Below are 134,199 nucleotides of genomic sequence, written 5' to 3'. Positions count from 1 at the left end.
AGGAGCGAAAGCGCCTTCTGGAATGGTAGTCAGCGTCAGTGTCCTTGAAGGTAGGAGCCTTACTTCTACATCAAAGCCCTCTTCCAAGGAGAATGACCTCTGCGTCTGTGAGGCGTTTCAGAATCTAAGCCTAGTTTTGCCACTGACTTGTGTGATCCTTGTTATGTTGCCTGAAAAAGAGCATGCCATTTTAGTCTCAAATTTAGCAATTTGCCACGGAGGGACGGAAGGCTTGGAATAGAATTAAGAGAAGCAGTGATGAGTCTGTAACTGAAAAAGTTCTTTTAAAAGCTGTTTTTACACAAATAAATAACTTATTCCAGTGTTTTTGGACAAAAATATGCAGTATTACTGAGTGGAACTAGCTTTAGTAAGTGAAGTGAAACTGACTTCCTAGTTTTGTTTTCTTCGTTGTTAGAACAGGAATTCAAAAAGTTAATAAACACAGTGAGAAATAAACTGTATCTTTAAAGTTCTCCTGGTTTGAATAAGTGTTTAATAATAGTATGGCTGAAGAAATGTGTAGGCAGTATTTTTCATACTCCCTTTATGAACTCTTAAGCTCATCTTTAAGCATATGGAGAGACCCATGAAATAACTGCACGATTGAGCTGAATGAATCTATTCATGATTAAGCCTATATGCTGATGTGGATAGCATTTTTTATCAGTTTTAAATTTAGCAGTTCTATCAGTTACATTGTTCAGAGTCAAAACTGACTTTGGTGTAAAGGATTTGTGCATAGTATAGCTGTAAGTAGTTGTGCTGTGCTGTCTAAATTGGTTACATTTTGAAATTCAGATATAACAATACTGTCATTGTTTCACAGGCATTGTGTTATTGAAATTGCAGTTAATTTTGAATAAAACTGGAGTTATAAATTTGATTCAAATTACGAATATGTTTCATATTTTTAAATGAGACTTAACTGAACATTATACCTTTAGGTTAAGGATGGTCACTCTCCTGACCATATAAACTGCAATCCAAAACGTTACTGAGGCTAAAGATGCAGTGTGCAGCTCTGACAGGTGGAAATTAGGGAATCCAGGCAGAGTTGGCTACTCAGGGCTGGGTCACATAGCCAAGCCACTCGGGGGACTCCCCAGCTTTAGTCTCAGTAGTTCTTGCTGCTCACTGTATTCACAGTTGGGATTTCAGATTACTTTGCCAGCCTCCACACCAACATAGCCTACTGCCAGTCAAATAATACTGACCTGTCATGGTAACCATATATGACCTGCTTATGAGTCATGTGAGGCTGGAGATGCATAGGTTGTCCCACACTGCTTTTGAAGAAAGAAAAAAAAAAAAATCCACCCAACCGAAGCTCAGAAAAGTAGTAGTTGTTTTCATGTACAGGAATGAAGAAGTCCAGTTACAGTTTTTTTATTTAAAGAAAAACAATACACATAATTTTTCATGAAAAATAGACTGTGGCCAGTATCAGCATTTCAGTGGCAAAATAAATACTGAAAATTTTGAATTTGGAAAATATAAAAACTTACTGTTTTTAAATTTTTTTTTTAATAGCCTTAGAATGTGAAGGTGAAAGTACTGATTAAAGGAAATATTTGAGTCATCAATGTGTAAGGCAAAAAGGGAATGAAGGTAAAAAGTAATAGTAAAAGAATTGCCAAAAGACCTTTATATTTTAGCAACACTGCTGGGTGTTACTATAATAAGGTGCAAGTTTTGTTGTGCATATATGCTCTTCAAGCCTGACAGCTTAAAAACTAACAACTCAGTACCTTTTCAAGGAGACAATTATCAAAAAAAGCTTTCTTTGTATCAATGAGAGACTGGCAGGTACCAGTAATACTACAGAATGCCTTAGTCGCACCATCAAAATTTCCCTGACCCAAACTAAAATAAGCTGTTTTATTATAAATTATAAGGTATTTTTAAAAGAAAACTAAATACAATCGTAGGCTTATAATACCCAGTTTAAGAAACAAGAACATTTGAAGGAGGAAAAAAGAAAGAAGAAATGCTTTTCTGCTTCTGCTAGTAGTCTTTTGTTCATAGTTCCTGAATCTTTCATTCTTTATTACTGAATTCACTTTATATGATATTGATGCAATCCATATTCCTTGAGAGTTTATCTCTTCCTCCTGTGCACTGTCTTTTGGAGGCATAATCTTTGATCTATGATGACAATAATTTTCACAGCATATGCAGACAGTGACTGCAGATGGGAATAAGTAGCATGAACTGACGAACATGTAAGAAATAACAATCCTCTAATCATGCAAATAGGGGGTATGGTGGGTCATACCACACTTGCATAAGAAATTATGAATCCTGTGAGTGCTGCCATTTACTTCAACGGGGACTGCAGGTGCCTCTGAGAATCAAAGACTACGCATCCAAATTCAGGCATTCAGAATCAGTGGCCAACACTGAATCGGAGCTGTTATTTTGATTGTTCCTTTGACTAGTGGTTATACTCAGTTTTCATTGATTCTCAAGCCAATTCTTTATGTCAGGCTGCTCTCAAAACTCTTAGTTCTTTGAGCAAAAGCCTCCCCTCTCTCTCTCTCTCTCCCTCTTTCTCTCTCTGTGTATATCTATATATAAAAAATAAGGAAACCTGTATATATAGGTTTTCCTCAAAACTATGTTTTCATACTATTCCAAAAGCAAGTTTTGTATTTCTGTTTTCACCATTCAGGGAGCATGGCAGAGCTGTCAGTCATGGGGAGCAGGCTAGGATCAGCTCTCCTGAGGGAAACACTCCATTCATATTAGTTGCATGTTGTCTCTAGGCAAACTCATAGGTAGTCTTAAAATCATCTAAGAGAAAAGTTTGGTTTAATGACTTACAAAGTATCTCGTTGGAAACTGTTGGCAGAAACAAAAATGGAATCCTCACCTTCAATATTAGCTCTGAGACCATCCATTCTCTTCTTTTCTGTGTGCAAGCCATAACTGTGACGATATTCTCTACATTATTTAACAAGAGGGAAAGACAGTCATCTTTTCATTAGAGATGAACAGTTCTCCTTCAGTGCTTCTAGATCACATTCTCCTGTGCTGTGGCTGGGTAGGAATTCCATGGAAAGAATGAGCCTGTAATTAAAAATGTGGCTTTACACATAGGCATAGGGACCTAAAATATTGTTGAGGCAAGCTCATCTCTGACATTCCCCAAAGTTCGAGCACTAGACTTAGTTTATTGATAATCTTGTAACAAACTCTGTGGCTTTGTATCCATATATAATCTTTTAATAATTAAAAAAATAATAATAATTCTATTTTAGGACATTATATTGACACCAGTGTAGGTCATCATCAAGGCTTTATCTTAAGATTAACCATACAGACTTCTGCCTTTTGATGTGATGGAATAACTGATAGCAGTTGTAGGTTGCTGTTTCTGAGGCCAAGCAGTGTAAGTGGATGTAACAGCGAATGTGCTCATAGGAAAGAAATGGTGAGACGGAACAATCTTGGGTTTCATTTCAAGCTGCATTAGTGGGCACAGATTTTCTGCTTATTATCCCTGGTTGGGATTCATTCAACTTCTCTGTCTCATCTCTTCTCTCTTATCTTGTTCAAATCCCATTTCTTTCACTTAGCCTTCTCAGTAACCCTTCCTGAACTCCGATCTTACTTGCGTGCTTCTTTCGAGGTTGAAAAATTTCAGCCCGTAAATAAAGTTGTGAAGAACTGAAAATAGGGTCTTAGACTTGAAAGTTTCAGGTAGCCTTAATGATACCAACTAGGCTATGATACCAGTCTTGTCCATAATAAAGAAAATCCCCAGCAGTGTGTAACTTCATTGCCCTTCAGTGATGTCTGCCTTAAGGGCTGTTTGATTTGTTCATTCCCAAGATATCTTTTATTCTTTTCTTATGTTAATATATCCTGGGGATATTTCTTTTAACTGTAAATTCTTATTGAAGACTATAGCTGACATTTTATGTATGCTGTGCAGTGCTCGTATTTCACTAAATTTTTCTAACTTTGAAATTAACACCACTGGAGACTTTGGGCTTCCTGTTCTATATGGCTTCTACTAACATCAGGGAATATGGTATCTTTGGGATAACACTGCAGGATTACGCTCACAAGCTGAACATCAGAGCTTCACGTAGAAAATTCACGAGGAATCCTCACAGGGGATAGTGGTGTCCATCCCCACCACAACTTTCTAAACCATGCTAAAATCTATTAGTTATTCTGTCTAAACAGTGACATACAGTGGTAGAGTAATGCAATGGAGGTAACATATAACAAGTTACAACATATACCAAGTTTCCATGAATAGATTAAGTTTGTTTTTTTTTTACTAAATTTTAAGCTTTATTATTATAAATTTTTTAAGATAAATTTCAACCCCCTTATAGAGTTCTTGGGCATTTGAGCACCTACTTAGTAGCCCTTGGTGGGGATTTTGCTGGCCGTCGCCAGGCTCACAGAGATGGGCATGTGGAATCTTGGGCTAGGTGCAAAAAGAGCTGCATAGGAGAAGGGTACTAGGTCATTTACAAGGTAGTAGCCATATTTTTCTATTTTCCAGTGAATAACCTCTAAATAGTCTTGTCTTGTTAGTATTCTACTGATAACGAATTACCTACGCTATTCCTGATTTGGATGATGTTGCTCTCTTAAATCTCTTGCTTTATACACACATGCATGTGCGCACACACACATCTACTAAAACTTTTTTGCTGAGATCCCTGCCAGGCTAGAAGCATTAGAGCCACCTCTGGGTGAACATTAAAGAAAACCTATTCCCTGTCACTTGTTAGTCCACTGAATATATGAATGCCTGATAATACATGCACTGAACAACCAGTGCACTGGTTGCTACATCCTGAAATACTTCAGGGTAGCTTTTATTCCCTAGCTAAGAAGAATTAGAGAAAATTCTGAACATCAGACTACTGAGTACATTTTTATTTATAAAAAGGCATTGAATTTTTAAAGAAGAATGCATAACCTGCTGTACAAGAAATTGAAAAGACTAAGATGTTTCCTGTCACAGACTTTCCACATCCATCTTTTCATTTATCATTCAGGATTTCACCTGACATTTCAGTCAGAAAAAAAGCACAAAAATGTATATTTTGTCTACTGTACACAGTCTTTAAGTTTACACATACTACACGTAGCTTAAACGAATTGAAATAGCTTAAATGAATTGAAACAATGAGAAAAGGAGTTGTATGTTGTCGTTTTGTTTTTTTTTTTTCCCCCTTCTAAACCATAGTCTTCCTTCTCTTGTAATTAATGTTACTAACCAGTGTCTGTAGCATCACTGAAGTTTCCACTTCTGGAAGCTGTCCCAAGCTTGAGAAGCAGCTTCCTAGAAGCTTGAGTCTGAGGCTGAAATTCAGAAGTTTGGCATGTTCCCCACAAAGCGGGCTTTGAACAAAGCCTTTGCAGCAGAGGCTGATCTCCCGTAGCTTCAGAGAATACTGAAACTCCTGGCAGCTCCTGTTCATTTAGGGCTAGCTTCGATAGGGGGTAACCCTGACACCTTAGTAGTTTTAGCTCTTTGTCCAAATATACTGTGCACTTTCATGGGGGTATGATGCTTATTGTTGCCTATCAGATGAAATATGAATGAAAAGGCCACTCTTCCAAAAAAGTATTCAATATTTTTAGTGGATTTTTGCTGTGTATTTTAGAAGCTGAGACCTGACAGCTTCAACCTACTTGCTGAATCTTAGCTGAGAACGAGCAGTGTGTTCAGGACGGAATGCTACAAAGTCTTCTACTGAAGTCGAGGGCAAAAAAAGGTGGCTCACCACTTGTACTAAGAGAAGGTGGGCAATTCCTGAGCTCATCAGAAGAGAGTTTTGGTATAAGAAATGATCCCATGCTCAGGAGGAGAATACCCAAAACATAGGAGTGAGGTCCTATCCCAAATTTTTTGGTGTCAGTGTGAGGTTTTGGTGTTGATTTCTCTGGGGAAAGAATTTCGCTTTGTGTATACAAGAGTGCCAGAATACAGGTAGGCAAGTTTTTGATGTTAAACTCAGAATCCAGAAGCAAAGTGTAACTGAAAGCTTTGTGTTATCCCCCTTGCTCTGATATGTTCACTGGGTCTTGTTTCAATGTTTTTTAATCCTGCTTGTGGTAGGAAAATTCTTTTGAGACAGTGTTCAATTAGAGTAAGTTGCTGTATGTTTGCAGCTTTGTTTGTCTCAGTGTCTGGACTTATTATACATACTGCTTTGCTTGACAGAAAGACTAAACAGACTTGACAGACTCACAGTTGTAATCTTATCTTTGCAGTCGGAATCCTGTAAGTCAGGATAAAAGATATGTTATTAAGATCTGAGGAGGAAAATATTGAAGGAAAAATGCAAAAAAATTTTGAAAATTTCATGTTTGATTCGACGGCTATCTTTGTTTGGATGTGGTATAATACTGCATCTTGGTGTTATAAAAATGCTACTGATATTATAGGTCTTTTTAATGAGTTTCTTAATTTTTGTTCCATGTGGGGTGGCTTCCTTGATTGTTTACTATTACCTGGTGACATCCCATGGGTAAACATTTAATGATCTACTGCAGTTAAAATAGAAAGAAAAACTGCGTTTATAAACCTGAAAAAACCTGCACTGCTTCTCAAGCTTGGGACAGCTTCCAAAAGTGAATGCTTCAGTGATGCTACAGACACCAGTTAGTGACATTTACCAGTAGAGAAGGGAGACTACGGTCTAAAAGAAAAAAAAACGCACTGATGACCCTGAAAGCTAGTAATTTTTAAGCGATTAATTGTACTTTCACACACTGCATTTGTTTCTGATTCCCCCTAACAACCTGTTAGCTTTTTTCATCCCTTATTTTCCTATCACTTAAAAAAAGGCTTCTCTTCTCTAAATGAAAGACTCACGTAAAGAAACTGGTAATTTACTGAAGAGACAGTGAAGATACCCATATATAGGATGGTACTAACTGTGCAGAGGAAATAAACTGTAAATTGGGGAAAAAACTTTTCCTTAATTTCTTTTTTCTTATTTTCTTTCCTTAATTTTTTTTTATCTTTGCTCTTATTTGTAACAACACTAGGTAAAAATTTTCAGATAGAAATGTCATTTTAAGTATCAGATGCCTCTGAGAGGTTAAAATAGCTTCTTGTCCCAGCCTTAGAACTAGTAGGGTCCAGTTATTGTAAATGGGTCCCTTTTACAATGCCATCATTTTCAGGACTTAAAATATTCAACATATTCTCCTTTTGGTTTCTTTTTTTCTCTTTCTTCTTTATATTCCTTTCCAGCAGGCAGGAAGTGTGAATGAATCGGCTCTAGAGCCAAATGATCCTTATCTGCCTTTGGAATCGCTTACTTAAAACATTTTCTTCTGAGGATTTTAAAGTCAGATGATGAGAAAAATCTACAATAATGTTTATGAAGCCACATGAGTGTCTACAGAAGCCTGACTAAATTTATGAAAAAAGGAAGAGGGGAATCAGTAAAATTCATACACCAAAGACTGAATGGAAAAGTAATAATACTTTATTCCTGAATTATGCTTTTCAGTGAAGCTTGCAAAGAGCTCTGCTGCAGTGCCATTACTGACTCTGAATGGTACGTTCCTCCTTGAGGAGTCCCATTTATTTTTGCTGTCTGAGTACCAACAGGTGGGTGCAGAATGTGGAAGGTTTGGATGCTGCCAACTGTAGTCTGGGGGAGTGGAACCCAATTTCATCGTAATCCTTCTGGTACCTGGAGAAGTACTGGGAAGGAAAATACATCTCAATATGAGTTAGAGTGGCAAGACCTGATTAGGTGGAGGGTGACAGAACTGCCTCCTGGTTAATCAAGCAGCTAACACTTCTTTGAAGCTTTGATTCATGAAAACCTTGAACACGTAATTCATTTTAGCTGGACTTCTGTTGTGCGTATATTTGAGCTTGTGCTTTATGGCTATCCTGAATGCTTTCCTCAGTCTGGGCCTAATAGGGTAGTTTATCTATTTTACATTAACACACAGCGAGTGATTTACAGGCATTTGTTCTTAACATACAACTAAAAGTGAGGAAAAGGATTAGTTTCTGTGTTTGGAAGGAGGCAGAAAACATCAATTGCTTCATTGCATTGATGGAGTTTCCAAGGCTTATGCTGGACTGTGTCCCTGTTATTGAAAACGTGTCTGGTAGGTAGCATACAAGGGTTTTTTTCTGCTGAATAGGCTAATTAACCAAGAGAGAAAATGGAAGAGTTTTGCATACTGGCTCTGAATTCTTTCCAGGGATTGGTGTCTAAGCTACTTCTAAAAAAGATAGAGTTGGTTTAGAAATACTTATTCCAACTGTTGCTTAAAGAATTAACCGACCATGGCCAACAGCTAAGGCAAAGACTGCATATATATAAAGCACTGTAAACAAATAGTTTTTTCTTGCCAACCATGTTGGTAAACCAAGTGTGTTACGCAGTGTTTCTGGAGGGGTAGGCTGTGTCCCCACATACTTGGAAAGGGTATAAATGTTATTTAAGAAAAACAAGTGATTTATTTAAAATGTTAAGTTTCAAATTATGGCAGTGTGAGGAAATGAGCCTCACCTGACAACCTTATTTAATTATGATCATTGCATTAATGAATAATTTGTATGTTCTTCTCTGCTATATGGCCTTGCTGTTTTCTGCTGCTCACTTACAGTATCTTTGTCCCCTTAGTTTCTTCTCAAACTCTGTGCTGTTATGTTTGCATACTGCTTATTAAATATTTATTAAACATATCAAGGGAATATTTTTGGAGGTGTATAAAATGATAAGCTGTTAGGTGCACAGGCTTTTCTCTGAGATCATCTGAAGGGCTTGAGTCCCTGTAAACTTAACAGTTTTTTCCCCCCTGCTGCATGAATTGGTCTAATAAAAACCATCATCTTTCCCTCTCTGCCTTGTTTAAACTCTTAGACCATCATGTCACTACAGCTGTAGTAATACCTTAGGCTATAGGAACACTAATGACTACTTCAACAGATAAGTAATGTAAAATTTCTATAAGTTTTCAAATTTTGTGATGTGCTGGCAGGGAAGAATAATGAATATGGTCTTGTTAGATGTGGTCTTGTTAGATGTTAGCGTAGGTTGAAGTAAGTGAATCTACAGCTGATGCATTTGTATCTTTAGATATGTGTAAAAACTGTCATGTTCAAAAGTTCAAGAAGAGCTGGATGCCACTGTTAAGTACCTCTGAAGAGCTTTCTAGTAGTGTTTGATAGAGATGAATGGGCTAATATGTATCATTGCGGTAATATGTTACCAGTGCTGTATTTCTTGTGTGGAAAGTAGGATTTATTGTTTTCCAGATGTTAGAAATTTTGATTTTTTTCGTAGACTGATGATTTTTGCATGTTCTCGGGGTGCAGTTAAAGATAGGAGGGTAATAAACCAAGTCCAATGACAGTAAGTAATGTTACATGACGGTGGCAAGATTTCTTTTGAGGATGACTTTCATTAAAATATGAAAAAAGTCTGCTAGCAGAATCCTATTAATAATGATATATTGTAATTTCAGTCATGCTACTGCTTCATTTTTTTCCTCCAGTCTCTTACCTGAGAACTTCTTTGTACCAGGCATGAATATAGACAAATACCTTTGGATAAGGTGATGATGTCTTCAGGGTGGAAGTCTTTTATAATGGGGCAGCGGTACCGGAATCATTATTACCAAATACACATGCAAGCAGATCACCCAGCAATAAAAATGTGATCCCAGATCAAGCAGGGATGCACAGTCCCATTTCTGTCAAGTTAATCAAAGTATGTAGAGGCAGCAAAAAAGCATAAATCCATGTTTATATCAGCTGTAGGAGGACAGAAGATACCTGATGTCACACAAATCTTGCTGGTATAAAGTTAACCTGCCAAAATTGTTTGAACAAATCTTAATTCGTAGAGTTCATTTATGCTGACTCATTTCTATCTTTTGTGTGACCTCATTTTTTTTGATCCAGTACTGGTAACTTCAAGGTCAAATTTACTTATAATTGAACCATGAAATGAGATGCTTCTCATCCAGATTTTAGCTAGTCTTTTGGAGGTCTGTGTGCCATGCCAGTTGAGAGAGTTATACCCATGTAAGATGGGCATAATGAATAAGGAAGAAAATGAACAGGAAGCCTTTGAGCTGTCTTTTAAACTTTAAACCTAATTTAATTTTTTTCAACCTTTACAATTTAAGATGGAAAGATCTGCTTTTCCCCCCCTTTCTCTTCTGTTTTTTTTCCGTCATCTAGTTCCATATACTCTATAGTCTTTGCTGGCCAATTTATTATTTCACAGTTTTGCACATTCAAGAATCCTTTGTGCTCTTCCACAAACCTGTCAAATAGCTTTGCTCACAAAAAACAGCAACATAAAATGTTAGTTTCTGGTGAGTATCAGTTTTGATACTTCAATACATTTTGGTGGCAAGATGAGCCAAGAACATTTTAACATTGTTTTCACAATTCTGTCATCAAGAAAATACTTGAAACTCTTGAAATATAAAGGCTTTACTCATTTTTTGTTCAATTTTAACCCAAAACATCCTATAGAAATCTACCCTTGCATGGGATATGATTTGAAAAACAAGATCCTGTGGGGGGGGTGTGCAGATGTGAATAGAGGTGAAATTTGAGGTGGATTAAAAATAAAATTACAGAAGGAGGTTGCGTTCAAGGTTAGATCTGAAGTAGCTGTTGTTGCTGCCTGATTATATTGATTTTATCAACCATGTGAGCTGTTTTGGGCCCTTATAAAGCCCCTTGGCACAAGCAGATCAATGACTGTGTTCTCATCTGAAACATTTGCTGGAGTGTTTTGGCAGCTTTGTTGCACTCACGCATTGAACTCTCGTAGTAAAACACTACCAGGCTTTGCAGTACTAAATCTCCTGCCTTGCACAGTAAGTTATGATAAATTAGAAATTTTCTGGGAGGAAGAAAATTTAATCTTAATACTCTCGACTTAATGGGAAAATAATTATTTCAGGCAAACAAACAACTGGATCTGTAGTACACTGATTAAGAAACAGGCCAGTGAAGTTGGAGAAACAGTGGAACAATAGATGCTGTTATCGTCTTTTTTGCTTGGTTTTGAACTGAGATTTATAACTAAAGTGGGGGTTATATGTTCACCATGTAAAATGCCTTTTGGAATTCTGCTTCTTTGCTTTAAAGTACTATTTTGTTTTGGTTTAGCGAGGATGTGTGAGGGGTGATGGTAAGCAGGACGAACTATAACCACATCTTGACAAGAAATGGAAACACTGTCCTGTGTTACATAAATGGAAGCAAAATAGTAATTTATTTTAAAAGCCCTAATTTATTCCAACCAGAGGAATCCCCAGTGAATAATTATGCAGTTAAAAAACCCTGTTATCATAATACACCAACCTTTTGTCCAGTAACTTGTCAAATTAATTTAATTAAAAAATACAGTCTTAAAAATATACTTGTCTGCAATTGAAAGTGTTTAATCCCTTGAGATGGAAGCACTAGTTAAACATGAGTTTGGCCCAACATAATTCTGCCACATTAGTGTGTATTACAGGATATTAATTTAGAAAGCAATGACTGATCATTAATGTTTATTATGATTACGTTGTGGTAATCTTTGTTTAGTCAATAAACATTTACACTGAATCAAAAAATGGTGTTGTAGTGTGTCATATTGCAGCCATTTATCCATGTTCAGATAATTGTGTCCTAACGATATAGCAAGCTTACATGGCTTTCTGTTAATTGGTTATACATTAGGCGCTTTTTTCCATGTACTTGCACTGTGCCAGATGAACGAGTGGATGTGATAAGAAAATAGCTGCACTGTTTCAGACAACAAAAGAGAATTTCTAAAACCTCTTTGCTCATAATGGGTAGAAATAATCCTTTTACTTCAGTGCTTTCAGAACTGGGAATAGCTGATACATGCAGATATTTATACGCAGTAGGAAAACAATTTTTATTTCACTGACATGCTTAATTCTTCTCATAAATAGAGTTTTGACTCCTTCCAGCAGGGGAGGTGGTGGGGGGAGGACATGCATGCATGCTTATGTGTTTCATGGTCTCCTGCCCTTCCCCTCCCTTCCCCTTCGAAATGTGTTACTGGCTTCCCAGCAGAGGAAAATTAGTGATGGGCAGTCTGTAGGTTCAAAGTATAACTTTGTTTACCTGCCTACTCCAGTTGTGGAACAGAGGTGATCACAGCCATTATAGAGACAGGCACTTTGCAGTGTACTTTGAGATTTGATATAGTATGTAACTGTAAGAAAATGTATTATTAGGTTGACGAAGTCCATATGGCAGCCTGCAGTTCAGATACAGCCCCCAGGATAATTCCCTCTTTCAGCTTAACTAAAAGATTTGGTCATAGTTGCCGTTTCCTCTGGTGGGGAAAAACTGATGTGGTAGAAACTAAGCCAAGATAAAGGAACTGGGGAGAAAGTGGAAAACGAAGGCCTTGTGGTGAAAGGGGGAACAAAGGGACAGACAGGGGAAGGCTGGATAGGAAGAAAGAGAAGGGAGGAACTCGGTGGATAGGAGGACAGAACACAAGGTGCAAGAAGTTAAATCAAAGGAGGAATAGAGATGAGTCACTTGAACAGGCACAGAAGAGTGTGACTTAAAACTCCATCACAGCTGAACAGCAAGTAGCAGGTCACTGCTCCCCCTCCTCTTCCTACCCGGTGCTAGCGAGCACCAGGATTCACCAAGAGTTGACATTTGGCTGAACAGAAGATGGGATTACCTCATCCCATCTGCAAGTGGGAATATCGGATATTGGGGCTGAGCTGCCAGCAAAAATGGACCTTGAAACCAGAGTCTCCAGGTCTGTAAACATACATCAGTAGTGCCTGGAAGGAAGGAATGAGGATTTGGGGGGGCAGGCAGTGTGGCCAAACTATGTAGCATATTATGGAAGGGCTTTTGGATATTTAAAAAATAATGCTTTATAATTTATCCAGGAGTAAATACTGACAAAATGGCTGCACCATTATACCAAGTAAGCAGTATTCTACTATTTTCCAAGCACTGAATGGATGAGACTAGTATAAAATTGCTTTCAGAGAAATCAGTGCTGTTTGATCAGTGTGTAACATAGTATGATAGAGCACAGATACTCATCTGTTTCCCTTTCTTCCTTATTTTCAAGGCTGTGTCTCAGTCCATCACAGGAATTAACCTTTGTGTATGCTCTGCTTCTGTCTGGCTCTGATTATTACATAAAAAGAAGCTCAAAATCTCCCAAACTGATTTGATACATAATGGATAAAGTGTCTGTGTGGGTTTTTTTTTGTTTTTTTGGTTTTTTTTAGACTATATGCATTTAATTTTGTTTTTACTCTTCCCCTTTAAGAGAACATTTTCATCATAGCCTTAAAAATAGATAAGTTCATACCTTGTTTCTGGGACACAAAATTGATGCTGCAGCACGGTGTTAGCTTGGACAAGGTGGGATTGGTATTAGTATGTAAGAACCTTTTAAAATGTATGCACAAATTTAATGCTGACAGTTGCAGAAATATTTACAATATTTTGCCTTAAATTGTTGCATGACGTTTTTTGTGTGTTATGTGGTATGAAAGTCAATTAATATAAACACAGTTAAGGGCAGTGATTATACCTTTAAAGTTGTTTGAAATATCAATACATAGTTGAATAATCTCTTTTAAACTTGCATTGCTGTTTTCAAAATAATATTTTTTTTCTCATTTTAGAAATGAATTCTCCAACCTGTGCATGACCTATCATCCTTCAAATTCTTAAATAATGTTTTCTTAAAAATTTGATGAATACTTTTTTTCTTTTAAAATTAAATTTTCATGGAACATTTGGTTAAAAATGTTTTGATGTTTCAGAGAAATGTGGCTAGTTTTCAGGATTTATGCCTATCTTTACTACACCAAAATCAATATAACTTATTAGAGCAGTAAAATTAAGTGCATCAGAATTTTCAGGATTGGAGTACAAATGGAAAATTTAATAAAATTAAAGCTGTTTAAATTTTCCTTAATTTCAAGGTTCAGTAACACTTTTCATCAATATCGATCTGTAGAAGTAACACTAGAATATTTGCCTTTACAGGCTTCATGGTATTTTCCTTTTGAAAAGTACTGTATTCAGTATTTCAGAACTGTGCAAAACCTCAGATGCAGCCGTGTAGCTTCATTTGCTGCATGCAAAATGCAGCAAATCATTACGCATCTATCATCCTTGCAAAGTACAGGTGTCCAGACAGTAAGCTGTGTCTGTACTGCTCTCAATGTGAAAGAAGTCGTCACTGTGACAAACTGAGACCGGCTTTATTTTAAGAACAGTTTCATCCATCTGTTTCTTTTTGTGCTTGCATGCTTCCCATTTCTGTTCTTGTCAGCATAGTACGATGGGGTATCCGCATCACAAATGTATGCAACCGTATCGCAGAGTGCAGGCCTTGCATGCAAGCTGCTCTCAGATTGAAGAGGGCGCGTGGCTGCAGGTCACTGGCTCCCTCTCCCTTCGTGGCTCGGTGCTGGCTGAAGCTAGAGCAGCAGGAGGATTGTGCCCGTGGGGCTGTGTTGCACCTCCTCTGCTCCCCGCGCTCCTGGCTTGCAGCACTCCCCACTGCCTCTCCTGGCCTGTAGCAGTGGCAGTGCACTTGCACAGTGTCACCATGCTAGGAAGGCAAAAGTGGCATCAGCCCCCCAGCAAAGTGCTTTTTTGCCTAGGAGAAATTCTAGAGCAAATGCCTCTGGCCATCCAGTGGTTTTATATCATGGGGGAAGCTAGGTCCTACATGTAAACTTTTGCTATTTGTTAGGTTAAGATACAGTATTTTAAAACAGTCTGACACAAAGAAACAAGAGACACCAGAGAATAGAGGGAGCGAGCAGGAAAGAGGAGAGCTGCAAAGTGTTAGTATGACAGCTATAGACTAAAAAAAGAAAAGAAGAAGATGAGGTAGCTGCTGAAAGGTGAAACTTAACAGGTTCTATGATATGATATATTTGTAGAAACTCCAAAGAAGGAAGGATTTTCCATAGTACTGGTATTTTAAAATGAGTCTATAATACTCCATACCCTTGGGTAACCTGCACCCACAGGCTTTCTCACAAAATCAGGAGCAGAAGCTTGGAGAATAGGAGTTGGACGGGGACTGATGCTGAGGGATCTGGGCCAAGGAGCTTAATGGAGGAAAAGACTAATTCATGAGAAAACAGAGCAATAGGAGGAGGAAAGAAATGCTGGGATAAGCTCTGTTACTCCTATTACTTGCATGGGTGTACAGCTACTCAGCTGCTGAACCAGAGTTTGCTTTTTAAAAGATAAACCGTGAGTGACGTGTGTGAAAATATGATAATCCTCCTGATTTTTTTTTTTCTTATTCTATCATATGAAAATTGACCTAGAACGTGGCAGAAGCTCTGAGTAGGCAAATAAGCTTTTGGAATTAGCTGAAGTGGACCCAAGTCAGTCCTTAGAATAAAGGAGACCCAGAGAAGTTCAGCTTTGTACACCCTCTCTGACAATTGGTCCTCTTGGTGTTTACTTCCTGTCTGTGCACGGTCTAGCTAATTTTCACCAATGTATTGCCAACAAAAAGTAGTATGTTATTAAAGCAAATGAAATCAGAAATTTCAAACGCTTGCAACAAACTGCTCGCAAGGAATATGGGCTTAGTTCTTGGTATACCTTGTGTAAGGAATACATTGAGGAAAAGTATTAGATAATGCAGACAACCCATGGAAAGAAAAGCTGAATGTTTTGAATACACTTCTCACAAATATATCATCTGCTCAGTTCATATGTTTGTGTTTATAAATTCCACAGCAAAGTTGCTGCACTATTACAGATAATAAAATAATTGTCTGAAACTACTCTTCCTGGTTTTGTGGACTGTACCCCTTGGCAAATGGTGGATGTATGCAGAATTGCCATCTTATCAAAATGTACGTTTCATACCGATGTTAGGTGGTATGCTGTGTCACACCTTTTAAAAGTCACAAGGACTTATCAGTTGAAGGCGAGAACATCAGGGGAAAAAAATGTCGAGAAACCACACTGTTTAAATTTGAAAAAGAACATATCTGACAATGAAAAAAAAGAATAGGCATCAAAGAAGTGAGTACATTGACAAATGTTGTGAGGAATCCCTTGCCTTTGTTGGGAGCATCCAGAGATGCTAGCTCATTATCAAGCCCTTCTGTGTGCGACTGCCTTCCTGTTCCATAAGGCAGAGTTCTTTTAGGGATGTCAGTAAGTAATAACCTTGCCCGTGGAGGGATATAGAATGTGGTATTTTGTAAAATACTTCCAAATTTCATTTTTTAATAAAAGGTTTAGAGTTTAGGGGTTTTGGGGGTTTTTTTGGTGTGGTTAGGTGGGGGAGGGCACTAAATCTGTCAGTTTACTAGAAATGGTGATACGTGGTGTGGAACGCTATTAAGAAGCTTATGTTATCTCTTAGGAACAGAGAATACTGCAATCAATGGGAAATCAATATCTGAGAGTGCTACAGTAAATTTGTCTTGTAACTGGAAACTTTCTAATTGCTGCCCCAAGGGAGCAGTAAGCTGAAAACTAGGCAAATGGTTTCTTCCCCATCTTCCTTCTTCCTTGATTCTATCTAAATTATTTCTAGCATCCTGGCAACTTTGTGTATTAAATGTTTTGCAAATGTTTAATGCTACCGTAGTTGTTCTCACTTGTGCAGTAAGTTTGCTCTTTAAAAGCCGGATGTTTTCCAACGGATTTGGGGGGGATATTTAAATCTGTCCTCTTTAGATTTAGTCACTACTCCTAACTATAATGTAAGGAATTAGTGTTAGGGAGGAATCTGTTTTTATTCCATGTTATGCAGCAGAAAGATTGTATTGCCTTTTTTCCAGTTAGAGGCTTAAGAAGGCAGCTTTTTTTTCCTGTTCCGTCACTTCATTGAGCCTTTTATTATTCACCTCATCTGAAAAAATTAGCGTCAAAGATACATTCTAGTTTTTATGACTTATGATATCATTTATGATTACAGGGTAAAACTCAGTAGGAGGGAAAAGCCTGGCATAAATAGGTCCTGTAGAAGGGAGGTGGTGCCCCATTTCTTTATAAGGGCTTTGGGATGTACTAGGTTGGGATGAGAAGTCTACGAAGATCAGGTATGTTGCACATTGGTTTTCGTTCTGAAAGTTTGGCTGAGCGCTGGTGGTAGTTTGTGAAACCTAAATGGAATGACATAACAAAGAAATAATCTCTATGTTGCTACAAAGAACTTATTGTGGTCAAGTTACAGCTTCAGCAAAGAGCTGGAAGGCCTGCTTTAAATACTTGGTGTAGTTGGAGGCTAAGATAAGTCGAATACAAGTGTGAGCTGCAGAGTTGATTTGGAGCTTCTTGAAGAAATCTCAGTATCAAAACTAAACATTCTTACAAAATTTAGTCATCTTATTTAGGGAAAAAGCTGGGCACAAAGTGTTCTGGTAGGAACATTCCATTTTCTTGACCTTATTTTGCCACTGTATTTTGCTTCAAAAGCTTTTTTTTTGTTGTTTTTTTTTTTAAATGTTGTCTCTTTGAATTAGATACTTATGTAGCATTTTCTCCTCACCATCTCAGGTACACATGTTCAGATAATATACCAATTACTAATGAGCAAACTGTGTCTATTACTAAGTCATCTAGAATACCTGTAACAAATTAGTTGCTAAATAAAACACACATTATCACACTAGTCACTAATTGTTAATTTTAGAAATGTTTAAATACCACTGAGAATAATCATGAAGAAATTAACTACCAGCTGAAATATCAATCACCAAGTATTTTATTTGCATGATAATTAAAAAATAACAATGGAATTATCATTTCAAATGCCATGTGGTAAGAATAACATGAAATGAAATATATCTGGCGCAGAATCCTTTCATTTTTTGAATAAAATTGTTGTTCAGTGAGAAGTTGCAAAATTTTCTCTTTTGTTCTTATTGTGACTTTTCCCTCTGTGTGCTTCTAAACTGAGAATTCCCCATGAATGGTGATAATTATTTTCAATAAGAAACAAATAAGATTATTATAAAGTAGTTGTTAAATTTTGAAAATCTTCGAAGTGGTAGAACCAAGTTCATATTTTATCTGTACAACAACGTGTTGTAGAAATGCATGGTTGCCTTTGGTGGTAATTACTATTACATTAGTATCAGATCTGTGAAACGATGGTGAAAATTTATAGAAAATCTTCAATAGCCATCAGGAACACTTAGCAAGTACTTGTTTTACTGTGGTATTTGGGAGTTGTAGTCATATACTAAGATGCAACTGTATTTGGCCTGCATAAACCTGAAGCCAAAAGATGGACCTTGCGTTAGCCAGTTTACAGCCTGTCTGTAGTTCTCAAATGTAAAAATTATGATCATTCTGTTGACTAGTCCCTATTCAGCGAAACAGGTAAACATATGCTTACAGGTTAGCAGATGTTTACTTGCTTTGTTGATGTGAGCACCTATTTTATGTCTAGATACCACCACCTCCACTACCACCTGAGTCCAGTTTTTTAATTTAAGGGAAGTATTCTTATTCAGTGCTCAGAGCAGTGGCTGGGCAAGACAGATCTTCTAAATTGTATTCTTGGTTCCTGATACTCTCGGTAGGTATGTTACTTAGTGTTATGTTTATAAAGCACTCCTAAGAGCATTTGACAAAAAGCAATGATTACATGCAGGAAGTGCTGGGCTTTTATTTTTATATAAGTTAATGCTAACAAAATTTTCATGATGCTGCTTCATGCAAAATGTGAGGTTGAGAACATTTCCTGTAATAAAACTTACAGCTACAATAGAACAAGTGACCTTGGCATGAGAATATAGATTTTCTTCTTTGTCTGAGAAATAAAATATCTGCAGGTAGATTAAGAATAATTAGGTTGTTTCCAGAAGTGAGATACTCCTCAATTCTGATGTCTGTCATCAAAACATGTGTTATATAAGTATTCTGAAGGCAGAAAAAACCAAATAAATACAGATCACCTTTGTTGAAAGTCCTGTTATTAAATATAGTCTTTTTCTGGACTGCTGTATCAAAAGTATTTCATAATACTTGTTGTGAGGAAATGATGCCCAAATGCAAATAAGCTGGTTCCTCAACAGTAATTGGGTAGTAGATTTTGTGGGGCTTTTGTTTTTTTTGTATCTGTATAGTGTGTAAAACGTGCCACGCTATGATGACAGCTACTTTCTTTTATTTTTATAGGGTTGACCCAAGGACCGTTTCATCCTGCAAGAATCAGTTAGCAAGATCTGCACAGACTTCCTCCTAACAGGAAACATGTCTGAAATTGACTATGAGAAGTTAGCTGAAATAGGTAAATATTTCTTATTATACTTCAAATGGCATCTGTGTGGAGTTGCAGGTGATTTAATAGAGCATCTTCAGTAAGTGAGAAGCTTCACCAGCATTTTGTAATACTTCTTGCAGCAATCCAGCATGAGTTACAGCCACTGTACTGATGTGTACCCTATGAAGGCCATTAGAGTTGAAGGTTAGTTTAATACATGCAGCATTTATGAATTATTGGTATATGTTCCCAGTGCAATGCTAGGCTATTGGAATATCACCATCATCACATATTGTGGCACAAATGGGAGTCATTACTCCAAAGAGACAAGTATTGAATGAGCATAGAGATTGCTGTATTGTATGTTATCTCCAAAGATGTTAGTCGAGCTGAGCAATATGACCATGGAATTAGGAGGCTCATCATTTTGAAAAATCAGCGTTAAATTTTTTTCCTGTCTTTTTGAGGATGCCAGCCTGAACCTCAGAGCATGAGTCTTTCAGATCATCTTATTTATTTATTTGCCTCCCCCATCTCCCCCATCTCCCTTTTCCTGTCCCTCACCTTGGCTCTGATTTCTCCAAATGTCGTGACTTTCATCAGCAGCAGACAGGCCTCTTTACTTTTAGGGCCCAATTCAAAAACCACTGAAAGCAATTTTCCCATCAAACTCTGAAAGCTCTGGATCAGGCCCTTCTTATTCTCTCCCAGCCAGGATTTAACACCAGTAACATTGCAAGTAGTAACAGATGATTCTCTGCTACGGCTCATGAAGCAGGGCAATAAACTCCTACCATTTGCAGGAGAAAAATGGAGCTCAGGTCTCTCTCCATCAGTTTGGAACAACGAATCTTTTTTTTTATTTGTATTTATTATGAAACATCTTTGGAGCACCGGTCCTCTTGTTCACAAAACAAAAAAAATTATCTTATGTCAGGGGTAGCTAGCTTTTCAGTAGTTTGTGATTGCTGTTGGGACTGTAGTCCCTGTGAATAACTGCAGTACACATGAGCATGCATGTGTACTTTGTTTCTGCAGTTCTTTATCTCATGTCTCAAAGCCAGATGGCTGTCTATACTTGATCACAAATCCTTACCCCTTCGTTTTGGAAACCTGTCTATTATTTTGCGTAGTACAAAATAAATTTGTACAGAAGGGGTTGGCCTCTGCCTCTTTGTACCAAATGTTGTAGTTTTAATATTTCTTCCCTTTTTTTTATGTATTTAAATCATGTACTGCATTATGTTGTATTATTCATCCCAGCTCTTTGATCAGAATCATTCTAAAGTGAAAGAATACTGTTCCAGTTAAGGTTATTGTAGTTTTTTTTATATATGATACATTTTTAAAAGATAGAAAAATACACACTTGGGAGCTAATACTTTTATCTTTTTTGTGTATGAGGAAGACGCTAATGGTTTATTTCTAAAGGCAGATATTTGTTCTAAGACTTCTGTGACTTACCAGGACTGCTGATTTATTTTCTGTGGAGACTTTCACAGAATCACAGAATCACAGAATCGCTGAGGTTGGAAGGGACCTCTGGAGATCATCTAGTCCAACCCCCCTGCTCAAGCAGGGTCACCTAGAGCACATTGCACAGGATTGCATCCAGGCGTGTTTTGAATATCTCCAGAGAAGGAGACTCCACCACCTCTCGGGGCAACCTGTTCCAGTGCTCTGTCACCCTCACAGTGAAAAAGTTTTTCCTCATGTTAAGATGGAAGTGTCTGTGTTTCAGTTTGTGCCCGTTGCCTCGCGTCCTGTCGCTCGGCACCGCTGAAAAGAGTCTGGTCCCATCCTCTCGACACCCTCCCTTCAGATACTTGTACACGTTGATAAGATCTCCTCTCAGCCTTCTCTTCTCCAAGCTAAACAGGCCCAGCTCTCTCAGCCTTTCCTCATAAGAGAGATGCTCCAGTCCCCTAATCATCTTTGTAGCCCTTCGCTGGACTTGCTCCAGTAGTGCCACATCCCTCTTGTACTGGGGAGCCCAGAACTGGACGCAGTACTCCAGATGTGGCCTCACCAGGGCTGAGTAGAGGGGGAGAATCACCTCCCTCGACCTGCTGGCAACACTCTTCCTGATGCACCCCAGCATACCATTGGCCTTCTTGGCCACAAGGGCACATTGCTGCCTCATGCTTAACTTGGTGTCCACCAGCACTCCCAGGTCCTTCTCCGCAGAGCTGCTTTCCAGCAGGTCAACCCCCAACCTGTACTGGTGCATGGGGTTATTCCTCCCCAGGTGCAGGACCCTGCACTTGCCTTTGTTGAACTTCAGGAGGTTCCTCTCTGCCCACCTCTCCAGCCTCTCCGGGTCCCTCTGAATGGCAGCACAGCCCTCTGGGGTATCAGCCACTCCTCCCAGTTTTGTATCGTCAGCAAACTTGCTGAGGGTGCACTCTGTCCCTTCATCCAGGTCACTGATGAAGAAGTTGAACAAGACTGGACACCACTAGCTACAGGCCTCCACATAGACTCTGTGCCACTGATCACAACTCTCTGAGCTCTGCCATTCAGCCAGTTCTCAATCCACCTCACTGTCCACTCATCTAACCCACACTTCCTGAGCTTGTCTATGAGGATGCTATGGGAGACAGTGTCAAAAGCCTTCCTGAAGTCAAGGTAGACAGCATCCACTGCTCTCCCCTCATCTACCTAGCCAGTCATTCATCATAGAAGGCTATCAGATTGGTTMGGCATGATTTCCCCTTGGTGAAGCCATGCTGACTACTCCTGATCACCTTCTTGTCCTCCACATGCTTGGAGATGGCCTCCAGGATGAGCTGCTCCATCACCTTTTGAGGGATGCAGGTGAGGCTGACTGGCCTGTAGTTCCCTGGGTCCTCCTTCTTGCCCTTTTTGAAGACTGGAGTGACATTGGCTTTCTTCCAGTCTTCAGGCACCTCTCCTGTCCTCTATGACCTTTCAAAGATGATGGAGAGTGGCTTAGCAATGACATCCGCCAGCTCCCTCAGCACTCGTGGGTGCATCCCATCAGGGCCCATGGATTTGTGGGTGTCAAGTTTGCTTAAATGATCTCTAACCTGATCCTCCTCGACCAAGGGAAAGTCTTTAATGTGAATTCAGGGCAGACATAAAGGAACTTTAAAAAAAATAGAGGTTTTCCTAACTTCTCTTTGTGTTTTAGAAGCTTAGCCATTAGTGGCATTTTTCATCCTTGTGAAATGCATTTTTAGTACAAATCATCTTAAAAATAAAAATGAGACAATAAAACTTTCATATAGCTGTTTATAGGATAGAAAGATACTGGGAAATTGTGAGTGGAAAACATTCATAAATATTTAGTAACAGTTTTTCTCTAACAATTATTAGCTACTGTATATAAAGCTGACTGAAATCAATACCTAGTATAGTCTTTCTGCCCTAGTGTATCTTGGGTAGTGATCAATGCATATGAAATATGCAGAGGATCAGAAAGCAAAATGTTCTCAAAGTACATTTCTAAGTGGCACTAATGGTGTTATAGATAAAACTGCTATTTCCATCTTATTATATAAAATTATGTATCTTACTATAACTTGCACGATAAAAGAAGTAGATGATGTATAAGGGGTGGTATATCTTAGCAGAACATTAATTTGTCTCTTTAAATACAGCTTTTCCTGTTTTAAGCCAACAAGACAGTTGTGTGTTAGTGTGTCAATACAATGTTACTCCAGTGAGTTTCTGGAGAACATTCATTTAAATACTGTAGAAACATTAGCACCAGTAGTTCTTGCATCGTGCTCCCAGAATCTATGTTCTTTTGGATATGTACTTAAGATCACCTCTTTTAGAACCATGCAGCCGTTCGGAAAAAGATTGAAAACAAAACAAAATAAAACCAAAAAAACTCTGAAGACAGGACTGACTGACTTTTTGTTGCTTATTTAGTGCAGAGTAGATTTTGCCTTGAGGTTCTAGTCCAGGATCTGCTGAAGTTAGGGAGAAGAAGCCCATTGATTTCCTTGGGTTTTTGAGCAGATGTTTGCACCTTCACTCGGGACGTAGTTGAAATGTATGCTGAGTGGATGTGTGACTGCCGTGTCTGTTGCAAGTTCTGAAGGATAACGGATTTCAAGGAAGCGGTGGATTTGGAGGGAGCTAAGATGGGATTTTGTTTGTAGTATTTTATAGTACTGAGATACAGTGCTAATGATAGGTCCAGATCTTGCTATGCTAAAATCTTTAGAAAATTCAGAATGTCTGGTCCAAGTGAAGATTTACCTGCTTGGAGAAGTTAGCTCACAGTTAAGTTGTGCAGCAGTTTACAACACGTTCCCTGCGTGCCGCTGTTGGTGAGCATTAATGATATCTTTATGCAACACAATGAGTCTGCTGTCAGGGAGCGTTCACATGGGGTGTTAATGTGGAGTAGCTGTCAATGCGCATGCTAGCGTACTGAACACTGACTTCCCCATGCGGACAAGCTCAAAGTAAAAGACAAGAAGCTGTAGATGAGTGCAAAAAGCAGACTGTGGGAGTGTAGGGAACAAGGAGACAACGCCAGCAGTCATGAATAGCAAGGTCACAGCATGCTAGCTGTCTAATTGTTGTTGAGATTTTTGTGAGCATTGCAGCGGGTACTAATTTTAAGGAGGACATGAAGGTGGCTGTGAGGTATTATGGGGTTGATTTTCCCACATATGAGGATGGGAAAAAGCAAGAAACTGGTCTGCAAATGTAACAGTGGTGGATGAAGACCTGTGTTTTTGCCAGAGCTGAGCTAAAATTCAGCCTTTTAATAACGTATCAGAGGGAGAAGTTTTTCTTTGTTCATTATCGCTTTTAAGCATTCCTGCTTGCTCCTTTTAGAATTGCAGAAAGATGAAGCAGAAGATGCACAGTCTAACCAGGAAAAAACATTTATTCCACCACCACTGGAGGATCCTGAGCTAAATATTAATCACCCCTACTATGATGTTGCAAGACATGGCATCATCCAATTAGCAGGTATGTTTGGAAAAAAGAGTGCAGCTTCAGCTTACTAGACCCCTTATCACGTTTTTCTTACTGTACTCCTCAGTGATGCATCAGAATCATGTTAATACTTTCAGCCTTCATCCTGAAAAGCAGGTGAATAGTAGTAACCTGTGATCCAGTGCCTTTCTGCGGATGAATTATGAGCCAAATATTTGAGCTTAATCTTGCTTTAGAATATAAACATTACAATATATCATAATCTAAAGCTTAAATACTGACTGTAACAGATGTGTGGTTCATTTGAGTGATAAGCTGTTTTGTTTTCTGAGTAACCTGAAGTGTTATGAAGCCATGCATATAATCATTTTTATAGTCTGCCCAGGAAAGGAAGTGCAACTGAAGAGATATGGGTTACTGTATAAAAACTAATAAAAGGCAGAAAGGAAACTGTTGATGCAGTGATGGAGAGAAGCTGTGGGTACATACCATATTAGAATATTGGATCATTTGATGTTTACAGTTATTTATTTTAAAATCTTTCTGGTAACATTAATAGGATGAGTAGGCACATCTATGAAATAAAAGCACCTCTTTAAAGCATGCATTGCATGTTTTTTTACTTTTGGTTCTTTTTTGGTATTAATGTGCTTGTTAAAATAACATTATAATCACACTCCTGAACTTAAGAATTTTATGCAATAAGAAGTAAATAACAGTATTCAACACTGCTCATCTGCAGATTGTGTTACCTTGCACACGCTTTTTGCACCTCATGCTTTAATGCACCTAGATTGTGAGCTTCCTGGAAAGCCATGAACTGAAGTGTGTATGTGTATGTACCTTCCTGAATTAGAGCCATAAACAGAGTGTCATCATTTCATTGGTTTATTAATCCAGGTGAATGTGAACTTTAGGGAAACCATTCCTCTAATATGGTTGAATAGGGTGGTGAAATCAGTGTTGACTTGACTTCTGACTTTAGTGGGAGGAGAATTTCACCCATACTAACTTCTCCTCTTGAAGCTACTTATACACAGGATAAATATTACCTTTTACCTTCATCAAAAACTCTCCTCCCAACATAAGATTCAATTCTGTAGACAAGGGACAAACTCTTGTGATTCAAAAACTGCTACCTACTGACCCTCTAGGATGTTCCTCACTCAAGCACCAGCTTTGGGATGGGGGAAATACCAAGACACAGAAGTTATTAATGAAATCATGGAAATAAATCTGACAGTGTGAAATAGATCTGTTAACAGACATGCTGGAAATGCCAGGGTTACTATAACTGTCCATCTAAGAACCTCTCCCATATGCTATATTAAGCACTACTATATGGTAATGTTTTAAGAGATCTCCGTCAAGAATTTTTTTATCCTGCTGGTATACTCCACATCCAGGTGTGACAGGCCATGTATTTTACTGCTTCAGCTTTACTATGATCATGCACAGCTATTTAGTAGTAGCTGTTTGTTGTTGCTCCTCAAAGCTTCCCTGGAAGTTGAAAGTTTCTTATTAACACTTGGTATTTGTCTGTTTTAAAACAGACAAATTTTTAGCTGGTGTTAGTTCTAAAGGATCCTTGTTATGTTTGTCTCCTTTGGAGGAATTATTGTGATTTTTGTGGCTATAGGCAGAGTGCCTGATGCTGAGCTGGAACTTCTGAGTCTGCGGTTGAAAAAACTCTTATTCTCCATCCCTCTTTACTGGAGGGGAGGGGACAAGCTGGCAGTCTTACTGTGTTCTGCTCAAGTGGCCAGTAAGACGTTCCTTGCTGATTTAAAAAGGTAAATAAATAACAGTTTACTTACTACCAAGGCAAACAAAAACCTTAACTTTCATATTCTCAGACTGATACTGTCCTTTGACTCGGAGGAGACCAAATGGTAGGGAAACTCAGAAAAGGGGGAAAATTTTGGAATGAGAAAATGGAATATACTGGAACAGCTCCTTTTAAAAATTCTTGCTTTACTGCTGATGAGACAGAGAACATACAGTGGGGACAGAATGTTAACTAACCTTTCCTTCACTTTATTTCTGTATCAAAGAATGGGAATGTGCCTCAGTGTAGTCCAAAGTGAGACCCACAGTGCTTTTATTTATTTATTTTTAAGAGAACTACTGGTAGCTTCCATCGTTTCATCTTAGAACTTGCCCTATATTGGTATTGGCTTGGAATAAATCCAAACATTAGATATACTCCTGGTGTAACTTCACTGAAGCCAACAGAAGTATTCACAAAATGAATCTTGGCTGAAACGTGTGGTTATCTGTAATGATTTTTCCTTAATGCTGTAGTCTTTGATAATGTGGGAGGTGGGGGGGAAGTCCCCTAACCCTTATGTAAACCCAGAAGAGAGTGAGTTTAGCTGCCATGTCCGTCAGAATTATTTGATGGGGTTTTGCAAATACACTGGACAATTTACATGCAAAGCACAAGCCAGCAGCCACGCTTCAGAATGCAGTATACAAAAATAAAGAAAGAATTCTGATAATATAATCTAAGAAGAGAACGCAGAGGTGTGCATGTGAATGCAGAACATGCAAAAGGTAAAAATATCATCAGAAGACACATTTCACTTCCACAAAATGAAACTTCTCTATTCCCAGTGTTAACTGGTGTTGAGTCAGATTTAAATGTTTTCTGGATTTAGAATCAAGTGCAGCAAGGGCAAGCTCTTCATACCTCTTTCCCATCTTGGAAAAGTCCAGTCCCTTTTGAGAATGAAACATTTTAAAATGATTTGTACCTAGCTTGTTACAGTTAATCTCCTTGAATAAGAAAAGTATAATTTCAGTGTTTTGAATGGCTGTTTTAAAGCAATTCTGCAAGCTGTTCCTTCTGTTTTAATTCTGTGATTGAAAGACAATGAAACATGTTGTTTGCCATGATTGAAGAATGAGAACACTGAAGTTAGGTGAAAATATTTGCAGTAATTTATCTATCTTTTACAGTGATTTAGTTTCCAACAGTTATTTTAAAAAAACCTAAAATTCCACCTCGCTTCTTGTAAATTAAAGTGACTCGTACTTGCTTTCCATAACAATAGCTTTGACTGTCTGCAAAGGAGATTTTTGAGTTTTTTTTCACACTGTATAAATACAAATTAATTAATAGGGGACATTTTTGAAAGGTACAAGTTCTAATAGTTGTTTATTACATAGTGATTTATCCCACTAATACCAATGTGTTGACTACTTTAAGCATACATAAATGGCAGCAGTGCTGCAATGCTGTTTTTTTTTTTTTTTTTAATTTCCATTTTGAATTTTCAGACTGTTGCTTAAAAAGAAATTCAAGATTTTGTTTTTCTTTGGAGCAAAAATGAAGGGCATATTATGCATATATGGTGCATCAAGCTTCCTTATTTTCTATAGTTTGCTTTCATAATATGATTGCTGATAATTTCTTGTGGTACCTTGTTTTGGATATGCACTGATTAAGTAGAAGGCTATTTCTGATGCTTGTGATTTCATGAATGCCAAGCTGCATCCTTTTATGCATTAGACTAAACTTGCTAGTGGAAGCAAAATCCATCTTTGTTTTAAATCAATATTTTCACTAGCCTTTTACTGCTTTTCTAGTTATGTTTAAAGATTCCAGGTATTCGGCCTGTCCTCAGAGAGAGTGTTTGTATTTTTCTTCAAGCTTCAGTTCATCTCATGGCCATTTCTGGTTTCAGACCCGTGTATTAGAAACTGATTAGAATATTAGAAACTGATTAGAATAGTATTACATAGATCAGGCTGTGAAAGTTAAAGTAGTAATTTAGTTTTGGTCACATATAAGGAGAAACAGTAGTGAATTACCAAATAGTGAAACAGTAGTGAGTTGCCAAATAGGCCTAAGACACAAGTCTTTATAATTATCAGTCTACATTGGTGGCAACTTTGCCACTTCCTCCAATACCTTCAGGAGCAAATCCATGGTGTATAAATTACATGGTGTATAAATTGCACTGTCACGGGGAAAAAAAAAAATCAGTTTAAAGCTTTTTTTCTTAAAGGAAGATTTACTTTATCCAATTTTTATTTCCAAAACATTCCTGAAATCAGGTTCTCTGATGTTATTTCATGAATACCAGTTGGGGGGAGGAGTTAAAAAATAAAAATAAAAAAATATACACATGCACACACATGTGCATGCGCGCACAGACGCGCGCGCGCACAGACAGAGACACAGACGCGCGCGCGCACAGAGACACAGACGCGCGCGCACACAGGCACAGACACAGGCACAGACACAGACACAGACAGACACACACACAGACACAGACACACAGTCACAGACACACACAGACACACAGACAGACGTGCGCGCACACAGACACAGACACAGACACACACAGTCACAGACACACACACAGACGCGCGCGCACACAGACGCAGACAGACACAGACACGCACAGTCACAGACACAGACAGCTACACAGACACACAGACACGGACACACACACAGATGCGTGTGCTCACAGACACGCAGACACACACAGACACAGACACACACAGACACAGAGACACACAGAGACACACAGACACAGACAGACACACAGACCTACACAGACACAGACGCGCGTGCAGACGCGCAGACAGACAGACGCGCAGACACGCACAGATGCACACACATATATATACACGCACACAGACACGCAGACACATGCAGGCACGCACGTGCACACACATGCACACCCACACACATGCATACACGCACGCGCACACATATGCATGCATGCACACATGCAGACACACACGCACGCACATGCATACAAACACACGCATACGCACACACATGTGCACATGCACGCACGCGCACACGCACACACATGCCATACACACATGCAGACACGCACACATGTTTGCGCACATGCACACACACGCACACACACGCGCACGCACGCGCACGCACACACGCATATACACACATGCACGCATATACGCACACACACACGCGCACGCGCACACGCGCACACGCGCACACACGCATGCATATACATACGCACGCATATACGCACGCATGCATGCATATACGCACGCATGCACGCGTGTGCACACACGTGTGCACACACACGCACGCAAACACGTGCGCACACGCGCACACACACGCACACACATATACGCACACGCACGCACATATGCATGCACGCACATATGCATGCACGCACATATGCATGCACGCACATATGCACGCACATATGCACGCACACACGCACGCACACGCACGCGCACACACACATACACACACGCACGCATATACGCACGTGCACACACACATGCATATACACACACGCACGCATATACGCACGCACGCACACACATGCACGCGCCCACATGCACGCGCACACACGCACACGCACACACACGCATATATGCACGCGCACACACGCGCACGCACGCACACACATGCGCGCACACACGCACACACACACATGCACGCATGCACGCACGCATACACGCACGCACATATGCACGCACATATGCACGCACATACGCACGCACATATGCACGCACACACACGCACATGCACACGCATGCACGCATACACACACGCGCACACGCACGCATATACACACGTGCGCGCACACACGCGCGCACACGCGTGCACACACACGCACGTGCACACACATGTGCATGTGCACACGCACATACACGTGCACATACATGCACATGCACACACACGTGCACACACACAGACACGCATGCACATGCATGCACAGAGACACACACGCAGACATGCACACAGACATGCACAGACGCACGCATACAGACGCAGACACACTCAGACATGCACGCACACAGACGCACACACACACCTACACACAGACACCTACACACAGAGACACGTATACACACACACCTGCACACCTATACACACACATATACACACACATGTACACACACCTGCATACACAGATATACACACACGTACACACACCTGCATACACACATATACACACACATACACACACACGTATATATACATATATATATTTATATATATATAGTCAACTGGAGAGCCCTTGAATACTTTTCAAGAAACTAAGGGCTCCAGTTCATAACCTATTTGCAGCACAAGAGCAGATTTTAATGTGGGCTTCACCCATTACAAAGCATGTCTTAACCAGTTGGATGTTGTCATTTTTTCCCCTCAATTGTTATGAGGGGAACTCCAGAATAAAGATTGAAAGCAATGAAGAATGCTCCCTGCTCTAGAAAGAGGGAACTTACCTGAGTCATAGAAACATAGGTTCAAATCCTTTGGGCACAGGAATGAATTGAACTTGAATTTTCCACTTTCTGGGCCAGTTTTCTGCTGCTTCTTTCTCCAACTCTTTATTTCTGAGAATGTCAAAGGAAATGAATCCTTCTTTATCACATTTCTTGCTTTTGAACATCAGACTGTAGGTAGTAGCATAATTTTTTAAGATAAAACTGAGTTAATTACATCAAAATATACGGACAAGTTTTCTTGCTGACTCTGAGAAAATAAAAGGGTCTGCTTTAAATATTATTTGATTTCAACCACTTAAGAGTAATAGGCTTATTAAAATAAATGATGTCTTGAAGTGCCAATTTCAAATGAGCGTGAATTTGATTTTAGGGTTGCGTATCTTGAAAATATACCACGAATCATTCTACACCAGAATATACCTTATTAAAAGAATAGCCTGGCAATATTTCCCCTTCACAAAATAAGTAGATTATATTCCCTTTTTGGTTGACTATTCTGCTGTTTCTTTGCTTTCCTTATATTTTCTTTTACACTTTGTGTGAGTTAGCAAAATATTTAGTCTTGATGTTTAGTTTTGCATCACTGAAAGCAGTACTGACTTTCAGTGCCTTTTTTAAGACCAGAACATCATTTTCCTCCAGAGAGTCAACCAGACTTAGCTGCATGAACATCTTTAACTTGCTCTTACTGCAGCTCATTTTGCATACTTTAAGAATGGCAAAGAAATATAAAGAATTAGTTACTTCAAAAAGCCAGCTGTCGCTTCTGCTTTCAGCTGGCCTGAAGAAAATGTGCTATGGCAAAATATTTCTCGTAGCCAAAATGGAAAAAAACAAAAACTGTACCTGAAGGAATCTTTGAGGAATCTTTGTTTTCTGAAAGGAATGAACAAGGGTCTTAATGCAGGAAATCTCTTAAACAGTCACTTACAATCATTCTTATTTAGGAAAACACTTGAGCATATGCTTGATTTTAATTGCATTTTTAGTACTTTCCAGAATCAGCCAGGTGCAGTCCTCTCGAAGAAAGTTTTTTTCCTAAATGAACAGGGGGACGTGAGTGGAATTCAGAACAGTGCCCATGAAGAGGGATCTTGGTGAAATCAGAATGGGCTGGCTTACCGAATTCGGAGTTGCTGCAATTTTCTGTGTTTACTCAGAGGATCATGATCACAAATTTCATGCAGCTTAAAGATGAAGTATTAAACTATACATTGTAACGTAAAGATTAATAACAGCACAACTTCTTATAAAATGATGATTCTAGTGTAAGTAAACCTTACAGATGTTGGCTACGTGTTTTTCATGTTGCTGTCTTTGTAAGACCCGCGAGGAGGAAACGGTGTGTGTTTGTTTCCGTGAGGTTTGAGTGAGAATGTGGGAGAGGACAAGCCTTGTATTACCCTTCTGCATAGGGAGGGGGATGTAAGCTTTGCAGTTGATTAATGAGTATTTCAGAGCTGCTTTTAAATTGAATTTGGGTATCTGTGGGGGATTCAGGTTGAGACTGACACTCAAATTTAAGTGTTAGCATGTAGTTGTCTACACGTGCACTAGTTTCTAAGTTCCCCTTATAGTTTATGGAGATTTAGAGCTCAGTTCTGTTGCCCATGCTAGGCAACTGAATTTTAGTGCCATTTGGGACCCCTTGGCATACCTGAGGTGCCTGCACTGGGCTGACAGTAAGACACACGACGGACATTTAAATCAGCTGTCTTCACATCTCAAACTGAATTCTACCCAAACTGCAATTTTGTGTAAGGTGCTCATTCTGTTTTGGGGGAATGATGCTTTGGCTTAAGGTTCATAGTACTGATGCCTCATTTTGATTTGAAAATTATTTTAGAACTTTTATGGGTATTTATATTTATAAAATACACAGCATTAGCTGTTGTGAAAACTTGAATTTTCCTGTTTTTCTACAGGAGTCGTTATATTATATGAGCTTCTTTAGTCTCTTCTGCCAGTGGGTGTCACTTCTGAGCTAATGAAATGAGCTTCAGAAATTAGTGTTAGGATGCTCTCATTTTTCTGAGGCAGATGATAGCAACATCAGAAATGCACCTCCCGCTACACTAAAGACCAGGTTCCAAGAACAAGTCACTTAGGCCTGATTTTACTGGAATACAAGTTCATAAGGGGGTACTCATTCTATCCAACTAAGCATCAAACTGATTTTAATGCGGAGATGTGGGTTCTAGATAGTGCTCTGGAGGTTCATGTTTTCTCTGTTGAATACATTTGGAGCCTTAGAAGGACTAGCTGGCTAACTTAATCAGCTAAATTAGATGCCTAAAATTGGGGAGTGTGAATACAGTTTAAGGGTTACTGAATAGTATCGTTGTGCTTTATTTCTGTAAACCTTCTATGCATGAAGAATGCATTGCAATAATAAATACACTGTAGATTTTAAGGCTTGCATATTATTGAAGCCATGTAAAGGCTAGGAGAGAAAGGGATTGGGATAGGATGAGGGAGAAGATACACTCCAAATAGGTTATCAGGCTATGAGCAGATGATAATTTTCATTATAAACTAGTGATGATGTTTTCCAGAAACCAGTCTGTCTTTTAAAATTTTTTCCATCGACTTTAACATCGGCAGTGTTTAGTCCCTTACTTTACTGCTCTTGCTAGAGTCATCCGTGCCAACTTCATATCTAATTCTAAGCAGCTGTCTCTTTAAATCTGAATTTTCTCAAACTTCCCATTTGTTTGCTAGATTCCCCAGAGCAGGAGTCCTGTATTCATTCTTCTGCCAGTTTCTCTGTATATCAGTGCAAAGATTCAAGTACCTGAACCCATGATTCTGACTAAATATATTTATGCTGTATTTGTTTTACCAAATAAGTTGTCTTAATTTGTCCTTTATTCATTTGATCCTTTTAATTGCATTTTAAAGTTGAAGAGTTGAGTTTTAAAACAAAAACTTGGCCCAAAGCAGTGTAAAAGGCACTCTGTTAAACCAAAAGGTAAAAGCCATTTTAATATAAAAAGTGAGGAGACCTTTATTTTTTTTGCTAAAATTTCCATGGTTATTTTAAAACTGCTTATTTTCATATGATGAGCCAAGCTGTTCAATGCCAGGAGAAAGAGAACTCAGAGTCTCTGCATCTAAAGGTGTAAGCATCTATCACTAATGTTAAGACATTATCTCTGTGTTATCTCGGCTGTGTGTTTTTTACTGACTAAGAAATTTGCCGTTATGTACGGGCAGAGACTCATACTGCATTAATTGTTGGTCGTATTTACTCTAAGTTACTCAGCTCAGGCAAAGCACAGAAGTTTAATAATGGCTTTTTTGTGACCCCATGGTTCCCTGGATTGTAGAGAGAAAGAGGAGGCTTGGAAGTACTGTTTGTCTTGCTCTTTAACATAATGTTTTTGAGGATTAGGCTCATTTTCACTAGCCTAAGTTCTATGAACAAAACAGAAATGTGAGCAAGTCTTTTCACTGTAGTAGCAAGTCTCCTGGATTTTGGCTCTGCTTCTGTTCCAGTTGAAACTGGTGGCAGAATTTCCTTTGACGTTAGGATCTGGCTTGCTTTGCTGTGGTGTGATAATGACAAGTTTCAGTGAAGTAAAATGATATATCACTTTTCACTTGTAAAATGATAATATTTAGTATCATCAGAACCAAAGTTCTTAAACAGTTGTGCTAAAATTACAACATTCAAAAACTCTCATTTGCAAATTGAAATGAGCTGTGTCATTAGAAAAAACTTTTCATTTGCAAGAAGCACTTAGTAAGTGCTGTGCCATCCAAATTCTTAATTAAAAAGTAGAATGATCCATTTCCCCACCTGCCCTTCCCTATGTCATTACTGTAACTTTTTTTTTAAACTGCGGAGTTTGCTATCAAAGGCAGTGTATGATTCATGCCTGTTTCAGTGAGACAGACAAATACAATCCCAGAGGTTATCTTGTATTTTAATGCACATAGGTCTTACTATGGACAATACACTCTGTATGCCCCTCCTTACTCATGGAGGAAGAGGCTGGTCTCGCAGTAGGAAGCTAACCGAATTGACTCAGCTGTGAGCACAGCTGATAATGCTGTGGCTGCAGCAGTCAGTAGTCTGCTGGGATTTTTGTATTTACATGCTTTATTTGTGAGTGTCTCTGTGTGACGGTAGGTGGCTGATCTAAAGGCAGTAGTCCCTTGCCCATGGTCAAGAGAAATCTAACATCAGACCTTTTTGGTGCATGAGGGCAGAATTTGACCCAGTGACTTTTTTGCCAAAATGAAAAATATAGGGGTATAAAGATATAAATAGGTGCCTAGGGGAGTCTGAGTGTCCAAGCAGCTAAGACACTCAGTCTTTGGGAATGCTCCCTGCCTGAGGATGTGGAGCTCAAAAACAGTGCAGAAGGGTGAGAGGAGGAAAGCCTTTATACAGGCAGGGTATATACAAGTTATCAGTTTTCGTCTGAAAGTGTTTGATAACATTAGTCCATGGAATGAAGTAGGTTAAAACAAAACTATACTGTTGACCTGCAAGTGACTTTAAAATATGCATTGAAACATCAAGGAGCAAAGTAGAAATTGTGCTTCTTTTTGAATTGTCCCCTGTAGAAAATGAGGCATCCTTCAGTTCTAATTTATTTAGTTCCAGGGAAATTTATTTAATTCCAGTAGGGAAATACAGGTTTTGTGGGATAAATATATTCTCTGTGCAGGATTTAAAGCATACTTCAAACTACGCACTCCTTTGAACTTACAGATTCCTGCCATTCCCCACTTTACCCTCCAGACTGCACTTTCAAGTGTTTGGGGAGGAATTACATCCTCAAGGTCATGGGAGTCAAACTGTCTCAGGCTGGGTAGCAAATGTGCTGGAGTGATGGGAATTTCCCAGAGTGCTCAGTCTTAGCCTGTCTGGTGGAGGGGAGGATAAGGGAGGCCTGATTTTATTTGGATCAACACTTCTTGTGTCATTTTAAAATTTGATGTTTTCAAAATGTTATTGATGCCTACGAAAAACGCTTGTTGATGCACATGAAAAAAGAACAGCCTCTTTCCTTTCTCTAAATCTCATCACTGGTGGGAAGATGGCACTGCTTTATTTATGTTTTTAAGTTCTTACAGAGGGAGGACGGAGACGGAGTTGGCTTGCCCGTGCTGTAACTCAGGGCAGGGTTGGGGATAGAGCTGAGGTCACGTGTTCCGATGCGTCGTCATTGCCTGTATGGCGCTACAGGTGCTCTTCACTACTCTGCTGGTAGTTCTGTGAAAGTTACTTTGCCTCAGCTTTCCCATCATTAAAACTGGGAAATGATGTTTGTTTATGTTCTAAGCGTATCTATTTGCAGTCTTTTATAAAGCTCATTATTTTTTTTCTGCCTTTTAATGCAGGCAGTCCAATGTAACCAATGGTAACAATTAGTGACTCATTTAATAGTTTAACTGGGAACCTTTCTTAGATTTAGAACAGAATATTCTACAGTGTATTGTAATGCAGCAGTTTTTCCACAAACAAGCTGTGAGTTAGAGAACAGTTTGTTATTAATGTTTTAATTTAATTTTAGTACATCATTCATTTTAATGCTTGTCACGTTATAATGCCTTTATAAATGCTCTGAGAACATCAAATAAGATACTTAAAAATAACTTCAGGAAATTAAATTATGACCTGCTTAAGAACAGTATGCAGACATACCTGAGTATCTGTAGTTGTATTGTTGTGCATGTTCTTTCTCTAGTGGTGCTCAAGCACCCTATTTAACACGTGAGTCAGAATATATTTTTAATGAGGGAAGGGACAGCAGACCTTGTGGGATGAAAAAACACCTTCAAGAAAGATGATGGAAATAAACAGTCAGCCTATAAGGGACAGGAGAAAAGGATCAGTCAGCAGAGAAAGCTGTGTCTTGGAAGTCAAAAATATGGGGTTATAGTGATAATTGCCAAAAGTCAAGTTGAGTTAGACCTTAAAAGGATATTGAAACAAATAGCAAAAGGCTCTTTGGTTATATAAATAAAAAGAAAACAAGGAGAGAAAGTGGTCTTCTGTGAAATAAGGATGGGATGGAGTTAGAGGTAATCCAGAGAAAGTTGCCACATTAAACCTTGGTTTTCAGTATAGACAATGATGTTGATATTTTTGGAAAATCTATCAAGTCCCCTGTGTGATGTCCATCTGCAATTCATTACCTAATGCTGGTCTGCATGTTTAGGAAAGATCCATTCAGATTGGAGCAGTGTAGAAAATGGCTAAATCAGGGGAATGGTGATGCTTAAAAAAGACAGAAGAACTAAATTGTTTACAAGGAGTAAAATAAAGGCTGAGAGGGGATACGATTACTGTCTAGAAATTCCTTCAGGAAGATAAACTGTACTGAAGGAGAAGAGTTGTTTCAGCTGAGTGATGTTATTGTCACAAGAACAAATTGGTATAAACTCACTGTGGCTTCTAGACTGAAATTGAGAAAAGGGGGTTGCTGGTTGTCAAAGCAGGGAGCTCAGGAACAGCCTTGTAGCAGGAGGAGCAAGAAGCAGCAAAACCTAACTGCTTTTTAAGATGGAGCTTGACAAGTTAATTGAAGGGATTATATGATACAGTTCTGGTGATAACACAGGCTTGGAATTGATAATGCAGAAGATCTCTCTCCTCAGTCTGTGTTCGTATGTGGAAAGTCATTAAGCGTTAATCTTGCCTCTTCCCTCCATCTTCCCCCTCCACACCTAAACTGGAATGGGTTTAAAAAGAAAAAATAAAGATACTGTCTCATCATGACTTCTGCAAGTACCGTTGAGCACAGGTAGGAACTGGACAAAATGAATACAGGGATTTTTTTTTCTTAATGTAAAGTTTGTCTGATCAAGACAACTACCTCTCCTGAACTGAATGAAGGAAAGCATATCACTGTCTGTGGTGGTTTTCATGTAAAACATGGATGTTTGTAAAGCTGTGACATACTCTGTTAGTTCAGATCATCTAATTTGAACCAGCATTGGTTTTACAAGTTCGAACAGCCTAAGAAATGGTGTGAAGCTATTCTGCACAATTTTCATAAAGCTATTCTGCACAGTTTTCATAGAAATGCCATAATGATTTTATTTATTCATTAAGTCACTCTCTTTCAGAGTTAGCTTCCCCCATTTTACCTATTTTCTTTGCTTATTCTAGACATTGCCTAATTAGGGAAGGAAAGGAAACAACAGAATTAGAAAGAATATCTTTAAAAAATATATATCATGTCTTAACTTTCTATCCTACTGATATCAAAGCCAAACTTTGATACTTTGGAGTATAGAAGCCAGGATTAAGTATAATTTAATTTGAACATTGAAATTAGACAAGAATATCTCACACATGAATTAAGTCTTAAAGTTTTCTGGGATGCTTCTGTATTATTTTAACAGGAATGATATCTTTCATGTAGACAAATGTTAGTATCTTAACACCTCACAGTCTTCAGGACAGAGTTACCCTCAGTACAAGCATTGCTTAAACTCTGAGTCTGACTTGCCAGATAGTGGAAGTCAGGCATGGGGTGGCCCCGGCACGAACACCAGCCTTTTCTCTGCAGGCAGCCTGCGTGAAGCTGTCTTGAGTCAGGGGTGTAATGGACTTGGGTGTAACAATATATGCTTTGCCAGAGAGACTAAGGGGATGGACATTTAGGGATCTTCAGGTTATAAAAAGCCCAGGTGTGTGCCCTGCTTGTTGTGTTTTAAATGGGATCTGAATGTAGCAGTGCTTTTGGAAAAGAGTATCTAAGAATGCTTAAGTTGCCTAAAAAAATCTGACCAAAGTGTGACAAAGCAGATGCCTGAAGTGCTTCTGGGCAGAGCAGTATTCTTATATATTACAAAAATAAGGCCTGAAGAGTTTAAAAACAGGCCACTTTTAGACTACTAGGGAAAGCAGGCCTATTTTCTTCCATGACTGAATTCTGCAGGAGGACTTTAGTGTCCCCTAGCAGGAGCTGAACACTTCCAATCTCCTTTGAATATGACTTTCTCAGCTTAGTTCCCTCCATTGCCAGACAGCTGCATCTTTTCATGCCAGTGGTGGGCAGATTGATTTCTGTATACAGCAAGTGATTTGACAGTGAAGTTTCACAGTGCGTTTTAGGTAGCGGTGGGAGCTGCAAAGGTAGCCTCAAGTATCAGAAGATATGAGCCATTCCTTCAGATAATTGAGATCCCACTGCATAAATAAATGAGCATTGTCTTTACTAACTGTTTTGTTCACCAGGTGATGACAATTCTGGAAGGAAGGTGATTACTTTCAATTGCTGCCGTATGCCTCCCTCCCATCAGCTCAATCACACCAGGTTGCTGGAGTAAGTTTCTCTCAATCCCCTGCTTGGACTACTTTGCATTTTATATGTGAACTTCTATTAGTTTGTTTCTAGGTGAATGAGCTTTTTGGGAAGAGAAGCAGGGGGCAGAGAGTGAAATGCTAATATTAAGTGAATGAGATGTGGATGAAGCTATCAGAGTTCCTTCACCAGGAATCTTGACTAGAAAGAGCAATTCACTGTTTACAGAAATTAACTTCGTGTATTGTAGTCTTGATATTGTTAATGAATTCCGATGGCATTTGAAAATGGAATTTATGATGAGAACCAATGAGATAGAAATTTGAGTATTTTAGTGCTCTGTATGTATGTTCTCATGAATTGTAGGATTTGCCTTAATTTGTTATACTTCATCTTCTAAGTCACTTAGTTACAATGTTTCATTATTTTTATGTCATTTTTTCTTCTTTTATAAAATAATCAACCTTACTTACCATATCATTATGCTTAAACTTTTTTTATCTCACTTTGTAATGTTTGTTTTTTGTGTTAAAGGGGTTGTGAACATGAAAAATCACATTCTTCCTCCATGTAAACTTGCTGCAATAAAGTATCAGAACATGTTTCTACCTGGATTCCCTAGCTTGTCACTACAATGGGGTCTGTTTTGTCAGGAGAGCTCTGTCCTTATTAAGCATTTAAAACCTATTTTGAGTTCTTGTACAGCCTCCATTACCAAAATATTTGAGCACCTTTCAGTATGCCTACCCTTACAAAAGAAGGAAGTGCTGTTATCTCAACTTTTCAGAAACAGAGGGATTAAAAAACAGGTTATTTAAGAGATGTGTTTGAAACAATGCTGCTTAATTTGTATGCTCCTCACACTGTTAGCATAGTTCAATAGCCTAAAGCCAAGGCTTCCTATATAATATAGAAGGAGTGCTAGCCCCTTGGAGCAAGATCCACAGCAGTCAACTCCTCACCTAGAGGAGCTACCTGCACTGATTGATAGGTAATGCGAAAGAAAGGAGTAACAACATTGCAGTCCAGATCTAAGAACCCTTCCTCAGTTCTGCAGGGAGGCACCTGAATAAAACTAGGATTTCCAGCCCTCAGACTCTTCTGGATTTGAACAATTAAATGCTTTTCTATATCTGAGACTACATCAAATTCTCTTGGAAAGTCCGTGCTAAGATAGAGAACTGAAGGCAGTTATCTGAATTTGAAGCTAGCACTGTATCTGTCAGGTGATCTGTGCTTTAAGTAGTTAGACCAAGCAGTCAAATTTTGAGGAAAAGACTGTGCAGACTAGGCCCAGATTGGTAGGTTGTTTGTGATTAAATCACTTAAAAGATTGATCTGGTAAAGCTTTTATAATGTCCCTGCAATTCTGTTACAGCCTGGGAACAGTTAATTGACTGTACAGAAATATTGGTTATTTTATGCCCACAAAACCCCTCTCCATTATTTTTAGAAGTACAGGCATTGGAATGCAATGTGCCAAGGAATTACATGGCATAAAATAAAGCATGAGACTCCCTGTATGTAAGAATATCTTTTTAGGTATATTTTCATTTCAGACTAATTAGAAGTCTTGAATAATTGTTACTACTATTTCTATTAAACTAACATCTAATACTCAAGTCAGGGATCAAAACTGCATTATACTAATTGCAGTGGAAGTCCTTGTCCCAGACCATTCACAGTCTAAGATTTACAGTATGCTAAGGGGAATAAGCAGCTAAATGAGGTGGTGGGAGTTCAGGGTAACAGTGAAGCTGCATGCTTTTGCATAGGTGGATAGTCAGAGTGGCCTTGATACTTTCAGATATCCACAGCCTAATAAATGCCACATGGAACTATCTATTTTATTAAATGAAAATGGCCTACATACGATTAAGCACAATAGCTAGGGCTATGCCACAGAATAATAAGAAAGCATTGAGAGTGACATGAGAAAGTTAAAATCTGACACAGCAAGAGATGAGGCCAGATTGTACTCCTCCATCATTGCTTTATTTGAATCATTGAGCTGTGTAATAGACCATACAGTGTTCTCAATTGTAGGAGAAAGGAAAGAGAAAAGCATCTTAAAGTATACCATAAAAGAATCAACACAAAGCAATCTGCTTATAAAACGTGCAGTATTATTTCAAGATGGGATAACTAGTGTAGTTCCTTAAATTAGTTTCAAAGGAGATGATCTTTGAACACAGTCCCTGCAATACAAAAAAGAGAAAGGCAAACATATTCAGGGAAAACAGTTTGCAGTAACCAGTCCTAATTGCCAGTAATTAGCTGATGGTTTTTTTTCAAGAATTTAAAATATTTTAAATTGGGAGAAAAAAATAAGATCTATTTGTCATTATTTTGAAAAGTCAAAGCGATGGTGTTTACTTGGCTAATAAAAAGGAATTTACAAAGACCAGAAGAAAGCAAAATACAAGTCAGTTCTAATTGTCAGTTAAAATGCATCTTTTTTAATTTCTTGGATAACATGGTCCCTTATTGTCTTCATCTTTTAGTGATCCATGAGTACTGTACATTTTGTAACTAAACATATTCTTTCAAATTTGGAGGTTTGTAGTGATGTGGAGTTATTGGTAACACTGCTACTAAAGCAAAATGAACTTGTTTGATAAATAATTGGAAGCAAACATGAATTTAGAATCACTTGCACTCAGTGCAAAAGTAGTACATTCAGTTTCTCAGCTACTGGTTTAAAAATCTCATCCAATATACTATCTTAAAACTAAAATGTTGTCTGTCTTCTCAGGTATTTAAAGTATACTCTGGACCAGTATGTAGAGAATGATTATACGGTTGTCTACTTTCACTATGGCCTGAAGAGTCTGAATAAACCATCTCTGAAATGGTTGCAAACTGCCTACAAAGAATTTGACAGAAAGTATGTCTCCAAAATATTTGGTTTGCTCTTTCTGTTGTGTAATGTCTCTACTAACTTCCATGAAAGAAGCATAAAGATATCTCGATCAGCTGGCAGGCTGCTGAGTTTGTTTTGCCATTGCAAATTCCTGTAATGTTCCCAGTGCTGTTGATGCTATTAGAAATGTCTTCTGTGCAGTACTAATCAACATCCTAGGTGCTGGAATGGTTATCCAAAGATATAAAAAGCATTGGCACAAGAACCACGAGCCACTGCTTTTCTGTGCACTGATTAACAAGATGTGTGTGACACCTTGTTAGCCATCGTTCTTAATGGTCTCACAGTTGTGTTTGAACCTTTAATCGTTCCAAGGCTAGGTTGTATGTGTAAAAGGAGAGATTTGTTTCTAACAAGCTATATCTCATAACCCTTGTGGCATTTGCTGGTTTTTATATATAAAGCCCATAAGGGACCACTGTGTTCATAGACTCCTGACCTTTAGAATAACTCTGGCTGCTGCTGAAGATCTCATGTTTTAGTTGGATGGGACGTAGCCTAGGCCAAAGCTACTAGATAAATTTCATTTTAATAGTGGGAACTAAAGATGCTTATTCTCTGAAAATGAGAGCTTACTGATGGAGCTGAAAGTTTTTATTGACAGCAATTAATCTTTTACTATGTTTGTAAGATGTCCTTAAAACGGCAACATGACCGAAAGCAAATATATTCGAAAAAATAGCTCTTTCCTGGTAGTGAAAGAGGGGGTGAGGGGGGGGAGTGGGTGTTGGGAGGGATCGTACATCTCTGATTTTTCCAATTTGGGAGATGGAACAGGAAGCAAATCTCAAAAAAAGATGCTGTGAAAAAGATGAAGGGGTGTTTCTATACTAAATTGAGGTATTAATACCTGAGTGTTTCACAGGAGTATACACTCTGTTTTGCAAATTGAAGCTGAGATGTGCCTAGTGCCAGAGCTCACAATCTTCTGAATTTCACCCAATAATATCCTGAAACCCTAACCCCTAAAACCCAAGAAAATGAGGTTGTGCATAGCAGCCATCAGAGCTGCAGCATGAAGCTGTCATCAGAAGCCTCTAACTGCTTTCATGTGATTTTTTTTTTGCTTTGGGCCAGCAGCAGAACAAGAAAGCTTACTTTTTGCTAGTAGGTTTCTCAATATGGTCAATACAACATACCTGTTATTTCTGAGACAGGGTAAGGGAGGAGAAAAGGAAAGGGTGTCTTGTCTTCTGTGAAAGATTTGGAATGTCACAGTTTTTTGCTGTGCTGGGACAATTTCTGAAAATAAATGGTTGTATGGTACTGGAAACCTGCCCTATCATACTATTTTCCTTCTGGGAGAATCCCAAGCCAAATTTACAGTTGCTGTCTGGGGAGAGGCAGTATGAGGGCAATATCTTCTTCAGTTTCATTCCCTTTTGACATGTGTAACATATCAAGTGCAGAATGTGACCCTCACTTATGCCAGAAATCCATTTTTTCCGTCTCCCACCCTGTCCCAGAAAGCAGGAGAATCAAAGGGAAACAGATAAACCTGGGTAACTGGGTAAAAGCGGGCAAACTTTACACCCATTATTTTACTTATGACTTTATGTATTGTCATTAAGAAGTTCACAGCAATATTCACAGCCAAACACATATTTTTAACTATACTAGCCAGAGAAAAAAACAAAAAAGAATACCTTTCAGCTTCTTCCATATGTGTGTGTTTTGGAGGTCAAAGGAAAGAGAAGAGGAGAGTACAAAAGCAGATAGTAATTAGCTAGCATCAAGAAAGCAAATGTTTAAAAGGAGTAGTTTCAAAAGGTTAAATCTTGCTTTTGAGTTTTACAGCAGAGGCTCAGGAAAGTCGGACGTATAACTGTAGTCTAGGAAACTATCAAGCATGTAAACTTCCACAAAAGTAATGGCTTATACCTGTTGCTTAAAGATACAAAACAAACTTAGAATGTAGACTTCAGTGAGGCAGCTCAGGTTTTTTGCTTGTTATTTTTTGTTGTTGTATTTGGGTTCTTTTTCCTATTCATAGTGATGCACAGTGTCTGAAAGTTGTCTGCTTGTGTATGACGCTGCCTTTGTAAAAACAATATCTTTCTCATTCAAAGATATATAAGCCCAATTAAAATTGAAAAGGAAAAACTGCTGTAATTGCTAAGTTGCTCCTCTCTTCCTTCTTATCTTAACTTGTTATGAGAAGATTTTTCCTAGGAGTTCGCGATCATTTTTTGCTAACAGTAACCCTCGAATGGTGAACATTTGAGAGGGGTTTTCCTTACTGGGAAAGAGACTTAGAGAAGTAATAAGCAACAGTTATATATAGAAGCAAGATATTTGATTTCTGCAAAATGAAATTCAGAAAATGTGTAATGTTGAATAAGCTCAGAGTATTTTCATGCAGCCTGGTTTTCATTTTTGTTTCAGCCCAAATCTATTATTTATCGTATTGTGATGTGACACTACAGAATAAAGCAACACTATAATGGAGAAAGGTTTTCCATTTTAAACAAAGGGGACCATCTGATGTAAATCAGTGTGCAGTTGGCTTCATCTTTGGTAATTACTATCAAAACAAGGCAAATGTAGTAAGAAAAATAAAAGATTGGGTGTAAATTTTACATCTGAAAATTTAGAACTTTTCTCCATCATGAAAATCCTTTAAGTGGAAAATAATGGGAAATGAAGGAAAGTTATTTTTTTTTATGTGATAAAATTTTTAAAGACTCTTCCTCCTCTTCTCAATTCTTTGTCAGGTTGCCTCTTCTCCAATATTTTTCTTTCCCTCCCCCAATTATTAAACTCACAAGACAACAGACGTTGGTTAGTAATATAGTAAGTAGTGTAATCTTAGCCTACTATTTTATTGTCAAAACCGACCATTTGTTTTGTTTTTATTTTTTTATTTCACATTTAATTTCCTCTGAATTGAGTCATTTTAAGGTACTTGAAAAGAATGCTGTATAATGTTCCAATAATATAACCTTTCATTCAATTGTAGCTATTCAATTCTACAGTATATTAAAGTCTTCTAACAATTTCATTTTCTTTTTCTAGGTATAAGAAAAACCTTAAAGCACTGTATGTTGTACATCCAACCAACTTCATAAAAATTCTGTGGAATATTTTTAAACCTCTTATAAGGTACTTGGCAGTTTATTCAAAAAATTTTCCTGTTTAGTTTAAGGATGGTGTGTTCTGTAATAAGTTGCTTTTAAAAAGGCTTGAGGTAAAATATGTCAGGTAACCACACAATACACATTTAAAATATGGCTTGAACTAATGTATAAGGTGAGCTTAAGCTTGGGTATGAATAATAGGGTAGGGTTTTTTTCTTTCTAAGAAAAGGGAGTTTCAATTCATAGTATGTTCGATGGTAAGGATATACGTTCAAGTAAGTATCACTTTAAAGCATAGTTACATGATAAAAACTGCAGACCTTGAATGACTTTTTTGTCCTATTTTACAGCACTTAGCACAATAGAACTGGGCCCATGACTGGAATTACTAGGTGCTGTGGCAAAGCAGATGATAAACAGTTAACCTTTGGTCTGAGCTCATGTGCTGAGATGAATAGGAATGAGGTTACTTGTGTGTTCAAAGTTAATGCATATGCCCTGAAGGATTTGAGACGGAGGGTATAAACGGTGAAGGTGGATTTATTTTACTGGTGGATGCTTTTCCTTTGCATGATAAAAAAAAATTGATGCTATTTGCATCCATCTACATATCTACACAAATATTAGTGATAAGATGGCTTCCTTGGCTTTTGCTCCTGAACCCCTGCTACTTTCAAATACTTCTGCCCTTTTTTGGATTGTATTATGAATATCCTCAGGGTTGAAGGAAGTAAACAGCTTATTTTGAGAAGCTATAATGAACCAACTAAAAATGTCTATTACAGTAACTTGCAATTAATTGAATTTTTGACTGGTAGAAAGTTAATGAATTAGAAGGGATGGTTTAACTTCTAGACAGATCAAAACATGCAAGAAGCTTGTGAAAATATGAATGGTAACCATGGCTAAAAATCATTCTGGAATATACTGTTCTTGAAACAAGAAGAATGACTATGAGTTTTTATTTTAACTGGCAGCAAAATAGATGCCAGAGATGGAGGATGTAAACTAATGGTGAGAAAAGTGTGACTGAAGCAGGAGTCTGGTAGCTCATTGTACCTCAAGAATGAGATGGATGGTTTTTGTTCCTCATTCCCTGTCAGATGGGTATGGAGAGCTTTCTAGAAGGAGGCTTAGGAAGAAAAGCAAGCAAGCAAGCAAACAGGAAAAACCCTTGGTGCATTTGTCAGCACTTGGGCAAAACCAACCATTTCTTCAGAGGCTGCAGACTATTGGGGGGAATAGCCCCAGCGGAAGTCTGCTGAGAGGGGCAAGGGAGTGTGTACCTTGCACATGGGGCCTTCAGGGTGGATTGAGCTCAGCTCTGCAGAGCACAAGGGCTTTGATGTGCTGTACTGTATGGACCAAGTCCACCTATTAGGCTGAAAAACCTCCACAACAGATCTGTTGAAAACTCCGCTGAGAGCTACTAAATAGAAAGATAACGCCTCTGGTTCAGTCCCTGAGGCTGTAAATTGTTGGAAGTTGGGAATATGTTCTGGGGAAGGATTACCTTGCGCTTTTGCTTGTATGCACTTCTGTCCATGTCTGTTGTTAGTCACTGTCAGAGGAAAGAGACTGGTTTAGATGTTTAGGGGGCCTGGAATGGCCATGCATACATTCTTATAGGGTAGTTATTTGTGGGGAATTGAGAAATCAGCTTCAGGCCTCAGGAGTTAAGCCAGACATTGCATGGTTAAGAGAAAGCAGCAGAGTGGGCAAGGATTCCTTTTTATAGCTATTTCTGGAGTGTTGTCAGTGTTCAAACCACAGCGTGGAACCAGGACTGGCTCTAGGATTTGCCTTTCCCTGCATACATCTGTACCCCTCCTTGCACTTCCAACTTCTGGCAGGAGTAATGCACCTTGGGTGTTTATGCAGCTAGCAGAGCCACAGCTGGGTAGCATCCATGCTGTTTGACTCAGAATAGTAATTAGCTGTTAATTCTTACCGAAAACAAATTACAGGTACCTCTTCCAAGTACTCACTTCCCTTGGATCTTATAGGATATCTACATAAATAAGATGAATGCTTCCACCCCCTCCCCCCTTTCTCCTTTGGAACAGTATGATGCACTGACTTTTAAATCCTTGTTTACTTTGGATGTGAAAATGGGTAATACTGATACATTTAAGCATTCATATCTGGCATAGAAAATTGGAACCAGGGCTTGTCATCTTAGATGCATCATCATCTTGACCTTTTGAATGCCCAGCAATCTTGTTTGCATTTGACTTTTACTACTGTGTACCCACATGCTTGTTTTGATTCTAATTTAGTACTACTCTACTCCCTATTGTTAGAATATGTGATGTACAACAACAAATTTATTCATATAATGGGACTGACAAAATAATTAAAAACATCAGTAAAGTCTGAATTGATCCATAAGCCAGAAGGCCAAAATTGGCTGAAGCTAGGAAAAAACCCTCTTTACTGCTGAAAATAGTTTAATTATCAAACACTTCTGCATTCATGGTTCGGGTAGACTGTCTTGTTTGTAAAGCAAGGGGAAAAATAAGGATATGATTTTACAACTGAAGTGTGAAAACATGATTTGCCTAAACTGTATTCTCATTTAAGACTAAAACTTACTGACATCATTAATTTACTAGAATTGTACAATTTAGAGTTTGTTCACTGTACCTTCTCCATCTAGGTTGGAATAATCTTCCCTTAGCAAGTCATGCTTTTATTTAAATGTTGATATCAAACCAACGTTCACAAAAAAAGGTGGAAAATCCTCTGGACTTTGTTTCCTAACTTTGCTGAATTACAGCTCAGACTCATTTGTGAATTGTGTTTCCCATAAAAATCACAATTGTAAATTAAATGCCATTGTCGAAAGCATATATTTGTTTTTCTATTTGTTAGGAACTTGGCTTGAGTACTTTTACATGAACAAAGCATTTATTGCAACCTGGGTGAACAACAGAATTTTCGGAGTGAAAATGAAAAGTAATAAGTATTTTAGCATAGTTGTATTTGAAAATATTTAAGAAAATTTGAACAAATGTTCTTGAAAAAGAACATTTAAGAAAATGTGAATATGTGAAATTTTTCAAGCTGCAGAAGTTGGTTAATCTCCCTTGCAGTCCCAAAAGAGCGAGAAGTTAATGCATTAAGTCAAATGCATTGTTTGCAAAGTGCAAACAAATATCAGAAGAGCGCATGTGTGAGCTAGTGAAAGCTGCCCATCTATTATCAACATAATACACTTTTTGCTAGTGGTGGTGAGGTAACATTTGTAAAGAGCAGCAAAAATTTCTAATTGCTCGTGACTTAGTTACAAATTATCTCTTTTATAACATGTTGTGCATTACTAATAGATGACTAGTTAGAGAATTCATTTAGCCCATTGCTTACCTAAGATGTTGAAATTGCAGGCCATTTTGGAAAAAACACAAGCTGAAAATCTCTGAATTTGTACACACACAGACTGAAATCTATCAATGTTGCAAGATTGCTTACCTGTTAGCAAAATTTAGCACCTCTTTTGAATTAAAAGCTTGTAAAGTGCTCAAGTAACTTACCTTTGTACCATCTCCCACTAGAGGGAGCCTGTGTATGTATGTTTGACAATTCAGTGATAAATTCATTAATGGAAGAGAATTTTTCTCCAATTTCACTATCAAAGTAACTTGCAGCAAAGTACGGGTTTTATCATACACACCTGTTACTTTTCTTGACTCTTCATTACATTTTGTGTTGCAGAAAAATACAAAATTGAGACTGTGTGTATAAATGTGTCTCTGAACCATGCTTAAACATGTTGGCCTGTATGTAATGAGTTTCTGGCTGAAACTCAGGATCTAACTAGTGATACCTGATTCTTCAAATTCAGAAGTCTGTATTGTGCAACTCATCCAAAGAATCTTATTCTTCAGGGTATTTTTTAGAAGCCATAATCTAAAAATCACCTTTTCCAAAAAGGATAAAGCTGATTGCCTGACACTTGGAGGGGTGCACACTATACACTCTGTGAAAATTTTGCCTGTCACTTACTAGTTTATACTATTTATCCACAGGTCCATTATTTTGTCTTTTGGTAGGGAGGAATATCTAAAAAAACACAAACTTATTGTCCTGTTGGCCATATAACATTTCCTCCAAAGTTAACATGAGTCTTCTACGCAACATTCCTTTTAGTAAGTTTTCAAATGCTGTGTGAAAGCTGTTTTTCAGTGGTTTTTAAAGCAATGTTTTTCATATCTATGCAAATCACAAAACATTCAGATGGAAGTCAGTTATTTTTATTCAAATCAGACTCTCAGGTATGCACTGTATATGTTTGATCATATGAAATGAAATACATCTTATGTCTCCTGCTGCTTCAATTACAGTCTAATTCTGAGTTGCATCAGCACTTACATTTTTGTAACAGAAACTAAACCCTTCATAGATGTTCCTCCCATGCTGATTTTTATCCTTCTTTTCCATTTTTTTTTAGCCATAAGTTTGGGAAAAAAGTCACCTACTTGAACTATTTAAGTGACCTGAAAGAGCATCTCAAATACGACCAGCTTAATATCCCTCAAGAAGTCATCCGGTACGTGGCAGGTTTAACATACCTCATCTCACCTTTTCTTAGATGGAGTTGTGGCCTGTTCTTTTTATTCCAGACAGTCATTAAAGAAATAGGATTAGATTCTAAAAGTCTAATTTACCTATTTGTGTTTGGTTAAATTTAACTCTGAAAGCTGCATTGTCATCAGACACTGAAGAATGTCATACGTTTACAAAGGAGAATGCTATATAGTTCTCTACAGATCTGGAACATCTAAGTCTCAGTTGTGGAGTGTTTTCTTAGTATAATTTCAGCCTCTGTGTGAGCATTAAGAAAACCAGTCCATGTGTCAGTACTGCTTTTGAGTACCAAGTAATGTTTGCAGGCAAGAATACACTCCTGACCTATTTACTTGCATATTATAACAGATCAAGTGACTTTCTTTTGCTAAGAGCATCTGCAATCAGCATGGTGTTGACTGAATTGAAACTTTATGGATATGTCTTTAGCAGATCCATGACTTTTATGTTGTGTACATGTGTGTTAGGGAAGGGTGTTGGAGGAGAGACAGGAGAGAAAAAGAAATGCACAGGGCCGGAATTGTCAAATGCCACTATAAGTATCAATAACAGTCTCTGGCACAGTGCTTTACATGGAAAGGCTTTGATGTACTGACAGGAAGTGATTTTATGTCACTACTGAATGAAAGTAGCTGGAAGCTTTGATTATGACTGTTATTGAAGCCTGGTGGGTTTTTACACACCTTTTGTGTAAATATGGAATAACAGAAAAATACTTTACAGCTCTAAGGTTATAAAATGGATTGCATGGTTGCCAAAGAAAGGGGAGTTGTGTTTTGAGTAGCAAATAGGCTTGAATTTTGCTTTTAAATTATAGTGCATTCCTGTTTTGGGGGCAAATTTATCACTGTACTCCATTGGCTGAAGCAAAAGAGCTCTTTTGTTATGTCTTCCTTAAGTATTCTCCCACAAATGCTACTTAAAAACTTCACTAATGCTCAAATTAAATTAACTGTAAGTTCTCTAGGACCTGCAGAATATTCTCTGTTGTCAGGAGCATCATGATCAATACTGGTGGCTGTTCATATATGTAGTTTTATCAGCTGTGATGCACAGAAAATCAATGATTTCTTGATTTTTGCAGACATGATGAAAATCTTCGGGGGAAACAGAAGGGAAAACTGCCACCTGTAGTGAAGATTCCTCCACCAAGACCACCTCTACCGACCCAGCAATTTGGGGTCAGCCTGCAATAGTAAGCTATTGAGATTTGTAAAGTGGTACCTCTCCATTTTATCCTGCAGCCTTTTGTAATGTGTGGTTTCACTGGACATAAAGTCTGCGCAAGTTTTCATAGTGTGTGTTTAGTTTCTGTCATTTTCTTTGAAAGATATAAAACTGTGAGGCTAGCTAGTAGCTTTTATGAATTCAGGACAGGTCTCAGTCCCCGTGACCTGCCCGGTCATCATGTTTACAGTGTATCTTTATGGTACTTAATGCTAGCAGGGCTGCACAGTTCCCCCAGTGGACAGAATTTTTGCCCATATGTGACAGAGCCCCGAGATAATCTGTTGCCAATGGATGCTGGCATGTATGCAGGTGTTTTGGTGGTGGTTTAGATAGTGGGTAGCAAAGCCATGACAAAGCTTCAGGCTCCAAGATGGATGCATAAAGCCAAAATGAATTTTTGAGCCCGTATAGATTGTTGCTTTGCTGCTCCTGCGTTGTTCTGATCAGAGTTTTATGAAATGAATAAAATACTCTATTCCAGAAATGCCCTGACAGCTGTTTACATAGATTACAGCACTGTATGTGGTATAAAAAACGGTTTAATTTACACAAGGAGTGGAGTCGCAATAGTATTTGTAAGATTCAATTTTGATTTAAAAAATAAATAAAACCCCCCAAAGCCCTACAACAACAAAAAACTTCTAGCTTCCCATCCATAGTAATTTTTGTCAAGAGCTATGGTGAACTCTACCTTACTATGTCATCCTGCTCAAAAGCAGTTGAAGAATACTGTTCACATTCAACAAAGACAATTTTGTCCGTGTTAGAAATGAATTCTACCTGATACACAAATGTTTGCTGGATCCCCTCCTACCCCCACTCCACTTTTCTGGTTCTAATGATTCAGCTGTAAATGAGATATAAAATAAATTTTTCCCCTGGTTAAATGTTAAACATCAGTCCTCTCTGGAAGGCCTGAAATTAGAACAATCAATATCTATTATGTAAGAGCTGCTATGACATTAACTTTTATGATACCTCTTTAGAGTTCAACCTAACACTTGAAACATGGCTAACTCACTTTCCTAATTCAGAAAATACCTTTTGGGTGATCTCTACTGGGTCATTAAGAAGGACAGTGTTTTATGCCACAGCTTCAGTAATAAAGATGAAACTATTTGCAGGTGTCAAGGCACACTCTGTCACTCGCCTCAAGCCAAGCCTCCCTGCCCAAGCAGCTCCAACCTCTCACAGACTTAGGCGATGAGGCAGTGTGTTGTGCGCCACTCTTAATGCTCTTTTATTTCTCTGACTGTTTCTGAACAGTGTTTTTCGCTGGGCTGCACATGCTGAGGGTGTTGCCTACCTTTCCAAACCCTGCTGCTTTCCAGCTGTGTTACCATGAGCAAACCATATCCTTTTTGTGTACCTTAGTTTCCCCATGTATAAAAGCCTGGCTAATTTATAAAGAGCTTTGAGATCTGTCAGGGAAAAAATACTGAGCAAGACATTATTATTATTTTTAATCTGGTGAGTTCCAGCACTCACTAAGGAGATTTTGAACTGATGCCATGCATATGTAAGTTCAGTTCAGAGCACTCACATGTCTAAAATTTAACCACACAAGGATATGCATTCATTGTTTGCCCAGTGTTATTCAAAATCCGTCTTGCGGGAGAGCTTGTGCTCAGTTGCCGTATAAAAATAATAAATAATTACCTGAAAACTTTAAAATGAGAAAAAAATGTATTAATTTAGATTGTATTAATTTACATTGAGGAAAGGTAAAGGTAATGGAGGAGAATGACATGTATTGAGAGCTTCTAAAATTTGAACCAAAAAAGTATTGACTTTTATCTTGATGAATGAACTGCTTTTGCTAATTCCTTCTCTTTTATGATCTCTATAGCCTGTAATGGCAAAATATCAATAACCTCACACCTCTCTAGCAAGGAAGCAGGTTTGAAGTCTTCACCTAGGTGAGATTCTGTCCATTTTGTGAAGTGTGGTACAGGGAGACCCTGATTTTATTTTGTGTAGGTTTGTGGGAATATATGTACTATGTGCTGTGTATTTTGTTACAGTCCAGTAAAACTAGTATTATCAGAGATGCTACTGAGAGAAAGCTGCTGTCATTAAAAGACTGTTTCTCTGTGGAGGTTTTTCTTTAGTTTAAAGAAAAGAAACAAAACAAAAGGACCTGTAGGCCTGAGGCTTCTTCAGTTTTAATACTTCTGGGATGGCGATTTTTATCCAGTCTGTAAAAGGATGGTGAATGGGATTTAACCAAAGCCCTCATAGATGGGCTAATTTTGATCGTATGTGTAATAATGGTACCCCAGTGACTTCTGGCTGCAGAATGTGGTCAACCCATCCATTTACTTAAAAGATCCATACTCATACCCTAAAAGCAAAGGCAGTGCTTTCTCTGGAAACACTTTCTCATTTAACTTTTCCCTCAGTTTATATTTGTTAATGCATTTGGTTTCCAGAGATGTACTTAAAAACTAGAACAGCAGAAAGTGACAAATGTTGTTTCAAGATCCCTCACTTTTGTCTCAATGGACAGGAGGAAAAACCTGTTTTGTTAGGGCAGAGAAACAAAGCTTGAAGGAGGTTTTCATCTAGACATGGATAAATGACTGTCTGAGACCAGTGCTTCCTCTTAGAGGAATCTGTTAAATCACATAGACATTTTTAACCTTGTAGAGTGGGATTTTCAGAACAACATAAGGCAATTGGGCATTTAAAAATCATGGAAAGTCTGTGAGAGCTGGGGGTATAGTTCTTCAAAATGTCATCTGTACTGAAATGGGTTTAATTTATGAGTGAGGTGAAGAGATTATTCTCAGGTTAGTTCAAAACTTTTCATTCTTATGTTACCCTCAGCAGCTCAGGGTCCTATATCTGAATTTAAAATGGTCGCATTTGATCTCTTTAACCTTTCAATATCATCTTAACCTTTTAAGGAGGGAGAGGAGGAGGAAGCACCAAGAACCAAAATGACTTTTATCTCTTTAAAGAGCAAAATGATCTTTATATTTACTCCTTGAGGTGATTGTGCAGAGAGGAAGAAAATCAATGTCTAAATATGTAGGTACAATTGAAGGAATATGAGATGATATTTGTGCAGTTTTGGCCATAGTTAGCAGTCACCATGTTCTTCGTGAGGAGTATAGGCAGAAAGAAGTTATTTGGTCATTCCAACCATGTGAATATAAAAACTTTACACAGCAGCATACTCTCAAGCATTTCATTTGTGTCCTATAATTTAAAACATCTATTTTAGACATTTTCAGAGAGTTTTTAAAAATTATGTATACCAGTTTTTGTGGCTGTCTGTTATTTTATGTATGTAAATGCAGAGGGAACCTTAGAAATTAGACTTTATTTAAAAGAGCTTTCCTGTGAATCGAGATGTTGCTGTTGTATGGTGCAGGAAAATGAATGGATCTGTAGACAGGAGCTCTGACTGAAGTTCAGAGGGGAGTTTGAACGGTCATATCTGTCTTTTTACAGTTTGCATGCACTACGCTATCTGTGTAGCATACCTCAAATGCATGCCATACATATAGAAAGGAAGATACATTAGTCCCAGGAGCTAGGATCTGCCTATAGTCCAGATCTTGCAAATGCCTATTAACAGGGAACTGTGAAGAAAGCCAGAATCTTGTGCAGGAGCAGGCTTTATTAGAATAACTATTTATAAGGAAAACATTCAGTATAATTAACCCCACTGACCATCTCAAACTTGGAAATATTCCTACACAGTATGTTTGAATTTTCCATAGAAGAGCAAGACAGTAAGGGTATGAGACTGGGATTCAGGAGATCCGAGTTCTGTTCTGGGCTGTGTCACAGACATGTATGTGATCCTGAGAAAGGTGTTCACATTGTGATTCAGCTAAGATCTTAAGTGTCTGTCCAGCTTTAGTTAAATTTACTTCTCTGAGTTTTAAACCTGTACTTTACAGTAGGCGCAGACGTGAGGTGGAAACCTTCATCATTGTGAGCTTCCATAAAATGAGGACTCAGTTATTTGGTCTTTGCAGCTAGAACTCAAATCTAATATTGAATGGTCCTGAATTTTTCACTGAAGCTACTATAATACAAACAATAATAAATGAACTTAATAAAGGCAGTTAAATCACCCAGAGGTGACTTATAGGATTTCTTTAGAATAGAGTGTGAGGGACTAAAAAAGATTGTCCCTCTCCCTATTTAATTCTTTATGCCTCCATGTACAGAGCAGACGCCTACAGCTGCTGAACAACAGTCTTTCCATGGAATTTCTGATCCCTGGCTTAGATTGCCTGAGAGCCAAATTTCACCTGTTTCAGTGGCCTAAAACATCTTTAAAGGTTTGAAATCATGTTAAAAACAATGTGATTTTCTTGGAAACATAAAATAACCCAACTGAAACTAGTACTTAGCTTCATGGATTTAACAGACAGAACAGTCCTCCTGGGAAGTCTTGTCCGCACTTATTTTTCAGTCATGATTTAATAGGAATCCATGCTCCGATTTGACAAATACTTAATGTGTAGCTCAAAGTGGATGGGATAGTTTGCATGTTTGAAGTTTATCATGTCCTTATCTATTCTGCTGATTCAAGTTCCTTATGCGCAGCCACAGTGGGCAGAATAACAATCACGATGAGCTAGTTTAAAGGTTTGTTGAGCCTCGAGTCCTTTCCTCAACAGTGGGCAATAGCAGATGCCTAGGGAACAGTATTATAACAGGGTGAGTGTATAGTGATATGTCCTCTGATATAATGGCCTAGCTTCTAGTGACTGGAGACTAAGAGGACTACAGGGTACATGAAAATGATTTTCTGTTACTCACCAGTAGCTATCATTTCTATAAATCCAGATGTTTCAAAGAGAGTTCATATATTGCATTTATGTAGCAAGATTATTTTTCTTTGTTCAGTAATGCCATCTTCACGCATAAAATGTAGAAGCAGCAGAAATGAGCTATTCGGAATATATCCTTGCTATGGTGTGCTGTGTGTCAGGGTGCAGAAATAGGATTTTCATTCTAAAAGACATTAGTAAATATTTTATATTTAAAAAGGCAAGAAAAAGATTAGGGTGTACTCTGCTTATATTAATTAGATGAATACAGTTAAAATACATGAATGAAGTTGGCTAAATTTGCAACACTTTAATAATTGACTGTATGGGCTAAGCTGCATCACTGTTTTCCGTTGTATGTTTTTCAAGCTCCTATGAACCCCTGTTGCTCTACTCTATTGCCTTTGTAATCAAGGAACAGTACAGCTGAGCTCCAGCGCAGAACACAGAGTTGACCTTGACTAGCTATTGACATTGTTCTGCTTTCTCCAATTGGTTTTAAAATCTAAAATTAAATATCTTTGGGGGGAAGACAGGAAATGTTTTGTTTTTCTAGCTATTGCCGTAGATGGGGAGAGGGGACAGAGAAAAATACACAGAAATTGCAACAACCGTACAGCTTTTGCTTGTTGAATTGTTATCAGAAATGTTTCAGGGTGCTTTCTTTTTGGTCATAATCTTTCTGCTTGTGCATGCTGTGCATGTGTGACCAGGGGAAAAGAATACATTCTAAACCAAATCTCAGCGTGTCTCAGCGGGGAAAAATGAAAAGGAGAGGGAAAAAAAGAGAGAGAGAGAGAGAAAGAGAGAGATTATCAGCCAAGAATACTTACTGACACTTCAGAACAATGTGTAAAGGTCTTTAGTGATGACTGTCCACAGTCTAGAAATGAGTCATTGGATATATAACATTGCAGTAACTAATCGTATGTTCTATAGTGAGGAGCACTCTTCTTGGCTACCGTGTTTGTTGGAATGGATCCCTTTTGAATCTGACATATTTTTGCATGATACTGTTCATGTACAGGAATCAGTTATAGAAAGCTGTACTGTGCATTGAAATGCTCTGCCTTGCTGTTATCTCTTAAGCAGCAAGTGTAAGAGATCTCTCATTTCAAATTGCCTGGAGTAGTGCCTGAGCTCCAGTGTCAGTTTGCTTTGTCCATCATAAAGCACAGCTGCTCATCACACCATCCTGAACAAGGAAAGAAAAATGCAGTTTACTTGACAGGATCCGCAAATAGAGAGTAGAGGTGTAATTTCATTGATCTCTGAGCTGGTCTGATTTACATGGAGTGAGGTGATGTCCCTATTATTTTCTGTCGCCTTAGGTCCAGTAAACTGAACACTATGTTCCACATTGTGAAATACTGTGAAAATATGCATCCCAATTTTCCCCAGTGCTAGAAAAATGGAACAAACCTCCGCATGTGACTTACAGTGAATATTCATTTTAAAATGCCATTTATCTTGAAGACCTCTTTCATGTACTAGGAATGGAACCTGTCCTTCAAGGGAAACAAGAATCCTGTAGAAAATAGTAGATCTGCAGAAACTGTATCTTCTTTCTTCCTAGAAACAGAAAAATGATGTGTAGATTTTATTATTCTAACTTATAGCCTAGTTATTTGTCTCACCTCTCTGACAGATTAACTAGTTCTCAGCAGGAGAAAGTGTTGTAAATAATCAGTTTGCTATTTATACGCTGAAATGGGGGAACACATTTGTGGGTAACAATAATAATTAGAAAACATTTATAAAAAGCTGCTGGCTTGCTATTTAGTGCCTCTGGAGTGAGCAGCTGTAAGAAAGTAAAAACGATCAGTGCAACTTGGGAGAGATTGGGAATGGGCTTAAATTGTCAATAATAAAGATGTAACAGCTTCCAAGCAAATTAAAGTGTTGATGATGTTCCAATTTAAGTGAATTAGTCTTTCCACTGATTTTGATAAAAGTTGCCCTAAACATTTAGGGTACTGATTTGAATATATGAAACAAAATCATTTGACACACAAGGAGTGTGTCATAACTCATCTGTTAGAAAAGTATAATAAATATTTTTTTCCTTGCCTTGATTTGCTGCAAGCTTTTCCTCACTGGTATCCCAAACAGAAGTATTGACCTCATCTCCCTCCCCCTTTTCTTATATAGTCCCTTTCTGGAGGATATCCTTTCCCCAGGGATTTCAACTTTGCATGCTGTGCGGAGAACCCCTAGAACTTCCTTCCTGATATGGTTTATTAGCAAGGCCAATTTACTAGCAAGGCTGCACAATCATTGCCTATTCTGTTCCGTTTTTTGCAGCAGGGTTATTATATGCACTGATCTGCTGCAAGAGCAAATAATTCATGTACAGAAGAAACTTTCAGAACACTGCATGTGATTCCTGGTTTTTTTTGCATTTATGCGGCTGCGTTCCTTTTGCTGCTGCTGTGGGTAACTTTTGCAGGGGCTAGTACGAGAGCTCATGGTATTGCAGTTGAGTTGCTTGTTAATTTTTCCTCTCAAAGATTTAAATGGAAGTCGGGGGCAGGGGAGAATGGCCCAGGTCTCGGAGCTGTTCTGAGAGCACCCCACAACTCCTGCATGGTGGTAACACTAGCGCTGACTTTCAGCACTACTTTGCCACCAGCATACATGAAACCACTGTAAGATTGTTGAAAGTAACCTTGAAGCAGAAAGAAGCAGCAAGAAGCAGCAGAGACTTGGTGCTTTAGGAGTGACAGAATTCATCTCCTGATGAGTTTGGGAGAATTTTGCTGCTGGAAAAGATATCTTACTGAGGTACCTAGTTGTCGCTGTGGTAAAGGAAAGAATGCTACTCTGAAGGCTAGGTCATAAACTTTGTCCCGGTAGCATTTCAAGTCATGGCAATCTCTAGTTGTGAGTTTTGTCATGTAGCGCTTATGGTCTCTGGGTTAGCTCTCGTAGACATCTGTGATGATGAAGAAGATTGAGGTTGGACCTTGTCTTACAAGTCAGGTCATAAATCTTTCTTCTGTCCATTAACATGTTATTTTGATATTGCAAGGAATGATTACTCTAGCAAGTTCAATACTGTTTTGTATTGAAATTAATGGTGCCTTGCCAATGTGTAAGGACAAGAAGTTGCATCATTAGATCTTAAGATCATACCTGCAAGCTGCAGCAAATGATGAGAATTACTGACCTATAGAAGTTCATACTTTAGGATTATCTGAATAAAACTTGTTCCGTGCCTGATCTTTTTCATTCTGCCAGTGCATTACATATATATGTAGAGTTTATTTGATCATGTTGTGAACATGCTAGGTGAAAGTGAACTGTATTCTGTAACAAAATTCCAATGTCTGCCTACATCAAAAAAAAATTCCTCTTTCCTACTCAGTTCTTGTTAGATATTAGATACAACAGGATCTACTATACAGTATCTAACAATCATGTAACGTGTTGCATGGCTTTATATAACACTAATGTTACTACCATTGAAGTGACACACAAAATATGCATACTAGAGGAAAAAAAATACTGTACAAGAGAACCTGAAAAACATATTCACAAACATTAGTGCCAGGGAAGAGATTGGATGGTGAAAATAGGAAGGAGGAAGAGTAGGACTGGATGGGAGAGGAAACCAGCTGGGGAGAAATGACTCTGATTGCTCAGCTTTGATTTGTCCCTGAAGTGATGAATGAGATCAAAATGTTTGATGGTTGAATAACTGAATAGTGTGGAGTATGTTCCCCTGTCATTTAATGGAGTAACAGAGGCAAATCCACAGGATAATTCAGCACTGAAGTCAGGATCCTGTTTTGAGACTTCGCTTCAGAGGAACTCACCCACCACCCCCATATATGAAGCCTGGGGTGACCAACCTCCTAAACTCAGGGGTCCAAAACTAGGCAGTCTACATATCCTCTTCTAACACACTTCACAGGTGTAAGGAAAACATATGGCAGGCGAGGGGGAGGAGAGAAGGATTTAATTTAGCAATTTCCCCTTGCTTCCATGCTGAATTTTCTTGCTGTACTGGTTATTTTAAAGTGTGTTTTTATGTGTGATGTAAATACAAAATCAAATACTGGATTGGCCATTTCACATGACAGTGTTTAAACAGCTGTATCAAATACATCTCAATTATTAGTTGTTTTATATTAATAAAGTAATAAGCAAGCCTAGACAGAAACAAAAGAAATCACAGTACTTTAAAAAGAAAAAGACTCTAAGAATCATTCTCATCTGCAGGCATGACCTCAACTAATAGTACTAGGTTGAGGGTATGTTTAGGTGTTGTGTGTACTTGTATAAACATTCCACATTTTCTGTGGATGAGCTGCAGCAATTGCAGTCTCTTATAATAAAGTCACAGATCTCTGTGCTCCTTTGTGCTGGTGCTTTAGAGTTTGTCAGTAAAGCTGATCATCTTTTAAATATCAAACATAAAATTTTACTCAAATTTATTTCAAGTATACTTAAAATCTGGGATTGGTCCTTTATTTTGTTGTTGATTACTATAAGAATGTAGCAGAATACTCAGCAGATACCAACTGTCTTTTTTTGTTATACTTTGAAAATGCCAAAGCCATTTTTTTTAAATAAGAAAGATAATTGCAGAATTTTCTGTGCTGTCTAGATCAAGAAGATGCTGTGTTCGATTTTTGCCTCAACTGCTCGCTCGTGAAAGAAAAAGAAATCTCATTTCATGGGAATCATTCAAAGCTTTAATAAACTCAATCTCACTGTATCGCTTTGCCTTCAAAATAAATAGTACAATATCCTTTTAATTATACATACACAGTGGCTTAAAAAGAGACAAATGACAAAGAAAAATCTGCATGATAAAAGGCTCCGAAACTTGCAGCATCCCTTGATCAAGACTTACTATAAAACATTCACTGCAAACTCCTTCCTTGCCTGCCTCTAAGCTGCCTTAAAACCACGTTCCACTAACAATGTACAACCGAATCCAATCAAAACCATCACCGTTGTCAGCACTACGTCATTGTTAAGAGCAGCCCTACTGGGACATGCCAGTCGCGGCCAGCAAAACTAGAGCAAAAACAATCTCAAGTGGGGGCAAATTGAGCCCAGAACACCATTATCTTGCTTTGTCCTTGACTCTGTGACTCTGTTTCAGTATAGGAAATAGCAGTTACTTATTACTCATCCCCATTGTAGTTATACAGCTTTTCGAGGGAAAAGAAAGCAGTTAGGAATGGCTGCTTGAACAGGACTCCAAGTCACCTGTTTCAATGGCTCCTTCGGGGCCTTTTGTAACAGTGGAGAACCCTTGTGTTTGGTGCAGGTACCAAGGTGCAGGCTCCTTAATTTGTGGAATTAAATGTACACTTTCAGATATCCCTCAGGGTTTTTTGTTGAAACTGCTCTGTTTTGATTTTAGGTTTGGCTCTTTGTCTGTAAATCTCATTTAAATGCTGTTTTTTCTTTTCTCCATATGAATTTCATTTAGAAGAGTAAAGATGCGTTGATACCTGAACTGTATAAATAAGTGATCTTCTTAGTTTGTTAGTCTGAATAAATAATGTCTAGAAACAGTATCAAGGACAAAAATAAAGGTGAACTAATCCCACCAGTACTGAAGCAAACTGTGTCCTACCTAAAAAGAAAAGGTGAGTTGTTTTTTTTGGGGTGGGAGGGCTTGAGAGTGTGGAGATTTGTCTTTCAGAACCAGGACAATAGTATGAAACTATATAACTATCTGTGCCCGATTCAGCAAAGTTTGTAGAAATATCCTAAATTTGAAGCATGTGTTTAAATCCTGAAAACTTGAGTGGGAAATGGGCACTACCTTGAGAGCTTTGATGAATAGGGAAGATTTTATTATCAGGTCATTGCCCACTGGAGGAGGGGGGGGGAAAGAACTTTCACCATGAGGATTAGATTAGGGAATGGCAAGTAAGAAAAGATGTGTTTTCTTCAACTCATATCATATCGTTGATTTTAATTAGAACTCCCAGTAAAAAATCAATGAGAAGTTCTGTTTTTATAGAGCCGGTGGCCATAAAAACTCATTGACATAACTTATTTTGCAGGTGTAAGCATGAAGTCCTCTCTTCACAAAATATTTTTAGTGACACTCAGTCAAAGGGCCTTTGACTGCAGTTCATAGCTATAATTAGAGTATATAAAGATACAAAGTTCCACACTTAAAATAGGGACATCCAGTTGAGTCACCTCTGGACAGCTGGCTGTACCACTGGGCTCCCCAGCGCATACCTGACCAACACTAAGGAGGAAGTATCAGGTGCTATCTTTAGGGCAAGTGCACAATATTCCCTGCATAGGGAAGAAGGTACATGCAGGGGGAAAGTCAGAGAGGGGGTTGTAGTCCTGAGAACCACAGCCTGATTCCTGTTATTTCTTCAGTATAATGCAATTGCACATTTTGATCCTTAATTTTTTAAGGCAATGACAATAATATTTCCATAGCCTTTTGTGTTCCAAGATCTCAGAGCTTCACAAATGTTCACTAAACCTCACAGTATCAATGAATCTATAAGCTAAGCAACATTTATCTGACAGGTGACAGAGCAGAAACAGCATAGCACAGTTACATGACTGGCACAAAGTTACACGGTGGTAGAACTGGGAATGATACCGACAATCTCTGAAAGAAGGGTGTGAAGTTTTAATAGGTGTGTCTATAAAGGCAAGTGAAGAAAATCAAAATGTGTTTGGTTCACTTATTTCAGAAAAGGAAACATCACCTGGACCTTAATGTGCCATTACTTTTTACAAAGTTTGAGTAGCGTTTGAACGGATTTTGAAGATGGGCATGATTTTTGTTAAGACAAAAATCAGTCTCAGATCTGTATTTTGCTGTTAAATATGGTCATTTTATCCAAGATTTTCCTTATTTAAAAAGCTATTTGTATTGATGGCACAAAAATAAAGAATATTATATATATATTATTTTGAATAAAATTCATCCTTCTGTAGAGAGAGGCTTACCCAAAACCAATGTCCCAGAAAAATCCCGATTCTTAATTTCCATCCTTGAGCTGTCGCTCTGAACAAGGTGAATTTTGCTTTCAGTATTGAAATTTATGCATCATTCCTCTCTGTTCTTTTTAACTATTGCTACCAGGCTTAGTTTGAGTTTATTTGAACCCTAAGTGAGAAATTTCAAACTTCTTTTAAACACGTACAGAATAGACCTCACGTGTGTGTGTGTGGAGGGAAGCCTGACTGAGAGGGGAAGAAAAACACTTCATTTCAACTCTACTGCTGATACCCAAGAGAAATCCTGGCTTCATTTAAGTCAGTGAAAGATCATATTTATTTAACTGATGCCAGAACAGACCCTTAGTGTCTTGCCCTCATTGCTAGGCTATGGTCCTTCATATTTTAGTTTACCCCATATTAAATAAGAACATTAAATAGCTGCCCATTTTATTCTTACTTGTGTTTCATACCTTGAGCGAAACTAATTCATGATATGCACAGGAGAATGAGAGTCAGTCAGCGGATACCTGCTGACAATTGGCAAGCAATGGAACATAGCATCCATAAGGATGATTATGTACAGAACAGTTGGCTTCTTTCTTCATGAAATTGCTGATTTATCTTCCAAATTCCTGCAGCAACCAGAGGCCGAGTATTGGAGTGGGACCAATTCTGCTATTAAAATATCTACTGGTTTGCAGTAGAGGAAGAGTCCTTAATAGACCTTATTGAAGGCCTGTTGGTCCAAAGTCAGGACTTCCACTCAAGCTCATGAAGCTGTTTGGATGTGCTGTTTCCAGACTAGTGTTAAAGATGAAAACTTTGCAGGTATAGCGTGTATCAAATATTTTATGGCTGGATACAGGGAATGTAAATTGTTCACTACTAAGAATGTTAAAGGCAAGTGACTGGCAGCTTGAGACAATCCCTGTAATTATAATTGTAAGTGGATAATTAGAGCTTGTGTAGTGTATGTCTTAATGTCTTTATGTCTTAAATTGTTATGAAACAATCATCCTTACATATATTTAGCTCATCTTAATAGGCAAATACCTCTTCCTCACTAATCCACTAGAATCAAAGAGCTAAACCAAGGATGAATGTGCACTAATATCATTACTTTTCAGAGCTGTTTCTATTTAGAAACTGAGCAAAAATATAGTCACTAAAAATATTGATTGATTTAAACCTGGGGGAAGGAGGTTGTACATCTGGTGCTTTCCTGGACCCCTTTAAAGATTTTAAAGAAATCAGTGTTGTATGGTCATAATTATATTTTGCTGGTGACCAATGTTTCACTAGTAATTTCATGTACTGATTTGACACAAAAGCTCCCACATAATCTTGTTTTTGTTCTTTCTTGATGTTTTGTCTCATCACTGTTGCACCAGTCCCATACTCTTCCCTCTCACCGATTGTTGAGTCCAGCTCAGATACCCACAGTTTTCTGAAGCAACAAAACGAACTGTGTGATATAGGAAAAACAAGTTTCAGTTTTCATGGTTGTGATGCAAGAAAGGGTTTTTTCAACCTTGTCATTGCAGAATTTCTGTTAGATGAAATATTTGTTATTCTGAAAGCAATCATCATCCTTGTTTTTTCTCCAGACTTAATTTTTTTCTTTTTTGGCTAAAAATTAATAAGTTCAGCTCAGTATCAGCACAATGTGTAAAGGATAGTCTCTGAGGAAATGCGATGAACAAAAGCTCTTGTCCTGGTCTGTGCATATATGCAAGTCGGTGGCATGGTAATTCTGGCCGCTGATACATAGTCCAGCCATGCACTTGCTAGCCAGGCAATCTTATTTTTTCCCCATCTCTCTGTCCTTACATGCTTCCAAGAATGAAGGGCATGGACTCTGCCAATGTTGTTATTTTCCAACCAAGCACAAGTTTGTTCAGAGCTGACATGTTCCCTATCATAAGGAGATCTCCACAAACCAGATTTCTAAGGAAAGATGGCTTGTCAGGTAGAGGATTTTCTGACATTCTCAGCCAGCTGATAGTTGAAAGCCAAGTACCTGCCATGCCAAGGCTGTTAACCAGGAGGTGATAGACATGCATTTTTTTGCACTTGATTATAAGTGTGCAGGTATCTGTTGTACCTGCTGTCTGCTGTGATTTTAACTCTTTATCTAAATCTGGAATATCTCAATTCTGCCATCAACTTCAGTGAGTGTCGGTTCCAGTGCTGACAGCCCGAGGAAGCTGACTGTCAGTGTTCTTTGCACTCCAGACGCGATTGTGAGCACAGTGAAAACTTCAGTTCGTCTTCCGGAAGTGACAAAGATTCACTGTCATTCCCCCATTCCTTTTGATTTTGGCATAGTTTTTTGTCCTCATAGAATTAGCAGAGTTGGGTTTTTTTGTTTTACCCTAGTGCAGTATTTCCACTCTTTCTTCCCATTGCCACCTTTTCACATCCGTGTACCTGAAGTCAGTTTCTGACACTCTGACTAAGATTACAAGCACTTCTGCAAAATCATGTTTCATCAACTGGGTTAAGATTTCTTAAAACATCAGTCTCTCTCTGACATCCCTAACTCCATTCTGTTCTACTCAAGCTTGTATTTCTTAAACAAATTTGATGCAGGAGCTGTGGTGGTACTCAAACTTGGCACCAGCCTGCAGTTATATACTACCATGTTAAGGAAACATTCAGTCTGTAATGTTCAGCTAGCCTTTTTCATCTTATTGACTCCAACCCCTTTGGCAGGTTGCTGCATGTCATATTTTTTCTCCCTGATATTTACATTTTCTGACTCAGTTTCAGACAACGCTCTTTGCACGTGCTACAAGTGTTCGTCTCAGCGTGGAGGCATTTTCGTCTGTACAAATGTGCCAAAACTCTCCTCCTTGTGGCAAGTTATTTATTGGACTCTGAAGGCAACAAATATTTTCTCATCCCAAAAAGCCAAATTAACATTGTGCTAGTGAGTGCAGGTTTTTTCTTCATATATTTATCCAACCGCATATTTAGATAGCTGTTTCTGGACAAGACATCTCTAACTGGATTCAGTTATTAAGTCACCCAGTATCTTAACAGAGACTAAAGAATCTACCATAAACAGAGATTCTTGAACATCTATTTGTATAGTAGAAATGAGAACTGTTATTGGCTGCTGCCTCAGAAACTATTACAATAAGCATGATAAACTAAGTTTGTTAATATTTTATAATAATTTTCAAGTTATTTTTTCAACAAAGGAAGAGAAATTAGGCATTTCACTACTTTCTTCTATCTCCACTTTAGAATGAAAGATGCTTTTAATACTGAATTTAAAACTGCTCAATTTCAATGCCTGCTAACCTTCACAGGGAAGAATTGGTTTCCTACTGTGAGTTCTGAATGTCTGACAAAATCATCAGCTCATTAAGACTACATCTTAGAGACCATCTTCTGGACCAAAACAGGGGAGTACTCTTAATTTCAAAGTAGAAGTATCAGTGTCATCCTGAAGCCAACTGGTGATTTAGACAGGCAAAAGAGGAAGGATGTGTTTAACGTAGCACATTTGTGAATAAATCTTCATAGTAACCCACAAACCAGAGGACATTTCTTTTTCTATGCTCAACCTCAAAACCACAACCTGTTTATCTGTCTAGTTTATGAATACAAGGTTTGACATCACACTAAATAAGACTTTTGTGTACTACCTTATCTCTACCACGCCATGAGAAATTACTCTGGTTAATTAAATATTCACTCTTTTGTCAGAACTATTCATAAGTATTTCTAACCTAGTGTCATTCCTTTGGTGGTAATGATCTCAATGCTTTGCTCACAGGCCCTTTTTCTCAAAAAAGCCCAGTTTATGCCACAGGGTAGTAATTTTCTTTCTCTGGTTAATATGTCCCCATATGTCCCCAGCAACCTATTTTGTTCTGAAGTGAGTTTGTAAATGCAAGCTGTCACTTCTGACATTGTTTTGGTAAACAGGGATATAAGTAATGCTATAGGGCGTGCTGTGTATGGCTTCCATAAAGCTCAGAGACTGAACTGTCTGCATGGCTAGAGCTGCTGGTGTTCTCCATACCAACAGAGCCGAACAGACACGGGCTACCTGCTTCAGCCCTGGTGGCAGCATTTTATCCATCGAAGGCTTCAGAATTCAAAAAGCGGGTAGCAATGCACTTCTGCTTTTAAATTTAGTAGATGTCACAGCAGAAGCTTCCTTTCATGTCTTTTACTTGCATGTCTTTCTCTAGAAAAGCAGATTACATACTATATATAAGGCATCATGATACATTAAAAGCTAGATGGCATAAGGCTGGGGGGGTTGATGCATGTTTAGATCAGCATTAACTCAATTCAGAATGCTCTCTTGATTTTTAAACTCTGACCCACAGTTTGAATATACAAATCAAGACAATCTACACAAAAAATAAAGTTGTATAGCAAATCCATATTCTGTTTGCGAACACCCCAACAACTGAAGCTCAAAAGAGAGCCTTTAAGGGAATTTTTATTTGATTCACTATAAGGGTGGGTATAAACTGCACTATTGAGACCTGCATCAAGATGTCAAATAGGTTACAAAGGGGCAGGCATGTTGCTGAAGCCTATCTCCAATATTAATACATATTAGTATTTATAAATAAAAATTAACAATTTGAAATATATAGATAGGATTATTATTTTTTAATGTATTTGATGTTTATTAAGAGTATCCTCAAAGGTATTGATTCCATACTCGTCCATGTTTTAAACTTTTAAAGGCAAAGCTAATCTCTTGGGATTATTACAAAAATTTCCGAAATTTTAGAATGTTTGTATTCTTAAGAAACTGGGCAAATAAAGCAACAGTTATAAAAAATTACGTGGAGAACTTAGGAGAACTGATTACTAAAGAGACCATTTGAGATCAACAGCAGCTCAGAAATGATGGAACAGACCAATAAACTCATGGTGAAGGAATCGCACTACAAAGTTATAAAATAGAGAAGATAACTGTCCCCTATAGGAAAATTATCTCATAGTAGTCCCCACTAGTGAGTCTTTCTCTTTTACCTCATCTCTTTTGTTGAGTACAAGTGCTTTGCAGCGCAAACTTTTTGTTCCATGTTGTCTAGTGATTCCACAGGAGAGTTCTGGGCGATGACTAAGACTTCTAAATGCAGCAGTAATAACCGTGCTACAGTAGTTTAATGATAAAGTAATAAACATCCTGTAGTATGGTTATAGTGACAACTAACACTGTCCTTTTTCTGTTCAATAGCAAAAGCAGTGGTAAACAGCAATTAATCTTTCCTCCCCATCCCCTTCATGAAGTACAACAAATCCTGCTGAGGGAGAAAGTTTCGGTTCCGTTTTTTAACGTGGATGAATACATCCTGGTGGTGATGGTCAGAATGGATAGAGATGGATAGTGATGCATTCTGAATACACTCAGCTTAGCGAGTTTGCCTCCCAGCCTCCACTTCTTGCAATCAATCAAATATCTTTTAAAAATGCAACAAAGAGAAAGCTTGACATTGGTCATATAAATATTTCTGAGTTGTTGGCTCTTTCCGTTTTCATGAGAACGTTTTTACCTAGGGTTCACAGAGACGAGATAAATCTCAACACTGGTTCATGTGTCATCAAATAAAAATGAATCTTGTAATAAGCACAGTTTTTGTTTCTGGTGCTCAGTCATTGTAAATAAAATATGTTCAGAGGTACCAAGTGTAAACTGAGACTATTCATTCATAAATTGAAAGGCTAGGCTAAGCTGTTCAAAACTACAAGGCCACAAATACACTTTGGTTCTGTGGAGACTGCTCTGTTCTAAATCCTTGCTCTGCTGGTCAGTTTTTCAGTAGGACTGGAATTGTACCTTCCCTTCTTTCCGTCTGTCCTTCTTTTTCTGTGTGCCTTCTTACAGAGAAAATCATCTTTACAAACTGCAGGCACCACACTTGCTTGTTCTGTATTCATTGCACAGATTGCAAGGGAAGGCTGTGTAATATCCTCCTCAATCTTCTACTGTAATCTAGCTTTTAAAAAAAAATCTCAAATTTATTTTATACATAAAATTTCACAATTGCTATCACTTTGGACAATTAAGAGGATACAATGAAGATGGACATTTTAAATATGCTATAAACTCATCGCTCCTCAGTGTAGAAATAAATTAGTTCTAATTTTTAAAAAGGAATTTTAGAAATAGTTAATCTGCAAGAAGATCCCTAAATCAGTTGTATTAATGAGAATGAAAACTGATTCCAAGTCAGCATGGATACTTACTGAGACTGGGTAGGACTAGTCAGAGACACGTTTCCAAACTCAAATCGGGACAGAAGGAATTCAGATGCTCACTCTTTGCTACTTCTCTTATTAAAGCAGACAAATTAACAAAGGTTTGTGGTGCCAGCAAGCTTCAAATCAAGGATGATTGAAAGTAAAAGAATGTAATTTTCTCATCTCTTTTTCTTTGACAAGTTTTCAGCAATGTGACAGCATGTGTTGTTTTTAATATATCTTTATTGGTTTTGATTTTCTGTGTTTTTCCTTTGGGACAAGAGATCAGAGGGGTGGAAGGGGGATAAGTATTTTTAGCAACAATTTAATAATTTCAAGTGTGACACAGTTGTGTCATTGCACTGTAAAATTTTGTCTACTGTGGTAAAACCCATCTTATTTCAATGTGGAATGAAGTACCTGCCTGTTTTCATTTATGAATACCGACATATTTAAATAACTAGCAAAATTTCTGAGATGCATACATACATACATACATATATATGCATATATATATATATATTTTTTTTTTTTTTGCAAGGGAGCAGTTTGTGCTGAGTTAGCAGAGGATTTGCCACCTTGATAGACTATTTGGGAGAGACGTGGAGCTGTGTGTTTGTCAGACCTGGAAAGCAGAAGCTAGCTGCTAATGTCAGTCATTGCCTAGCAGTGTTCTACAAAGTATTGTTAGTCCAAGGTCTGTATTCTCTATGGCTGGACTGTGTTGTCCGTGCCATTAATGGCAAAATAGTTCAGCTTGTATACAAAAAAATACCAAAAACACTCTTTAAAGAGATAGCTGACATGAATCTTGCTATAAACAATGTTTGATGGGAGGACACCAACAACAAAAATTGAATAGGCTACCTCAAAACAAATTTTTTAAAGGACAGAAATGAATGTTTTGAGCTGCAAAGACCAAGATTGTCTTGAGCCTATTTTGTTTCCTCATTCCATAACTCTCTTGGCTCTGGTATGTATTCTGTCTGCAAAAGAAGACCAAATGATTAATTTTATTTTAGCATGAGTACCTAGTGCTAAGCAGTGCTTAGTTATGGTAGTTCCAAGAACTGCTTTTTTTGCTTCTGCTGACTTAAGAGGAAAAGACAGGTTTGGAAAAAGTATCCAGACTCATCCTTTTTCACCTTCAGTACCATAATTGCTGTTGACTCATGCATTCCTGTTTACTTATAGGCTGAAGTTATGACCCATGCTTTATTTAAGACTTGCTATTAAATATTATTTTGTGGTCTGAGCATCTTTTAGGCAAAGAAGAAAGACTTGTTGACCATTTTGCTGTTGCAGTTCTTTTACTTTAGAAAGAGAGTATGACTTTTTCTTCTTTCCTAAGAATTGTTTCACTAACTTAAATGTCCTTTGTATCACTTCATTTAGATGGGTGGGTTGTACGTGTGGGTGTCCAGAAATGTAAGAAGGATTGGAGATACTTGCTTTGGTAGTTGGCTTGTTGCCACATGTGATCAAACAAATCACCATGTATTGATTCAGTTTCAGCTGTCCTGAAAAATGAATTCTGGAAGAAGCACAGATAACATCAGTATTCAAAATTTCTGTAGATAGAGATAAAAGTTGCTTTTTCTCATTAAGACCTCCAAAAAACATATCCAGCAACTACTGCTTACAGCTACTGTCTGCACTACAGATTAATGTCTTTAATTAGACTCTTTAAAGCATAGCCAATAAAGGAATAAACATGTTAAAAATAGATATTTATTACACAATAGTTTACACAGTGAGATTCACATCAGTTAAAAGCATTAACTATTAAATTCCTGCATACCAAATTGTAAGCATTTATGATGTCCATCCTCAGAAAGGCTTGTTTCTATAGAAAACTGTCTTAGTCCACTGACAGCCAACATAAAATTCTACCATTCTCAGGAAATTATTGTATTTCTTGTTTGCTGTGGGCAATGTCTTGATGAACTAGCTGTTCGGCACTGCCACTTTCAAAACCATGTCTTTACACAGGTTGCACTATAAATCTAAAGGAACAGTTTTACTACAGTGATATCATTTGCAGTAACTTTATTCAGTTGAAATTGGTCTGGCTGGGAATAAAACAAGAGTTCAGATAGATTATAGTTACTGTCTGTTTGGTTCCTTTAGTAAACACACACATTGTCTTTCTTAGGTATTGCCATTTGAGAGTTCATACTCCTTCCAGACTTGGGCACATGAGCTAAAGTTTTAATATTCAACTTTGAATTTAACAGGCAAGGGCATAAATGTTTAGAAAATAACTAGGAACCATAATCAGCTAAACTCTAGCTAAGCCTCTAAGTCTAGTCAGTGGAGCACTTTTAATAGAAGTTGGGTTTTCTTTCAAAAGCCTCTGAAACATGTCTGTAAAAATCTATTTCTAGTGTACATTATCAGTTCTTTTAGTATACTGATCTACATTCATATGAACAATACTAAATCTTATTCTATAAGGAATGAGTTGATTAAGGAATTTTGTAGTAATATGCTAATTTTTCATTTACAAAGTGTACTTTCACATGAGACCTCAGTGAATTTACAAGAATGAGTAATTAATGTATAACCTCAAACTTTCTAAAGCAGCATAAAGATGCTTGATCATGCAAATGGATATAAACGTACTTGAACTGAAATACACAACCATTGATTTCAGTATGGCTATTAATCTGCTGAAAGATGAGCATGAAAAAATATGAAAGTCACATACTCATATGTAGAAACACTTACTCACATGTAGAAACACACAGGAATCCCTTCAGGTAAAGGATGGTCTGCCACGCTTCTCAAAAGATCAACAATTCTGTGTTGTATCAGACCAGCACAGACTATAAGTTCAGACCAGCATGCTTCCAACAGTAAACTCAAATAGAGAATACACATGAACCAATTGTGTTACCTGATGGGTGGAAGCAACAGCACAAATTGGAGGGAAATGATGATTTTACCAAAATCAAAAGCAAGAAGTACCACAAGTCTCAAAAAAATACTGTTTCCTATCCCAGCCCCTTTTTGCTTAATAATTCAGATAAATGTCTTACCTTAAAAGTTATGATCTGAATTTAGATCCTTGATTCTATGCAGTTTACTACAGTTTTTCCTCTGTAGCTGAAGTCAGCTTTCGCTTAGTCAATGACATGGAAGCAAATTAGGTAGATATAGTACCTTTCAGAGAATTTAAGATATTTATTTCAGAAATGCCTCAAGAGCAGAATCACATATTTCAAATTATTGTGGCCAGGCAGTGTTACGTCCCATTGATTTTCAGAAAGAGGTGAAAGGATCAGTGGTGTGCACAAAACTACTTTTAGGCTGGGGAGGCTTATATCCCTTTGATGGCAAGAAATTGGCTCCTAGATCCAAAGCTGTTATGAATCCCCAGACTAGAGGATCCCATCTCAGCCACTGACAGAATAGGGAGCTTAGGGAGCCAGTCTTTGCAGATACCCTCTTTTGCTTGCTAAATGCTTAAAGCATTTAAAAGTAGAATAGCAGATTTACAGGCATGGTTTGGGTCTTGGTTTGCAGGTACAATCAGTGAGAGCAAGGTACATAAGCAGCCTGGTGAATCTAAATCTTCCACTTCTATGTCATTAGGCTCTGTTGAAAGCTACTTCTAAAGAAAAAAAATAGTTGGCAAGGCACTCTAAAACATGTAAGGAAAGGTAGTAGTATTTCTGTGAGACACATTAAAGAAAATGCTCTAGGCACTGTTACAGCATTATTTGATTCTACACTCTGTTTTTAATGGCTTTATTACCCCCAAAAAAAGTGTATGTCAGATGAGGATATCCTTCCATTGAAACTGAGCTTGACAATAAACTCAACAAAGTGACAGTGTTTGAGTACTAATGGTCTCTAAATCTGCTAGGTGGGCCCATTCCCAAATGTTCTTCCTCTGTTCTATTTTCAATTGAACCCATTGAGAAAAACAAGAGAGTGGCAGCTTTCATGGATGGGACCTACATTAATTGTTTTTTCAGGACTACGAGTAGAGGGCCTCTTCAGAAGGTCAGCCAGCATCCAGACTATCAAAGATGTTCAGAAACTCTACAATCAGGGTAAGATGTTATCATGCCATTGCCACAGATTAGTAACAGTGTGAGGGCTCTGTTGATCTTTTATCTATAGGGAAGCAGTAATGCTAGCTTTCCTCTGATTATTTAATCGCAAAGCCATTTGTAGCTTAAAATGTCGTATGAATAAAAGCACTACTACAGAAACTTGAAAGATGACAACAGGCATTTAAAGCTTACTGAATAGTGAGTCATCAGTTGATGTCACACCAGAGCTTCCAAAATCTGTAGCAGCTAATGAATGGTGAGGTTTGAGTCAAAAATGGTCTTTTTTTTCATAAATACTTGCATTGCCCCTGTGCACTTTAAGTTACTGCAGTTAGTTAAAAATTACCAAGTACAATGTCTTCTTGTCATTTTGCCTCCAGCATTTTTCCATGGTTATGAAAAAGAAATATAATTTTACCTAATAATTTATGAAATGTATGGAAGTCATTTTGAAAGTCATTGACTTCCCTGTGAAGTCATTTTATGAAATGCCTTTATGGAGAGAATCTCTTGCAGCCAGATTAATAAAACTCTATGAAAAATACAAAAAGAAAATGCTAAGACTTACCAGCAACTGGAGGGCCAAGAGGTTTTCATTTCTGTGATGTGAAACAGTTTTTATACAGGAGTTAAAAAATTAAAATATATTATTGAACACATTTTTTCTTCTTTTTCCCCTATTAGGCAAGTCTGTGAATTTCGATGACTATGATGATATCCATATTCCTGCTGTTATCCTAAAGACTTTCCTTAGGGAACTCCCTGAGCCATTACTAACCTTTGAGTGTTACGATCATATCCTTGGAATCACCAGTGAGTATAAATCAGTTTTAGGGGAGTTTGTAGAACAAGTTGAACTGGACCTGTCTAATTCATAATCACTGCTGTTTGCTAACCATGACACAGTCGTGGCTATATATTATTATATAGCCAGCTGTTAATGGACACCCTCATAATCTGTACCAAAGCAAGGCTGAGAGTCCATCCAGTAGAGGACAGTGGTGTAAGTATCTTGTCAGGATTTTAAAACATGGGAATTCGAAGTTCCGCTGCTTTGTTGAGCATCGTTGGCTGTTTCAGAAGTCTGACAGGTATCTACGTACTGGATATATAAGGGGCAAATTTTCCAACCACCACCGCTTTTTCTTTTCCTTTCTTCTTCTTGGTTTAGACTTCACTATGAAAATGTAAACACATTATACAGTTAGATAATGTTAGTGCAGACACTACAGATTGCATTGTAAATACAACAGATAATCTGTATCTTCTCTTCCATTCATGTTGTATCCCTTGTATTTGCTTTGCCTGATATCAGTGTCCACTCTCAGTGATTTTCACTGCTTGTGCATTCAGAGGGCTATAAGAACAAGTAATCGTGTGACCAGCAGAACTAATGAAGTACAGTTTCCTGTGGATTTGCATCTCAAACACAAGCTCCTTTTTGGCTCCTCCAATGTCTAATGAGACTTGATGCCACATTGCAGCATTTTTCCAAGTGGGGACAACCATTAGGATTTGTCTCTACCCAGCCATCCTATTTCACAAAATGTGTAGGGATATAATACTTCTACATTATCTACTCCTCTCTCAAATCTTGTCTAGTTGTCCCAACAGTTAAAGTAATTGGTGGGGACCAAAAGACAGGTGACAGCACAAGTCCAGAGGTCCAGTCTCTATAGAAAAGCAACCTGAAAATCAGGCCTTTGAACACTATTCTTCTCTCTGTTTTTTCACCAAATTCTCCCTGCCAGCAGTCTGAGGAGAATGAAATCCTGCTTTTACATACACAAAAATGTTCCAGTTTTGAAATTAATTTTCTTATGGCCTTGGCAGGGAAGAATTGTAAGCCTTGCAGACAACCGGAAAGTTCTTTTTTTCCAAACAATAGAACATGCACACAAGAGAGTTAGTATGTTATGTCTATCATTTATATGAATATTAATGCTATTTTGGACACTTCTTTGTCTCATAGAAATTATAGAAGCAAAGAAGTAAGTACACACACAGACATTAGAAGTTTGGTAAGTGTGCACAAGAATAATAATAAAAAAAAATCTAATACCTAATATGTTTGAGACCCCGACCTCTCTTCTCAAATTTAGTTGAAGTTACCCAAAAGGTGCAAGTGTTCTTTCAAGCAAATTCAGGTGCATGCGCACACATACAAAGCGTTTTCTCATACGTTTTGTTTTTTTTATTCTGCTAAATTGAAATTGTTCTAGCGCAGTTGTCCTTGAGTGTGGAAGGTGACACCTGCATCAGAAATGAGTGGGAAGTGTTCTGTTCAGCTGTGGAACCTAGTAGGAATTTTGGCCAGGACTACCAAGACAAACTCTAATTTTCCCAGAAGGGAAGACATTGATTATCTAAAGACCTGACACCACACGAGTCTACTAATCATAAAATTCTAATCATGCGGTCTTTGTCAGGCACCGAAAGTTGTTAATGCTGACTGGGCAACCCCATGTAGTCCGAAATACCTAAGATTTAGTACCCAGTACTTGTAGAGACTGGTATTTTGCCATCCAAGCTACAGTCAAGTGAGCAGGGAACTAGTGGGACTTGCAGTGACAAGTCACAAGCACACGTTGTTCCAACACCTGATTTTTGAGGAAAGCATATCTTAACAGAGTGCATTTTCCTATAGAGTCTGGTAGCATACTTTTGATAACCATGGGGTGATGCTGTTGCAAAGGTTAGGTTATCATCCATATCATGCCTGTTGCTGTTGGGGTAGGTGACTAAGATAATTCAGGTTGGGGAGAAATCTCAATTGCTATGTGTTTGTAAAGTGTAGTGAAGACCTAATCCTGAGGTTCTTGTGTAATAATGCCTTTCACATAATGGTATGACAAGTTTACTGTACCCAGAGGTACTGTATTCTAGATAAAATCCTGTACTGCACCCATCAGTGTAGCACCTCCAGGTACTTTTCATATAATAAACTTTTTTCATGTATTTCCATTTAAAAAATAAATCAGATCATGTTCAGAATCTTCTGAAGTTCTATACTGTTTTGCTATTTGAGAGTCTTTAGATCACCACCTTAAAAATCAAATATTCATCTGTCCGCACAATAAATGTCTTAGAGCATTGAGAAAAATAGGTCTATTCACAGGTAGCTTGTAGACATAGAAGGAGTAAGAATAGTCACTTTAGGAAGAATAGGGGAAACTTGGAAAAAGGACCTATAAATATTAATTTTTACTGAATTATCTTGTTCTGACTTTCTGGACATCATGTTGGTTTATGCTAGAGCTAAGTGAAAAATAAGAATAAATGTTAAAAGAATCTGAAAACACTTCATTGTCACTCTCACTGTCCTTGCAACGATGAACATTTTTGCCTTGCAAAAACTTTGTGAAACATTCATTCCATGTAATTTTTGTTTATCGGTATCTTAAATGTTGACAAAATATGTTGAAAAGTTGTGTTTAAGAGAATTCCTCCTTGGGCTTTCTTGTTATGCAGTATGATGTCCACTGTCTTTTTTGAGTGGTGATTTCCTGATCCTAAAAGATCTTGAGCTTGAGAACCAAGCTGGACTGCAGCAAATGTGTGTTCTCTGTGAATACAGCACAGAAGGGAATTTTGAAGAGGTGCGAGCGCAGGCAGCTGTCTTGGGATGATTTAAAGTTCTTATTCTGTCTTCTGGAAGTCAGCAGAGCAGCGTGTAATGTACATATTACATCTCTTATCCTGAAAACCTAGAGATAACACTGGTCCTGCTTTACAATACTTTGAAATGATAGTGGAACTTTTCACCCCAGTGTCTCATCTGAAACATTTGAAAGAGTTATTGATGGGAGCTATGAAATAAATTGGCTGAGTGTTGACTAAAAAAATTAATAGAAACTTGAAAGCTTGTAGTTATCAAAGAATTTCTTCTCTGGTCATGAAACCTATGAATACAAGTTCCTTTATCCACTATTGATTCCTGAAATACTGCCTTCTTTGCGGAAGGCTGACAAAAAAAATCTTGGGACACAGAGTATTGTGTCTTAAAGTAATTGGCAGCTTTGTAGTAATAGAAATGTGAACACGGCTCACCAGGGTATAGCTTCATGTATTTAATTCAGAGCTCAAGGGAGCATTTAACATGCTGGAATTTTGTGCCTGCACACATCCTTATGTGAACCTCTAGCTGTTTCAGAGAGAGAGAGAAAGGCAAAAGTAACTAACGTAGAAAAAGCATCAGCACAAAATGGGCTGGTTGGATCAGGCATGATTGTAATCTTTGGACCTTTCTCCAAATTCTTGTTAAACTTCCGCAACTAAAATAATTACTATGTTCAAGCACAGTTTTTCCGTCACCTAGAACAGCACTTAAAGTATATTCCAGTGTTAGTGTAAATCTAAGCCAGACTATTTAGGTGGTGCAAGGAGTTTTGGGTGCAATTCCAGCTTTTGCCTATCTGTAGAAATAAGTTAATGAACCTGTTCAGGCTCATCCCTAGAAAATTCTTACCCTCCCAAGTGACCATCTCAAAAATCTTTGTCCAAGACAAAAGGTTTCCTGAAGAATCACAAAACTGGTATTGTAGCTAGTGGAGTGTGAAAAGAACATTTTGGACAGGACTGTGTCACAGCAGGAATAAAATCATTGTTTAAAAAGTAGATGTCTGAATCCAGTTCATGAAGAAATAATAGGATTTAAATCAAGAATTTTGAAAGTCCTTTTTAGYAAAGAAATTATTTTGGCTATTTCACTGAGTGGAGAAAATACTCTGAGAGTTAGTCTTAGCCACATATATGATAATCCTAAATATGATAGGGTAATCCAAAGAAATGACTCTAATTGTTATTGTGTTGGTGGTGATTTTTAGAGCCAGATTCTGTGATCTGTTTTACAGATGCATATCCAAAATAATTCCAGTAGATATAAATAAGGTGTAATATTATTTGGTGATATTTTGATCTCTGGAGTTAAATTATACTGATCTTGACATTACAGATGTGGAGAGCAGTTTGCGAGTAACCAGATGTAAACAAATCGTTCAAGGACTTCCTGAGCACAATTACGTTGTTCTGAAATATCTGATCTGCTTTCTCCATATGGTGAGTATAGGCAAAATGTCCAAAGTTGAGCCATTTTTTTCCCTAACTTTCTTCTTGTTAATTCAACATTTTAAATCACCCCAGAAAATGAAACTGAAGAATTTAAAAAGTATGGTAAGGTGGTTATGCAGTAATTGCTAATGCAGAAAACTCAGGCTGCAGGGCTGTCCAGCTCTAATAAAAGTCAGTTTTAAACAATGGTCTTGGCCAAACTTTCACTGTAGAATTCCCTAGATGCAATAAAAACTACTGTGCGAATACAAATGAAACTGCATCTGCACTGAAATGCTTAAAAGTCTTGTCCCCTTCCACTCCCCACTCACACATTTATACTTTACTGATTTAGTTTTTGTTTTTTCCTATTTTGGAGTGAAAAAGCTTTTTAAAGACTTGAAAACAGGGGTTGGTGAACTTTCAGTACTAGAAAAAAACTGGATGAATTCACCATTTTTTCTCCAAAGTGTAAATCTTGGGCTGCTAAAACACCAAATAGATTTCTGTCATTTCAGAGAATGATAAAAATATTAAGGAGCTTTAGAATATTCCAAAATCATAAAATATTTTATATTAAATCATAAAAATAACATTTTCTCATTCAAAATAGCCTTTCATTTTGTAACTTACTACAGTGTTAATTGAAAAACTTTGACCATGTCATTTTGCAAGTATTTTTGGTATGCTTCAGGATAAATCAAATTATATGTCTTCTGCCTTAATTTCAACTTGCTCATTATTTTTTAACCCATTTTGGGAAACCCCACAAGTTTGGGGTTTGGAACTTCATTAAACATAGCTCTACTATTAGCCTAGCGATATACTTTTGCTTCCAGTTTTTGTGTAGGAAAAGACAGGGATAGGAGTGTAAATTTCCCTTCCTTTTGCCTTATCCAGTGCATTACGTTTTCCAAGCTGCCTTTTTCAAACCCAGATGCCTAAAATTGAGGCTTATGGTATGTTGACACCTAAATAAAATGATCTAGCCTTCAGAAGTCCTAAGAGCCCACCAAAGCAAGGACTTATGTGGAACGATGCTGATTTTCACCAGTGAAGGAATTAGTCCTCAGTAACTCTTCTTGGGCTAAGACACATTTGCCATAGTCTAGCCAGTAGTATATTTCAGAAACAAGTACATTTAATCCCTTTTTATATCAAAACCCTACAGAAAAGCAAGATTAAAGGAAACACACTGATATGACCCTGACTCAGACAACACTAGCAAGATTCCTGTAATACCCACATACTCATTTTTTGTTACTTAGCTGAACTCTAATGCTATTAAGAAAATCCTCATGTCATTTGCTATTATTTTAGCAACTGATATCTCTCCTCAGTGTTATGAATCGTGTGACTTTGTTCCAATAATAGATGCACCATTGCAACGTGTTTCTTAAGAGCTGAGCACTTGAGGTGTCAATGAGGTGTGCAAAAGTACTACATAGTGTTTTCTGTAATTGGGCAACAGAACATAGCATTATTTTTGAGTATGCCTTATTATGTAAAGCACAGCATCAAGTTGATACTAATGCTCAGATCTGCAATTTTTGCTGATCCATAGCTTTTCATCCTTAATGTCTCAGGGAATATTTGCATTTGGAAAGGTCAAGGGAACGTGAAACAATCTAGGAGCTAGAGATTTCTATTCATTGCAGATTGGTGTGCCGTGCAAGCTGCCACAATTCAGACTTTAACACACCACTCTTCCAATAATCCTAGTTTTTACCTACAAGTATCAACCTTCTTACCTTTAAGAGGCAATTTAATTCTTCCATGAGCTCAGCCTTGAGTAGTGCAAGAGGTACTTGTGCTAATTTCATGAAGTGGGATGAACTGTAATCACTGGATACAGTTTTTGAACACTGTAAGTTTGATCCAGGCTTGTGAAAAGAGAAAAAAAATCCCTATTTTTTCTGCAGTCTCAACCCCCTTACTTAATGAAACAGCTCCTTCTAATCCAAGAACGCTACACCAGGACCGTGTGACTCCTACAAAAGAAAAAGACTTGAATTTTGAGTACAGGTCCAAATCCTTTAACCTCAGATTGGCAGTGAATGATTGTGCCAGTAATGAGCGCAGCATGCTATGAAAGGTGCAAACTGTCCATCTCCACTCTGCAGTGCATATGTCTGCTAGAGAGTGACCTGCTGGGGTACGTGGTCCCCTTGCATTTGAAGTGGACTCCCCAGACGAGATCCATAGGCATAATCAGACAACTAGAAGTAAGGGGAAAAGCAAAGGTTTGTTTTCCCCAGTCGGTCCTTTAATTGTGTCTGTAGAAGATTTCTGTGCTTGCTCAGCTGCTCTCACAAGAGCTGAGTGTACACAAGCAAGTGTTTGTGTCCCGCACGCCCCGCTTTGCCTGTGCCGTGGAGCGGGTTTGTGAATGTGCATACAGGTTTACAGGGCTCAGAGAAGTTTTCCTGCAGATTACTTGGCAGAACATGCTGGGGGCTACAGTTTCACAGTTCTGAAGTCAGAAAACAAATTACAGTTTTCATGGAAATTGGAAACTGTAATTGCAGTTTTCCTTGATAGTTTACGGTTAGTTTGTAGAGACAATATTATCTTTTAGGTTGTGTTTTTATAACAATGTCTTCAGTGTCGTACCAGCTTATACAGCTCCCTCTTTATATACTTTCCCTCTTTGTGGCTCATTTCTGCACCTGCATTCATGCCCGATACAGGGGAGGGGTGGCTGACTTGACTGAAAAGAACCATTGCAAAAACCCTGCCAAATCGAAACCTCAGCCTTGCACCAACTAGAAAAAAATGGACAAAGCTTTGGGCAGATGAGCTCTTCTTCAAATCTAAAGCTGAAGCAACAAAGTTAAACCTATGTACAAGCTGGAAAAAGTTGCTCTGAATTAATTTTTTGTCTCAATTGCTTGTCCAATTAGAAGCGTAATTAGCACCACTAAACTGGTGGGGGGGGGGTGTGTGCCAGAGAGGGTGGGCCTTAGGAACACTTAGATAGCTAAGCCTCATTGAGCAGACCCAAGCTGTTGGCACCTATGCAAGGTTAGCAGAGTCGGGGATGGAAACTGGTATTGCCAGTCAGTTTGTAGGGGTGTTTTAATAACTAGTAAAGTTAATTTTCTTTTGACAGTGTTTTGTGGGGGTCCCTTGAGCATTGAAACTAAGAAGTCAGAGAGATAGTGATGTATTTATATATTTAAAATGTGATGGTAATTAGCTGATCCTACCCTTTATCATTTCTCTGTATGAGTTTATTATGGTGTATAGTGGCTCTCTGGTTTCACTCCTGTAGTGTCCATGAGGGCACTGGGATGCACATATGCGAAATCCAAAAATTGTCATAGTTTTGCTGGGGAAGCTTGGTATTTATTGTGGAGTGGTAGTGATGTGTATTTTGCATTTGTTGTGTGACACTAAAACTTCAATGTTTACTTGATGAGTTTAGCAATGTACAAGTTTTACTTGAAGACTAAGAATACAACTTCTAGACTTTATTTCAATATAAGCTGTCGTTATTTAATGATTTTGCTATACATGTTACAATGAAAGGGGGAAAAGCAAGAAACTGGAGCTGTGTAGTTCTTTCCTGTAATATGTTTCTGTGATGTTCAGATGATTTGTTCAAAGACATGATCTAGGTCCTTGGAGAATTGTCTTTTATTAGCTTGTCAAATTGGCAGAGCAAATGTATTCTCACTTGACCCAGAGGTGATGGTTGCTAACTTCATGATGGAATCAAAGAAGGAGTCTAGGGGGTTTATTCCAAATGCTAAAGATGTCATTTGTATTTCTTAGATAGATCATAGCTTTGGGGTGTGATTATTTAGAGGGGCAGCTCATAAAGAGGTTGGCTGACTGCATGCTGCCCTTCCGTGGTCTAGTGCTGGAAGAAAACATCAGCTGCCGCTGAGAGCGTCGTAGATGAAGTGGATGTATTTGTGATGTTTGTGAAAAAAATGTGGCCTTGGAGTAGTGAGGGATCTGAGACAGTTTGAAGCCTGATCCTGTCCGGGAGGGATAAAGCCATTACACACCACAGGTATGACGTGGCTTCCTTGCTTGTGGCTCTTGATGAGCAGGCAAGGATTATTGTGGCAAGAGAGTAGGATTTGGTCGCACATTTTTTCGTGGATCTGCTGGGGAAGGGATTGCTTTGCATTTTGGAGTGAAGCAACGTGTAGTATCTCCTTTGAATTCCTAAGTGACAGCCTAATTGATGACTCACAGGTAAGGCTTAGTGTAGCTCTGCCTTAAATTTAATCAGTGCTTCATTTTATCTTAAGGATTTTCTCCCTCAGGGGAAAGGCTGTGACATGGGTATTTTTGTTGATCCTTTCACCATTGACTCTCTCCTTGAAGCGTTCACAGAGTGGTAGCGGGGGGGATTCTTTTTTTTTTTTTTTCCTTTTTGGAGCATCCAGCCCATTATTTAGTTGTTCTTGAGAAGAGGTAAGAAGTGATTTCGGAGACATTCTTTGAGATAGTTGGCCAAAAAAGAAAAAAAATGCTAGCTCTCCCAGCAAGTCAGAGTGTTCTTGCTTTGTGCAGAAACATAGGCCTTTAAAGAGAACAGCTAATTCAGGCTGGATGAGTTTCAACTAGCATTTGAAGACAGCACCTGTACGCCGCTAACAAAACAGAATATGACAGGGAGCGCTGCCCAAAAAAGCAGTATGAACAAAGTTACAGCAGGTTTTTGCTCCTTCCACCCTCCGCTGTCCTGCAGTATTATACCACAGGCTTTTGTGCCATCACAGGTTACCTGCCCTGTGTACGCTTAACGTACCCGCCTTAGGGTATACAACACACAGCTTCGGTCTTGTGCTATAAAAAACACTGATGGGCTGCAGCAGAGCTCTCATGTTATTTTAAACACTTTCAGCTGAAGGAAACACCAAAAAATAATTTGTCCTAGATCCGCAGGGGTTGCACAGCAAAACACTATATAGTGTGAATGCAGCCAGTCAGGGCCATTTGACCTGAGGGCCGGATCACAGTCCCTGACCCTGTTATATTTAGCAGTATCCAAAGGCTAGCTTCATGGTCTCCCTACCATCAGGGTTGTACCTAGGTCAATGTCTCCTCATTAACAGCATAGACATCATTATCCTGATTGTTTTCCCTCATCAGTTATTTGGTAGTAGTTTAGGATTTGCTGCATCGCAGTAGTATAATGATCTCTTGTTTAAGCTGATCTCATCTGAAGCAGATTAAATGAACAAGATAGGCTTGTTGGTTTTTCTTTATAGTTAAATAGTGCATTGAGAGCTGCATGTGAAGGTCAGCAGGCTATACATGATTAGTACTCTAGAGAGAATGGTGTGGTTTTTGCTTAAGGTCATGAAACAGGCATGGCTGTTTAATCTGTCGTCTTTTTATTTTCACGTTGTGAACCCATTCCTTTGGAAAGGCAGTTATGGCACCGGTATCCCCTTATTAACAACCTTTTCCTTTATCCAGCCCTGTTCCATGACCTTAAAAACAAATGAACCCTTTAATACTTGTAGCCAAGCATAGTAGCATTGTAGCTCTGATGGCCCAAAAGGGCAATGCAGAGATCGGAGGGAGAAATAGTACCTCTGGTTGGAAAATTAATGTGGTTGGGAAGAAAATGCTAAGCTTTTGGGCACATAAACTCTTCTTCATGTCCCCAAGGGAAAGACTTTCTTCCTGTGACCAAGGGACATGAGATCCCCTCATGGCTGAGCAAGCAGGCTCCTCACTAGGTTGAATGTTGAGGAGAAGGAGATAGAGAGGAATGAATACTGCTTTATTGGGTAGAGGGAACTGGAGTTTACGCACATACTAAGAAGAGTGCAAGTGATCATAATGTTTCTTAGGACTTCCTCTAGGGCCCTCAGACTTCAGTAATACCACAGAGTTGCCTTTTCAGGAGGCTCTACTGCAAGGCAGAAATGGAGAGACACTGAGAAGTAGAACTTTTGCTTTCCTATTCCACTTGAAATTGTAGCAGGAAGAATATGTGGGAGATTTTGCCCAATAATCCCCTGCTGCATTCTGAGATGACAACTTTGGAATAACTAGTACATCCCAATTTGTGGCTGGATGATCTTCTCATGACAGATTACCAATCAAGAAACAACTCCAGCCATCAGCCTGGAAAGAACTGGATGAATCACCTAGGCCAGGAGGAGTGAAGAGCACCTTCAGCTTGCTGGTTCTTTAGAATAACAGGGAACAAGTCAGATAAGACAGCAAGGTCATACTGGGTGTTAGATACATGCCATGCAATGCAGGAGGGCAAAACACCCACAAATTCCCTGCCAAGTGCACACAGGAAAAAAATTCCTTCCTGCTACCCAATTATGTGCTCACATCCACAAATATTAGTAGGACACATCACCCAGGTACAGGACAGATTTCAGTGCTGTGCATCTTACCTACATCCTATTTCCAGCTCCACTGTTTTGGAGGAATTGGGTCGAAGTGAGAAGACTTAGACGCAAAGTTGTGCATCAATGGGAGGAAAAAAGTCCCTCTAAACCCTTGCAAACAACTTCAGAAATCCTGGAGGTTTATTCTGTAAATGACGTAATACAAAGAGATGGAATAGCTGTTCATTTCCACTATCCTCCCCCTCATCTCCCATTGGAGATAACAATAGATCCACACAGAAAGACTCAACACATTTTATTTTCTGAGCACGAGGAAACAATTCAGTCTTTTTGATTGACTTACTGACATCTGATGTTGTACCTGATGGACACAGATCCCAGTGGCCCCATAAGCCCAGCTGAAGCTTTTAAGAATCTAGTGATGTACCTGTGGTCAGGGTCTACTCCAGTCAATTGGTTCATCCTAGATAGTGTATGGTATCTTCTCTCTCACTTTCTGTGGCACATGTCTACATATACTTATTTATGTTTATATTTTTCCAGATTTCGCAGGAGAGCATATATAACAGAATGACAGGATCCAACCTAGCCTGTGTCTTTGGCTTGAATTTGATCTGGCCATCTAAAGGAACAGCCTCTCTGAGTGCTTTGGTACCTCTAAATCTTTTCACTGAACTACTGATAGATTTCTACTCAAATATATTCAACTCCCGAACAGTGCCTGGTGAGATCTTACCTTAGCACTCCTAGAAAAGGAAACATGGTGTGGCTGCCTGGAGGAAGAGTCTCCATGTCTGAACTTATGTGAGCTTTATATATATTCAGGGCTCTCTCTTGCAAAGAACAATTTCAATAAACAGTAAAGTTTCTATAACTTTCCAAATACCAAAGGTGTTGGGAGAAGCATGCTTCCCCATGTACTCTCTTCACATGGGAGAATATGTATATAATGTTCCAAGACCAATAGCTAAAAAAAATTCACCCCACTGGGTGCTACTCTGTCATTTCTTTAGGGATCTGAAGACCTCACTACATGACATTATTTTCTGAGGCCATGCAGAGCTAAGTTCTGGACCACTCCTGATTGTACAGCCTTTTTTTTTATTACTTATTTGGTAACAGGTTTGTTACAAGTTTATCTAATAAGTGAATAAAGATGGAATCAGTTTTTAAGATACTAAAATTTTTAGAACTATTTTTCGATATATTTAAGTGCCTTGCTTTACATAAGAAGTTGTGTGCAGTTGTGACATATCAGGTTTGCAACTGCCATGGAGAATGAAGTATTTCCTGGACAGTTTAAGCTGTGCAGACAGCTAGCTAATTATGCTTGCAAATATCTAATATTCCCAGTTAATCACTGTAGCTGCACATGCAAAGTTTATGGAAGATTTTTTATAAGTTCAAATGGGGAGTTCAAATCTTATGTTTTTTCTTCAAATACTTGGACATTTTGTTTATATCAGTGACTGCATAATTCAGAATATTGAACAACTTTGTTTGAGAATAGCATTCCTTATGTGTGCACTGCATGCTTTTGCAATTTGAGTTGATAGGAATTTGCTCTTCAGATCAGTTTCTCTAAAAAGCAGTAACAGCAACAACTTGTATAATATACCTAATGTCACTTTTATATGTTTAAAATCTGTTATTAATCCCAATGTGAATAATTAGCCAAAATAACATGGGAAATTTCAGTGTTTTCTTTCTAACTATGCCATTAGTATTGCTTGTATTTGATGAACTCTTTAACGCGCTGCTCGTTCATTGTTTAGCACTGATAATGGAGTGGTGTAACGGGGTTATCATTACCGTTGCTTGCAAAGCAAAAGAAAATGAACCAGTGGTGACACAGGTAAGCAGTATTTTCCCTAACGGTCTGGTCTTCCTGCTCCTGTACAAAGCTACTGAAAGAGAGGGACCGTTCAGGCTTTAATAAAACTGGAGGCCAATTTAGCCATCCCCTCCTCTGCAAACACAAAGCCACTTTTTATTCTGTAGCTTCTAGGCAGTTGAGAGTTTGTATTTCTTGCCTTCATCTCAGCAGTTATGAATTACCCATCTATGTAAAAGGTGTAACAAAACCGTACTGCAGTGGATAAAAGATGATTTGTTCTTGTCAGCAGTTTAGGGAAATAACCAACTATTCGGAAAGCCGTGGAATGCTGGATGTGTCAGGCCTTCATTTGCCCAGTAGGTGTCATCTATAGCATTAAGCAACGATTAAAATTTGAAAAATACAGAGGCTCTGTAGCAAGATATTTTAGGATGAACTTTTCAAATTATGGTCATGCCTTTTGCCCTGTTCCTAAGGACAACTTTTCACTCTCGAACGTCTGTAAGTAATAAGTAAACATTATTCCTATTTAAATGTAAAATATTGCATAATACAAAGAGAATAACATGTATTCATGATTGTTGCGTTTCAGCAAAATGAGATTGCAAAAGATAAAGCTAAGTTTTGTACTGTAACTAGTCTCAGTTTTAGACCTGAATTATCAGTGACAGCATTGTAGTCTGTTGTATTAAGAAAAACAAACACAATTATGTGCAGTGCTGCTCAGTGATTTGGCAATGTGGTTCTGTGAATCAGCACCATGTACTTACAGAGGAGGAATTTGGCCTCGAGCCAGCGGCTGAGACTAGGACTCAATGAAACCTGAGCATTTTGCCACTATATAACTCTCTGACCTTGGTCAAAATATGTATGCCTTAGTTTCACTGTCTGTAAAAGGTAGTAGCGCCTGGCATTTGAAAAGTGCTTTGGGATTAAATGCTGATAAGTACTACAAAATAGTTATATTTCGTTTTCCCAAGTTTTCCTCCAAAAATCCAGCAAAATTAAAGGACATTTTAAATCTAGTAGTCTTCAGGCAAAATTGTGTAATGGGACTCTGAGTACTGAGCAGCTTTGGCAAGGTGACATCCCAGAGCCCTCAGACTGGGGGGTTTACCTCATAGTTTTAGTTTTCCAACTCCCTTGTCCTAGGTCAGGAGAGAGCAGGAATTTCCCAGCTTAGTGGCAGTGTGCTAGTGAAGCGAGCTGCCAAGCACAGCTGCCCCTTATCCCTGCAGCAATTCCTGCAATAGCGGCCATGGTGTATTCAACCTTTTATTTTCTTTTATTCTATCTTTTAGCAAGTGTTGGTCTTAGGCACCAATTGCCTATTGCGTGGATCAGCAACAAGTAAAAAACACAAGCAACGAGCTTCACTTCGGCCAGTTTGTCTGCCAGGCGACACAGGAGATATTTAAAATCAGACTCACTCCATACGTACTGGTCACATGCCAAACTACAGGTCTTCCTTTTAGTTCTTTGTAAACTACCATTTTCCAGGAATTTATAGCTCCTGTCATTTACTGAATGAAGAAAAAAATGGCATTTTCGCATTTCAAAGTTGCTTCTTTCTTTAAAGAACAGATACCATCTGTTCTCCATCAGTTTGGGTAATTTGATGCTACTTAAGCAAAATAGACCCTCTGGTTCTGATTGCCATAAGCACTCGTGCTGGCGGGGGACAGGCGCTCCCTCTCCATGTTTCCTTCCTGCCTCCCCCAGATGCAGCCATGAGAAGAAGGAAGTATCATACCCGGCACCAGCCCAGCCTTTTCCTGCAAGACGGGAAGGGACTTCCCCAAATGAAGTAGCAAACCCTTCCTCACAAGAGCCCGTCTCTATCCCCCATGCCCCAAAGGAACTGGCAAAATCCAACATCTGCTGCAGAGTCCCTGATCTCTGGCCTGAATGCCAGATTTAACTATGACATTAAATCAGCTCTCATGAATTATTCAGAAGGGTTTGGAGTGAAATTCATGTTAGAGAAATATATGTTTCAAATTTCCTGACTCTGAGAGGAGTCCTGGAGGTGTCCCCTGCAGTTACTTTGATAACAGTTTCTCTTTACAAATGATAATTGCATGATTCGAGCTTTTGTACAGTGTGGCCTTGTGAACTCTTCTCTCATATCAAAGAACAATTTTCAGATCATTTCCATAGCAAAAAAGAAAGTGATTATGGAGATAATCTGTTGGAAACATACATGCTGGATTTCAGTTTAAAACAATAAAATGCAGTCATGAAATGAGAAATCAAGTGTTACATAGCTGACAATATGCAGAGAATAAATTGCCTAAGCATTTTAGTTTACTGAGCTGTTAGGCGTTTTAAAATTGGTCCCAAGATTAGTCTGATTATCAGATGCCTCTAGCAACAAGCACTGAAGGGGGAAGGGAATACTTTTCTACCCTGAATCTATGAGGAAATGTAAAAAGATTGAACCATGTCATTATCCAAGGGAATCTTTGCAATCTTTACAAAAACCTTCCATAAATGAATATCACTTACATCTGTGCAGATGTTCTGTATGTGTATGCTGCACTCCTCTAGCAGCATCCATCACAAAATCTCTCACAGCCTTATAAACTTTAATATATTCACCCAGTCATGATGATACTAATAATAGAAAAGCCCCAGAAATTTTATTCACATATTAAATGTGTACTTAGGTAAAGGAGCAAGTTGAACTTTTAACAAGATTCAAGGTGTAGTCATCCAGCTTAATTTCCTGAATAGTTCATCCTCACAACCCTGGAAAGTGTAGGCTTGCCAACTCTAGCACCTTTCAGTTGGCAATGGAGATTTAAGGGGGGGAAGAAAGTAAGTGAGAGAGAATTACTGCCAGCACCTGTAATTTCTTAAGTTAGAAACTCATGTTCAACTGAAACATGACTGGCCAGTCACACTTCTACCCTTATTCTATTCATTTCTAAGATATTTTTACCTATGAAAAGAAGTTGGAAGCAAACACAGCCTGCTTTAAGTAGTCACATCTCCATTGAAGCCAAAGGTATGACTGTGAGAAATGTATGAATTGTATGTGTTAAATGATATCTGTGACTGGCTGGTGTAAGTTGGCATTCTGCCTTTCCCAATGGAGCAATACTCATTTTCACCATCTAAAGTGTTTGATTCTTATCTTTATCCATGCACATACTGGAAAGCCATTTCAGTGTATTGCACAAAAGATTCCAATAGCATCCAATATCATCTAAGAGCAGTGAAGGATTAAAAAGGTGTGGTGTACTACAAACACTTTCATCTTTCTGTCGAATGGGAAGCCTGAGGAAGTACTCCATTCAGCAGTGAAATTTCTCTGGGGTTAGGTTCATGGCTTGGACAGTGAACTGGCCTGCAGAATAAGAACAAAACTTTCAAATACAAATACCAGAAAAAATTTGCTTTTCCACAGCAGGTTGCAGACCTGTCAGCAGCTAAGAAGCATTACCCAGAATTATCACTATAAGCAAAAAAGGACTTTGATTTGCCTTTTAGAGAGAGAGAGATCTATAAACACACAATACAGTTGGTACACGAGTTCTTCATACTCTTCCTAACTGGGGTCTGTTATCTTAAATGTTAGAACCAGGGTAATTGCGCATAGAAGGACCATAGCCCTACTATCCCGACTTTTCATCTCTAGACCAGCTGGCAGAAGTTGTGCCACAAAAATAATTAACTGATTGGAAAAATATTTCTGTTGGATTGTTCCAACTCAACAAAAATAAAAGCATTTTCTTAAAAGCCAAGTGGTTTTAGTGAGGTTCTTGCAGCAGTCATTGAGGTCTTCAGGAGGCCTGTCCAGCTGCCTTTGAGTGGTGGGTCCCTGGGCTTGCAGCATCCCAAGGTCCAGCTCAGCCTGCCGGCTGTGCTGCTCCAAAACAGGACTGGGTTCCCCTCTGAGGGAAAAGGAGCATTGCAGATTTTCCTTTGTGGTCTCTTTTGAAATGGAATTACCTTTCCGTACATGGTGCTGGAATGATTGTTCAGGGCAAGGAGGGAATTCTGCAGGAGCTGGGGGACGGGGAGAAGGAGGCACACGTGACTGAGCAATCATTAAAGCGGAAGGGTTTTGTGGCCCTGATTTCTCCATGGTGTAATAATCTTACAGCAACTGCTTTAATGACTGCCAGTCTGTTTGCAGTCTCCCGAGCACCAGCTTGTCAGTGATAGGGTTAGGATTTGTGTCTGTGCTTTAGAGTGGCTGAATCTGATGCCTGACCCAAATGCTGGAGTGGCAAAACTGCAAAACGGACCTCTGTTTCTCAGAAACAGCCTAGGGTACTAACTAGCTCCTTTTCTTTTGCTTCGGTACTCAGAAACTCATTTAAGCTACCATTAGCACAATGGAATTCCCAGAGTGATGAAGACCTTCCTAATACGAAATCAGGACTTCTCTTTCGTCTTTTCGGTTTTCTCTCTATTACATGGATCGAGTTTCCCAATACTGAAATGTACTGTCAAACGATTTCTGCACTTCAACATCTAATCACACGCAAAAGCAGTTTACAGCCTTTTACTCTTCTGCCGTAAAGATTATCCCCTTAATTAATGGGACAATAAAAAGCAACTGTAAAATGCACCAAACTATCATCTTTAGTGTATGAACTTAATTTCTGCAGCAGTCATGTAAGAGTCTTCTGATGGGTGAATTTTTGACCCTTCATCCAACAATTTCTTGACCCAAAGCTCTAAAAATAGGAAGGGCAGGTAATTAGTTTTTCAAAAGCTTCCAAAGGAACACGTTCTCCCTCTGCTTCACCTGCCAGGGTTGCTTTGTCCTTTTTTCTTCATATTTCCCACCCCTTCCAAGCTCCGTCCTCTGCCTATTCCCATTTACATCCCTTTTCATCTTCAGTCTGTCAGCAGTCAGCCTAAGTTGGGAGACGGATGTTCACATCACCCATACACACACACCCACACGCATGCATACACATTGCGCTGTTGCTCATGGTGGTGACTATGCAGCTGCTCATCCCAAGACTCTTCTCCCTGCTTTGCTCAAGCGCCCTGTCGCTCCCCAGCTCTGTTTTGGCCAGGTCAGAGACTCTCATGGCCGTTCTGCAGCTGGATAAATTGAAATGAAAGCACAAAGGTTTGGTTCCGCGAGGAAATGCCAAAAATCACAGTGGTTGAGTGTGTGAAATTGCCCAAAACGTGTTTCTCCCAGCTTCAAAGTAGAAAGATAGTTATGTTTTTGATTTAATAACCCAACACTTGTGATGAAGGGAAAAAAAGTTACGAATAGCTTTTCCTTTCCATTTTGCCCACCACTCGCAGGCTTCCTCATCAGCCTCTGTCTTTGGAAAGCACATCATACTGATGCATGCTTGAAATGCAGCCATGGTTGACGTCCAGTAAGGCTAATACTGCATTTAACAGCCATGTCCAGAGTGGAAACAACATCCCATACAGACAGCATAGCTTTCCACTCCAAACACCTGCACAGAGCTGAGTGATGGATCGCAGTACAGGCTGTTGTCAGTGTCTGCCTTGTTCCATGTGAGGAAACTGAAGAGAGGATTTATTTCCCTCCTGCCTTTCCCTCTTGGCCCAGTAGCTCCCTCGTGCTAGCTGGGCTACCAAACATGAGTGCCCAGTAGCCCCGAATGCTTACGTGTAGGGCCTTCTGCATGGAGTACTTAATGCCGCTAGAAAAAAAATACGCGAGATCCTGAAATCTCAGTAACCGCTTCCACTTTTGCAGAAAGAGTAGAAGACCTCTGCTATCCTGAATCTTGGATAAATCTTTTTTCTTATCTTTGCCTCATGGCTGAACTCGCAAGTAATACTGCAGCAAAAGTCTTTTGAGGTCTAGACTGCACGCTAACAGCCCTGATGGGTAAATGGCCAGAGCACAAAGACAAAGCAAATCCATGCCAAAATAACATTAAAAATCAGTAAGATAATATCACTGTCTTCTGCACCAAAAGAGCTTTTGCAAAATAATATAAATGAGAGGGTGAAAATAATGCGAGGCTTTGTAAAGCTCACTCACAGGCCCTGACACCAGGCATACTCCTGCCAGGGTGGCAAGGAACGCCCCACTCAATGCACGTCACAGCATCACAACTCCTTGCTGTAATTACCACTTGGAAGCTAACAGGCCTCCACTCCCTAGGTGGCTGATGCACTTTCTAGAGTCACCATGTGATCCATGTCCACTGGGAGCCTCACTGTGAAAGCACTGTCTTGGAGGACAAGTTGTCTGAGGCTGCCTCAGAAAGAGACCAATTTTCCTATGAGAAACCTAGTTGCACTAAGGCTCTGAAGAAGATGATGGTGCACAGATGGAGAAGACATCCCTCTCCTTTGCAAGGATCATCATGGAGGAGACCACCAAAGAGCAGGAGCAGCACGGGCAGCTGGGGAAAGTGAAGTTACTTGGCTAATGTCACAACCAGGATGACAAACTAAACTACTGCAAGAGACACTCCATCTCCTGAAACTCAGCCTGGTACCTCTGCACTGCTCCAGGTACCTAGCCACAGGGAATGGAGCCCATTTTTTTCTTTCAAGCAACCAACATTTTGCATGATATGTACACCAAAACCAGAATAAGCTGGTACATGATCACCAAGGCAGATTACAGAAGGCTTTTAATGAACCTTTAATTTGGTTTTATCATGACTGCTGAAAAAATGCATTTTGCCCTAATAATTGTTTTGAATGCTCTTATGTGTCAAACTAAATGTAACAAAATTGTACATTAGACATGTCTACTAAAAAGTAATCACAGCAGTCATCAGATTGAGGCTAAGAGGCAAGAAAGCTAATGACATGCTGTATCACTGGCATGAACTGCTGTGGTGCGGTTCCCCCTGGACTGATGCTCCTGGTTAGCCTGGTAAATCACCTGAAGCCGATACCTCTCGCACACTATTTGTGTTTCATGATCACAGCATTTGGGGTTGGAAAGGTTTTAGACTAAGAATACCCTGTACAGAAAGCATTTCAACAATAATGCATTAAATCCTTCATTCTTCACATGTTTAAATACAACTATTAGACTAATTGAGTACACAAATCAGTGTGAGTGTACATCTGCCGCAGAAAACAGCCAAAGCTGCTCTGCTTGAATTTACTACAGCCCTTCTGCCAAATATGGGTGGATTGACACTGCGTCCAGTATGTTGAGACCTTCACACTGTATATTTTAGTATCCCGTCTCCCTTAATCTTTCCATTAGGGGGTCCCAAACTTGAAGAGCAGAAGACAAGACACTGTTAAACTAATGATGTGTGTCAGAACATGTCCTGTAGTCTGGGCACCCAATACTTCTGTGTAAAATTACTTATGGACATTTTCCTTTTGTTTTTGGCCATAAGTACAGAGGAGGGCAAACTAACTTTTGATTTGATCATCATGAACAACTGATCATCTCATGGGAAGAGGATTTTTCAAAGGCACTTCTGGATGTCCTTCATTTCAGTGGACTTCTCCATTCACCTGTAAGGGGTTTCCTCCAAACCACTTAGTCTAAGCAAAACTCTGACCAATGGTCTTAACTATCTTGTTTCACAGATGCACAACAAAAACATGCTCAGATAGGCAGCAAGGAGTCACAGTCACTTATGTACACCCTGATCTGCCACTGACTGCATTTTGTCCCTGCAATGTATTTCCTCATGCATTGATGAAGAGGACAGCACAGAAATGAATGTGAGCCTGAAGCAAAGAGTGTTTTTGTGAAGTTACGTTTGGCAAGCGTGTACCGCTGCGTCACTAGTGAAACTTGGAAGAAAGCCTTGTCTTCTAGCATTTACCAAAAGGCTTCTCTGAACCGACTGGTACCAACTAGGAGCTTTACAGTTACCCCATAGAGCTCCATCAAGGTTATGAGATATCTGATCCCTGCCACACTTCAACATCTGTTTTTTTGCCTTCATGGCAAGTCCTGTCAACATCCTATTTATGAAGGAAGCCTTGGTCTTTAAACAGAGCATTTTATCCAAGACAAATCCCATTTGAGCCATTTCTGGTACCTGGTGAGCAAGGCAGGCTGATAAACTAATATCAGCAGACAGGTAAATTTTTCATTCCCATGTCTTCCTTCACCCAAGACTTTGACAATCATTTTATTTGCCAAAGAGTTCCTCCTTCATGTTGTACAAAGAGAAATTAAAAAGACGACTGAAATACCCAGAAATCACATAGCAAAGAAAGTCAAATTAATTATTAAAAAAAACCCTGAATTCTTTTTGTGGCTGTTTTTTCTCCAGCTGCACTATCAAAAAAGAGCTATCAAAGAAAACTATCATTAGTTTGTAATTCAGAGCAACTTCAGAAAGTGGCACTGACACCTCAGCTGACAGCTTCCCAGCAGCCTTGTCATTTCCACGGGCTGGTCACTGTTGCTGGCGGGCGCTGTGACATCGCAGCCCACCAGCACCCCCGTGCCAGCAGCTCTCACAGCACCCCGACATGGCAGGGAGGCAAGCACCAGCCCTGGCGCACACCGCGGGACCGGCTTTCTGCACGAGTTTATGTGCCAGCAGCCAGCACCCACGTGAGCAATACAATGCCCAGGCCAGCACCAGCCACTGTTGGTGTGAGCTGCAAGCAGGGCCCAGGTACATCAGCGCTTTGCGGAAGGGCTGCCCCACAACACTGAAATAGTTTCTCTATGTGGTTACTTAAGGGCAAACAGGAGGAAAAGAAAGGGTGGCGAAGCCCTCAGAGGCATGGTTACTACTTGTACCACAATTTTTAGCATTTCACCTACCACCAGCCTTCTGTTTTGCTCTTTGATGCAGCAGAAAAAGAAACCAGGGAGGAAAGTGAGTGCTGTAAAGCCATCACACATACATAGTTCAGATTGGCAGAGGGATCTGGGGACAGATGTAAAGTCTGAAACTACTTTTAACCCTTTTTAACTGAAAAGATTTTGACTTGATAGAGTTCCTTTACCTGTGTATTATCCAGCAAAAATTTTGTGTGCAACTGCATCATTTTGGACATCTAGCCTCCCAGGTTCTTAAAGAAGTTGCTTAAATTAGAGCTATTTCCTAAGCGTAACTCGTTCGCCTGGACTTTGTTCCCGTTGACCATGTCACACTACAGATACCAGATAAGATACTAAGGAAAGCAGTATTTAAGAAGGTAAGATTATTTAAAGCTGTGGTCTAATAATGCTAATTTGTGGGGTAGTCATCCATTTGGTTTTTGGCAGAGAAAAATTAGTCTACAGCAGGAAAGGTTTGAAGAACAGGCTTCCATGCGAGTCTCCAGTTTTCGTTGCTCTCCTACTTTAACAATATTGTATGAACAATATATATTGTATTGTATTATTCATTTGTATTATTTATTAATGTATTAATATATTAACTTACATATTAGTAGTATATTAATAATATATATTAACAATAACAATTGGGGCCTGCAGACCCCAATCCTGTAAAGGGAAGACTGTAAAGGAGATTATAATTGCTAGGTTTCCTGTCCGTAGCTTTCCTCAGAGGGCTGAATGTTTGCCCAAAGCCTCCAAAGGAGAAAAGTAAGGTCCTTGGGGGCCTCTTCTGAAACATTGCTGGGTCTCCTCAACCCCTGAGGCAGGGTCTTAATGCTCTACCAAAGAGGTGCCGATAAGGTTGATGGACTGTTCAGGGCACCTAATAGTTCAGGAAGGGAGAACTTCAGTCGAGGTATTTTAAAAACTACCTGAAGCAAAAATCCTCATGTTCATTGTGAGCTTAGAGCCAGCAGGGCCCCCTCGCCGAAGCCAAGCATGAAGACAGACATGAGTGCACCTCACGCATGGCCATAGCTGAGTTGTTGCATTTGCTTGGCTTTGTTTAAGCACTTTGGGCTCCTGCAGAGCCTGGCATTAATTACGGTCAGGCCAGCACCCATCTCACCTAAATCATGCTCAATGTGACTGACCTAACCCATTGCTTCTGCAATGGTCTGGGCATTTTGCTACCTGTTTTTTTTGCAGACTCCACAGGCAGGCACTGGTCCCTAAATGTGATCTCTGCACATGAACCCTGACAACCGCTTTAGCCAGCTGCTGCCATGAGCAACTCCTGTGTCTCAGTACAGCTGCAAAGTTTCGGACAGACAGGAGAGAGGAACGCATGGCACAGCCAGCGCCTGGGCACGGGGGGAGTCCGCGGCTCTGGGCAAAAGCCATTTTTATAACTTGGTGATGACATGGTTGCATTGGCATCACCTGATGCTGCTGCAGGACGGCTCCTTACAGGAGGGATGACCACTTATACCTGTAAGAGAGCCTGTTGTGTTGAGCTGGCAAACTTGCCAACAGAAAACTCTCAGATGAAAAGCAGGTTTAATGGATAAACGATGCTTCTGCACTGCTATTAGTTTTTGTGCTCCAAGCCGTGCTCTTTCATGTCGTCTCATCCACCCAGACCTCCTGACTCCTGCTTGCAACGCTGGTTTCAATAAAATAATCACTTGTGCTATTTGTTAAATGATTTTTTGACTACAGAAAACAATTTGATGACCAGAGGGGCAAAGGGGAAACTCCCCAGCCACCTTTCTAGGAAAAAAACAGCACTAAAGCCGGTGGTGTGCCTCAGGTGCAGGTGCACTTTCCCACGGCTGCCCTGCCACACAGCTGGGCTGGGAGTGCGACAGTACAGTGGCAGCACGTTTCATTTAGAAATGGCACAAACCTCCTCTTGCTTAATATGTAGCCTAAAAAGGAAGCCTTGTGCTAGTGTTTTACCACAGAAACAAATGCTTTAGTTACTTGATAATACTTGATAATAATCTTCCAGGTAGGCAGAGGCTTGGTGGCATTTAACAAGGATTTATTTGTATTTACAGCCCTAGAGTGCTGAAGCAGTGATAGAAGTATTCACACTGCTCTGCAGTGCTTTTAAGTGTTAGTGTGCAGTTTAGCCATGGCAAAACCTGCTGCTACTTTTTACACTGTGGGTCTTCAGTTTGGAAGGCAAATGTGCAGAGTAAATGCAAATGGGGACCCACCAAGTTGCACACACACACACACACACACACACACACACACACACACCCAGCCAAGGCAGTGGCATCTGCCTGTCTTTGATAAGAGTTTCTGCATGTGAGAGCAAAGCACTTTTAGACTGAAATTAAAAGCTTTGATCTCTTTTTTTGTTTCATTATTATTTCATGTTTGAGGTCTTTACGTGTTCCTTGTGGTTCTTATTCGGCCGGTGTATTTAGCGCTCTCGCTCCCACATAGCGCACACACAGACGGAGCAGCGCCCTGGCCAGCTGGCCCCGGCAGCCTCCAGCGGGCTGCAAACGCTCCCGCGGTTACCTTTATGCAGGGCCTGAGTGTGGACTGCCGACAGGAAGCAGGGTTGGCCACTGCCAGGATGTTTAACAGCAGTTATTTGCCTCCCACAGCAACCAGCTCCGTTGCAATCTCCTGTTCCCCAACAGGAGCAAACTCATGGGAAACCCTCTAGGGTAAACAGCTGCGAGCTGCTAGCGCAGAAAAACTATTTAGGGGACCACAAGCCAGACAAGGTGGGATTACTTAGGGAACTAAAATGCTTTTTTCCCCTCCCATGATGGGCTAAGTCTTTCCTGGGCAAGAGCTCAAGGATGCACATGTGTGTGTGTGTGTGGGGGGGGGGGGCCTGAGGTCCAAAGCACAGTCCCAGTACACACTCCCTTGCAGGGCTCAAATATCAAAATATGAGGGGTGGGGAAAGGACGCTGAGCTGTCAAATACACATTTTTAAAGATCTGGCGTGTTGTGAAGCCCTGGAGACGGCTGGATCAGGCTTGTGCTGATTGCGCCACATGCAGGGACTGCCCATGGCCTGCCCGTGGAGAAAGTGGCACCTGTTGAGAGCCGGGAGGTTCAGCATCCACAGTCCTTTTTACCATTTTTTTTAACTGGGGCTTGATTGCCCTTTGCCTTGCCTGAACGCTGATGCAGGGGGCTGAGGCTGGCTGACTGGGCTGGTTTGGCCAGGGAAGGGCAGGAGCCTGCGGAGGGGAGCAGGGCATTGCCAGGAAGCGATACAGAGAGCCAAACTCTTCCCCAGCCTCTTGGAGACAGCTAGTACAAGTTTCACTGCAAGGGGGACACGTGTGGGGGGAAAAAAAAAAATCTTTGGATTTGGACATTTCTGTCAGACCAGAGAAGTAACTCCCAAAGAAGTAGCTACAGCAAGGTCAGCCGAGCAAGCTTTGCTGTTGATATGTCAGACGGGACCTCACCATATCCGTAGCCAGCCTGTTCCCATGGATGCCAATGGATCTAACACCACTTCTGTCAACGTCCAGGAGGAAGAAGGGACACGTAAGGCTCCCCCTTCCCCTCCCTGTTCAACACTTCTGCTTCAATGAAAAACAATAAATTTTATTCTTTTAAAACACGCTGCAGGGGGCAGTTCTCTGGAAGAGGATGGGCTGGGCAGGTAAACTGAGGGGCTACTCAGGGTCCCTGGTGATTGCAGTCCACTTTAGAAAAGCTCCTGAGGTCAGCCAGGAGCATTACATTGAGATTCTTGGTAGGAGTCAAGTCAACGTGCAAAGAAGATCTTTCCAAAAAAAAAAAAAAAAAATAGAAGTAAGTGAAGAATTCAGCTTCTTGGGAACTCTTCCAAAGTGTATTCAAAGCATCAGCTGGGAAACCATTAAATGGTCCCTTGTTTGTCATGAGCTTAAGAGAAGCCAGATAAAACAGAGGAGCTGCAGAGGCAAAGCATAAACTTACCAAGGTAAGCAAAAGCTCTCAGCAGAGTGGCTTAAACGTGTTTAGCAGCATCATGCTGCAAGTGTGCCATGATCAGCTCCTAAGCTTTGAAGGTTCATGTTGATGTTTTCTAGCAGAGCTCTCCCTTTTGCTGCTGACACCCAGGGCAGAGATGAAGTCCAGGCTCTGCTGCCACCAGGGGATGCTGCAGGGGCTCTCACCCAGCTGCCCCTCTGTCTCTGGCAAGGTGCTGCCCACCACAATGACACTGTGTTTGTTTTCCCCTCATCTGCTTGCAGCTAAAAAACCGTGCATCAGAGACCTTTACCCCATGCCAAGCATGGGACCCAGCAAATAACACAGTGACGGTCCAGGGACATCCACACATCCACAGAGGAAGCAAACCATGTGTGTGGGTCTTGCTTGGTTCATTTTTTTGCAGTCATGAAGCCAGACTGCAATCATGGAAGAGAAGCAGCATGTAACCTGTAGTCAGTGGCTCAACACATTTTCTTGTATGACACTATTTCAAACCATCAGAAAATTCTGGGGAGTTGTGCCAAATGCACTTTAAACATCACTATTATCCAATCCAGAACTTCATTTTTCTCAATTTACTGCTTCATGCACTGTTTTCTAATGCTCCCCCTCCTTGGTTCTCCCTGGCTTTTTAACTAAGGCAATAATATTTTGCTAGCCAAAGAAAGCAGAAGTGCCCCCAGGAGGTGGGCCCTGACGCCCGTGAAGTGCTGCACGCAGGAACACAAGAGCCAGTCTGGGTGATGAACTCTTGGTCCTGTGACCAGCAATGGCACAACCCCTCGCTCTTTCAGAAGCTACAGCTTAAATCATGACGACAGGATTCAATAAGATGGAGCACATTGGAGGCCCTGGATGATGGGGATGTTTTTGGAGAGGGAGCATTTGAGGGATTTCTTAATTTAAGATCTCCTAACTCCTCTGGTACCTCTGTGCTTGCCTGTGCTTGGCTCTGGAGGTAAGAGGCAGCTGCTGCCCAGCACCTGTTGCTCGCGGGCTTGGTATTTTGGTCAATCACATGAAAGGACATGATGTCCCTTCCTGGGGGCTGCACTTGTCTCTCGCTGTCATTCGTGCCCCTGAACAAAACCTCCCCGCTTCAGAAAGCGAGGTCATTTTTCAAGAGATGTTGGGCTCGCTCCTGAAATCATTGTTTAAGACTAATCAATATCAAATGGAAAATAAAATATCCTAGTATCGCTGCAGAGCAGCCACGGCCCGAGCGGGGGGCAGGAGCCGCTGCTGCCTGGATGGGACAGAGTGCGAATGCTAAAACACAGGACTGCTTTAATGACAGCAGCCAGTCCGGCAGCAGCAGTCAGCTCTGGTTCCCCTGCGACTACTGAGCAGAAAGACTAATGCCACGGCTCACTCCCAAAGACAAAATGCAGAAGGGAATTAAAATTTCTGTGCTAAAAGTGCTTAATGAGCAAAGGTTGGGGCGGGGGGGGGGGCATTTCTACTCCATTTAAACAACACAGAAGTTGTCTGCAACCCACCAATGAAAATGCAAACAACTTCAAAGAGCAATGCCATTTATTTATTTTTTTTCCCCCCCTCGCTGGCTAGAATTTCTGTGTGCCTGTGTACACTTTGTAGTATTTCTTCTATCATGACAATTTAATTTTTTGTTTGCTTTTTTAAGGGAGGAAAAAAACCTACTTTTGCTTTAATGATATTCGCCATGGTGAACTTGAAAGCGGCTCACAGAAGCAGAGCTCTGGCATTTTCTGTTTGCACCGATCAGTCGCTGGCGATTGATCTCAGAAGCCAGGCTTCATTTTCTAAGCAAAAAGTGAGCTGTGGTTAGCAAAATCTGATTAAAGTGAGTAGAGCTGCATCTGATGTGGCTGTTGCCACTCATTTCTGCATAAAGTCTCTCTTTTTAACTACAGAGGACCTGCAGAACACAGAACAAAAAGCACATATCCATTTATAATGCACTGTTGTGAAAGTTTAAGTGTTTACTAATAGGCCATCAAACTGCAAGGAAAGCAGCAAACAATGGGTATGGCTGCAAGGAGAATAAACTCCTGCACAGCTGTTGTAGCTTTTGTACGACATCCTTATACAGAGGCCTAGCACAAGACAGGCGCTCACTGGACTGATGATGCTGTTAAACCCATCGCGCAAAAACTGCTGCCAGGGCTCCTGAAATAAATATTAAAAAAGAAGTGGGTTCTTGTCTTTGCTTCCCGATTTTTGAGCCTTTAGGGCACACAGATCCATTATGGCTTCTCCTTCTTAAGAGCATGAAGCCTAAAAGCATGTGAGATGCTGCCATAGCCCATGCAATGCCAGCCTTCCTCAATCTGCTCCTTTGGAAGGGGCTGGCATCTCCCTGCAGTAGTTCATGATAGACAAAAGAGTTACCTTTCCTCCCATTTCTGAGGAAGGGGAGACAGCGAGGGAAGGTAGAGGAGATGAAATTGCATTCGAAGAGGTGCAAATACAAAACTCACGCTCGGAGACAACACGTTTCCTTCAAATGGCTATTTACAGAGTGGCTCCTCTGTGAGCTAACTAATGGCATGTGAAAAGGTCCTACACACCGAAAACAGTCTGTCATGTTAAAATGAAGAGCTCTGAAGCTGTGAAGTCTGGCAGAGCTGTACAGCTAACTTCCCCGTGGAAGGGGAAGGGGGATCCCCCAGCTCCCGACTGCTTTCAAAGACGATGCCCGGTGCCACAGCAGGCAACGTGGCGGCTCCTGGGGCTTCTAAAAACCTGCACCAAAATCTTAATTTAAATTACTATCAAAGATTAAAGGCTAGCACAAGCCTACCCTCCCTTGCAACTGCATTAAGACAACATGCCGAGCTCTGTAATTGGCTCGTGTCCGCTAGCACAGCGCTGGGTTGATAGGTTAGGATGATGGCAGGATGCTGAGATGGATTACATATGACCTGGTTTTGCTGGTTTGGGGAAAGAGCAACACTGGGGAAAATAAGGGTGCTCTTTCTGTAGTAGGGGATAGAAGGGAGAAGGGCAAAACCTAGCTGCAGCAGAAGCAATGAACCAGTTCAAAAAACCTCCCTGCTAACTACAGCCTGAAATGAAACTGCAACACACTGCCAAGTGTGAAAAGAAAGCAAGACAAAAAAAAACCCAAACACCCCCCCGAAAAGTTCTGCCCAATAGGTGGAAGTGTCATTACTGTGGCTCCTGCTCTGCATAAGCATGAGCCACTGACATAGATTTTATGTGGCTTTAATATTGTTTTCCCTTCCTTTTGCTTGCTTTACTGAAGACTTACTTTCCTTCCACCTGTCAGGAATCAGAGAATTCCTGCAAGAGGCCTAATCTCTCATCCTTTAATTACTATGTTTACCCCAAATGGGTCCAGTTGTCTCATCTGAAAGCACAGGTCTAAAACCAACCGTCTGTTAGCAGGTAGCAGCAGCCAGCTGTATGTCCTCAGCCTGGAGAAGGGTCCTTTCCACAACCCCGCAAGAAGCAAAGGCTGCTTTGCCCACCACGCGCGTGCCCACCACATATGCCCGCCAAAGCACGAAGCAGCACATGCAGACGGCTTGCCTGACACATGGGAACACGTTACGTGTGGCGACCTTTTCATGCCTCTGAGCCCTTGACTTTCTCCCCAGCTAACCCAATTCATTTCCATTTGGGCAAAGCTAGCAAAGTGCTTGAATTCTGGTCAAAACTTAGGTAACACAACCTGTGAGACATGGAAGAGGATTAGAGAGACGTCTGAGGCATTGCCAGCATGATTTTTATGCCTCTGCATTCAGATCTGAAGAAGAGCAAGATGGGGGAATTACTCAAAGAGTTGGGAAGGCAAGAAAGGGACGCCCGGACAAAGTGTGTCTGCCTGAGAGAAACGATGACCTCAGAGAGAATAGCCTAGATAATCTGGAATGACAAAAGTTAAGAAGCAGAAAAAACAGGAAGAATTCTAGGCATTCTGGCATTGCTAAATCTCAAAATTTAATACAGTGATGGAGAGAGCGGCACTGGTAACTTCCCCTGAACTCAGCAGGAGTTTGGCTGGGAATGGATCCCAGCAGCGGGTCCTGAAGAGGCCAAGCTGTATCCCTTCAGCACAAGTATCACAATGACTACAATGCCGTTAAATTGTCAATCAATCAAGTTTAATGCATCATAAAGAAGTAAAACTACATTGCCATATTTAAGACAAACACTTTTTTTTCTATGCACACTATCCACTGGACAGTCCCCTTTTCAAAATAACTACTTTTAACAGTCCAAGACACTTCTTCAGAAATTCTTCACATATTCAACCTTCCACGCTTTTCCTTTTTTTAATTTGTCTGAGAAGGAAAAAAAATCATTAAACCTGAAAACATTTACATTGCAAGCCACATTAGAATGCATAATTGGCATATAATAACCAATGTATAACAATTGTGTTTTACTTAGTTCACTTTGTTCATCAATAAAAGAATATAAAAATCTTGTTCAACTGAGTGTTGTGTATTAAAATAGATTTGTATAGTACTGCACAGTTTCTCCCGGAGTTGTGAAAATGGTTGAAGGGACCATGTGCTGCCTAGTGATGAGCGACAGAAAAAGCCAGTCCCTCTTTTTTTTTTTTTTAAAAAGGTATTCGGCACCATGTGATATGCTGATGTGAGAGAATAGCCTTGTGTTGGGCTCAGGTGGCTTCTTGCTTTCCTTACGTACCTGTTGTGCTAACTGGCTGAGAACCCAGAAAAGATGGAGGCAATGGCGTCTGGTGGGTGTAATTTTAGCGAAACTGGGGTGCCCATCACTAACTTCCGAGGTAGGCCTCAGGATTGCAGGAAAGGCCTGTGGCCTACTGAGGGGCCGGCCGGACCCTTGGAGTATCAGGAAGACTAGCTAGTGAAACAAGCAGGTGCACTAGGATTTTCTCAGGCTAATGCTAAACACCTTTCAAATGTGCTGAAATGCAACAAAATTTTAAAAAGGAATCAAGTTTCCAAAAAACCAACAAACCCTTACAATTTTCCATAGCCCGTCCCTCCCCCAAGACTCTTGATATTATCCAATATGAGAAACAACCTCTTGAGGCAGTTTTTTTTTTCCTGTACCATTTTAGCAGATATTTCTGCAAGCAAAAAAGAAAAATTAAAAAAAAAATCACATTACATATTTTTAACAATAAAAATGCAGTACAAAAATGTAAAGTTATCTTTTTGGCATATTATCTGTACTGGCAAGAAACAAAACCAGAATATTTATTTGCTTTTTTTCTTAAAAAAAACCCAAAAATTAACAAAAAAGAAAACCCCCTAAATAATCCCTTTAATAAACAAAACCCAACCTGCCAAAGATATCCACTATTATGGTTTATGCTAAATCTTGCACAAAAACTCCATGAGAAAAATACACCAATAGCAAAATAAGTAAAAAGGACCTGCAAAAAAGTAAGGAGTTTTACAGTCATACTTTTTTAAATACTTCGGAACGCATATACAGAAGCATCAGCATGAAAATACTTCAATATTTTACTAGAAACGCTAACTTCATACAGTTTCTTTATTTAAATATCTGCAATTCTCAACTATAATAATACTGAAAAAATGATCTTTTGTTTCGAAGGCTCTGTGAGTGTCCATGACATCATTCTTGTCAAAACAGCCCCATTTCCAGTTCACCTGAATCAATGGGGCCAACTTTGTTCAGTTAATAAGAATCCATGTCAAGTCCTAAGCAGTTCAGTTTCTTTTTATATTACCAATTTCCCTTCCACAAATAGCTTTCAACCCAACTACTTCTCTACTAGCTCACTAACTCTTTGTATTTAAAATTTCCCCCTTAAAGCAGAACTGTAAAACTGTCTGCCCCCCACAAAAGGATATTCCACTTCCTATCGGCCAAACTTTTCCTGTCCATCCTTATTCATAAATACATTAAGGCCAACATAACAAAAAAATCTCATAAGCACTGAAGGTCTTGGCAAATACAAAACTGCAGCAAAAACCGCTCTGTGGGAAGTTGCTGCCACAGTGACCTACAAACTGGACTGATTGGTTTGCAAGTTCTATGCGTATAAAAACTGAGATTGTTTCTTCTCTCATTTGTTTCAGGCTAATCTCTCCTTTGCGCATGTGTATAAAGTTTTTTTTTTTCCCCCTTCCTTCGCTTTCCTTTCTCGCAGCCAACTCTGTCAGTTGTTACCCTGTGATTGCTGCAAGGCTTTGTGCATGGCAGCAGAGGCAGATGAGGGTTTGATCCAGGGGACAGTTAGCAGGGAGGAGGTGGTGGTGGTCGTCATGGTAACCTGAATCATCTGCTCATTTTGTATCAGTCTAATGAGGGTTTTGAGACGTTCCAGTGATGACTGAGTCCCTTTCTGCTGGGCCAACAGGCTGTTTTTTAGCTCTAAGCATTTCTGTCAAATAAAGAGAAGAGAAAAGAGAAGGAAAGACTGAGAATACATTCAAATTGGTGTCAAACATCTCTCCAAGCATCCTTTTGTGTCTTGAGTGCATGTCCTTCACAAATGAAGTATATTCCCCTTTGGGGATAGCAAAAACACAGCTTAATGAATGGAGTAATCACCAGCACTGCATATACTGCAGCAGCTGTCTAAGGTAACTATTCAGCCAAGTCCAAATGCATTCAGAAGACATTTTTGACTTCATCCTGTAGAAAGCCTGGCAGAAATACCTTACATATGCCAGAAATATTATTGGCACAGGACTGTTATAGCTGTATTGCTGTAAAGTACTGAAGCCACCAATAAGGTCTCTACAGCTTACCAAATGGCACTGATAAATGCTTGAGGGCTAAGCCTCACCATGATGTATTTTGAACCTGTCACCTATTTTAGGGAGTCAGTATTGTGAAGGTAAGTTGCTTTCTCTAAACATGATTTCAATATTTTGGGGGCAGAAAACTTAATCCAAGCCACTACTGTTATACCACTATAGTCACAAGAAAACCCTTTTCCATGGGGTGCCCAAACTGCACCCCGTAATAACTTAAAACATTTCATACGAACCTACAAGAAAATGAGCACCACAGCAGGAGCCAAATGAAAGCTTCCAAAATCTTCTCCCTCTGCTCCAACAAGAGATAAGGGAGAATGAGTAACTCTCCTTACATTCCCCACCTCCATATTGCTGGGCATCCCATCCTTTACATTATCAACTGGCCTGTGAGTGACTATGCGACAGACCAAAATCTTGAGCCCATCTGCTAGATGGAAGGGGACTGTGGCCTCTCTAGTATCTGAAATGTCCTGTTTTCTTTCTTCCAGTGGGCTCAGGGATCTAGCTGGCAAAACTGGTTACTTGTCTGCAGGCTGTCCCTCCTCGGCTGTGGTCTTGACTACCTAGCAGGGAGAAAAATTCTCCAGTTCTGGGGAAGTGGCAAATAATCACTGGAAAATCAAGTTCTGTTTGTTTGAAAAGCAACTGTGTGGAACTGCTCAGATATTTGTTTAGAAAGGTAAAATCTCAGGTGATGGATAAATCACATTGTGTTTTTACTGAATAATACCATTCCACCTGTGGTGTGTATGTTAGTTTTCCTTTTAATAAGATTTCTCTTTAATGTAAATCTCTGTTAAGGAAAACATCAGGAATGAAATTGCTCTGTGCTGGAACAGCTTTAACTACTTTTCTCCTTTCAAGTGGATATGTCTCCAATAAATATAATCATTGGCTGATATTATCATTTAAACAAGAGACAGTATTTCCCACTGAAAAAATCTGATTCTGCTTAGGCAGAACTCTTGCTGATGTTGACAATAGCGACATACACCTGATAGCTGAACACATCCCCAGATGTCTTTCATTTTCCAAAGACCTCATCCCATTGCACTGTCCTACCCACATAAGATATTCCATACCCTAGAGTCACTTCTTCATGCATAGGTTTGTTTCCAAAAGTGCTGATGGTGGCTATACATACTTACAGGGAATATTCCCCACTGTGATGCCTTTTAATAAGTTATTGCTTTTCCTTCCACTCTGTTTTGAATGTGATAAATATTTTAATGTGCATCTTCTGGGTAATACGGTGATAAAACATGTAGTGACCAGTTCCTCTTGCAGCTACCACTCTAATTTTTTCAGGGTAAGGATGTTTGAAATATTTCTTGAGATTGCAATGCAAACTAACAGCTACCCCTTAAGAGTGGGCCAGAGGTGAGATAGCCCCGAATGAGTTCCTTCACCCATGGAGAATAGGAATTATGGCTTTGAATTCAGCCCAATCAGTACTGTCAGTGACTGGTCCTCATAGCAGAGTATGTGTGGGAGCTGCCTTCAACATCTAGCTTTGTAAACAATGATTTGATGGATAAAATGGTTGCAAATCCATCTCCAGTCATAGAGAGGTTTTTACAATGTTTAGCCTTTAAGAGAAATAACAGTGACTATTCCTACCTAACCTCAAGGGTTTTGAGCTGATGGACAAGCAGTTACCACTGGAACTCATGGCTGTGACTAATCTTTTCATCAGGAGAATGGAAATGCCCTAATGTCACTGGGCAGGTCAGAGCTGCATACAGCACTAAAAAGAAGACAGGTACAATTTTGCGGGTTTTTTTGTGTGCAACAGGAATTCAGTGACTGGTGATTTCTCCTCCTCAGTCTGCCAAAGTAGCTTGCTTTCATGCACAAAGAAAATCCACGTGCTTTTCCTCAGAGAGAAACATATCACACATGAAGATCTGTAGCTTGGGAGCACAAATCATTTTCTAGTCACAAAATGTAAGTTTTTCAAGCATAAATTCTTTATAAACATCTCTGTAGGAGACTGTGTTCCCAGTCAGGAGTCCTACCTTCACTGCATTGCTGAGAAGTCGATCTTTTTCTTCTAACTGTCTACGCTCACTCTTCAGCTCACTGCCTCTCTTTAATAACTTTCGCTTCTCTTCTTCTTTGACTGTGGAACAATAAGATTAAGGATGCAGAAGTTAAGAAAAGGATATACGGCAAAACTGTGTGCTTGACAACACACACCAGAAACATGTATTTTGTATGGTGAGTTTCAGGTCTAATTAGTCTTTTGTCAACAGGTACAGTTGAAGAAATCTGGAGTTTCTGCTTGCATGCACATTTCTATGTCAATGGCTAGCACGTAGGACAACCCTAAAGTTACAGTGCACCTTTGAGATTAATTAGAATCAATCCTTGGACCACATGTGGCCCTGGAAATCTCCAAAAAAAAAGTGCGGTTGGAATGGCCACAGTTCAGTGACCCTGACTGAAAAGCACCGATCATACAGTGCCAGACCTCTGCAAAGCTCCTCACAAACATGGTCTAATGCCCCAAATAGCCCATTTTAAGAGTAAAATGGGGAACTAAACAAGAATAATGGTGCATGTATGAAGACCATCAGATATCATATAATACCTGATACTAATGACTGTGCTACCAAATAATACCAAAACAATTAGGTGCTACTATTACTGCAGTATCTGTGATACTAGTCTGGCACCATGCTACACATGTGTTTATACAACTCTGCCTAGCCTGAGAGCCTCTCTCTGCTTCCTGGCCTGACTATGATTCTGCCTCCAAACCCTGTTTCGAGACCCATTCCCAGACACCACTTTCAAGATAGCCTCCTCCACAGAGTGAAGTTCCTCAGAGACTGATCTCTGCTTCCTCGAAGAGTGAAAATAGGCAGAAAGCAGACAGATAGTAAGAGGAAAGAAAGCAGCACAGCCCTTTACAGTCCTTTGTTCAAAATGTTTAATAATGCCATGAAATAGCATTAAAATACTTTTTTGATGTCAGTGCTGTGAAGGATTCAAAGAGTATCACTCATCATGAGCAGAGAACAGCTTGTCAATAGCTATGTTAATCCCTACCTGTTTTATGTGTAACATAGGAGTGAACAATAGCCAGAGTTCCAGTCCATGGCACATTGTCATCTTTCTTTAACACCTATGAGCCCAGGATGCAATAAAAAATTAGTACTCCACAAAAGACACACACACACACATCAATTCTTTTCTTCCTCCAACCTCACAATTCTGCAGGACCAGTTATAGGGTCCTTGTCTCAGAATTCAGAAGCTGAAAAGCAATGAGATAATAATTTGAGTAGCCAACTCTGTTGGAGATGACTCTTTTTCACTTCACTATAAACAGTGCTACCAAACAATGCTAAAAGAGGTTATAAATCCTGTATTTCTTGTTGCCATGAGCAGAAGATATTCTTCCCCAGCCTCTAACAAACAGACCTTCACGACATCAGGAGTATTGTGCAGGTACTTTTGTCTACTGAGCTTGGGAGAGGTTGTTGGACTGTATGAAAATATGAGTGTGCTGACCTAATCCTGGGCTGCTCTGCTCTCTACAGCTAATATCCAAGAATTTCCTCTTGACATTTTCAAAGGAACATAACAGTAATCTCAAGGCAAAATACAGAGAATTCTGAGGCACAAAAACTAAGCCTCCACTCTACATTGTACTGTTCTAGTAATTGTTTTACTGTTGATGCAAACAGCATTTTTCACAGCAACTAGGCAAATTAGCATTTCTAACACGGCTATGATCAGTAGCTATGTGCAATAAACATGATTTAAAGAAAATTAAGTACTCTCCTTAATACTTTCAGATCCACTGGTGAACAGTGTCTCCTTCTGACACTGTCTTTCTCATCCTTAAGATCTACATTGCTTGTTTTGCAACCCCACATGCTGGTGGCTTTATTGTAAAGAAGGGAAACAGAAAGGACACGAATAGACATTTTTAATCTTTTTCCAGGACAAATCTTGACAGATGTGATTACTGTGAAGCTAAGACACTAAATGTTTATATAAATTCTAAGTCTAGCCCAATGAAAATACCAGAAATGAAAACAGCAAACTGTTCAAAAAACCCTCAGGATTATTTTTGCTAACCTGATCACCTAAGCTGTGACTGTAGGTTAGATTAGTTTAGTAGTCAGCAAATTGAAGGTTTCTCCCATTTTCTTTTCTTGGTGTGCTAGGTTCCATGTAGCTTACCTTCTGTTGGCACTTTGGACAGACCCAAACCCCCTTGGGGGCAGTTTTGAGGGGCGGGTCCAAGCAGTTGAGGTGATATGCTCTGGGACATGTGCCACAGGGCTGCAAGTTAACGCCACGCTTGCATGCAGTGCAGTGTTCATCGTGGTGGATCTCATTCTGCAAGAGAAGAGAAAGGATGGCTTGGATCAGGTCACCCCATGGAGTAGTTCTCCATGGACAGCACTCACAGCCACTATTGCAGCAGACAGGCTTATTCAAACACAAAATCTAATTGTCAAAAGCACCCTGGCAGCTGTAGAAGGAAGACAAAAATAATGGTGTATGATACCAACAAGAACAAACAAACGAGCCAGAAGCAAGCTCCATAAATTGAAACAGACAGAAAAATAAAAAACAACTAATTAAACACGGGAGGGAATCAACTAATATAGCCAGCTTGCAATGTCAGAATTGTTTCACTTGTTTTTTGATAATGTGTCACTCCAACACATGTATCACCATGTGTATTTCTATTTTGAAGCGTGGGTCAAAATCAATATGTGGATCACTTGTCCTTCAAGTCCAAAGCAGAAGGAAGCAAGCAAACAAAAGTTTCTGGGGAAAAAGCACAGTTCCATGTTTTATGCACATTGCCTTGAAGAGCAGCGAGGAAAACAATAGGCTCGAACACCACCTCTTCCCATGTACCCTCTCTTATGAATTCCTCTAGAGGGCTCCTCTGTCCCTCTGTTCTCCATTCTGCTAATTGTTTTCTGCTGACTCTCTGACAATCTTTCTCAAACAAGACTGATTAGTACTTTGTCTGAAGCAATATATAAAATGAACTAAGACTCATCAACAAAGTTACAATGTCATGTAGTAAATTGCTATGCTAATCTGGTGGCAACGTTAATTATGCTTTGTATAATTAAGTGCATTTTAATAAAGCAGAGACTGATTTTGAAACTCTCATGGTTTGTGAATCATTATAAAAAACCTAAATTTTCCTAGTACTTTTCCAGAAGGAATAATAATTTCATACCTCTGTTAATTCCATAAATATATTTTCATTTTGGGGGATATTAATTATAATGTTTCATGATAATTTTAGCCAGGCTTAAATTGTGAATTTTAAATTAGTCCTGTCAGAAAACGGCTCTCCAAAATATTACTGTTTAAAAATTACCTGCTTAAAAAGTCTTAATTTTAACCTCAATATAAAGAGATTTAATCTATACAAAGTAGAACACTTACCTCTTTTTCTTAAAATGTTCATTAAAATCACAAATCATCTGGACTACCAATTTCTCAGGCAGTGGATTCCACAAAGGGAAGCCTTGAACATGAAAGCCCATGAGTTCATCTCTTTGAAATTCTAACTTAGAGGCTCAAAGATTAGTTAAGTGGGAAATGTTTCACAAAAGTAGTATGAAAGGCAAAGAGAATACTGCAATTTTGCACCTTGATAGAGGCTACAATAATCAAAAGAAAGCACTGAATTGCACAGTGATGAGGAAGACACGGGTAACACACAAATCTTGCTAAACATACCTTCCAGAACGGATCCTCATTTGCTAGCATATGAAAGAAGGGCAGAGAACAGATTAGTGGGAAATACATCAGTGCAATGAATGCCAGTTCTCAGCTGTATGAGTAATTTTAGCCAAGCTGTGACATAACAGATCAGGACATTGCCAAAATAACTGTGGGCAGGAAAGAATGCAACAGCAAGCAGTGGAACTAGCATCAGTAAGTATTTTTAAATTCAAATTTAAAAATTTACACTGCAGGAACAGTCTGTCTGAAGGTCTGATGCTAATATACCATAGTATGAGGAGCGCAGATTCTATTTCAAATTTTCAGTAGAAAGGAGTTCTCCACATATCACTTGTCAAAATAGTCTTTTTTATGGACTTCACCCTGCTGAGTGATGAACAGCCTGGCCCCAAACCAGCAAGGCACTTAAGCAGCCGCTTAACTTGGAGTATGAAAGTGGTGCCACTGACTTACGGTTAAACACATGTTTAAATGTTCAGCTGATTCATGGCCAAAGTGTTCAGCTACTTGCAGGAGTGAGCCTTGTATTACTATCAACTCTTCATCATCAAACTGCTTGCACCCAAAATGCCAAGATTATTTGACCTTTTGATGAACTGAGTTTATAGTGATTGCAGTTCACAGCCTGATAGGAGCAAAACCCATCAGAGGTGACTGGAAAGCAGGCCAAGTTTTCATAAAAATATTTCTGAAATTCATCACACTTTGGTCCAAAAATAAAAAGCTGGAAAATTTTAACAGCTTTATGGAAACTGCATAGTGGGCTGCAATTTTTGCTGCTGACTCATAAGAGACTCATGCAGACTGTCCCTGTGACAAACAGCTGATGGAGAGGCCTCTCTTTAGATTAAAGTGGTGACAACCAAATTGATATTTCTGTCCTTAGCTCCTTCAGTTCCCTCTCCGATGTGGCGGGGATATAGCTGCCACAGTGTGATCCCACCTACGCAGAGTAACCTCAGACTTCAGTTGCTTCCTGCTGTCACATAGTAGAAGTCTCATCTGTTATATCCATCACCATACACACACACCTACATATGCAGACACATTCACACCACACTCGCACACATGTGAAAATGGGAACATAAGGGTGAAGGAACATCCGCATCCAAGCTAGACCAGAGGATATGAAGCCCAGTGTCTGTTGCTTACAATCTCCAGCACTGGCCCTTTAGGCACAGAGGGCAAGAACAGAGCAAGCATAGAGTAAAACTTCCTGCTCCGGGAGTATCCTCCCAGAATCTAGCAGTCTACAGTTTATGGACTCCCCTAACCTGGAGTTTGCATCTTCATCCTTATGTTTAACAGCAAATTCTATAAACCTGCCTAATTTTTCCAGCAATTGTAGCATCCTCTTGCAATGAGTTCTATAAATAACCACAGACTTTTAAAATCTGTATATGTCACTTCGTATACACAAATACACACAGAGACCCATGTGTATATGACACCATGATTATTCAGGGGATATAAATGTTACTCAGATAAACAGAGGCTCGATAATTGAAGAGTTTCTTGTACAAATGATGTATGTCAAGGGATTTCAGGTAAGACATTTTCAGATAAATGAATTTTGATTAATTGATATTTTGCTGAGAATTTACAAGAATTGTTCTCCTGAACAGTTCTAGAAATGAGAGTTGTTCCCTGTACTTCAAAGGGATTTTTATTCTGTTTATTTCTCTTTTCAGCTCACTTTTACTATGGAGTTTTAAACATTTTAAAGTATGTTCACTTCTGCCTTCAAGTTGCTGAAAAATTAAACGGAAGTATTTTTTTTAAGGAGTGTTACACAATAGAAGGGGCAGTCGACTATGCTTTGAAGGCAGACAACGAGACTACTGAAATTCCACGCTGTCTGGGACAGCAACTGCCTTTGGTTCTGAGTTTATACAGCATCTAGCACAACTGTGCCCAGCGCATGTCGCAATTACATGTAACTAATGAACACCTAAGGGGTGGGAAGCTCTGCTATAAAGAAGTTCAAATTGACAGAATATGAAGAATCTGAACACAGAGTCTGGATGCTGAGATAGATAGGACTCAAACCACAGAGATAGATAGGACTCAAAAAAGAATGAACAATTAAGGATTGTGCTGTCTTCCAAGCAGCTTTGTTACAGTCGCATCATCAGAACTTTCTCACCTCTCTACTTCCTTACAACACCTCTCTACTTCCTTCCTGGGAAACATGGAGGAAAGAAAGTCACAGAAATCAAACCCTAACTTATAAGAAAATCATTGAGAGGCTAAGGATATGGCTTGCTAACATCGTCAGTCTCTCTAGATAAGCATTTATATGGGGAAAAACAAGTACTATGATAAGACAAATGATAAATTATAGTTTTAATTTCAAAGAGAAAACTAAACCAGGAATAATTTTTTCCACTGGGGCTCACATGAGCATAGGCTCTTGCTAAGAGGCATGTCATCGTAACTGTTTACTGTGTAATAACCTCTAGTCCTCTGAGACCCTATGCGTTAGAGGCATGTTGTAAGTAGGCCAATTGTCTGTATCTAGCACGTGAAGTTTTGAAGGTGAAGAGAAGCACCAAGAGCGTTTAAGCTGCTGATCCTGTGGCACAGGAGTGCAAGGCCGGACCAGAAACACGAATCTTAAGCTCTAAATGTGACACTTGACAGATATATCAAGCAAACACTGAAAATATGTTAAAATTTTATGTCTTATTGAAACAACTCTTGCAAATGTTCCTTATTCTGAAATAATACCTGGCTTAGAAAAACCCCTGTGTTCCCTTAATTGTGATGCACCTCAGTAAAGCTTAAGTTGTAAAGGCAACACCAGGGAAGGACATAATCACATTTTGTTACTGTCTTTCTCTCCTCTTAAATGAATTCAAGCTTCTCACTTTCTCCCCTAAAATTCTACATGCCTCCCATCTGAAGAATTAAATTCCATGCAGTTGTCTCAGCTCAATATTGTCCTTGTTTCTTCTCCCACTCCTGACTCTGCCTTTTCTATATGTTGCACCTTCTTCCTGGAATGGGCTTCTTGACACGAGCTAATCATCATCATCTCCAAATGGCTCCTCTGAAATGTTTATTCTCAAGGCTTTTACCATGAAATTTTCAGCATCTGAAGTTCTTAAAAATACAAGATTGGAAGGCATCTTCAAGGCCATCAAATCTAGTTTTATGGCTCTAGCTCTTGGAGTCAGAAAAACGTTTTTCAGATGTTGTTTTTAAAGTGAAAGATATGGTAATTTCTAGCCCTTGAGGATGGACAGCAAGTTCTTAAAGCTGACAAAAGAGAAACAAATGAAAAGCCCAGAACACTATAAAATTTTTTTAATCCAAGTTTTTCGATACGTATTTTTAAGTACTTGGGGTTGGTAATACTGTCTTGTTCAATTAGTTCTCCTACTGCATGGTGATTACAATGCTAGAGATCAGATTTTTCATTGATTGAAGAGACTTTGGATCAGTTTCTACATAGTTTTGACCTTTAGCCTTATCCCTTAACTGTTTTTTGTAGCAATACCATCTATTTTCACAGCACATGCAAAAGTGCAAGGACCTTACACAAAGTTACACCTTATAGTACTCCAGCAGTAATTCATAAGAAATCCTACTAATAAATATTTAACATGTAATTAGAACAGTAGTATATTCATCTAAAAATATGCTTACCTCTTGCTGAAAGAAACAAGGGGTTATTCAAATAATTTGATGCAAGGCGTTTCCGCTGCAAGGGAAAAGAAACCACAGTCATTGAAAAGTGCTCTGTCTCTCACTGTTTTGTATTAACAACCTCTAAAGAGCTTCCTTCATACATGACCAAGAATCCAGAAGCTAATTCTGTGACTTAGAAGATTTGCTGCTAACCCCTAAGTTTAAACAGTTGCACTATTTACCATTCTAACAAGTCTTTCATAGAGCAGCTTTACGTGCATTAGATTTTATTAACAAGAGATAAACATAAATTGCAAATGTTATTAATTGAGCTTCAGGAGACCTTCCAGAGATTGGTAACAGCGATAGTAACTCCAAACTTAGGAGATAAAGGAAGTTCATAAAGGAAAAACTACATATTAAATTGTCGCTGTGAGATGAAATTTCTATTTGTGTATATAGCAATGGTGATGGACATCCCACCTGCAAAAAGACATCACTACTTTCTGTGACAATTGCCCACAGCTAGAAGGAACATATTTTGTTTGCAAGCTGTGTACTACAGCCTAAGCAAAATATTTCTCCTTCAGAAGTTAATATGTACAAGCCCTAAGAGCTGGCAGTCATTTCATTTTCATGTGGTCACCAAAAAGACTTTCAAACCTGAAAACACAGTCCACTGGAAACACAACTGAGATGTTTAACTAACGTAATGTAGTCCATCTCCAGCTTGTCAGATGGTAAAAGCTATTGACCAATAGCAACCCGGGCTTCATTAACAGTCTATATAACCTCTAATTGTTCCTGTAAGCCATCCAATACTTTTCAGTAGGACTGAAAACTGTACCATTTTCCTCCATTAGATATTGTTAGACTCTGCTTGGAGGAAAATTAGAGGTTTTTTTGCTAACAAATGATTTAATCTGTGGTGAGTAAACTGTTCTCTTATACATGGGTGCCTGGCAGTCTGTTAATGAATTTTCAGTTGGCATTTCTTTCTTCAAAAAACATCCAGCCTGAAACTTAACCCCTTCCTATGCAAAAAATAAGCCACTGAGGTGGGAGAAAAAAATTGTATCTCAAAAACATAAGAAAGCTTTGAAAAAGAAAAAGAAAAACATTCAAACGAAGACATAAGACTGATCACATTTTTGTAATCAAGGAAGTTAGCATCACCACTACAGATGCTAAGCTCCTGCCGTTTGAGGGGCGTTGGCAAATAAAAAGTCTAATTTATATGCAATTTCAATTTAAATAATCATGAATTAAAGATCATTCAGTAGACTAACCGTAAATTAAACTGCACCAAAATGCCTGAAATGCCACAAAATACCTCAACTCACTGATTAGCAAATCAATCTGAGCAGCTAATTGATCAGAGAAAAACCATCTGCCTCCATTTTCCTTGAATGGCATTCCCCATGGTCAGTATTTAATGACAGCTCCTAATGAGGACACAGATGATCAACCACAGGACTCTTCAACAGACATTCTCTCTATGTGCCATCCTTCACTTCAGGATAGGCTTCTGAGAATAGATCTAATGAGAAATATGAACTAGGGGTGCAGCAGTCCTCCTCCATTACTTCCTCCACCCCTGCTCAAAATAATCGAGTTTCTCAAAAACACTGCTCAGAGTACAACCACAAAGCAAGTGTTTTAATAAACTCACCAGGACAAACCAACCTCAGAGGAGACAGCACAAATTTAACACTAGTAAGGCTAAGGTTCCAACAATGTTAAATACTGGATGTATGAACATCAGAATTTGTTCTTTAGAGGTCACTAGAGAAAAGTTCCTTAGTCTGGAAGAATTCAAGAGTCCAGAGCTGATCTAGAGTGTAAAAAACACCAATGCTTTCAAAAATGAACAATCAAGCCACTAAGCAGCTTGACTACACTGGTGGATTTCTTCTTAGCATCATCTGTTTGCCCTCTGCCAATAAACTTGGATATCTGAAACACTGACAGACCAAAAATTCTGCATTGTTGGTACCTAAACAAAGAAAAATCACTTTCTTTAGGCTTAAAGAACTCAAAACACAGAGAAATCTTGCTTATACAGAGAGTTGGTTGCAAATCAGTTTTATTTCTGTAGAAACAGCAGCTCTAATAGTTTCCATTCCGAAGTTCAAATACTGACCCCAAACTGGGGAGAAATTTTAAAGGCAGAATTTTAATACAGCAAATAAATGTATATATTTCAATTCAGAAACAAAATAAAAATTAATTTCAGAAAAAGTTAAGTCTATTTATATGCTGTTTTTAGATGAGGTTTGCAATCCGGTATTGCGTAGGACCAAATTTTGCTACTGCCATAAATGTGACAGTGTATGTATAACAGACATCAGAGATTACCCATAGCAGTTTTATTTTTAATTATGCATTATTGTATTTACTGTGCAGGCTTCCTTACCACCTGCAGAGCACACTGATTCTTAAACCAATACATTCCTTTTATGAATATGTTACTAATATGAAAAGCAAAGTTCTCCATTTATTCTTTAGCACATATGAAAAGAGGAATAGCAATGCAAGTTTCAACATAATGCCTCACTTCTGTTCCTTAGTTCTGACCTACAGGGACCTTCTGTATGGGTACAAGAGTAATTAGGACCCATATTAATTTAGTCCTTTTGGCCTTTATTAAAACTAACATGAATTTCAGTTTGAAGCAAGTGATGTTGTGGTGTGAAAACCTGTTGCTTAGATACTAAGATGAAATCTTTTCTTTCTTTTCCACATCAATATCTCTTTACAAGCAAATGCATGGTTTTGCATTCATATATACTTTTTTAATAAGAAACACTTTTTATTGACATGAAATAGAACTGTGGTAGAAAGAGTGAATGATAAAGTACCTCTGTTTCCAAGAGTCCACTGTAGGCTGGATTTGCTGTGCTTCTCCTCTTTCTTTCCTGACGCTTGCTCTGGATTTCTGTAACCATGGAAAGAAACATTAATTGTGTATTTCTCATTCATCAGGGAAAAACGTAGATCTAACTTGTTAAGCAAGATGCTCTTACCCTCAACCCCTTGGGTTTTGTGTTCAGTTTCAGTTTCTAAAATATAATTGGGTTGCATCAGCACTGATATTTGTTACAGTTCAAGGTTTGGCATTAATAAGCTTTTCCTTGTAAGAGTCAAAACACAGGCATTTTTATTTTTTTTTCCTCCAAGGTGGACTTATGCTGCTCTACAAGATTTTTGTTATGATCCTTTTAGAAATATATTTAGTAAGCATTAACAGAGAGCTTTCAAAACACCATCAATGTCTGCTGTTAACTAAAATGAATCATATAAAGCAGTTAAGCCTTGTAAGTCATATCAGATGAAAGTATAAGGTCCTTTTAAATTTCATTTACATTACTTTTCCTCTGCTAAGATTAGAAAAAGCATGGTCATAATGGGAAGGCTAGATTCAGTTCTAACTAGGGAGTGACAACTTATGAATCCAAAATACACAATTTCATGATTTTGAGCATGCAAAATATTATGAGCAATACATACATCTGTGCCAATGGAAACAGCAGACAAAGGCTCATTGAATTGCAGTACTGTTTGAAAAAGGGTGATACACAAGAGAACTCTCTTGCACTAAATGCTAACACCTATTCGAGATAGTATTTACTCAGCAATGATTAGTTGTACGCATAGTTCTGCAAGTAGTCACAGAAAGAGTGAGCGAAAACCTGACCCACTGAAATATGTGGGTTTAACATTACTTTTACCTTATCTAGGATTTAATTGCTCTCATGTATTGAATTTTTCTCCAGCTGTTCATGTCAGTTGAGAATGGTGAGATTACTATAATAATGTATTTTACAGCCTACTTTTTATTTTGGTAAGAAAGTAAGAGCAGACATCTCTCAGAAGGAAAGGAACTGGCAGGAAGACTAGCTTGTCTGCCAAGCAAACCAGAAGCACACCTAACTCAGGACACTGCCTGGTTCTGCAGAAGGTCTGGCATCTTTTGTCGGTCTGATGTAAAGATGTCTATCTCAGAACATCCTCAGTGCCAGAAAATGGCCTTCAGGATATTGTGCACTATCTCCCATTTGCAATCCAACAGTAAGACACAGTCCAGCTTTCAGGATATACATGATACATGGGAAGTGGATTCCTGACACATAATTCTTGTTTCCAGGCACCCTTTCCAAAGCTTGATCACTTCCCCACAGAGTAAAAGGGGCCATGTATCACTTTAAGTGTTGCTACCGTACATGATATTAGTATTATCTGTTATGTCTTGGACATGGTGTCCTTAGAGATGAGGCTAACACTTTGCATAGGTTTTGTACTGCTCTGAGTTCCAAGATACTGATTTGGAACTTTTCATTCACAAAGGACTATTGGCTAAACCCCAGCCCTTGGAGACACAGACCTATCGGGAGGAAACTGGACAGATGAGAAAAATGCAAGAGCAGCTACTTGCATATTCCCGCTAGGTTTTCCTACTGGCAAGGGAGCATCTCATCTCTCACGCTCAGAAGGTGTCGCCTAGGGAAATTCAAGGTGTACAGTCAGGTCATGTCACAGTCAGGCATGAGACAGACATAGGCTGCCATGTGGCCCAGGGAGCTATACAGAATTTCACTATGAAGAAATGTGTAATCTAAGACTGCACTGAGATGCCAAATGATGATAAACTCCTTGGCTGCAACCACTGCCAGCATCTTTGTTAGCACATCTGGTGCTAGGAAAACTCCACCCACAAGGTTATTGGATGGGTAACAGTTCTGTTCCACAGTGAAGGTATTTCCTGTGAAATGCTCTTATGGCTATGTAGAAATTACAGTCCTGAAGGTTTCAAACCCTTTGGCCTCCTCTGAAGGGAATCTGGTCTCAGTAGCAGGATCGGTGGATCAATGGATCCAACAACCTGTCACAGAGCCACATGAATTAAGATGGTTGTTCTTGATGTCAGTTACAATCCTTATGATAACATGGGGAATGCACACATCATCAGAAGGTGGCAGAGATGTCACAAGAGTGGAAATTGGGCCTCAAGGCTGGCAGAGAAAAGGAAGAAGTGGACCTCTGCTGACTTTTTACTTTGATCTTAACAGTGCGGGCTGTAACCATGGTTCTTGCAGCCAGTGTTAGCAACCCAGCCTCTGTGGTCTACAGATTCCCTATGGCAAGTGAATCCAGGGCTGCAACAATCTCAGGGTCCTTGTGATGGAGCCGTGAAATGGCTGGAGTTAGGATCACCCAGCTGTAGCCTTTTTCAGAGGTTGTCACAGGGATAGGATATTGGGACTTTTCACTGGTCCAGAAGAAGAAACTAAGAATTTCACATGGCAGAGCTTCTATATGTCAGGGTGCAAAACTGGGCTGAGTGTCTTCAGAAGGAGACTGTGATGCATCTTCAGCTCCCTGCCCTTATGTGTTCCAGGTTTAAAAAAGAATTTCTTTGGTACATTCTCTCATCAAGGCAAGAGAGCCATCTGATGGACTCTGACCCACACATGTGGCACAGGCCTGGAGTACAGCTTTCAAAGAAGCATCACTATGGGATGGAGATAAAAGAACAAAGCTGACTGGTGGCAAAAGGAATAGCAATGGTGGAAATAAGGAGAGGGGGAGTAATGAGCAGTGAAGAAGCTTCATTATATGTGACCACTGAGTGTTCCACCTTAAGTGAGTGAATGCAAGGAACTCAAAGGACACTTAATGTACTCCACCCTACCTACCCATGCACCAACCATCAGGGAGGGAAGACAGGATGTGAGCAGTTTATTTATGGAAACTGTGAACACAAAAAATATCCAGGCTTGAGAGATAAGGGGTAATATACTCTAGAGTATATAAATTCAATCTAAATGCTCATCTAGATGCTGCCCTTTCTGCTAAATTTGGCAGAAAGAGCTCCAGCTGATACCAAATGTGCCCTGGATTTTAGTGATGTGGATAACAATTCACTGGAAACTGGGCTAGGATAACCATGTTCATATCACACAGGGCACTGATGAGCTACTACAGAATAACTAATTGTATTTAACTGTGATGCTGGGATAATGTAAAGTGAATTTACTTTTCATCAGAAAATTCAACTACACCAGGTAGTTTTGGAGGCAGGAAACCCACAAATTTGGGTCAAGTTTTGCAATAGCTCTGGCTAAAAACATTACAAGATTTTTCCTGAAAAAATCAAAACATTTTGATACGTTAAATTAAAAAAAAAAAAAAAAAAGAGGCCTGAATAATTTTTAAATGGACCAAAACAGGGCTTAATACAGTGAAGAGAAACAATTTCTTTTAACTGATTAAAATGTGCCAATAATCCAAATGGAAATATTTTATTTTTTTCTTTTTCTAAGGTAAAAAAAGAAGTTCATTTTTAGAATGAGCTGAACTGAACAATCCTTGAAAACATTTTGTTTTGTATCTAAATTTTTTAAATCCATTTCTTTTTACACAGTGGTAAGTGTTCTAGTAGCCTAGAGAAAAAGATTTAGTATGTCACATTCATACACTACATCATAAACTTGGGAGATCTTATTCCTTAGTTTATTTAAAAAAAAAAAATCCAAACAGGAAAACAAAGCTAAACTCTAATACATTTGACAGAGATGAATATACTTGAAGATAAGTTTCTGTCTGAGGCAGAGCTTCAATGAACTACCCCACCACCATCATCAATAAACATTCTGTATGGTCATTCCATGAGGCCTGTAATGACAATTTATGCTTAGTGAAATCCATATCTTGCAGAATGTCAGCAGAAGGTTCATTTACTGTAAAAGCCCTCAAAAGATGCCTCATGTTTGGTCTCTGCAGAACAGTGCTCTGTTTCCAGTACAGGGAAAACATTCCTCTGGAAGTTAGATGGGAAGGCTGCTAAGCTGATAGAGAACTCCATATAGGAGTGGATCACAGCCCTTCACCACAAAATTAATGAAGAAAATGAAGAAAAGCAATAATGCTGCAAATTAATGATACTGAATGAATAGGCTTTTAATGACTCAATCTTGATACAGTTTAATTCCAAAAATGTAAAATTGAGAAACACATTAGAAGTACTAAAATAAACTGAACTGTGTAATGACCGCTACCTCCTGATAAATAGCAATGGCCGATAACAGTAAATATGACATAGCACTAAAATAATAAACCTTCAGCATGTGAAAGCTATAAGGGTATTTTTGACAGTTGTAATCACCAATAGTCATGAAGAAATACCTTTTCCATATAAAATAGCTTGATGTAGGTACCATTTATTTAAAGCTAGTAGGAATGTAAAAAGTGAATTTGTCTGAAAGAATTGATTTTGCAGGATTAGTATTGTAGGAGTTAGGTTTAAAATGTGCATCTCTATACTTACTGTATAACAAACAGAACAGAGTGCTACTTGGTGTTTTTAACATAAACACTAAATCCACACAAACAATTTATTAGTTCCAATAAAATCAAAAGGTAAAGAATTATTCAAAATCAAGTTCTCTGTGTTGTAAGCATAATTTACACTTCAGCACAATTTCAAACGTTGTCCTACTTTACTTAGACAAAGAAAACAAAAACCTGTCATCATTGGCACTTTTTGGATTAGAATTCTCCCCCCAAAATTGCTGTAGCTTTTTAATTTCCATTTCAATCCATTACCATTAAGGGATTAAAAAGGCCAATGGCTTAAACTTTCTTTAAACTGCTTTAAAATTCTCAGTCACTAGGACATTAAATGATTTTCTAAAATGCAGATTTAAAGAGGAGAGACACTGAAAAAAAAAAAAGGCAACAAAACCCAGAGAAAACCTGCTATATATATTGACAAGACCTTTTAATTAAGACATTATTTTCTCCCTAATTTACAACCTATTTTAAAACCAAGGAAGAGAAGTGCAAAGAATCTTATTAAAAGGAAATCAAGCTGTAAAATGGTAACTTGGGCTCTTGAGTCAGCAAGATATCTAGCAATGTGGCTACCTTTAAAGCAGATAATCAGTCTTGTTGATTTCCCTAAAATTTGTACACTGGAAATTCCTAAGTAATTTGTTGACTAGGGTTCATGGGATGGGTGGTAGGTGTCAATTATCATTAACATCTTTTGTAATCAAAAATCATTTTCAGCTGGCACAGATATCAGATATTAGTTCTCCTAATATCAATGGAACACACCAAATTATATTGGCTGAGGATAAAACTAAAACATCTCAAGCTGTATTTTTTTTTTTTTTTAATAAGACTAATGGCTGTATCTATTGCTCTGTCCACAAGAACCAGCTCCTTCTGTCAAGAACTCCTCAAAGCCATTTCACACCTTTGGCATATTTGCTGAACAAGCTCTTTTCTTCCCCTCATCTACATTTTCAGAGGGACAAACCTAAGACAAAGAAAGATGCAAATCTCTTAATTCTTGCACGGTATTTTTAGAAGGTTGCAAAAGAACACTGAACAGTATGCGACTCCTGCATTTAATTTATGTGCATTATTTGTCTGAAATCATGTTCAGAAGCCTAGGAAGGTATGCAAGCAGCTCTCCTATAGAAGTAGGCTCAAAGTCTGAAAATTAGTTTATTTTTGGCTAAATAAAAATGGACGAAAAGGAAATCTTAGTCAGAGGGTTTTTTTTTTAATTTGCTTAAAATCATACCAAACAAATCCTGAATTTCACCACTATTTTACACCTTGTTCTGCGGAACGCTAGAGACAACAGATCCAATTAACTCAAGAAATGGGAATAGTTCCATCTCCTGTGGTGAAGGAGGAGAGGGCATGCTTGCTTACAGAAGATTTGGGTAAATATATTTGAACCTCCCTGACTCTTCAGACAGATCAGTGTTGGTCAGAGCCTTTGCAGACTTTCAGCTTCACTAGCTCCCTCCAGTTGCTAACAGCCTTTACAGGACCAGGACGACTGCCTGTTGAGCTATGAAAACGCCAGCTTAGGCCAACTGCGCCAGCTGTGAAGCCAGTTCCCACTCCTCTTGAGCTGCACAATGGAATTGGAGGCAGAACAAGATAAGGTCAGCCATGGTTTTGAGGCTTAAAAGTGTAATTGTGCATAGGCAACATTGCACCTGATCTTCTGTAGCCCTTCTGAGGACAGAATCATCAATTGGCCGCAGAGCAGCAGAGGGAAAAGATTTCACTCAAAAACTGAGCTGTAAAACAACATATGCCATCTTACCTTCCAAATGTTCTGTTGTAACCAGTCCTAATGCTACCATAAAGGCAATTTTCTAAGGAAAAAATAAACAGGGGTTAGACTTTTTCCTATAGCAATCATGGTAAACATAAGTAAATAAATAACCTAGCATTGCCAGAATAAACCCAGTAAAGGTCTTTTAGAAATGTCTATTATTTGAATGCATAATAATGTGAAGAACTTCAATTAAAGATTTGCTTCAGGTATGTCTGGCCAGACATGTCCTACTTGTATGATTATATGGCTTTAGCAATTCAGAGACCTACAAAGCGAGTGCTGTACGATTACTGATTTTACACAGCTCATGATCAAAATTCAACCAATTCAATCAATTCAAATCCATATTGCTAGTTACTGTTTTAGACCATTTTTTAGAGAAGTGATCTGTGTATTATTATTACTGTCTGGAAATGGCACTTCTTTTATTGGATATAAGCAAGCTGTATAAAATAAAAGAAGGAATGATACACTTTCAGTAAACTTTGCAGTGCTATGCATCTTCTAATAATTAACAAGAAATTCAAAGGCATATTGATCGCCTTCCCCCCCACCTTTCAGAAATTGCTCTTCCCAAGGTACATAGTAAGAATACCGCAGGCATAAATTAGGAAGAGGTACACTGATCCAATATCTGTCCCCAATGGGAGTGAACAAACATCTCTCACTGACAGTGGTGAATGCATGCTGCAGTGAGGAATACGATCTACAACATTACTCAGAATTCTTACATATTATATATGCATAAAGCAGATCTGCATACTGACAAATCTTCAAATATGCCAACGCAGTAATAAGGCAGGTACTAGAGCAGACCAAATTTTCTGTCAGTGATTTTTCATTGGGAAATTTTTCCTTAGGGAAGAAGTTTTGCTGAAGCCTTCATATAATTTTTTTGATGGAAAGCTGAAATTCTGCCGTGTTATTTCAAGCCCAAACTGAACTGAACTCTCTGGCTTTGCGTCATGTCTATGGTACTGTGGGGTCAAAGCGATATCCTCTCTCTGCTGTGCTGAAAAATCTTGCTGGACCATGTTACCCAAGTGTCATTCTTACAAGGTGCCATTCCACGGGGGAGACAATCTGACTACAAATACCAAGCTATTAGGAAAGCAGAACCTACAATCCAACTCTGACAAAGCATCCAAAGATCATAGGAAGATGCAATGATCTTACTCAGCCAAAATAAAATGTGTAGATTTAGGTCAAATTAAGACAGTGTTTAAGTGGTAGAAGGTCAAAACATTCTGTTTCAATCAAAGAAGTGTGAGGAGAATATGTTTCAGCACTTCCAAGTCAAAATTAGTTTGACCTTTTTGTTTTGTGAAAAGCTTCATGTTTCAGCTTTTCATTTCAGTTCAGGATAAAAACAACTGATAAGTCAATAGAACTACTATTTCCTTGGTATTTCTGACTTTAACACAGTGAAAGTATAAAAATAAGCATATCCTCATAAAAAGATCTAGTTGAGGGGTAGGTTCTTCAAAATCAGGTGGTCAGCATTGGGTATCCATATCTTCCATCTGTGAAAATCTCTACCAAAGAGGTGAATTAACAACCTCGTAAGATGGGAATATTGTCTTTCCACAATCTCCTAGTAGGTAATTCTTCCTGTAGATTAAAAAATGGTCATGTGGAATCTCAGCACTGGCAATTTAGATGATACTTATGCTATACTTCTGCCTTCAATAACTGTGATAATGACAGGCACATGTGTTCTTTTGCATGTCAGACCTTGATTTCAGTAACATTCACTCCTTACATGTCTAAAACACGAGCTAGTCACAGTGGGGGTTCCACACATGAACAGGAAGATGAATATTTGATCTGAGATCCACTGTGCAGATCTGAGAAGAAAATTAGTCAACTGAGTTGAATTACAAGCTTCACCTGACCCCACCAAAAATAACTTTGTGACAGGATAAGTCTCAAAGCAGTCTCTGAGCAGTAATAATAATAGCTAGATTTAGAAAGTTGGAATGGTTAATATGTGATCACATTTCCACAATGGAGCATGGAATGCCTGTATAATCCAAACATTAAACTGTAAAGGGAGCATACTTTTTCTTACATCTAAACTAAAATTTTTTGAGTACTGCAATGCTTTCTAAACAATTTTCTCTCTTCATGCTAAAATTATTTGAACAAATTTCTAATTAAATTTAATGATAGCATACTTGTTTAATGTATGATGAGTTTTCATAAACGGACTTGATAATTATCTCATTATTAAAGATAGGAAGGGTTAGTTTCCATAGATATTTGAAAGATGGTTCCTTTTCAAAAATCCCAGTACAAACTATATTCTTTTTAACAAGCATATTAACAGAATATTTGTTTTTATGGGTTTTCCTACTGCATACTCACATAGTTCATTGAATTCAACTCAAAATACAACTTCCACTGCTATGCTTTCCTTTCAAATATCACAGAGTAACTACAATGAAACGTTGCTCATTCTCTTTACAGTAAACCACACTACTGATGCTTCAGTTTCTCCAGGTTTTTGTTCTGGGCCTAACACTAGCATTTAGCCCAAAACTGCAATGTGTCTCTCCTGTCTTTCTTAGGTGGAGTTAAAAATGCTGTTATCTAAATAACCAGCATTCATTGCAGAATTTTACTTTTTAAATAACACACTACTAAAATATCATGCAAAAAGTTGCCAGAAATGTAAAATTTTAGCAATATATAAAAGAAGATTCAAAAAGTATTGGGAGGAATTCTGACCATTTATTTCTGCATCTGAGGTCCTCAAAAAAAGTAGACACTTATTCCAGAAAGGAACAGCTCCCTTGCATTCATTCTTTGCAGAATTCATTCCAGTGGGAGAGGCTGGTGCTGATGAAAGCCATCACTAGACTGGCTGCAATTAACTGCTTCAGTTAGTTGCCTCCACCCTCTGGAGAGCCATGCTCACTCAAGGGAGTGGGAGGCCTGCTTTTCCAGGCCCTCCTCAGCCTGAGGGGGACTAAACTCACACTGCTCATATCCCAGGAGAGTGCTTTGTCACTGGACCTGGGATTATCCTGGGTGACAGAGACTCTCTCTCCCTTCTAGGAAAGCCATTCCACAGCTGGGTGTCCAGGAGTTCTAGCTGCAAGAACAGCAGACACAAGGAACCTTGCTTTAGCCTAATGACTAAAGTAGTCAGGGATGGGAAAAATCTTAGCCTTATGCAAAATGCACACAAATTGCAGGGAGCTGCATCCAGAATCAGCTTTACAGCCTCCCAACAGAATGACCGAGCCATGAACAAAAGAAAATAAGTATCCTTAATCTTCTGTGTTTATTCCATTACATTCAGCAACTACATAAGGAATTCCTGGCTGTTTGTAAGCCTGGTTATTTCTGTTTTATTTGTTGTACTATTTTAAATTAAATTTCTTAAATCGCAGTCTGTCATGACTGATATTTATGTTGAGAAGTATTGGAGTTCCTGCCTCAGTTTTGTGCTCTGAAGATAAATAAAGGTGTGGAGAGAAGTGCCTAGAGTACTTATTTACTTAAAAAAAAAATCGTGGTATCTTTATTATTCTTTGCCTTAAAATTAATAATCTGTCAAACAGCCTCAAATGCTTTTAGAAATGTGCAGAATGTCTTTTCATGTAGCAAAACAAAGATTTTTACAAAACCATTTCATTTTGTAATTATATGTTCTATTTATGTCATTACATGTGTTTACACTAATTATGCTGTTAGTTCTAATTACACTAATTGCATAAATACATGATAATCAACTAAAGTTTACTTTCAAAGAACAAAAGAAATTAACTCTAGACCTACACATTTAAGGCTGTGGAACAAATCTATGAAAAAGGAAAAAAAAGTCATAGTCAAAGGCATAGCTTCTGCATCCTATGCAGAAAACTGTGCTTGCAGAAACCTCCTGTATACAGGGTAGGAACAATGTTTTCAGTTACGTGAACAAAGTAGTCATAAGGATCAATGGCACCAGGATAGTCAGGAATTCAACAGAAAGCTCATTAAATTTATAATTGCTATACTAAAAAGTGTCCCCCAGTCTCATAGTCTCTTCCCGGCATCTCCCTGGAATTTTTGCTCTATATTTTGGGGGTATAAGTTATACATGAAGAAAATGGATGATTTTTCTAAAGTTCTCTTTTTGCTTCCTCTTTTTATTCTAGCTCTTTCAGTGTCTCTCAGTCCTGGCCAGGGAGGAAGGAAAAGTGTGCATCTCCAGCAGCTTTGTGCTCCCCTGTCATGCCTTCCCTGACTGGGTAAATGGGTGAAGCTGGACTGGAGATTCCTCACTACCACCTTGCTAGCTGGCCACTGTGTGGTCAGAACTTCCAGTTTTTCCAGAAGAGATGTGGTCCATGGTTCGTGAACGGATAGCTAGCTATTGCATGTGCTCTGACAACTCAGTAAGGTGTAAATTTGCATGCGGGGCCCTGAAGAACAATGTTATAAGGTTGCCTCTGCAAAGCTTTCTGCCTGGTAAGGGATTTAAAGGGAGAGGAATGGTGTGCACAGAAATAGCAGGTACTGCAGAGGCATTTTGGCACTTGGGCCGCTGGCTTCAGCTGCAAAATCAGGTATATACCAGTGGGTGTGGGCAAGGAAGTGCTTCTTCCTCCTTTCCCAAGTTTCTTGATTAACATAGTCTGGGGGCTCAGGGGTATGTTCCTTAGTGAGTGGTTTGGGGCAAGGGACAGACCAAATGACTCCAGTCTATCTGCCTCCTTCTCCTCCAAGAGCAGAGGCTTGAATATAGAATGTCCAAAAAAAATTTTTTTAAGCAGGACCTACTAGCCTTTTTGCCCATAGGGTGCTACACAATGAAAGAACATTTCAGAAATACCTCCATAAACAAAACAAGCTCCTATAGTCCCATTGTCAAGTGGCAACGAAGATTCATACGAGGGCCAGATTTTAAACTTAGGAGATTTCGTATGTTTGGTTTTGCAGAGCCTCTGCATAAAGTTGTGATATTCTAGGCTAAAAGCCACAGCATTTATTCTTCAACACTGTTTTAATTATATGAGTCTGGTAAATAGTAAAAGGAATGAGCCCCCCATATTCTCCAACCTGTAAATTTATATTGTAATAGTCCTGTTAAACCTACAGCTCCAAGGATGCTTTCTTGCTACAAATTTATTAGAATAGCAAGTTTAAGATTTCACAGGATCTGAATATTTCCATATTGGAAATAGATTCAGTCAGTATAACTTCTCAAACTGCCTCAAAAGTACTCATAATCTAATTTGAATACATCTAGTCAAAACCCCAAATGCCTGTTAAAGATAGGCTCCATTTCTACATGGTTTCCTGATTCATTTTTTAGTTTACATAGCAAATGTAGTTCATAAAAGAAATTTAATATTATAACCTACTTCCCACTTCCTTACTCAATTTAAAGGATTTTAATGTATTTCAGTCTAGAAAGAATCTGTATACATATGGAAGACATGTACACAGCAAATGCAAGAAATTATGTTGTTACATACAATCTAAAAATTGCAAGACTCATTACAAAGAAGAAGAAAATGTAAAAGCTCAGCTTGCAAAAGAAAAGTTAATTCAACCTCATACACAGCCTGTAAATCCAATGTTACATATTTGATAGCATAAAAGAAAATATATTAAGCTTGTACATATCTTTCACAAGAAATACAGCTGCACCCATGCAAGGTGCCTGGATCATCATAAGGCCTACAATTCTTACATTTTGGGAATTGCAAGGTTTGAACGATGCAACCCACATCTGTCAGTGCACCTCACTGGGGGAGAAATAACCCCATATGCATGTGATGATTAGATAGAGGCGAACAACTGGCAGAACCGTGGGCACAAATGCAGTAATTGTATTCACCCAGAAGAATGTTTAGAAATGGCTCCTGTAACTAAGCCATACTGTAGCTCATTTGTAAAGAAAAAAAAAAAAAAAATCACCTCTGGATTTTCCTCCTTTTTCTTTTTGGTAGCAGGGGGTCCCTGAGCTGACTCTTCAGGAGGTTTCTTTGTCTCCACTTTACTTTCTGTCTGGGTTTGGACTTGAGGCTGAATAATGATAACCTAAAAGACAATGTACAAATAAAAGAACAGAATTCACTATATGAACCTGGATTTTGCCATCTGAAACCTTTGATTCTTCATTGAGGCACGGCACCACTTGATACCTATACAGGCAACAAACGCAAGTCAAAAGCCAAAAGTGTGAAAAACTGGATACCTATGTCACACTTCTAAATCTATATTTATGTTTCTAAAGATTCATTTTTATAAATGCATAATAAACCTATTGCAGCCAAAGGGAGCCACTTGAACAGCATCTCTGAAAATTAGGACACTTTATTTAGAGGGTTTCTAAAGCTGACTCAGCAGCATAGTTTTAACCTCCATGTCGTCAGTGATTTTAAGTTCCTTTCTCTGACTTTTTTTTACAAATACATATAGAAGAGATGGAATGACTGTACATTCAAAACCACAGTCTCATCTCAGTCACACCAGTATTATTTCAGAGTATGTACATGTTGATGAGAAGGAAGATACTCCTCACAAATACTGATACAACTGAGATCAGAGTTCAATCCTCAGCATTTATGTACTGTGAGCTACTTGCAGGGGATGCCCAGTTTTGCATAAACAAAATAAAACACACATTTTTATATTAAAATTCATTCTGATTTAGAACTTTACCTATAGGAATTACTATACAGACCTATTATACATACATGTCTGTTAGTATATCCACCTCTGCTAGTATTCTTTGAATTACCATGTGAGATTCACATGTTGCAGATAACATCTCAAAATATATTAAATTAAAAGGAATGAATGAAAATTTCTGAACACAGAACTATAAATATGACTTTACACCCATAACCAAAGCTTGCTGGGGACTCTGGAAGACCTTCTAAAGCTCAGCTTCTTGATGAAGGTTATTGGATTTGAACACAAGGCTTTTTCCATTGTTCACTTTTAATCAATGTTATTTAATCATTGTATATTTTATAGCAATTTAGTCTCTTAAAGGATTCAAGAGCATAAAAAGAAATTTGTTTTTTAACCAGTAACCAGTTAAGTACAATAAAAATAAATCACATTAGAAAAACATGCAAGAGAAACCTACTTTTATTAACCTCAAAAGCCATCCTACATCCTCTATTCTTTTTTTAGCACTGTATTAGACCCTGCACTGCAAACAAGATCCAAAATAGTAGGATCCTGGTAGCAAATTACAGTGAATATCTGCTGGGCTCATTGGCAGTCTTTACCGAATGTGTGTCTAGTGTGAGAATGGTGAAGTTCTTGTATTTCAAAGCTAAAAAGCTGTACAAAGAGAAAACAAGTGATTTATAACTTGTTTTTTTCCTACTGATTCATCTGCTGATCAGTTCTGAACCCCTGAGCTCTCATTTCATTTGGTCTTCCCTTGGAAATGTAGAAGAGAATGCCTGATTTTTGATATACTCCCCCAGGATCAGTCGATATAACTAATATTGTTGTATAATTGAAGAGGGAGTCCCTAAGAAATTTGAGTCTTCACAGAATTCAGGGATTTTATTAGTGAGGATTGGCTTAAGGAAAGGGAAGATCATATGGTTTCATCAATATCAGGCGACACAATGATGCATTTTGTTCCCATTAAAAAATGCATGTACACAGATAAATGTCTACTAGCATTCATGTGTCCCCTTAAGAATTTTCTCACTGCTTTCTGACTATTTGCCTCAAAAGGAACCACTGACACACCACTCTGTACAGGGCTGCACACTCCCAGGGGAGTATTCTGCTTACATCTGCAATGTAATTCCTGTATTTAATACAAAAATGCAGTGAAAAGCAGAACCTACCTTGCTGTCGGCACTAATGAGGAGTGGTTGCACTTTAATGCTATCGTTGACCACCGAGACAGTAGCGCTGGTGCTAATAGGAGTCACATTGTTGGGGGAGGTGGATATGATGGCGTACGCCACTCCTGCACTGCTCAGAGGAGATGAAATAGATGTAGACTCAGTGACACTTTGTGGCTGGCTGTTAGGCGTCTGTACATGGCTGACGGTATTATTGGCAGTCGGGAGGGCAGGGCTGGGGTTTTTGATGCTGACTACTGTTGCCTTTTGGAAGGTAGGAGGCTGTTTGGAAGGTTGGTCTCTGCACGGGGATATAGGGAGGCTGTCTGGAATCAGGGTCTTTGGCCTAACCTACAAATAGAGATTTAGACATTATTAGACATAATCTAACATCGTAATGAATAAACAGTGTAAACATGCACTCTCCCAGTAGAGCCTCTAATTGCATTAACCACATAACAGGAGTGTCTAGAGAAACGTAATATGGCAACTTCAAGTAGACAGCCATTCATTTACTTGTAGATGAATTTCCAGCACTCCTCATTTGAGTCGTTTTTAGTCCTTAAGTTATGGCAATGCTGAGTAAGAAGGAAGAAAAAAGTCAATTCCTCACTTTTATTAGCACACATCCATACAAATGTTACTCAAGTCACATTCAGTTCTCAGTAGGGATGCTTAAGTCAAAGCCTTTTCAAAGAATGGAAACCCCAGATGTAATAACTTCCTGAAGGACACAACATTCTTGCTATGAATTAAGGAGTAGGAACTGAATCATGAAGAGATTTGTGGGAAAGCATTTACAGGAACAATAAGTGTACGCATACAATTTACATTGTGGATCAGTGAACAAAGATCCTTACATTTTTATGAGGTACCATTTCTAATGGAGAAGAGATCAATCACTCTTTAATGCTCACAGAAAAGGGGGAAAAGAAACCCACAACCGTTGAACTTAATATTTTGCTGCTGTAAGTAAAGAGCTAATTTGCAGCTGAGGGTGAATCAAAAGGAACTTCCATGGACAGAGGGGGAAACTGTTTGCCAACATTTTTGACAGCTGGAGCTCCTGCTCTATACAGAGTCATAAATGATAGCTGAAGACAATTGTTTTCAGCTGATGTGATGTGTTTTCAGTAGCGTAATTAACGTCACCCTGTCAACATGGCTCTGACTTAACAATATGTTAAGCACAGTTTCAGATTTGAAAATAAATAATTTAAACTGTTTCACATGAAGTTAACTTTACTCCCAGCTCATTCATTAGTATGACCACATAAAACTATCAGTTCTTTCTGTGCTTATTTTAACCTGTCATGTTTCACACCTTCCATACTGTGAAACAAAATGACAAGTTATAACAGACAGACATTGGAAACAGCTGTCTGTGTCACTATACTTTACTTTACAAGAACCATTCCAAATACGCTGACTTCAATCTTGAGCCTAAGTAAGCAATTTAATGAAAATGCAGGGATCTACTGTTATACACAGAATCATCTCTCAAGACTGGCCATCATCCTTTATCGCATCAAGAAGAAGGCATACCCATTTGTCCCTGCAAAGAATACAATATTAAGTGTAGCAACATATGTATTGTAAACTCTTTGCATTTTGGTAACTCAGTTGCCAATAGGATCCTATGACCTACGAGCATTACAAACAAGTATTAGAAGCACAGTCCTGCCCAGGAGCATATAAACTGTAGGTAGATGGAAAGTGAAAGGGGAAATGGAGTCAAAGAAGAGCAAAGAGAAAGGTTTGCCCCAGGTACTGCAGCAGCTTAGTGACAGAGCCAGGCACCTGCTGGGTTCTGATCACAATGAAGGTTAACACTCAAAGGCCTTGTAGGCCCAGGGTGAAATGACGCAAAACTATGCTAAACTATGACGTATCATCTTCAAGATATGCTGACAGCAACTGGAAGTTTCTTTCCTCTTTTGTCCATCTAATGAATCACATCTCACAGACTTTGATTTATTCAGTTAAGATAGCAGACAAATATTCTGGCCAAGATGTTTAAGACAGGAGTTTATAATTAGCATCATATCTATAATTAGGCAACAGTCTTTATTTTCAATAGTAGCACACACAGGGTTGGTTTAAAACCATCTTGGCCCAGGCATTTTGCAAACTATGCCTTATAACATAAACAGCTGAATGCGATGGCAAACATAAAGCAGACACACAGAGAGTTAAGCAACTTGTTCATGTCTGTATCAGTTATGCAAGCTACTATTGTAATACCTACCTTTATGTTTTCATCATATCCTTTTCCATCCTATGTTATATCTTTTATAAATCTCTCATACGTAAGTCTGTACTTAGCTGCTCATGTGGTACAACAGAAACACATTTGTAGAAATAGTACCATTCTTCAGAAAAGAAAGTTTAAAGTTTCAGAAGCTTGGCAAAACACAGAACCAGGAACAGTTAAAATGTAATCTCATGGCTAAAATCTTAAGTGTTCGGTCAACATCTAAATTTTACTATCTCTCCTTAAAACAAAATAAGTTATTTGTTAATTAATATAACATCTCCTACCAATGGAAATATTGTAAACACACACAAACAGATAAACACATATATTACAGAGAGAAAGAGAGAGAGAGAGAAAGAGAGAGAGAGAGAAAGAGAGAGAGAGAGAAAGAGAGAGAGAGAGAAAGAGAGAGAGAGAAAGAGAGAGA

At 39.0% G+C, this 134,199-nt stretch overlaps 2 protein-coding genes across 8 annotated transcripts in view; one reads left to right on the top strand and one right to left on the bottom strand.

Annotated features, from left to right (window-relative positions):
• Window positions 1-19,166: 19,166 nt before the first annotated feature.
• On the top strand, window positions 19,167-90,426 carry ARHGAP8 (Rho GTPase activating protein 8). 7 transcript variants are annotated; one of them, XR_003256738.1, is made up of 13 exons: window positions 19,167-19,274; window positions 24,069-24,206; window positions 38,611-38,698; window positions 41,433-41,564; window positions 44,616-44,702; window positions 49,128-49,226; window positions 50,349-50,459; window positions 60,826-60,899; window positions 72,441-72,518; window positions 73,206-73,334; window positions 77,476-77,579; window positions 84,452-85,763; window positions 87,047-90,426. XR_003256738.1 is itself a non-coding variant. In XM_026086232.1 (13 exons), exons 1-12 carry the CDS (start codon window positions 19,238-19,240, stop codon window positions 81,545-81,547), a joined length of 1,191 nt encoding a protein of 396 aa, XP_025942017.1. In that variant the 5' UTR covers window positions 19,167-19,237; the 3' UTR covers window positions 81,548-81,591; window positions 84,452-84,537. The 7 variants fall into 7 exon arrangements, 5 of the variants coding, with proteins under 5 accessions (XP_025942017.1, XP_025942020.1, XP_025942015.1 ...); XR_003256739.1 differs by lacking the exon at window positions 87,047-90,426 and having other exon boundaries at window positions 84,452-84,712; window positions 85,684-86,697; XM_026086232.1 differs by lacking the exon at window positions 87,047-90,426 and adding an exon at window positions 81,434-81,591 and having other exon boundaries at window positions 84,452-84,537.
• Window positions 90,427-103,659: 13,233 nt separating this feature from the next.
• Window positions 103,660-134,199, bottom strand: part of PHF21B (PHD finger protein 21B) — a 160,763-nt gene continuing 130,223 nt past the window's right edge. Inside the window, exons 5-14 of the mRNA XM_026086236.1 lie at window positions 131,516-131,866; window positions 129,612-129,734; window positions 123,681-123,732; window positions 117,412-117,488; window positions 114,569-114,623; window positions 110,912-110,934; window positions 109,379-109,537; window positions 108,237-108,312; window positions 107,201-107,304; window positions 103,660-104,800 (exon numbers count right to left, since the gene is read on the bottom strand). Of these exons, the coding sequence (XP_025942021.1) occupies window positions 104,576-104,800; window positions 107,201-107,304; window positions 108,237-108,312; window positions 109,379-109,537; window positions 110,912-110,934; window positions 114,569-114,623; window positions 117,412-117,488; window positions 123,681-123,732; window positions 129,612-129,734; window positions 131,516-131,866 (1,245 nt within the window). The 3' untranslated portion in view covers window positions 103,660-104,575. The remainder of the gene's footprint in view (window positions 104,801-107,200; window positions 107,305-108,236; window positions 108,313-109,378; window positions 109,538-110,911; window positions 110,935-114,568; window positions 114,624-117,411; window positions 117,489-123,680; window positions 123,733-129,611; window positions 129,735-131,515; window positions 131,867-134,199) is intronic.

This window comes from Apteryx rowi, unplaced genomic scaffold (assembly GCF_003343035.1).
Source record: "Apteryx rowi isolate R43461 unplaced genomic scaffold, aptRow1 scaffold_689, whole genome shotgun sequence".
Classification (NCBI taxonomy): Eukaryota; Metazoa; Chordata; class Aves; order Apterygiformes; family Apterygidae; genus Apteryx; species Apteryx rowi.
Note: the sequence above shows the minus strand (reverse complement) of the source record. Positions and strands in the feature narration are given on the sequence as shown.

Coding starts and splice junctions, on each gene's coding strand:
- ARHGAP8 (XM_026086230.1), top strand. CDS start 19,238: ATGTCTGAAATTGACTATGAGAAGTTAGCTGAAATAG. Junction 50,460..60,825: donor TTTGGGGTCAGCCTGCAATA/GTAAGCTATTGA, acceptor GTCTAGAAACAG/TATCAAGGACAAAAATAAAG. Junction 60,900..72,440: donor GTCCTACCTAAAAAGAAAAG/GTGAGTTGTTTT, acceptor TTGTTTTTTCAG/GACTACGAGTAGAGGGCCTC.